General features: G+C 42.7%; 1 protein-coding gene and 1 non-coding gene across 2 annotated transcripts; both read left to right on the top strand.

Annotated features, from left to right (window-relative positions):
* The first annotated feature begins 16,945 nt into the window (after positions 1-16,945).
* SRPX (sushi repeat containing protein X-linked) lies at positions 16,946-92,807 on the top strand. The gene is made up of 10 exons (XM_041001886.1): positions 16,946-17,062; positions 59,927-59,986; positions 65,071-65,262; positions 67,805-67,981; positions 77,916-78,042; positions 80,817-80,938; positions 81,614-81,793; positions 84,584-84,717; positions 88,530-88,651; positions 92,275-92,807. The coding sequence occupies exons 1-10, from the start codon at positions 16,963-16,965 to the stop codon at positions 92,456-92,458; spliced, it is 1,398 nt and encodes a 465-aa protein (XP_040857820.1). The 5' UTR covers positions 16,946-16,962; the 3' UTR covers positions 92,459-92,807.
* Positions 38,365-38,468, top strand: LOC121171960. The gene has a single exon (XR_005886188.1). It is a non-coding gene; the product is annotated as a small nucleolar RNA U13 (small nucleolar RNA).
* Positions 92,808-110,387: the final 17,580 nt, after the last annotated feature.

Below are 110,387 nucleotides of genomic sequence, written 5' to 3' on the forward strand. Positions count from 1 at the left end.
CACAGGATGTGGTTAAAAACTTGCATTTTTTTTTAACATATTGGTTACTCAATACTATGTCAATTAATTCCATAACGTTATAAATTCTTGCTGATGTTATGTTGGGGCTGTTGGGGCTTTTAATTTATTGGGATGATACTCTGCCGGCTCTACCTTCAGACCAGAGATGGTCTCCCCAAGAAGCTGTTGAACTTATCTGGACAATAAGATGTTGGACTCTATGCTTGGTATATGCTTGCAATGAAAGAATCTCAACTGAACTTGCACTGTGGTTATGCAACAAGGTGGAGGAATCCACCATGGGGGGAGGGTTAGGGGAGGGGTGGGGGCAATCCCAGTGCCTATAAAACTGTGTCACATAATACAATGTAATTAATAGAAAATAAATTAAAAAGTAGCATCCATTCCTTGTGCTTACCTCCAGTAACCAAAACGTAGTCTCTGACCACATCAGATTTCAAGATAGAGAAATCCTGATCTGGGAATCCAAGTGCCTAGCTAAGGGTTGGGAGTATCATTAAATAAAGAAGCTTAATATCGATGAAACATATGGAGGATATCAATGAAACAGTTGAATATATTCTGACAGCAAGATGCTGGGCTCTCTGACTTTGCCCATGCTTACAATGCTGGGGAATATTTCAACAGCAGAATGATGGACTTATGACTGTTTATGAAGGATCTCCAATTGCAATACTAGAGGGGAGATCAATGGGGGGGCACTTAAAAAGGGGTACAGGAAATCCTAGACTGTAGAACTGTATCATAAAACAATAAAAATAAGTCACTTTCAGAGGTTATCCTAAAAATAAACTACACAGGGATTCAACATTGTAGAGCAGCAGATAAAGTCAACACCCATGAAGCCAGCATCCCGTATGTGCTCCAGTTCAAGTTCCAGCTGCTCTACTTCTAACCCAGCTCCCTGATAATGACCTGAGAAAAGCAGCAAAAGATGACACAAGTATGTGGACTGCTGCGACTCAAGAGAGACCTAGATGAAGCTTCTGGGTCTTGGCTTCAGTCTGGCCAACCCCCGTGTGTGGTGGCCATTTAGGAAATGAAGCAGCAGAGTGAAGCTTTCTCTCTTGGCCTCATCCTCTTTCTGTCTCTGTAACTTAAATTTCAAACAAATTTATTTTTTTAAAACAAAATAAAAGTTAAACACACACCCTCAACTAGTTAAAGATTAGTTTAAATGACTACTTTTCCACTTTCAAGAGACTACAAGAAATAAGGAAAAATTGAACTCTGTTAATTCTCTCTTTTGGTAATGATACTGGGCATTTAAACTTGTATTCATTATTCCTATTGTTTAAATTAATATTCATCAAGATTTACCAAAATTATTCCTTCCTTTATACCTATGCTTTAACTGATGTCATTTTCCTTCTGTCATAATATTTTATATATATCTGTGGAAAACCACCTTTTTTGATTGTCTGAAATTTGCTTATTTTTTTTGGTTTCTAAAGAGTATTTGAAAGTATATTAAATTCTAAAAGAAAAATGAATTATGATGGCTGTAGTTGGGTTGATGCTGTAGTGTAGCGGGTAAAAGCACCAGGTGCTGTGCCAGCATCCCTTGTGAGTGCCTGACTGCATCCCGGTGGCTTGCCCACCTTCTCATCCAGCTCCATACTGATGTTCCTAGGAAAATGGTGGAAGATGGCTCAACTACTTGGGCCTGTCCACCCAATGTGGGAGAGACCTGGATGAAGCTCCAGGCTCCTGGTTTCAGCCTGGCCCAGTCCCAGCCATTGTGGCCATTTAGGGTGTGAACCAGCAGGTGGAAATCTCTTTGTCTCTCTCATTCTCTCTCTGTAACTCTGCCTTTCAAATAAATACAGTAACTCTTTTTTAAAAAGGCATCATAATGGAAACCAAAATATGCTTTCTACAGCATACCTCTCTGGGATTGACCAACTTACTCTGTTTCCAATAGAGATCATCTATTGGTCCTTTTAGGAAATGCCCTTTTCTAAAGATACCTGCCTTGCTCAAGCTCGCATGTCCTTCTTGGGCAGCCAGTAACTGTCACTAGTGCATAGAAGGCCAATCACCTCACCTCAGCTCTGAACAAGTCAACAGGACTGTATTCACGGTTCCCCGTTGGGTTGCTTATGGCCGTTACTGTTCATGGGTATCCGTCCAAGATGCACTCTTCATGCATCTCTTATACATATACTCATTGTTGTCTCAGAGCCAGTGTTTCAGGAAACCTGATGTGCTACCAAAACTGGATAAACTTTTCAGATATTCCCTCTCAGTGTCCTGCCATGCCACGTACACACCCCTAAATGAATTCTTCTCAGGGATAGCACGACTCTCATACTTGGCTTATACAAAGAACTTTCCACCAAGAGCTTGACACAGGCTCAGATTTATTTACTTCTTGTGGAACGGAACAAAATTGGGCCGCTTAAGAGCCGTGGAAGCGTAGGCAATGGGTGTGTGATTGCACTGGCAGCGCCTGAGCTATATCAGCTTCCTACCTCTAGAGGGCGCGTCTGTCACACTGCCTGCACTGACACGGTTCTCCTCAAAGGCTGCTGATTATTCAGGTGCTTTCATGCTTAACACACCATCGAGGGATGCCTGTGGTTGAGACTGTAGATTGTGTCTTTTTGTTGTACTTTTTCTTGCCTTAAGCCTTCCTGAAAACAACAGATACACATCACTTACAAGGGCTTGTTGCTCACTGCTGCATTATATAAGGTATCCTGGCAATGCAGGGAAGGAGGAGAAAAGGCACCTGGGGAGGATGGGGGAAATCAGGCTGTCCACAACCATGCATTTTTTTTTTTAATTTAGAAGGACACATTGCAAGCCATTCAGATATAGGCCGTAGGCTTTAGTGTTAAGTAATCTGTACCCTGCTCTTCACAGACCCTGGTCATGTGACTCCAATTTCCTGTTCCCTACAACGACTCTTCTGTTGCATCTTATTGCACTACACACATGCACTTTGCTGATTCTAGTCACGTTACTGCTGCTTTCATTCTTAAAATCTGGTTGAGGGCTCACCTCTTCTGTAATGGCTTTCCTGACTCCTCTGGCTTCTCATTGACCTTGCCACTAGGAGTGCAACACTACAGTAGATTCTCAGCATGAACAAAATCCTTCCAAACTGCTAAGATGTTAAGTGTAGGTTTTTCTATCTGTGTACTCAAGCACATTTTGGTAGAGTCAAATGATTCCTGAATGGGACTTCACATCAAGTTAATATCCAGAAAGACACAGAGGCTAAAACATTCTAAGAACATTTAATAGATGGAAAATAAAATTCTAGAGATGTTGATATGGGAGTATCAAGACCGTTCACTCAAAACCTGTAAGACTAAAATAAGCGCCAAGATAAGTTCTTGCAAAATTAAACAAACTAGGTGGGTTATAGGTAACAAATTTCTTTCTTCATGTTCTGAAGGTTGGGAAGCTCAAGATTGAGGTTGATGGGGCTGTTCTGCTTCATAAATGGAGCCTTTTTCCTGTCCTCACAAGATTAAAAAGCTCTGCAATTAAATATATCAGTGTTTAAATATATCAGTGTTTATTCAAGCCTTCATTAGGAAAGCTTTTAAAACTTGCGAATACTACGAATGCATCATTCATTTTTTTTGCATTCATTCATTTTTAAAAAGAATTATTTTATTTGAAAGGCAGAGCGCGAGAGAAAGAGAGAGAGAAAGAGAGAGAGAATCTTTTCTTTGTTGGTTCACTCTCCAAATGCCCAGAACAGCCACAGTCCAAAGCCAGGAGCCCAGATGGCATTCTGTGTCTCTCTCATGGTGGCAGAGACCTAAACACTAAGACCATCATTTGTTGCTTTCCAAGGCACATGAATAGGGAGTTGGATGGCCAGTGGAACACCTGGGACTCAAACTAGCGCTCATATGGGATGCCAGCATTGCAGGCGGTAGCTTAACATGCCGGCCTCTGATGTATTGATTTACTCAAAAGTGTTTTTGCATACTTAGTATGTGCAGTTTGCATGTGTTATAAATACACTGCTGCGAAAATCAGACATTGTTTCAAAGAAATTATGTAACCCATCAGGGAATTCATTTACTATTGAAATGCTTTACACAAATAGACAAATAACTGTGATGAATCCAAATAATTGACACAAATAATTGTGTGCCATACCACGAATCACATTTCAGTAATGTACTGCTATGAAAGTAATAACCTCACCATTGATTGTCTTTAAACTGCTATCATTCATTTTCAACTCTCATGGATGCATGGGTTACCTTGGCTCAGCCAGGTTGTTCTCGCTCAAGTTCTCTTATGCAGCTGTAGCATTACAGTGACTAATGCTACAGTAATCATGAAGGCTTCTTCGCTGCCCTGTCTGGCTGCTGAGTCTGTGGACTGGAACCTCAGGGAGTCCTTCGTGTCACTTCCTTCCTCACAGCATAGTTGCCGGCTTTCTGGAGGGCTTAACTTGAAAAGGGAGAAACTGCGCCACCTTTTGCAACTTAGTCTGGGAGGTCACCCAGGGTCATTTCTGGCACTCTCACAGAACTGTTTTGACTCAAGGCAATGAAGCAAAGATGCCTCACACCTCCAAAGAAGGAGTCCCCCAGTGACATCGTAAATGTAAGGGATGGGGGATAAAACAGCTGCTTTGGAGAATACGGGACACATAAGAGACAAACTTACCTGCTAGGCAACCAAGAAAAGCTTCCCTAAAGAGGTTTCCTTTAAGGTAGGATCTGAAAAGGAAATGTTACCTAGAATAAGGAGTAGTGGAAATGAGCAGAAAAACGTATGTGCGAAGACTGAGTGGGAAAGGAGCGGAACAGCTACAGAAAGAAGGTCAATGTGATTGCAGCACTGAGACTGAAGGGAGGCATGCTGAGACCTGAGGCAGACAGCGTCCAAGTCAGACAGAGCATTGTTGGCAAAGTCTTGACTTTGAAATTGACAGATACCAGTAACGCAGGAAAGGGGTTTAAATTGGTGGGTGATCATTTTCTCTGACTGCAGCTAGTGGGCAGTATATTGAGCTCATAGGAGAGACCGGAGTGACACTTGAACAGTAACAGGCTATAGGTTTGACTGAGTGGGTTGCAGTGAAACTGGGGAGACATGACTGGATTCAACCACTATCACAAAAGCAACAGGACTTAGAAATGGATTGTGTGGGTTGGGGGGCAAGAAAAGTCAAGGACGAACAGTGAAGCCACGCAGAGACCACAGAGGGCAGTTTGGTTTGCAGAGTAGAGGACCTAGATTTATCTCATGTAGATGGAACTGGAGTTGCACTTGAACCCTGTGGAGATACACTTGAACGCAAAATAAGATGCACGTGTGTGACACACATAAGGGGGTTTCAAAATATTCATGAAAAAATGAAATAAAAGACAACTCGAAATTGTCATGCACTTTTTGAAGTCGTCTTGTATAAACCAAAAACACAGAAGAGAGCCTGAAAATACAGATTTATGAGTTCTGAGCGTTTAGCTGGTGATTGAAAGTAAAAATACAGATGACATCACCTCGGGAAAGATTATAGGAATTCCCGTGGAATTTAATACTTGATGATTGCCTAGAGAGTATGGACTGCCAAAGAGACTAAGAAGTATCCAGAAATGTTGGAAGCAGCATGATACAAAGCCCTGCAAGGTAAAAGAGGTCAGTGTTACTAGAAACTAGAAATGTTCATTAATGTTGAGTGCTTCTGGGAGGTGTATACACACTAAAACATGGTTGATAGGTGGCATGAATGTGCAGATCATGACAGTTAGTCACTTCAGAGTGGCAAGGTGAGAAGGCCTTATTGCAATAGAGTTATGTAAGCAGAGGCTTTTTTTTTTCATTGAAAAGGAAAGAGTCATGGGAAATCTACATAGTAGGACTATTATGGAATAGTATTCATTTGAGCATAAAATGTACCAGAGGTTCAAGTTTCATATGTAAATCATACAGTCAAGATACACATCACTGTGTTCTCCTTTGCAGAGAAGGGAGCACGACACAAATGGAGACAGCCTCACCTCTTATATAGTTCCAGAGTTTGGGCCCTCTCCAGCAGAAAGAGCAAGAGGGGTAAACAGAGAATGGGAGACACAGAGAGAGAATAAGCTCAAGAAGCTGCAGGAGAAAAAAGAAGAAAGTCGTAGAGGGAATCATCAACAATCCTAATGAATCTTTATTCAGTTTGGATGTGTTCAGTTCTTATGCATCTTTGTACAAATCTTGTAACCTTTCCATGCATTAATTTTTCTTTGGCAATTGACTAGGGTCAGCAGAATACTGATCCTTGGAAAGCACTAAGAACAAAACGTTCAACAGGAATTGACTAAATGAAGCATTTGATTAGTTATCACTAATAGCATGATGCAACCCAGGAAAGACTATTAACTCATTGTTCCTAAACTTGGCCTGTGTTTTGTACTTGGCTGCAGCCCTCAGAGCTCTAGCCAAGCATCAGTATTTCTCTGCATGGACTCAGGCCTCCCTGGAGACCTCACAGTGATCCAGAAACTCTCTCCATCCAAGAGGGGTCATTAAAAAAAGGAGGGAAAAGGGCACGAGTGCTGCCTCAAAGGAGAGACAGGCACCAGGGATACACACTTAGAGGGAGTGGGGAAGGCAGGGTAAAACAAGAGATGGATGCTAGCTGCGTGCTGTTCTCCAACCTCTAGGACTGATTTTCCAGTCCAAGCACTGGGAGTGGTGCTGGCCATTGGTTGATTATGAGAGAGTAAAACTTTCCCTCTTAATACCACATCCTTTTTTTTTTTTTTACTTGAAACATGTGACAAGGTTGTGACCTCAAGCCGATGTTTTCCAGGAAAATCAGTATTCTAAGAGACCGAGGTTCTAGGATGTGCCAAAACATATGGCTTGAGAGGAGTCAGTTCAGTGCATGAGCTCGGGCTGCCGAGGACCTCACAATGGTCCAGAAATTCTCAGCATCCCAGAGAGGTCTTTAGGAAAAGGAGACAGGGCGTGGGCACTGCCTCAAAGGAGAAGCAAGCTATACCCAGGACTTGTAGGGGAGAAGGGGTGGGAAAGAGGGCAGAGTAAAATGAGGAATGCAGGGAAAGACCTAGGGCAGGGGGAGGCAGGGAGTTGCACCACCCTTGTAGTTGGCAACACAGAAAACTTATTGGGATTCAAAGCTGTATGAAAGGACCAGAACATTCTCCACAGGACCCTAAGCAGAATCCCCTGGGCCTAGGACTGGATCTTTTTGGGCTCATCTATGTCATAGTTGTTGAAAGGAGCTGTATACCTGAGGATACTATTTATGCAAAAGAGTTTCAGGCCCATATCAGTTGCACTTTTTCAAACACATGACCCCATGGGAACAAATTATTTTCTCCTTAAGCCATGAAAGTATCCCTGCCTCCAAAGCTTCCTGCTTCTCCGCCCCTCTGTAGTGCAGCAAACCACACTACTACCTAAGGGGAGGGCTTTGAACTTGTGGGGCTCATCCTCATAGGAAAAGAGTTTAACCACCAAAGCTGCTTCTTCACTCTGTTCTGACTTCTCGCCTCTAGGTTTGGGTCATGTTCTCATCCTTATAATTCCTTAGATCTTATCTTAGGGGAAAGCAAGCCCTTCCCCCTTAACACAGATATGCTTTATCAAGATCAAGAAACTCATGTTTTCTATGACTTCTTTCACTCCATCTTACACAAATTGCGTATCCTCTTTCCTTCCATCTTCCTTCTTCTCTATTGACCTTAAGGATCCCATCCACTGCATTGATTTCAGCTTTTACATCCACACAAGTGTTGTAAATACACACCCTCTCCTCATTCATCTCTCCTACTGTATTGCAAATGATTTTAGATCGAGGCAGCATTGTTGTTCCACTTGCATTGCAATGTAAACCGAACTCATGTTCTGCCTACATTGGCTCCTCACCCATATAAGTCCAAGATCGACCAAATAAGAGAAACAGGGACTATATGAACAAATTGCACAAAGCCAAGCTAGATTTGTTCAAGGGAATTGCATTGTTGCAGCTGCGAGAGCTAGTGCAGCAGTCTTCACAGCCACTGCCTCCATTTTTTCTGGAGCCTGATGCATGTCTCAAGTAGAGGGAGACATGAAAGTAAGCTAAAGGCAGCAAGCATCACTAGAACTCCATGAAGATTTGAAATTCATCTTCTTGTGGCCTCTGACCTTGGTGATGTAATTATCCAGCAAGTGTGGGAATCTGTCATGGAAATGGACACACAGATGTCTGGCTTAGGAGTCAGAGAGATTGAGAGAAGACAGAGGAAAAGGCTAGCTGCTCCAGGTCCAGTTGTTGCTTCGCAGTGATGTGGTGAATCAGTAGCAAATGAATGAGCTGAGAAATGGCTATGTCATCAATTCCCCAAGAATTTCTCCTGTGATGGATCCTAACAGGAAACAATCAAGAATGAATTCTGGGAATGTAGTATAGCTTAGGCCAGTGCATACCAAACCAAATGGATACATTACAAAGTTGTTAAAGTCCATCATCAAGTCGACAACATAGCTCCTTAAAGTATGCTTAATCTCTGAATAAACACAATATCAAAGTAATACTTCTGACTAGCAGGATGCAAGTATCTTTCATACAACTGGAAACATGTTAACCTTTCCCCCAGAAGAGAATAAAAAGCCCTCTTTATTTCATCTTGGTATCCCATTCATTCTTTTTTTTTTTTTTTAAGATTTGTTTATTTATATTGGTAAGTCGAATTTACAGAGATAAAGATCTTCCATCCACTGGTTCATGCCCAAACGGCCACAACAGCCAGAGCTGATTCAGTCTGAAGCCAACACCCAGGGGCTTCTCCCAGATCTCTCATGTGGGTACAGGGTTCTAAGGCATTGGGCCTTAGGCCTTCTGCTGCTGCTTTTCCAAGGTACAGGTAGAATGCTGGATGGGAATTGGAGCAGCCAGGACACGAACCAGTGATCCTATGAGTTCACGGGCTCTTAAAGAGGGGAGATTAGCTAGTTGAACCATTTTGCCTGACCTGATCACCCTGCCTTCCCTTCTCTCTCTCTCCTCCCTCCCCCACAGCCAAAACACCTCTGCCTTTCAAGTAAATAAGCAAATCCATTAAGAAAGGAAATTAAATGAAGAAATATTCATAACTAGGATTGTCATATTTCTGTGCCGTCTCATAGTCATAGCTGAGAACCTCAGCTAGTCATGTTTTTCTTCAATGAAATGACACAGAACTTCATGCTTGAAGGAATTATTACAGTTTTCTGTTTACTTTTTAAAAATTTTGAATTTTCTTTTTAATATTGTTTACATAGTTGAGAAGGATGAATGCCCATGTGGGCTTCTGATTAGGATGCGGAGAGTCAAGTATGGAGGAAGGTGGGTGGGACAAATGTTTCAATTTTTTTTCTCCCCTGTTCACAGGGGAGGAGAGGGAGAGGGCTGCTCCATGCTGTGAATGGATGGGGGACGGTTAGTTGACGACACCCTAGAGACTCTGATGTGGGGAGAAGGGTTCTGAGGCTGTGATTTGAGTGGTTTTCATAGTTTTGAGAAGTTGTTGCTTTCATTGTCTCAGGGTTGAGAAAATCTTTCCAAGGTCTATTGGCTGACAAAATCCACCTTAGTGCTTCCATAGACCCAGGAATATGCTGCAAAGCTTGGCCAGGAGAATTGTCCAAGCTCTTCTGCTTTCCATCCTCTGATGGGGCAATTCATGTCCTCTGATGGCCTGGAAGAGCTCACTGTCATGTCTCCCATGTGCTTCTGGGCATGTTGTGCACTGCACAGGCCTCAGCAACTGAAGAGGCAATACCGATACATGCAATCTAAAGTGGGACCACATATCCTATGATTTTTCACTATGGCTGAGGCCTTAGTCCACTGTCTAACTAGGGAGGCCCTCAAGAAATCTCATATAGGGTGACCTCAAACTTGACTCATGTGCGCATTAGCCAGTGCAGGATCAAGTTCAGTCTGTCACCTGCACCAGCCATTGCACATACCAGTACATGCAGCTGCATGGTGAGTTCCACTCCCAAACTCCATACCTCACGTGAACCATTAGGTGCTGTGGCCAAGCCCTGTAAGCTACAGCTTAGCTAGGACAACCCCCAATAACTCCCACCAAGCCCGTCTCCAGCCCCGATTTTTCACATGCCAGTTCTGTTTATTAGGATACTAAAAGACACTCTTGAATATTTCCTGATATGTTCCTTGATGGATCCATTGTTTGGACCTAATACAGGTTTTCCCTGAGAGTCAGAATTGAATACCCTAGCCAGACAGTAGTCCTCTTTTCTCCTTTTTCTTTAATGGTGTCTGTTATCTAGAGTAACCAAACAGTAGACTTAACTTCCATTATAGTGGAATTATTGTTGAATCCTCATTGGAAGCATTCCTCCCTTTGAAACTATGCACTCCAGAGCAACAGAGTATCCATCCCAGGAATGGGAAGCAACATTTTGCTAATGACACTAGAGGGAACTCTGGATGGTATCATTCTCATTTTCACTCCTGGCCTAGATCTGTTGAATATTCGATATGGGAGAAACACCACCATATTGAACTTGACTCCAAAGCATTTTAGAAAACATTGCTCAGTCCTGTGAGATGCTGCCATGTGTCGTTTGGCATAACTGTGTCTTTAAAAGGCCACACTGCTACCAAATCAGCTGCTTCAGAATGGTGGGTAGAAACTGAAAATTCCATAATCTTGGGCATATTTCTTCACTCCACTTTCTGGGAAGGGAGTTTCTTTTTTTGTAAGCAGTCCTCTGTGGAGTACCATGACAGTGGCTAAGGTATTCGGCAAATGCATAGATGACAGTTTTGGTGTAAGCATTATGGGCAGAGAAGGTAAATTTGTATCCAGTGAATGTGTCCACTTTAGTAACCACATAGACTAACTATATATTGCTCATTGTGAAAATTTACCCTCAACCCCAACCTTCAGTGCTTTCACAGAGGAGGCCTGTACCCACAGATGCTGCTAGTGTTCGCTCCCAGGTGGTGCTTTTATGTCATACAGAGTCACCTGTAATTTGGGACCATTCCCTCAAGGCATTGGTGTGAACTGGAAAAAGCAATGCAGCAGGAGTAGAGGACTGGGGCTTTGGGGCCTCATCTTCATTGCAGCTGACTTGTGCCATCAAGCCTGCATACATTTACATCTCTTCCAGTTGGTGATGGGATGGTGCTATGTATATACTATATCGTGATTTTGCTGGTTGGACAATGTCCAGTTTGTGATGGGCAGCTTAGGTTACAATGCCAACTAGGTGGTTCATTGTTAAGCATTTGGACACTAAGTTTTAGTAGCAAGCCAAAAGCTGTTTCTGAAAAGGAGAGTAGTTATCAGCAGGTGACGGCAGGGCATTGCCTTCAAAGTCCAAACAGAAGATTTTGCTTCACCTGTAGGGATCTCCCAAAGACCTTGAAATGGCATTCTGTCTGTTACTGTGACACCTTAGGCACTACTGGGTCTCCTAGGGGTAAGGGCAGCACGTACAGCAGCATGCTTCAAATATTTATCTTGCTTTGGGACTCCCTCATACTTAACATTTATTACAGCACATTCATATATTCATTGCCTAACCAAAGAGGAAAACAAGAGGGAGCCTCTCAACCAACTTTAGCCTTGAAAATCCCCAAGCAAGCCTCTGATTGGCCTGCTTGGAACTTGTGTCTACCTTTCATTACACTGTCTTGGGAACAGAGTTCTACTGTTTGCTCCAATGCAATTAATGGCACCTGAGCAGGAGGTGAGGCGTGTTTGGCTGTCAGGTCCCCTCCAAAATTATATCAGAAGTTCCCCAGATGAGGATGTTCCGGGAAGACGTGACATTGTGTGCCCTAGAAGGCGTGAGCTCTTTGTGATCTTCTCTGTCTTTACCCATGGATACACTGCCTCTTCATTTCTGTGAAACTGTCTCTGTTACAATTTCAGAAACATATGACACACATTTCTTTTATGTCTTAAGTCATTTTTTAACCTAGCTGTTTTGGGTATATGAGAAAATGGTGCCGATTCATACCCATTCTGTTTACTGTTTCCTGGAGCCATCAGTGCTGGGCAGAGTTCTGAGATGGCCCTCGTGACCATTCATTCCTCTTAATGCTGCTCTCACGGTGATGCTCTGTGCTACATGACGAGGGATTTTCATAATAATTAGGGCTACTTATCAGTTGACCTTAGAATAAGAAAGTTTCTGGGTGGACCTAGTCACATGAGCCCTGCAAAAGTAAAGAGCTCTCCAGCTGGTGGTAAAAAAGAAACTCAGATTCAAGCTCTAAGTTTTGTTGCAAGGGAGATTTTTTTGTTGCAGGTCCTGGAGGTGGTTGGTGTCTATCTGGTGTCAATGATCAGCAGCTACCAAGAAAATAGGACTTTAGTTTTACTGTGCCAAGGCCTTGATGGGCTAGAGACTCTGTTTGCTGTAGTTGTTGATGCCAGAGGCTTCATTTACCTCTAGTGTTTTACCTTCCATGTTGACTTGGGGCTACCCTAATACTCCTGCTCAGAGAGAGTCTGCATCGTGCTGCTCCTCCGGCTGGCATTGTGCCACAGCCCTGTTGGTGCCATCACAAGGCGTGGGGGAGAAAGCACAAGCTTACAATGAAATCTTACTCTCTTAATTCATCTGCATCTTTGGGTTGTGACCTCTACAAGTGCTTCCTGGCTTTATTTTTTCTTTTATGTAGTGAGAGAGAAATCTTCCTCAGCGGGGGAATAAGGCTCAGTAAACTGATTCTCCTTGTAAAAGCTCCTTTTGGATACTGCAAGCCTGAGAGTAGTTCACATAATTGATTTTTCCCTCCTTAAACCAAAGCAGGGAGGTTCTTTCTTGGGTCTTCATCAGGAAGAAAACCTGGTAGCGTACCCGGAGCTAAGGCCCACTGGAGTGTGGAGCATCCCGGTAAGGACTTCAACTTCTACGAGTCTTCTCACTGTTCTGTCGGACCACACTCAGCTCACAGCAGTTTTTCTAACTTTCCATTCAAGTGCATGGTTCCAACCTGTGTTCTACTCTAAGCAAATTTCTGCTGCAACTCTTTGAACTTGCCCGTCTTTCCAGATGCAGATCGTACCAATTTACCCTACAACTCGATTCTCTGCTGGGTTCATGACAAGTCATGGAGTTTTCACTTGTGCCCAGCTCTTTCTTGTTGTGAAGGTCAGAACGATGGCTTCCAAGAATGTAGCACCTGAAATGAAAAGCCATTAATTTTGTTTATCTCTGCATTCTTATATTTCTTGAGTTTCCTTAGGACTTCTTATTCCTATTTTAGACAAAGCTTTTTTGGTTTATCTTCTGCTGGGAAAAAAATCCCAAACAGATTATTTAAAAAATCTCCCTCTTTTTAATAGTTGATTGGCGTAAGAGGCTGGTTTTCCTATGACTGTTTAGAGTAGAATTGTTCCCTTTTCCTCGTGCTGCAATTTTCCTTTTCAACTGCTCCAATTTGTGTTTCACTCTGAGTATTTACCTTAGAAAGAGGAAAAATATCTTTAAGTCAAGGGTTTATAAACAGATATTTTTGGACTGTCCTTAGCTTCTTTGATCTTGAACTTGAGAATTCTCACTTTAAACCTCTCAGGGCAACCTTTTTAATGCACAACTGTGAGCACAAGCACCACTCATCTGGCATTCATTTAGCATGATTCTGTTAGCCTCAAGCCAAATCCCCGTGTGCTTCTATTCTTCAGTTTCTGCAAAGTTTTATGTAGTCTGTAAGCCGTTCAGGTGCATTATGTCAAAGACGTAACTATATTTGTAACTGGGCTACTCAAAGTGTGGTCCCTGAACTAGTACTACTCTTGGAACTATTTGGTCCACAATGAGCTCAGGCCGATAGGGAGTATAATATTTCAGAAACAGGTCCAGAAATTTTATAGAATAAATTTATATACAATGTAATGATAAAATCTGGGTTTGCACTTTGGATGTCCTTGACTCACTTTCCATTTTTTTTCTAGTGAGCCATGCTTACCGATTTTACAAAATTAAGGATCCAAGATGGATTGGAAATTTAAAAAAAATAGTCCCTTGCACAGATAGTTTGTGATATACAGCCCTAAAATACCTCACTCCTCAGTGTCTCCTTGACTTTTTTTTACAAGCAAATCCATTTCTCAAGGACTAGTGAGCTGCAAACTGTCCCCTTAAACTTCTATCCCTTTACTGTAAAAGAACAAGAAAAGAGAAGAACTGGATTGAGAGGGTGGAAAAATGAGAGGGTGGAAAAAGAAGAAGATGGGAAGGACACACGAAGGAAATTTTCTGAGAAAATCCCTCTCCTGTGTTGTGGGCTAAGGAGTTTATTAGCACTCGTTTCTGAGCACCTGCAGGAAATGGGCTTGCAGCTAAAAGCACCTGGTCTAATTGGACTCATCGGCTTCCTATTGTATGGTTAAAGGGCTGGGGGTGGAGAGTATAAAAGGAGTAATAAAGAGCGGCTTAGGGGAGATTTCTACCACCACTGGTCTCCTGTTGGTGCTTTATCCCCAGACTCTCTCCGTGTCCCGTTACTGGCTCTGCTGGCCGAGCACTCCTGCAGCCAAGGGGTTACCCTTCTAAGGTTTCCAACCAACACACAATTGCGACTACAGGTATGTTTGGAACATTTTTCTTGCCCTTCTGTCTTCAAGTCTTATGCCAGAAATGTCTTTTTCTAGTTCATTAACAGTAACATCAGGCAGGGAAAGAATGAGATCACAGCTGATTTAATAGTTTGCAGATTGACTGATTATTCACCAAGACACTGTGGATGAACTGAGAGCCTTTTCCACCCTCCTTCCGTCTACCTCCATCCTTTCTATCTGAGAGAGGCTTGGAAGAAGTAAATGAAAGTACAGTTTACTTTATCTGTGGTAGCAAGGAAACTCGTAACAGCTAACATGATATTTTTTTGTCACCGAGCTGAAATCGGGTGATAGGAGAGCTCAGCTGTTCCTCTTCAACCTGGCCATACCCTTGCTGTTGGTCTTGGTGAGGAAAGGAAGGCGGTGGCATAGGCTAACTTGCACCTGGAAGGTAAGGTCTATGTGAACCCTTGCTCAGGGGCCTAGAAAAGAGTTCTTAACTGGTGTGTGGGGCATTCCTCTCCCTGGGGGACAAGTGACAATGTCTAGAGAATTTTTCTTTGGTTGTCTCCACTGGAGAGTGAGGAATTACTCCTGGTATCTGGTGCATACAGGTTAGGGATACTGCCAAACAAACAAAAACAAAACAAAAAGCCCCTTTCCAATGATGAATTATGCAGCCCCACTGATTGACAAACTCCCATGTAGAATTTATCCCATTTTAAAACTCGTACCACTGACCAAGGTGGAACAAAAATATGCATCTGATCAAACTCTTGGTCACATCCCTAAAGATTCTGATTCCACTGGGCTGGGTTAGCAACTGAAGTTGGCATTTTCATGAAGCTGGTGAGCTGTGTATGGACAGGATTAAAAACTTTCCCTGGAGAAACTGGTCTGTTGGCAGCCACAGAAGAGCTTGACCAATTGCATTTTCTTGTGCCTCAGGAATCGTTAAAGGACGATTGGCTCCCTGAAGTGGGAGCAGCAGTTGAAAACTCACAGGAGTTGGAGAGGCATCCTCCAAAGCACCTGAGAGCTTAGGAAGGGCAGGGCTTTTTTGACCACTGGAAAGTATCCTACCTCCTGGATAAACCAAACCCAAAGTCTCCTGGATGTGTGCTACTAGGGCCATTAACCTAGCTCATAGTCCAGTCTGACAAAGAGAAAGGTGCTCTTGCTCAGTGGCCCTGGCTCCTGCCAATCACAGTGCTTCCCCTTCTTCCAGGTCCCTTCTTCCAGGTCCCTTCTTCCAGGTCCCTTCTTCCAGGTCCCTTCTTCCAGGTCCCTTCTTCCAGGTCCCTTCTTCCAGGTCCCTTTGTGCAGTGCCCAAACTGTACACGCTCATGCAGCAGTCCTGTTTGGGAGGTGCCTTAGCCAAGGTTTCCCTGGGGCAGCAAAAAGTTCAGGCCTGTCTTACTGATTCACCAAAACAAGAGTTTCTCAAGTGCCTCAAAGCAGTTGTCTCCTGTGGGCAGCCTGGAGACCCTCACAACGATGCGAGGCTTCAGGAATGCTAAGTCATAGCGTGCAGGTTCCAGCTGCAGATGCTGTTCTGTGGGTAGCTGGAACAGCCCAGGACAGAGGGAATCTGATTGCAAAAACCTTACAGCTGGATCCTGTGGCTGTGAGAGTGTGCTGTGATTAGGTGCTCTCCCACCTGCTAAGCCTCAAAAGAAAGGCTCAACACCAAGCCCGCCCCGCCCTCGCCCCCAACCCGGAACACTGAAGCCATCCCCCCCCCCCCCCGCACCCCCGCTCACGCCTCCCCTGCAGTACTTGGTTCTATCGTTTGCAAGAGAAGCAAGCGAAAACCTTGGCGTGTGGACTCTGCAATCACACCTAAATTCGAAGACCCGCGGAGTCCATCAGTGAGAGAACGTGGGGCACGCTTCTAAGCGTCGATTTCTGTTGGTGGAATGGCAATAGTAATTGTGAACTTGGGACGTGGTACTGAGGCTGAAACCAGGAAATGTGGTTCTAGCAATCCAGCAGTACTGGGCATGTCTGAATCCCTTTGATAGCCCCCAGATGGCTTCATGAGGGGGCCCGAAACTACAAATCAGTGGATGCACCAGTGTGTGCATTTGGATTGTGGAGGCATCCAAATGTTGCAGAGAAACATACCGTGGGATATTACCGGTTTGCTAAGGGAACGTTTCTGGCTGGGACAACTCGGTTTCCAGAAGAAACCCCGGCACTGGTGGGTGGGAGCCTCAAAGCGCGCCCTGTTCCGGGGGAGGTGGAGAGAGGAGGGCAGGCTCTGGGCGGGAGGACTGGAGGGGGAGAGGCGAGAGGAGGAGTTTTTGCAGCCCTGCCCTCACCGGCTTTTCACGCAGCCCCTGGGGCTCCCTGGTCTCCTTGGTCTCCGCCCGCCCCCCAAGAAGTGCGCTGCGTTGCTCTGGAGCCCCCCGCGAAGCGCCGGCTGGCTATGGGGAGCCCCGAGCTGTGGCCTGCGCTGAGGCCGCCACCACCGCTGCTGCTGCTGCTCCTGCTGCTGCTGCGCGCCCCTCCGAGTCGCGGCTTCCCAGGTAGGAGCCCGAAGCAGGGCTGCAATCCTCGACTGGGACCCTCCGCTCCAGACCCAGGCAGGCTTGAGGGCGCCCTTTGTTGGCTCCCAGCTTGTCTTTTTCAGCCGGAGGGAAAGAATGACGTGGAACGGGCTGGCGTCTGGACACGTGCGGAAGACAGCTCACTGTCCCAGGGCCAAGCGCGGGGCGTCCTCGTGGCGCCAGGAGCCCGAGCACCCTCTGCAGGATTGCAGACTTCCAGTCGAATCCATGCCGGCCTAGGAGGCTAGGGAGAGAAATGTTGGACACGAATTAGTTTCTTAACAAGCGGAGTGTTACCCGGGGAGGCGGCAATTTGTCCTGGAAGGTGCCCTTACCTCCTCCCTCCCATTCGAAGTCCCAGGCCAGCCCTTGAGGTGCAGGGCACGAGCCAAGGTAAAGGGACTCTAGGGACAGCACGGGCGGGGCCTTCCCCCCCCCCCCCCCGAGAATTCCCAGAAAGTTTGAGAGCTGCCAGATGAGAGTGGTGACATGTGGCCTGGACTTGGTTAGCTCTAGGCAAGAGGGAGACGCTCCACTGAGCAGGGGTGAGGAGCGGAGGGTGAGACGGGGAACTATGCTGCTACTTATCGTTGGACGGCGTGATCTATGGCACCTACAGGGTTCCAAGCATTTAGGGGGGAGGTCTTATGGTGCAGGCAAAATCCAATTTGAAAATGGCCTTTGAAAACGTCCAGCTAACTTCTTCCTGGAGGCTTGTTAGGCCAGAGGTTCAGGGGAGCAGGGCAATGTGCCATGCACCCCGTGTCCTTGTAATGGAGAGGAAACCCATGGGTGCGATTTAATTCAGTGTTGATGGGAAAGTGGGTGATGTGGAGTATAAGGCGTCCAAATATTTGGCTTTGCGTTCAGCAACATCATGAGCTGTTTAAACCTGGGATCTGAGAAAGCAGACTTTCAAGTTCTTGCAGGAGGACTGTGTGTGTGTGTGTGTGTGTGTGTGTGTGTGTGTGTGTGTGGCATGTGTGGGTGGGATAGAGGGGGGGACAGGAAATTCCCAGACAGCTTGCTTAGGAGATGCCTGCTGGAAATACTCAGCTGAATGAATGGCTAGAATAGATGTGTAAACAAATCAACAGAAACAGTTGTGTTTTGAGCTGGCTCTTGTGAGTTTTGAGCCGGAGGAACTGTTTCAGTAAGGAGACTTCATCCTCCCTACCGGGCAACTGGCATTCCCATGGTGTGTGCCCACAGCCCGCACTGCTACCCACTCTAGCAGGAGTTAGGTTGAAATGAAGCAAGAGGAGGAAAAGGAAGTCTTGAAGCAGACAAGATGCTCCTTTATGAGAGCGAGGGCAACAGCTGAAAGACGAGAGGCAGCTCTTCACATCCAACAGAGGCGTCTGTGTGCAGGCGTCCTGGCATCTCGGCTTCTAGCTGATCCTTTCTCAGGCAGAGTCCCTTCAGCAGGAAAAACCTGCTGACCTCCATCCTCTCTCCTGCCCTGCTTCTGCCTCTCGTTTCTCACAGTTGCCACTTTTCTAAGGTAGAGCTTGCTGCCAGGGCCCAGCCACCCACAGAATCTTGGCCTTGCCAGTTCAGGTCCTCACTAGTTTGCGTCCCCCAGCCACTACTGATGCCTAAGCTGGCTCTGTTTCGACCGCAGATGAACTAGGGCTGAGTGTAGTGACTGGAGAAGCTCCTTTTGAGCGACACCTGCATCTTCCAATAGTCTCAGGGAGTGTGTTCCACTGAGCACTGGCAAATCCACAGGAGGGAATTTCAGTCCAAGCCAGCACTTTCAGGTGACTGTAGAAGGGAAGTCTCTCGGCCCATGGGTCTGAAGGCAAATCATACCCAGTGTGTTCATTCTCAGCACCGGGAGGCAGATTTTAAAGGCCATTTCAGAGGCACTTTCTTTGCAAGTAGAAGTCATGAAGGTAAGAGGCTTTCAGTTGCGCTTTGTACTGCTACCGTGCTGTATTAGTGGCATTTCAAATCTCCGCTATTCCACTTCTGATATGGCTTCCTGCAATGTGCTGTGGTAGGCAGCTCAAGATGTCCCGAGTCCTTGAACCCCTTCCACACACATGGGAGACATGGCAAAGCTCTTGGCTTCAACCTGGCCCATCCCCAGCCATTACAGCCATTTGTCAAGTAAATTGGCAAATGGAATCTCTATCACTTTCTCCTTCTCTGTGGTTTTCAGATAGAAATCTTTTAATTTTTTTAAAGAGCCCTTGAATCTGGAACATCTGAAAGAATGATAAGGGAACTTGGGACCTCATCAGCATCTCCATTTTTCTATATAAGCTCAAATAAGCATCTTATAGCAACAGGAAATGTGTCAGCGTGGGAGTAAATCAATCCCATCCCCACTTTGCCACTCCTAGATCGCTGGAGTTCTTCCATCTTCGAATTGGATACAGCTTTGCTGGCCCTCGGACAGATTCTTTGGAGCCTAGCAAAGATGCAATTTCTAGAAAGCCATATGAAGTGGATGGGAAATTTATAGCATACTTGTCCATGTTTAAATTGTATGGATGTTTCTAAAGGGTACAAATTTTGATTCTGCTGTTAAAAGAATTCATGAAGCCTATTCACACTGGTTTTCTCTTGCCAACAAGGCTGAGAATGGAGCATGGGTGTGATAGCCACCAAGGAAGGCTTCATGAATCTTTATACACGTGGGGGAAACTAGTACATCAGTAGTTTGATCAATCAAGGTCTGTGAAAGCCAAACAAGACCACATCAACCATAGAAGGGTTCTGGAATGCCACACTTGGAGATAAGTATTAGGAACTGAACACCTGGCCCAGGGTATGCAATTAACTTCTCAGAAGAAGCAGGCTAGAAATTCCTATTTGGACTTAAAACATGTAATCGGCTGACAATCACTCTGCAACAACTCCAAAAAAAAGGAGAGATGCTGGAGAGAGCAGAGCGTTTGTGTCTGGCATTTTCTTCATTAATGACACTTCCGGTGCAGTGTTACTGATCTGACAGACTTGCGCGCTGAATGAGACCACAGAGACCATGATGGAAGCTCTATCTTAATAGTTCTCACCTTGTCAGTGCTCCTTGCACAAACGCAGGTGCAGCCCTTCTGTCACAACATCACGGTAGCATTCTCACTTGGAGTCCCTCGTTCCAATTCCTTATTCTTTCTCTGGTCTTTTCAGTTGATTCACTTTATACTCATAACCTTAGAGCAACAGTTCCCTGTTCTCTCTTAAGTAGAAAGTTCTCAATTATTTTCAGGGGATTTCACTTTGCTTCCAGTTTAGTTGGCCAGCCTTTCTTTCCTGGTTTCATAAAGTCCAGCCAAAATGGACTACCTGTACTTGGACAATTTGAATCACATTTTCCTCCTCCTTGGCAGGTTCTTCTTGCACTTGGAATGCCTCCCCACACCACCAGCCACTTGTCTCTCCAAATGCTGCTGCTCAACTAGTGACAACCCCACTTTGAAATCTTTCCTCCTCCTTCAAATGGGAAGCCTCATTTCTTTTTTTTTTTTAAAGATTTATTTTTATTATGTTTTTATTGGAAAGGCGGATATACAGAGAGGAGAGACAGAGAGGAAGATCTTCCGTCCGATGATTCACTCCCCAAGTGAGCGCAACGGGCCGATACTATGCCGATCCGAAGCCAGGAGCCTCTTCTGGGTCTCCCACGCGGGTGCAGGGTCCCAAAGCCTTGGGCTGTCCTCGACTGCTTTCCCGGGCCACAGGCAGGGAGCTGGAAGGGAAGCGGGGCTGCTGGGATAGAACCGGCGCCCATATGGGATCCTGGGTGTGCAAGGCAAGGACCTTAACCACTGCGCCACTGCGCCGGGCCCCTCATCTCTTCTTTAAATAACTACAGCTCTGCACAGCTTTCATGTAGTGTTTATCCCATGTACCATATATTATACTAACTCTTGCTCACTGCTTAGATTCTGAGCTGTTGAGGGCAGAAGTCATGCCATGTCTCTGATTTGTGTTTCCCATGGAGCCTAACAGAGTCCCTTATGCCATGCAAGTATTTGTGTTTGTTCACTGACTGGTTCCCTGTAATGGCAGTGGTGGGTCATGTGACAGGGAAGTAGCTGAGTGAAACACGTGCACAGATCAATAGGGCTTTACACCACAATGGATCTACATACATGGAAATGATGTCTAGCTGGCTACAGAGGTTGCTTTTAAGTGCATGAGCACTCTCCATTTAAGCAATAATCTCTTCTGAAGGATACGATGAGAGACTGCAGTCACAAGCTGTAGTTTGCACTTGTTATTTTTATTGGCTACTTTGCTCTGGGTCCTTCCACAGGAGTCAAATGGCTTCTTCAATAAATGCAAATATGCATGCTACATCCATTCCCTTTGCAGAGAACACAACTGAAATTTGTACTTGAAAGTGAAGGGAGAGTTTAAAAAAGTTTACTTTTGCCAGGCTATAGTGTAGCATGGCATTTGTAGCTGCTAGGTTATGACTAATGCCCACATAAAGATTCACTTCCACAATAGCAGTTGGCAGAATAGCCTCTCCGGGTTCCCATTCGTGCTGAGTTGCTCTAGTCAGCACCTTGGTTCGGGATTGTGTGATTTCTTGAGTGCTAGCTTGCAGGTGCCATTTGGTTTAGGGGTGAGAATGATCTTTAAACCTGATCTTTCTTTGGGAAAGTTGAATTCAGTTTTGAAATAGTTTCTGCCTTCTCTACCTGAATTGTACCTAGGAACTCACTTTTTAAAAGTGGATACTGAAGGATAAATTATTTCTAGGGAGTTTTCAAAAAAGTCACGGAAAATGTGTATTTTGAAAAAAGAAATAGATATCAAAATATTTAGATACAAAAATTGAAATCTTCTCACATTCTTAAGTACTCTTACGTGCTTGGGGTAAAAGAATGCATTAGGTATGTAATTTTTAAAAGATTTATGTTGGGGCCTGGCACAGTGGTCAAGTAGCTAAAGTCCTTGCCTTGCATGCACGGGGATCCCATATGGGCGCTGGTTCTAATCCTGGCAGCCTTGCTTCCCATCCAGCTCCCTGCTTGTGGCCTGGGAAAGCAGTCGAGTATGGCCCAAAGCCTTAGGACCCTGCACCTGTGTGGGAGACTTAGAAAAGCTCCTGGCTCCTGGCTTCGGTTTGGCTCAGCTCCAGCCATTGTGGTCACTTGGAGAGTGAACCATTGAACGGAAGATCTTCCTCTCTCTCTCCTCCTTTCTGTATATCTGACTTTCCAATAAAAATCTTTTTGAAGAATGCAGAAATTAAATCTATATATAAAAAACTTATGTTGAAGGGATAGGGGAGAGAGATGTTCCATTTTCTGGTCCACTGCCCTAACAGCCACAATGGCTGAGGTTGTTCCAGGAGCTAGTTTTCCCTTGTGAGTGACAGGGGCCCAAGTACCTGGGCCATCCTCTGCTGCTTTCCTGGTTACATTAGCAGGGGACGGAGTCAGAAGTGAAACAATTCTAACCAGTGCCCTGACGTAGGTGGCCGGCATCACAAGTAGTAGGTTCATCCACAACACCGAAACTCTGGTCTCAAAGTATGTAATTCCCTCTAGTCGGTTTAGGGCTTATGCAGGAAATAGACACAGAGCTATCTCAGTTGGCAAGTATTATAAAACAGATGGGTCAACAATGCCTGGGAGCACAGGGAAGATCCAGGAAACTGAGCCTGGATGTTGAACAATGGTGCTCAGAAACGGTAATATTGTAAGGGTGATGCTAAATGTCCAAGGAAAACTGAAGGTGAGGATCTGTGGGCTTTTCCAGGAACATTCTGGAATAAAACGAAAGTCTATGGGAGTGTCCTTTTTCTGGGTAGAAGCCCCTATCAATTTAAAACCATGTCTCCCCGCATCTTCATGTATTCGATGAGAAAATATGCACTTAATGGACACAAAAATCAACATACAAAGCAAGATGAAATCAGCACAAGGCAAGGTTTGAACCAGTATGCAGCTGGCCTCTCCATTTCTAGTCAGCTGAAAGTTTCCCAGTTCAGCTTATTTAAAAAGCAGAGGCAATTGTGTCATCACAGATGATGCTTCCCTTCGGGCTGGGCAGGCAATTTGTTACACCATCCACATCACACATTGTCTGGGCTCTTGGGGGAGGATCTTTAGCCACCATTTGTAGATGAGTTATTTGACTGAAATAATCGTGGAAGGGTGTCAAACCATTCTATTTTAAACATTTTTTGTGGGATTTAACAAGCATTTCAAAGGTAATACTTCCCAAAGGGGGAAAAAAAAACACCTCAGGATCCCAAAGTGTCCAAGGGAATTTGCAGTTCTCAGAACAAGAGATCCATTTGGACAGGCAGCAAATCAGGGCATAGTTAATTGCTGAGGCAGCTGTTGGCTATCAAATCATCCCAGGACACCACTGGAAGAGATTTAGAAATTTTAAGCACTTCTGGCAGCAGGATTTTCAGATAAAGATTTGAGGGAAAAAATCTGTGCAAGAGAAGTTATTAGTAGCACTGCTAAGCTCCCAAGTTTGCCAGATGATAATTGGTTGCACCTGGATGCTACAAGTATATGGCACACTCTGGCCTCAAAAACCTCTGGAGCACTCATTCCCGAACTGAATGATTCACCAACCCGTAATCCTTAGCTCATACTGGATGCCTCTGTATGCATTGTTCTCCAAGGGGAAGATAAATGGATCTGAACATAATGACTTGGATTGTCCCATAGATTTGGGGTTGTAAATTGCATAGACTGGTTTTAAAACTTTTGTATGAGTAATAGTCAGACCCAAACATACAATTTGGGAAAAGGCTTTTACCTTATCCTTGAAATATCATTGCCATGATGGTTTTGTGATGCAGCGGCCTAAGCTGCTTTTGCACACCTCTATTCTGTATTGGAATGCTGGCTGCTCCACTTCCAATCCAGCTTCCTGCTAATGATTTGACAGGCAGGAGAGGAGCATGCACGTGCTTGGGCTTCTGCCACCTATGCAGGACATCCGGATGGAGTTCTGGGCTCCTGATTTCAGCCTGGCCTAGTCCTGACTATTGCAGGCATTTGAAAAATGAATCCTTGTATAAAAGATCTCTCCTTCTCTCACTCCTTTTTTTTAATTGTTTTACTATTTTCCATGAAACAGTTTTGTAGGTATAGGGATTCCCTCATTTCTTTCTCCACCTTCTTTTTTCATCTATTCAGCTTTTATGTTATTACAGCAGTATCGTCTTCCAGCAATAGTTTCAAGTTCAGTATTCTGCTACCCATGTTCACCATGGTGTTACAGGTATAGACAAAGGCAGAAAATGTAGCATCATATTGTTGAGGCACTCTGCCTTTCAAGTAGATGAAAAGAACTAAACATCTTAAAAAAGAACTGGGGACAGGCCGGAACAGGCTGGGTCAGGCCAGGCTACAGCATCCAAAGGCAAAGGTCATGACAGGTGTGGGACTATGCCAAGCTGGGTCAGAACAACCATGGTTTGCACAAGTTCTATGGAACAGGCCTGGTTGGGGAGCTAAGGGGACATCCTAGCTGGGTTGTGGTTATCACTGGTGAGTGATGGGGCTGGAGTGGGAGCTGAGTTCTGGTCTGAATATGGCTGCAGTGTCCCTCAGCACAAGTGTGGACTGGGACTGGGCACACTGGAATGGGCTAGGCTCCAGCACCAACTGATGCTCTTGAGAACCATGATCGGTGTAGGCTAGGCTAGGCTAGATTTTTGCCTTTGCTGAACCAGGTATAAGCTGTGTCTGCATGTGGACCAGGCTGGGCTGTAAGCCCCAATAATAAAAACCAGAATGGGTTGAAGGCTAGTCAGGAAAGGCCACTGTTCCTGCTAGGACAAGAGGTGTACTTAGCAGAGCTGGCCCATGGACCCACTGGTGTGTTGTGAGATCTGGCATTGGGAGAGGTTCTGATGAAGGAGCTTGGGAAACTTCTCTGTCAGGACACAGTCCTGGCAGGTGAGCATATGTACCACAACAGGGAGACAGGTCATGGAACAGTACTCAGCAACATTCATTTGGCATAGGTCAGGAGCAAACCAAGCAGGGCTAGTTCACATCACCCACTGGCTAATCCAAGCACCAGAATGGAGTGTCGGTTGGGCCAGGTTCAGTTGCGACCCATGCCAGTACACATGTGGGCTGGGACTGGGTGCCAACTGGGCTGGGCTAGGCTGTAGCCCCCACTAGCGTTAGCCAGAATTGGGGGTGGACTGGGCATGGCCAGGCTACAACACCTATTGGCAAATACCGAGGTGAGGTGGGCCATGCCAGACGGGGCTGCAGTAACCAACCAGCACACGTGAGACCCAGGGGAATGGGCAAAACCAGTATGGGGGCTGCATGGGGCTCCCATGCTGGACCACCACTCCCAATGGAGAGTGCGAGTTGGGATGGGGACAAATCAGACTGGGCAGGGCTACAACACCTGTTGGCATCATGTGAGCTAGATCAAGGAAAAGCTAGACTGGGCTGACTGTTCTTACTGGTGCAAACATAAGTCAGAGTAACTGTGGGTTGATTGGGCTTTGCCCAAGTATCAGCTAGCAGATGCTGGCACTGGGGATTAATTCTGTCAAGTCAAACTGCTAAACCACCTGGATAGTGCATGATTCAGGAGTAGGCCCATTAAGGAAACAGCGGGCACCTCCTTCTTGGGTTGCCACTCTAACTGGTGAGCATGAAAACCAGGACTAGGGACAGGAAGGGCTACTCGGAGAGTGGCACTCACTGGCAGGTGTATAGGCTGGATAGTGGGGCTGGTTGTATTGAACTAGGCTTTAATGCTGATTGATATGTATGAGAGCAGAATGGGATGTGGGACAGACTGCACTAGTCTGCAGTACATACTGGCAAGCATGGGAGACAGGGCAGGGAGCAGGCCTGGTGGGGATTACTGTGGGTTGCTCTGACTAGGTTGCAGCTTTCACCAGTTTGTGTGAGGGCTGAGTGTGTGGCAGGCAGGTTAGGGCTGGGCTCCAACACCCATTGGTTTATGTAGAAGACAGGGCTGGAGGCAGAACTGACCCAGCTATTGCAACCACCAGTATATACGTAGGCTGAGTAGGGTGATGGATTGTACCAGACTCTGTAATGGCAAGTACACACAAAACTCAGTTTTGGGATCACCTCAGATGAAGTTTCTTTGGGGATTCCCCCCAATCGAACTGCTGGACTCAGTACCCCAACCATGAAGAGAATGGTAGTTTCCATGGTCTGACCATGGAGTGCATGTGTCAAAGCTGAGCCGCCTCAGTGGCTCAGACAGAGCAGTGGGCAGCATATCCAGGTGCACATGGAAGATACAGCAGTACATTGGAGCCTGTAGAGGACACTTGGTACCATGACAGAGGACAGAACAAATTGATCAATTACCCAAGCCAAGTGTTAGCAGTAAAAAATCCGAGCAAGTAGAGACACTAATGTGGACTCTGTCAGCTAGTGGACTCTGGAGAGATTTCATCATGCTTGGAATGGTGAGACTGGCAGTAATTCAGAACTGTTGAACTATCAAAACCACTTCAGCAGTGCCCTTAGAGCATGCCCCACATTAGGGACCCTGGGATGGTTGGAAGGCTGGGTGGGGCTTCTCCCTTTGCCTTCCTCCTTTCCCCAGATACAGAAAGGGAAAACCAGAATGTGGAAACAATGGTCTTACCTACTTTTCCTGTAGCTCTTGACCTGTTGCATTCTAATCAACTATGTAAAGATCATCAAAATAATAATGAAGAAAACAGGTATACAGTATTATATTTTCCTACAGTGTGATAGATGTGACTTGGCTGTTGGCAATGTCATCCAGTTGTACTTATTGAGTGGCTCTTCAAAATTGGTTATCAAAAGATGGCCTAACAGAAAACCCTGCCCTGTCACTGACTGTGTGGGTGGCTGAGCTGAATGTCCTGGCCAGTTGCAGGGGTCCAAGAATGTTCCACAGCCGTGGTTAAGTTAGGGCCACAGAAGGAGAATTCAGCCAAGAATAGACAGATGCATTGTGGAGTGGGGAGGAAGCGGTGGTGTGACCACATGCCCCACCTTCTTAGAATCTGCCCAAGAATGCCTGTTCCTTATAGAAACACCAACAGATACTGACTCAGCTTTTGTCAGACCAAGACTCCAATTCCTTTCAATACCCAATGTTGAAATTCTGAGTCATTTGGACTTTTTTCCTTTTACTATTTTTATTATGATACAGTTCCATGGGCCCTGGAATTTCTCCTCCCCCCTCCCCAAGTCTCCTACTCCAAACAGAGTTCCCCCATGTAATTACAACAACATAGTTCCTCATAAACAGTCATAAGTCCATTATTGCTGGCATGGACAATGGCAGAGTCCAGCATTCCATTGTCAAGACACATCCAACAGTTTCACTGGAGTCAATCCTTGAAGCAGAAGTAGAGATGCACAGTGCACCCTGTACTCACATCTGGACATATCAGTCTTCACAGTCGCTATAAATCCCCGCAAGTGAAAAGCAACAAAATCAACAGGAAGAAAAATAGAAATGTACAATGCCATGAAGTTAACATGCCGCTGGATATGATAGTCCCCATTACACAGTTATTATACATCCCCTTAAGTGAAAAGCCACAAAACAAAATCAACAGGAAGAAAAAAAGAAATTTGCAGTGCCATGAAGTTAAATAACATGCTACTGAATGACTAATGTGTCATTGAAGAAATGAACATGAAAATTAAAAACCTTCTTGAAGAAAATGATCCTATTGTATGATCTGTGAGTCACTGAAGAATTTGATGAAAAATTTTTTTAAGAAATGAAACTGAAAACAAACATCAAAATTAAGACATAGTTTCCTCTGATCTTTGTTGGTGATCTATTTCTCATGTAGGCAACAAATAGACGGGTTTTGTGTTTTTAATTCAATCTACTCTTTGGTGTTTGAGTTTAATCCATTTACATTCAGGGTTAATATAAATAGGTGGCAGTTTGTTCCTGTCGTTTAGCTATGGATTATTCATTGATTTAATCTTCTGTTATTTTACTGGGATGTTCTTCACATTTGCCTTTGGTTTTGGTGGGTACTATTCCTCTTCTCTGTTAAGAGAAGTATCGTTTCTAGGGCAGGTTTAGAAGCGTATTCTTTTAATTTTTCTTTGCTATGCAAGAATTTTATTTCATTTCCAAAGGCAAAGGAAAGCTTTGCTGGGTACGTTATCCTGGGCCGGCCAACATTTTTTTTTTTTTTGCTTTTAGAATCTGGAATATGTCACTCCATTCTCTTCTGGCCTGTAGAATTTCCTTTGAGAGGTCAGCTGTGAATTTAATTGCCATTCGTCTATATGTCAATTTTTTTTTTCACGTGCACATTGAAGGATCTTTTCCTTATGTTCGATTGAGGAGAGCTTGATGATCATGTGTCATGGTGATGAAGATCTAGCAGAGGGCAGGCTGCGGGTCTAGGTACTGGTATCTTCCTGAGCGCTTGCCTCTAGCCGCTCTTGTGCCACTGGCTGGCTGTCTCTAGCTCGGGCTCTGTCTGGATTCTTTCAGGAGTTTCTCTAACCCACTTTGCTGCCTGGACCATCTAATTCATGCAGCTGTGAAACTTGGATTCGGTAGACCCCCAGAATAATCACTGCCTGCTTTTCAGGGAATAGCCTGTGAGGCTCAGCCAGTTGAAGGGATTTATCTGGGGTCACACAGAAGTTAAAAAGCAGTGCTGGAAGTGGAGCTCAGTCTGCTGACTCTGGACTTCCCTGCACTGTATCATAGGCATGTATTGAATTCCGTTTTTGAGTGGTTACCATATGTTAGGCACCATGCCAGGCAGCACTGAGATGCAGGCAAGGGTAAACTGCACGAGGGCACTCGTCAAGTCCTTGGACAGGATTTTGCTTAGCACTGCCATCTGTGGTGCTTGGCTTCCGTCCAGAATCATATATGTGGGGGCTGTTGGCATGCTCCTCAGGAGTCCTAAAACATTGCTGCCACACTGCCAGTTCTTGTCCACCCATGGAAGATACTGGGGTCCCAAACCTACCCTTTCTACATCACTCTGCGTCTTTTCATTCCTTACCTGATTTGTGATGACATCTTTAACACATTTATTGAGATAATCATATATCATATAACCTATCCATTTAAACTGTAAATTCAGTATTCATAGTATATTCATCATCACAATCTTATAATATTTGCATTATTCCCCCAAAACATCCCATGTCCCTTAGCCATCACTCCCCATTCTCCCATCTACAATCCTAGGCAACCTCTAGCTTTCTTATTTTTCATTGCTTCTCAGCCTTTTAGCTAAGATTAAATGTAGTTTTCTTCTTTCTGTCTAGACTTTCATATTCTTGACAACGCACGTGAATAAAATGGCTGCACATGTAAAGCATAATACTTTTTCTTTTGTGTGTGGCTTTCACTTAAACTTTACAAGGTTTATTTATGTGTAGCGCATGTCATGTGATTCGTTTATGTGGTCACGTGCTGTCCCATTGTATAGTTATAGCACATTTTATCTGCTCATCTGTGGGCATTTGTATTGTTTGCACTTTATGTCTGTTAGGGGCAATGCAGCAGAGAGCATTTATACATATTTTTTTTTCTGAAGATATATTGTTATTTCTTGTTACGGCCTGCAGAGCAAGAGTAACCAGGGACACGGTGAGGGTCTGAGGGATTGAGGCACCGACCGGAGACAGGGATGCTGGAAGTGTCTCGAAGCCTCTCCAAGGCTTCCCTTTATTGCCTCTCTCTTGACCTTTCACCTACTTGTTTATGCTTTACCCCACACCCGCATTAGCGCAGATTGGCTACAGCTGAGACCAGGTGCTTCTAGCCCCAAGCCCACTGCCTGTAGTGCTCGGCTTAACGAGTGCTAGTCAACTCCTTAGCCCACAACAATTTCTCTTGAATAGATACCTAGGAATGGAGCTGTTGGGTCGTATGGTAACTCTGTATTAAATCATTTGTAGTGCTACCAGAATATTTTCCAAAGTGACTGCGCCCTTTTACTTGCCCTCTAGCAGTATGTGCTGATTCCACCCTTTCTGCTTCCACTTGTCTGTCTGTTCCATTAGGTGAAATCATATTATCACAGCACATTAACAACTTCTACCCAAGGGGTCAGAGACAAAGCTGTGTCTGTTCTGCCAAGCATGGCAAGATGCTAGCAAGGGTCAGCCAATGGTGTCTTCCACCCTGCACTGCTCACTGCAGGAACACTACAAGCATATAAATCACCTTTAGGTGAATTAGGAAAGGGTATGCTGTCTGGGTGCATGTAGTTCCCTGACCTAGGGCTTGGTCACGGGACAGATTGGGGGCTGGTTAGGGAAAGTATAGAAGGAGGACTCGACCACTAGAGAGTGATGGGAGCCCACTTACTGTTTTGGTGGGTATGACAGCGGGTGCTGTGGTACAGGAATCTTGCTGGTGAACAATATACGCAGCCCTGGATGTCAGCTCTAAATGGTAGAGAAGTGTGGGTCTCATATTCTTACAAAGCCTCTGATTGTTTTAAAGGAGAACAAAACAAAGTTGTGTTTGCATGTCAGCAGTATCCTTGCACCCTCAAGTTACCCGACATCAAGACAGAAATACGAAAGTTTGGATCCCAACCAAGACCAGCTAAATAGGTATCTTCATTTTTAACAAGAGCCTTTTAGGAGATTCTTAAACATGGTGAAATTTGAGAAGCATGGGTCTGATGACTGAGTCCTATCCTTTCACAAGACAGAATGGCTTGTCTGTGACTGCCACATAGTGACTCACTGCCCCTCTCCCTTTCCTTTCATCACTGAATCTTCTGAATTCACTTCTCTAAATCCTGGGCATTCCTGAGATAAGCATGTACAGCCTTTAGCTTTCTGCTCCCTTCTCTAACTCAAAACCAAACTCCTCACTTTGAGGACCCTAAACTTCATCTCCTTCTAAGTCTTTCTGCCAGGAGCACAATCTTTGCCAGGCCTAACCTTTAGCAACAACAAGCACATGCACAGTTCCATGGCAACGTGGGCCCTGCATGGTTAGTTCCTCATGGGGGTTGGTGTTGCGGCACAACCTGCAATGTTGCTATTCCATGTCAGAGAGTTTTCTAAAGTGCCACCTGCTGTGTGTCTGCTTGAACCTCCTGCTAATGTACCTGGAAAGCAGTGCAAGAGACCAGGATGGAGTCCCAGGCTCCTGACTTTGGCCTGGCCCAGACGTGGCCTCTGTGATCATCAATGGATTGAAGCAGTGGATGGAAGATCTCTTTCTATGTCTCCCTTCTGTCACTCTACCTTTCAAATAAACAAATGTTTTTCTTTAAAAACGATGTACATTGTGTTCCAGCTTCTTATAGAATGCAGGCTGGTTTGATAAAGGTTGTGCTGTCTCTCCAGCAAGACCTTGTTTGGGGGCTGAGAATTTCCCAGAATTGACCAATCCTTAAGACATGGGAACTGCGTATGTCTGTGCTGCTAGAAATCAGTGCTACTAGAATTAAGGTTACAAAGAAGGCCCCTAGGAGGATAGGTGAGTAAAACTGGTAGAAAAGTCAGCTCAGCTGAGCACACCCAGTCTCCCACATTAAGTCCCCCAAATCTACCAACTGGGTAAGTCAGGAAGACCAACCTGTTCACAGCATTTAAAGGGGATCCTGTCACCTTTTCAACGAGCTGTGTGGTTAAGTGGTTTACAGTGATATATGGGCAGGCTGAAGATTAAATAGGAAACTTCCTGGCCCCAGCTCTGTGTGTTGTGATGTGGTGGTTCTAAGGTAAGAACTAGTAATATAGGGCAGGGGTTATTCTACATACTAAGTGTAAGCAAGCCAAGTGCATGGTTTTTTTTTTAATTGGTGGATCTAATGATGATTTTAATTTTTTTCAATGATTGAGAAAATAAACATATTTTGACACATACAAATGATATAACATTCAAATTTAGTGTCACTAGGTAGCAGTCATGTTCATTCATCTGGGTATTGCCTATGTCTATTTGATGCAGTGACAGAACTGAGTGGTTGTGACAGAGAGCAAAGCTGGAAGACTGTCCTTTAGGAATAAAACTTATCAGCCCATATCCAAGCCCTCTCATTCAACATGTGGTTCAAGGACTTGCCTCCTCTGGGAGCTTTATAGAAATGTACATATCCTTAAATGGCATCTCAGACTTATGAAGCCAAAATGAACCTTTTTAATAGGAGTCTGCCTGTTCAGGGCTGCTTGCAGCCTGCATGAGTTTCAACTCAGAATTCATTGTGAAAGTCTAGGTTACCATGCTGTAACTACTATTGTATATTGTGATGTTAATTTCTCTGATATATAGCTGGATATCTCATTCTTAACATTTGAGTCTTGGTAACAACTGAGTATTTTAGACTCTTTAGAAACCACGTCTCCTTTATTGTCACCAATTCTTGTCTAAGATCCAACTTCCCAATCCAAGATGGGAGGTGGATAGGCCTTTGGTAGCGGACAGACTTCCTTGGTATTGCCAGGATTTCTGGGTGACAGGCTTAGATGGCTCCAGATCTTATGCCCTGCCAAGATCCTGCTATGTACTCTGCCCCACAGCTTTCCCTAATCCCAACCTGAACCTTAATATTAACCCCTTCCTGGAAGTACTGCCTCCTACAAGGCTCACAGATGTCCAGTGAGCAGCAGGGGATGTTAGAGTTAAGTTGGGGAATGACAGTGATGTAGTTTATCTCCTCTGATACCTGACTGCCACTTTGGAGGTGTTGAGAGTGGGCTGTTTAAGAGATGATTTGGTTGTTAAGGGGAACCAATGCCTTTCTTACAAGAGTGAATTCTTGCTTTTGTTGGACTCTTATTTATTTATCTGATAGGCAGAGCATCAGACAGGAAGAGACAAAGAGACAGTTCCAAGCTAGAAGCCAGGAACTCCATCCTGGTCTCCCACCTGAGTGGCAGAGGGCCAGATTCTTGGGCCATCTTCCCCTGAAGCTGGAAAAGAATGGAGCAGCCATGACTTGAGCTGGCATTTTGATATGGGATGCTGCCCTTGCAAGTGACAGCTTGACCTGTTCACCAGGATGCTGGCCTAGAGTGGGTTATTATTAGGGCAAAGCTACCCCTCTTACCCTGTCCTATTGGATATTCCCACTTGCCCTTCCCCTCCTTGTCATGAGTTGAAACAGAGTGAGGCCCTGTTTGAATAGACTCTCCCAGGAATCCTGATGCATGCTCAAGTGTGAAGAACCACCAGTGTGGATGTTTCCAAATTATCTTCTCAGAGCATCTCATTAATCCAATGTTTCACATTTGTACATCAGTTGTTTTTAATAAGAGTTCTGCTTTTGGTTTCGGGTCAGGACATTTGGGAACATGACATTGAATTTCCTGAAGCATTTACTTGTGGTGGTGACCACGGCAAGCCTGGTGGGAAGGAGAAAAATTTCAAAAACTTTGGATAGCATCATCTGTCCCACATCTGTCCCCCTAAGCAGTTATATGCATGCCTGGTCGGAAGATGTTTCCTCAAGTTGAATGCCACCAACTTTTGGCTGTTGCAAACATGTGTTCCTTAAAATATGTTTTTGTGTGGTAGAATGTGAAGAAAGCTGGGAACAGCATATGAAATATTTTTCCTTCTCTGTATACTGATTTCTTTCAAAATTCTCCTTTATTCCTCTGGGGGAAAAAATCCTCATGCAAGTCCTGAGCCCCTCTTTATTGGCCAGCCAAGTCCAAATGGCTTGGACCTGTGTACTACCTGGCAGCGCGGGGGACCCTGGTATTCCTGGAAGACGTCAGATTGGAGGATGCACTGTACGTGTGACGATGACGTCTTGTGCCCTCATTGAGTGCTTTTTTATGATTAGCTCTCAGTTTGGAATCTCACTGGGAAGTCCTAGTTACACTTGGGCTTGCAAGTAAGGCGAGGCTACTTCCTGCGTAGGCTGGCTGCTGAGAACAGACGGGAGTGAGGGATGGCAGAGCCAACCTGACCTGGAGTTTGCAGGACAAAAATATAACTGGGGATGAGTTCCATTTCACTTAGAAATGTTAATTGATGTATATTGATGTTAATTGATGTTATACTTATTTCTGGGGGCACGTTACTATAATATGTGTGTGCAATGTGCAATGATCAAGTCATGCAAATGAGTGCTTCCAGCCCCTTGCACATCGTTTACCTTGTTGGGAACCTGAAAAATCTTCTCATCAAATTATTTTGAAATAATTATCTCTAGATTTCCTTTGGGGGGCCAGAAAGTAGAATTTTTTTAAAAGATTTATTTATTTATTTTATTTTTGCAAATACAGAGAGGAGGAGAGGCGAAGAACATTTTTCATCTGATGATTCACCCCAAATGGCTGCAACAGCCAGAGCTGTGCTGATCCGAAGCCAGGAGACAAGAACTTCTTCTGGGTCTCCCACGCAGGTGCAGGGTCCCATGGCTTTGGGCCATCATCCACTGCTGTGCCAGGCCACAAGCAGGGAGCTGTCTGGGAGGCGGGGCCACTGGGATTAGAACTGGTGCCCATGGGCCCGGCGCGGTGGCGCAGTGGTTAAGGTCCTTGCCTTGCATGCCCGGGATCCCATATGGGCGCCGGTTCTATCCCAGCAGCCCCGCTTCCCTTCCAGCTCCCTGCCTGTGGCCCGGGAAAGCAGTCGAGGACGGCCCAAAGCTTTGGGACCCTGCACCCGTGTGGGAGACCCTGAAGAGGCTCCTGGCTTTGGATCGGCATAGCATCGGCCGTTGTGCTCACTTGGGGAGTGAATCATCGGACGGAAGATCTTCCTCTCTCTCTCCTCTCTATATATCCGCCTTTCCAATAAAAAAATAATAAAAATAAATCTTTAAAAAAAAAAAAGAACTGGTGCCCGTACAGGACCCCGACACATTCAAGACGAGGTTTTTAGCCACTAGGCTGCTGTGCCGGGCCCCAGAATTCTTTTTTTAAAGATTTGTTTTTATTAGAAAGTCAGATATACAGACAGGAGGAGAAGCAGAGGGGAAGATCTTCCATCTAACGATTCACTCCCCAATGGCCTGAGTTGCGGTGATCCGAAGCCAGGAGCTAGGAGCCTCTTCCGGGTCTCCCATGTGGGTGCAGGATTCCAAGGCTTTGCGCTGTCCACGACTGCTTTCCCAGGCCACAAGCAGGCAGCTGGATGGGAAGCAGGGCTGCTGGGATTAGAACTGGTGCCCATATGGGATGCTGGCACATGCAAGGCAAGGACTTTAGCCACTAGGCTACCACGCTAGGCCCAGAAGGTAGAATTGTTATGTTATACTTCACTTCTCTTGGCCCGGTGGTCTGAACTAGCAGATGGAAGATTCTCTCTCCCCCTCACTCTCATAAAAAGTTTAAAAATGTGAATTAGCATTCTAATTTTGTCTGAGAGCTCATGTCTGTCAGGCGTCTTCTCTGAGGCCACTTGTTCTACGGCCATCCCATTTTTCTTTTTTTTTTTTAAAGATTTATTTTTATTATTTTTTCATTGGAAAGGCGGATATACAGAGAGGAGAGACAGAGAGGAAGATCTTCCGTCCGATGATTCACTCCCCAAGTGAGCGCAACGGGCCGATGCTATGCCGATCCGAAGCCAGGAGCCTCTTCTGGGTCTCCCACGCGGGTGCAGGTTCCCAAAGCCTTGGGCCGTCCTCAGCTGCTTTCCCAGGCCACAGGCAGGGAGCTGGAAGGGAAGCGGGGCTGCTGGGATTAGAACCGGCGCCCATATGGGATCCCGGGTGTGAAGGTGAGGACCTTTAACCACTTGCGCCACCGCTCCGGGCCCCATCCCATTTTTCTAAAAGGAACCCAACTTAGGATGGACATTTAAGAATAGCCTTCGCGATGGAAGAAGTTACATTAGGGTGATACTTGGATGCAGAGAGGGAGTGAGAGTCCAAGGTAGAATGGAGCTCCCCGGAGTGGGGACCCGCAGCAGTTGCCTGGTGGGCAGTACCCGCTGTCTCTCCCTTCTGGTCCTTGACTGCGCTTCCTGGAATCTCTTCCCAGAGGAACTACTTGTACTTTGCCTTAGAGGCTGGACTGGGAGCATCTAACCAGACAGTGAGTAAGCTGGAATGTAAGCCAGGATTTTGGTTTCTAATCCAAAATGCTTCCTACCACTGAATTAGTCGGCTGAAATAGCCAGCTAGGTCAATGGCCGGGCTGTTCTGGAGATTTCTATGATTGAAACCCCGGCGATTGTTTCACTTACCTTTTGCAGTGTAAGTAAGCATTACGGAACTTAGAATTAAAATCAGCAGCAACTGTGTATTTGCTCAGGATTCTGCAGTTTGGGAGCAGTTCAGGGTGTCGGTTCATCTGTGCTTCACGTAGTACTGGCTGGTATTGCTCATCTGGGGCTGGACTCAAGATGGCCCCAGTCCTGCGTGTGGCACTTCATCCCGAATGAATGCAATGACAGGTGCCTGGGCCTCTATGTCTTTGCAGTCTGCCATTGTTTAGGTCATCTCTAGTTCTCCATGTTGCAGTTTCCTCCAGCGGGGAAACTAGATTTTTTTTTTTTAGAGGTTTATTTATTTTTATTTGAAAAGCAGAGTTTACAGAGAGAAGGAGAGAAACATAGATTTCTTTACATGCAATTAGTTTCCCAGTGGATGAAATTCCAAACTGCCAGGACACCGAAGGCTTGGACGCAGAACTGTCACAGCAGCACTCTGCCCCAGTGTGCCAGTTAAAACAGATCACAGGGCAGGCCCGCATGTGGACTTGTAAGGATAGCATATGGATTTCAACCCTTTAATATTTTATGTTTATTTGAAAGCTAGATTAATAAAGAGAAGCAGAGAAAAAGACCTTCCTTCCCCTGGTTCGCTCCCCAAATGGCTGCAACAGAGCTGAGCTGATCTAAAGCCAGGAGCCAGGAGCTTCTTCTGGGTCTCCCACGCAGGTGCAAGATTCCAAGGCTTTGGGCCAGCCATGACTGCTTTCCTAGGCCACAAGCAGGGAGCTGGAAGGGAAGCAGGGCTGCTGGGATTAGAACTGGCGCCCATATAAGATGCTGGCACATGCAAGGCAAGGACCTTAGCCACTAGGCAACCGCACTGGGCCCAGACCCCACCTCTTAATCATAGGAATGCCATGCATGTGCCAAGTAGAAGGAATTCTTGACAGCTGATTTTGCAAGTAAACCACTACAGAGCTTATTTGAGTGGGCATTTAATTTTCTAGGAATTTAACTGGGTGCATTTTCATTAAATGCTAAAGCCTAGCTTTGCTGTTCAAGTCTATTAGACTATTTAGCAACAGAATTTGGCATGTTTAGGTTTACTGAGAGTTTATAGAACTAAATAAATCGGTAGCTCCTGGAAAGTCTGAGGTTCATTTCTGAAAACACAGAGGTATTAGCACTGCCTCCCTGTCTTCAGAAAGAGAGTTTCAAGAGGATGAAGGCAGGCCTCAGACTGGGGGAGCATATTTGCAAATGAATATCGGATAAAGCCTTTTTTTGTCCAGAACATACAAAGAACTCTCTAAATCCAGTAACAACAAAACAAGCAACTCATCTTTTAAAATAAGCAAATTTTTACAAAATATTTTGCCTATTTGTTTTAAAAGGCAGATTTTCAGAGAGGAGAGCTAGAGACAAGGGCTTCCATCTGCTGGTTGACTGCCTAAATGGTCACAATGGCTGGAGCTGAGCTGATCTGAAGCCGGGTGCCAGGATTTTCTTCCATGCCTCCTAATGGGTGCAGGGTCCCAAGGACTTGAGTCATCTTCCACAGCTTTCCCAGGCCATAAGCAGGGAGCTGGATGGGAAGTGGAGCAGCCAGGACACAAACTGGTTCCCATATGGGATGCTGGCACCACAGAGCAGAGGATTAGCTTATTGAGCCTCTGATACTGACCCCATAAATGGGCAAAATATTTGGACAAATAAAAGAAGATAAATATGAGGATGTTCAACAGCATTCTCCATCTGTTAACTGAATGAACTCAGCCATCTTCTGCTTGCATCTGCTAAATGTAAACAAAGCCACCTGCTCTCCTCGCAAAGTGATTTATAATACACATTGCAAATATAAAGACGTGATCTAACTTCCCTAAGTAACTTGCATGTATTTCTGTTCCTTGTAATGGGCTGCCTAGCTGTTTCCTCTGTGCCTCTCTCATATGTGATACACCCACAGACTGCTAGCCATGACCTAAGTAACCACTGGCCGCTAACAAGTTGAAGCAGATCATTTACTGTAAGCTCAAGTGGCCGTGGGTGTCTGCCACCATGTTTTCCTAAGCCAGTCTGGTTTGTAGGGCTCCCTACAAAATCTCTCACTGCTTCCTTGTTCTGTCCGCAAGTGTCCTGCTGTCCTTTCATTTCAAGGAACTTGCATCATTTGGGATCCATAACAAAGGACACCAGTGTTCCTGTGAATATACAAGAGCTTGATCCTTTTGTGGTTCGGAAGCATGATGATTGGGTTTACACACATCTGTGTCACATGTGCCTCCCTTCAACCTTGTTACAATGTCAGCACATTACCTGCCTGACGTGGAAAAAAGAGAAAGAAAAAAATACACAAGAGGTTTATTTCGAGATTCATTATTTTTCCAAGCTCATTCGCCATCAATGGTAAAATCTGAACTATGCTATTGTGTATTATCATATTATTTTCCCCTAGGACCTCATTTTAAATGCAGTGATGCATGCTTAATAAGAGCCCTGATTATGTGAACAAAATATTTTTCTTCTAGTTTCCAAATTTGGGAAAAGAGGCTTGAATGAGCAGCTTCAATATCTCAAATAATTTTCCATTGAATATTCCTGAAATGCCTAGAGAAGTGAGAAGAACATACAGGGGCTTTTAAAAGCAGCTTTGTATTTGAGGTGTATTTGGTAAAAAAAAAAATAAAAAAAAAACCCTCCACTGAATGACCTTTGTATCTACCTTTTCTTGCAGACAATTGGTAGTTGTAGTGCAGATGTGTTTCTGGGTCCTTTGATTCATTGATCCAGATCCCATCCCTCCATAAGCAGCAGCACTGTCTTGATTACTGTGGCTTTACAATGTGTCTTCACATTGGGTTATGTGATACTTTCAACTGGTTCTTTTCCAAAAATATTTTGGCAATTAACTAAATAGAAATCTAAGAACGGGATGAGCATCCAGTGCAGTGACCAAGGAACTGCCTGGGACAGCCATATCCCATACTGGACTGCCTGCATTGGAGTCTTCTTTCCGCTTCAATCTGTCTTCCTACTAGTCTGCAGCCTGAGAAGCAGCAGCTCATGAGGCTGGGTGCTTGCCACTCACAGGAAAAGATAGAGTTTGGGGCTCCTGGCTGTTGTGGGCATTTTGGAAAGTGAATCTCTTTCCCTCTCTCTCTCTCTCTCTGTCTCCTTTGCTAACTCCTTCAACATAAATAATAGATCTTTTAAAAAATCTGTTGATAATTTGAAGATAATACAACATCTATTAAGTCTATTATAATAGATCTCTATTTAGATCTTATTTGATTATCAGGATTTTGTAGTTTTCCGTATGTTGATATAGTATATGCTTTGTTAGCTTTAAAAATATTTCATTTTCTAATGCTATTGTGAATACTTTTTTCAAAATCTCATGGTTCATTGTTACAAGGTAGAAATATAACTAATTTTTGTGTTTTGATATCTTGTTAATATTAGGTGATGTTTTGAGAATTTTAAAAAATTAGATAAGCAGAGTTAGAGGACAGAAAGACCTATCCACTGGTTCACTCCACAAATGGCCATTCTGAAGCCAGGAGCAAGGGGCTTCCTCCGGCTCTCATATGTGAGTGTAGGGCCCTAAAGACCTAGGCCAGCCTCCTCTGCTCTCCTGGATCATAAATAGGGAGCTGGATTGTAAATGGAGCAGCCTGGATTTGAACTGCTGCCTATAGGGAATGGCGGTGTTGCAGGTAGGGGCTTAGGTTGCAAGACCACCACACTGGCCCCCACTTTGAGAATTTTTATGGAATTTTTATATTTCACCTATGAATAGGAGCGCATTTCTTCCTTTCCAATCTTTGTATTCTGTTTTTTTCCCTTTGTCTTATCAAATTGGCTGATATTCAGCCCTGTGTAAGGTTGAATACAAATAGTGAGAGTGGAGCTCACTGTGTTGGTCCCAGTCTTAGAGGGAAAGCACTTCAGTCTTTTCCATCAAATATGATGATCATTTTATCCCTTCTCTGAATCCCTGTGATCAAGTTGAGGAAGTTCTCATCCTAGTTTGCTTCGTGGATGTTGAATTTTATCAAATGCACTTTATTTTAAACATTTATTTAAAAAAATCTGAATGGCAAATTTACATGAAAGCAGGAGGGAAAGAAAGATCTTCCATCCAGTGGTTCACTCCCCAGACTGTTGGAGCTGCAACAGTCAGCTGAGCTGATTTGAAGGTTGGAACCAGGGCCTTCTCCAGTTTTTCCATGTGAGTGCAGGGTCCCAAGGACATAGGCCATCCTCTGCTGTCTTCCCAGATCATAAGCAGGAAGCTAGATTGGAAGTGGAACAGTGGGACATGAGCCAGCACCCATATGGTATGCTGGCACTATAGACAGAAGATTAACTCGCAAGCTATGACACTGGCCCCACAAATGCATTTTCTTTACAAAAGGATACAATTCTTTAAGTTGTTAAAATGCTGGATTACATTGATTGTTTTTTAAAATATTAAGCCAGTTTTATAGTCACAGAATCAACTGTTTGATGTTATATTCTTTTTTGTGTATTGTTTCATTAATATTGTCTTTAGGGTTTTTATATCTGTGCTCATGACAAGTATTGTTCAGGAGTTTTATTTTCATGTAATGCCTTTGTCTGATTTGTCATCAGAGTAAGGCTGATTTTACAAAGTGAGTTGAAAAATCATCTCTCCACTTGTACATAGAAGAGAATTTTGGGGACTGGTGTTCCTTTCTTTCTTTCTTTGAAATGCACAAATTTACTGAGAAATGTTTTTATTAACTGCAAAAACACTGATGAAATTATTGAAAGTGAACACTAACAATTGTATGGGCATTTTGTACTTTTTTAAATACAATTCAGTTATTTCTTATTGGAAATGTTGGTGTATTTTCAATAAAATCACCCTGGCCTTGGAATTTCTTTTTAGGAAGATTATTTCATCTTGGGTGAGTTTTGGTAGTGATTTTTTGAAAAATGATTGACTTCTCTCTGCTTTTTCTTTGTCAGTCTTTCTGTAGCTTTGTTAATGATACGAATGCTTTAAAGCATCAGCTTTTGGTTTGGTACATAGTTCTCTCATGTGTTCTCTGTGTTGATTCACTGATTCCTGATTTTACCCTTCTTACTCCATTCTGCTTGCTTTGGCTTCATCTGAGTCTTTAATTTCTTGAAGTGGAATCTGAGAAAGTTTCCAGGGTTTTTCATATTTCTGATATGAGCACCTGATGCTGTAAGTTTCCTCCTGGATGCAGGTTTAGCCTCATCCCATCACCACCTTCCACCTCTCCTTGACTGATACTGACTTTAACAGTGGATCACTGGGTCATAAGCGAACAGACAACACAAATATAAAGAAACTATGGGATTTTCTCCATTTCATTTCAAACATTGCAATTCCCTTTCCCATTCCTGGAATTGGAGTCTAGTTCAGGGACTACTGGAAGAAAGTGGGAAAGTCACAATTCAGTACTATTTCAAATTTAATTATTCTCTGAACTCTGTATACAAATGCTCTCCTTTCAGTGTCCTCAAATAGCTGTCCAGTGCTTTGTTCGGTTTTGCTGAGCTGTATTTGGCAGCAAAGATGGAATGGTATGTGATTCCTCTATGTTACCCAGAACTGGAATATTAGAACTTTTATTTTGTTTGTTTTTTCTTTCTCTATTTTCTTTCTTTTCTTTATTCCTTCTTCTTAACTATAGTGGCAAATATTTTGTTAGATCTTGACAAAACGTTTGACTTACCTTTGTTGCTAATGGTAAGAAGCCTTTTGCTTAAGATTCCATAAATATTACAAGTTATAGAAATGGTCAGAATGCTGATTGGTGGAAAGCAACTGCTGATTTCTAAAGATAATCTAGTAAGACAAAAGAAGGGAAATCACAATCTAAATTGGACAATAGCGGCCCCATAGTCCCTTTAAAAGGATGATACTGTAACTGTTATATTTGTTCATTTAATTAAGCCCAGTCCTTTTTCATGCGTTTTAAGTAATTCCACTAAAGAAATATTAATGGGGCCTGACACAATGGCTCAAATGTTAAATCCTCATTTTGCAAGCGCTGGGATCTCATGGGCACTGGTTTGGGTCCCAGCTATTCCACTTCCCATCTAGCTCCCTGCTTATGGCCTGGGAAAACAGTGGAAGATGGCCCAAAGCCTTAGGATTCTGCACCCACATTGGACACCTGGAAGAAGCTCCCGTCTCTTGGCTTTGTATCAACTCAGTTCCAGCCAGTGTGGTCCTTTAGGCAGTGAACCAGTGCACAGATGATAAAGACTTCTGTGTCTCCTTCTCTCCACAGATCTGATATGCCTTTCCAACAAAGATAAAAAATCTCTTTTTAAAAAGAAATATTAATAATAAAAGGAACATAACCATGAAGAATGATTATGCATCAGATGCTGTCTACTCTTGCTTTATCAGATGGCTCATCTGAACAGTGAATGGACAATCCTATATGAGAAATAGAATTGTGGTATTAATAGAGACTTGGTAAAAGCTGATCTTCATACACATAAGGCTATCTGCTTAGCTTCTCAGCTGATTGCTCTTACTTTGTTGTCTTATTTTGCTCTTATTTTGTTGTGTCGTAAGACAGTAAAATATCTTAAGGGAAATCATAACCTTTCATTAATATGGGAGCAACTAAGAGGGAGTGTTTAGTATTTTCCCTGTTCATTCAGGTGACTGCACTACCTACAGCCGACCCATGTACCACTAGAGTCATGTGAGAGCTGGCCCCAGCTCAGGTCTTGGCCTCAGCCTCCTACTCCATGCAAGCGATATTAAATCACAGTTTAACTAGCCTCATGTCCTTATTTTGAGCAGACATCTGAAATTGACTTCAGCTTCATTTCAGTAATAACTGAGGCTTGGAAAACAGCGTGTTTGTTAACATCCAAGTTCTGTTCCAAGCCTCCACAAATCAAATTCCCAGTTTAATCAGCTCTTCTGAACTAACAGTGCTGACATAAATTCATGGATTGATAAAACCCGTCAGGAATATAAATTACAATTGAAGTTAAAATGGAGTCACATTGTTTTCAACTAGACTTTGCAACCCTGGTATCTGAGACTTTATCCTTTCTCAAACCACTCTGTCATTTTTTTCAATCCCATCTCCCTCCTCATCTATACTCTTCTGCTCACACTCTGGAAATCAAGTCTTTCTGTCCAATCTATTTCTTGCATATTGAATGTCAAAATCATCAAGAGAATACACCAGTTAAATGTTTAAATAGGCAGAAACAAAGACTCCTGGGAGTTGGTGCTGCTGGCCAAAGTCATGACTAGTTAGCAGCAGAGCTATGTGAAGATTCTTACCACCACAGTGTGATCTTACTCCCAGGTTTCTAGAAGGTCTCCGTGGTGTTACCAAATTCTCACCTCGGAAGATCCTACACTGAGTTTTCAGTCTACTCACAATTGTCAATACTGCAGAAGCAAGTGAAACCAACCAACCAATCAACGACTAAAAACCCCTCATGATGTTAGAAGTTGGGGTATTGGTAGGAATGTGGTTAATTTTTTTTCTTCCAAGTACATGAATATGTTCAGTTTGTAACAATTCATTAAACTGTATGTCTCTTTAAAACAAATCAAAGCATTTATAAAATGAATACAAAAGAAGAGAAACTTCAGTGATGGACATACTGGGAAAAATGCCCAACACGAGACCAGTAGCTTGTGTCACAATCCCTGATTTTTGCTTGGGCCTCAGGACTTAATGTTTTACTAATGCCATCAATTATGCAACAAGTCACCACTCTCTTCCATCTTAAAAATTAATTTTCTTCTTAAGCCCTTTTATTCTTCTCCCCAGGGTGCTTTTGTTTCCTGGTGCCTCCATAATGTTGGTACCCTCAGTTTTGCAAAGTCCTTAAAAAGAGGTCTTTGTCACAGCCCAGAATTCACCAGAGTGATAATTGTGGAGTGATATTGGCTCTCATTCTGGAGTGTGCGCCTGTTTAATATTTGCTGTGTCTCTAACAATCCAGAGCACATCTGGATTCATAGTGGGCCTTTCATCTGCGCTTCAAGACCCCCACTATATGTGTGATAAAGTCTGTAATATGTTTTCTAAATGGCAGCTCTGAAACCTTTTGTTTCCTCTCTTTTACATTGGATTGGAGACCCATGAAAGCAGTATTCTCTAAGGCTTCTCTGTCCCGTCTCTCACTTTTACAGCTGGGCACAGCCCACGTTCATACTTGACAGTGAACTAGACGCCATAGACCCTTCCCTCCTCTCCTGTGGGTGAGGAAATGACTGTGCATCACTTTGCCTTTTGATGATTTCTCTTATTTCCCGAGTCTTGTTTCATCTGCCCTTCCATTTCTCTGTCCTCGTTCCTCAAAGATTGCTTTTCCATGGCATAAAAATTAATCTAGGGACTGTGTGCCAGCCATTATTTGGGATTTTAATTTCACAGAACCACATTTTAACCTTGGAAAAGGCCGTAGAACTCCACCCTAGTCCCCAGTGCAATAATCTTGCCCCGCATCCCCCACCCCCAGCTTGCCTCTCTTGCCAGCATTCTCTAGCCTTGTGGGAACACACCCAGGTTTAGTAAACTTTGATGGTGTCTCAAGACAGTTTTGGATTTCTAGAAAAATCCTGCTTCACATCCGGCTGAAAACAGCTCTGTTTAGCTTCCAACCATTGTCCCTGTTTCTCAATTTTGGTCTCTTTCTACAAGCAGTCTTCTCCAAGTTCACGGAGGAGTGGATATTGGGTGTAGCAATTTAAAGACCCCTTAGGATACCTGTATCTGATGTTTGCACACTTGAGGCAAAGTCTTGACTCCACTTGCAATTCCAGTTTTTGCTGATGTGCACTTCCGAGGCAGCGGTTGACGGCTCATGTATTGGGGATCCTGCATCCAGATTGATTTCCTGGCTGCTCCTGGCTTCAGTTGGACAGCCCCAGCTGCTGTGGGCATTTGGGGAGTGAACCAGTAGATGAAAGATCTCTTTCAGAGAATAAAATAATTTTTAAAGTTATGGAAGCTTAGTATTATGAAAAATACACACATATTTCAAAAGCCTTATGCCAGAATACATTTCTTTTAATCTCATTTGCCCATGAACTTTCTAAAAAACCTGCATATTTTTATTCATATGAGGGCCAGTAAGAAATCAGAAGTGGGACCCAGTGCTGTGGTAAGTGGATTAAACTGCTACCTGGGATGCCAGCATTTCATATAGACACTGGCTTAAGTCACAGATGCTCCACTCGCTAATCCAGCTCCCTGCTAATATGCTTGGGAATACAAAAGAAGATGGTCCGAGTACTTGGGACCCTGTCACCCACAAGGGAGACCTGGAAAGAATTTTGAGTTCTGGCTTTGCCCTCTACCAGCCTCAGTTGTTATGGCCATTGGCGAGTGAACCAATTGATGCAAGGTCTCTCTCTGTAACTCTACTTTTCAAACACATACATAAATAAATCTTTAAAAAAAGAAATCAGAAAGAGACATTCTATATGCTTTAGTATAGTTTCTTCAGACTACAAATCTAAAGTTTCTTTAATATTGTGCAATTCTTTAAAAGTTTGTGTGTTTATTTGTTATGAACGTTAGATCATATTGATCACCTTCTGGTTTTCTTTTTAGCATCTTTCAGTTTGTCCTCCTCACAGTATGGCTCCAAGTACTGCCCTAAATGACTTGATGTACTCCAGGGTGGTTGGTTTAGTCTGTGATAGACCAGACATCCGAGGCTCAGCCTCTGTCCTCTCACAGGCCACTGATGCTGTCTCTTTGTTAGAAGCTACTGCACCTGCTGATTCACAATGTGAGCTGCTCTCTGACAAGTGTGCCAGGGTAGGTCTCCCCAAGCTGGGTGTACAGCTTAGTGTGGGAAGAGAGATACAAGTCCTCATGTTTATAATTTCTATTCAATTTCTCCTTTTAGATTTCAAACCAGCTACTTCCAATGATTAATTCCTTTGCCATTTGTGCCTTTCTGTAGCCAGTACAGCTAATGCCTTGTGCCACACCCCCTCTGCCCACTTCTGCGTTCATGTGATACTGAGCTGGACAGCTGCTCTCCCAAGGTGTTCACATGTCTCAGTTACTTTGACGTCAGGTCTTCTCCCATGTGGTGGGAGCTGGCATGGCAGGATAATCTGGAGAAGTAAAAAATTGAGAGCTCTGGGGCCAGCTCTGACCCAAAAAGGGGCAGGAATCAGTGGATAAATACCCCTGCTTCAGTGTGTTTTTTAGGCAAATATTCCTCAGCAGACTTCAATGCCTTCTCTTCTCTTCTTACTCTGCTTCCTTGAATTATCTACTGATGGATGACCTGCACCCAAGCTCTTGTCTTAGGGTCTGCTTTTGTCGGAACACACCTAAGCAGCTGCAACGGCCAGTGCTGAGCTGATCTGAAGCCAAGAGCCTCCTCCAGGTCTCCCACGTGGGTGCAGGGTCCCAAAGCTTTGGGCCATACTTGACTGCTTTCCCAGGCCACAAGCAGGGAGCTGGATGGGGAGTGGAGCTGCCAGGATTAGAACTTGCGCACATATGGGATGCTGGCACATGCAAGGTGAGGACTTTAGCTCCTAGGTGACACTGCACCAGGCCCACTTTCCCTCCTTCTTTTGTGGTAGATTTCATATAAATATATTGATGAAAATAATTTATATAAATCACCTAGGGATGAGCCTGAGGTAGTAGTGTATATTTACAAATAGTATAAAGGATCTTTGAAAAGCTCATGGGAAATAAGTATTATGAAGAAACTATGTATAAATTTCACAGTTTTACAGCAAGATAAGCATTAATTGTTTTAAGATGTATTTTATTTATCTGAAAAAGTAACATAGAGGGAAAATAGAGAAAAAGATCTTTGTTTCACTGGTTCACTCCAAATGGCCACAAGAGTCAAGGTTGTGTCAAGCTGAAGCCAGAAGCCTGGAACTGCATCTGGATCTCCCGGCGTGTGTCAGGAGCCAAGTTCCTGGGTCATCACCTGCCACTTTCCCAGGCATGTTAACGAAGAGATGGATTGGAAGTGGAGCAGCCAGGACTTGTAACAGAATATGGCGTGCTATCATTGAAAGTAGCAGCTTAATTTGTTGTATCACGTTGGCCACCTAACTTGAATTCCCGGAAGGTTTCGAAGCCCCCTACTCCTGTACAAGTAGAAAACTCATGTCTTCCTCGAGCAGTAAGGCTGAAAAAGGTGTGCTGCACAGAACTGCTCCTGTGCAGTGAAAGACTATGGTAATAGCTGCTGTTTGGGTTCATTGGCCTTTTATTTGACTGTTTCCTTTTTACCCTGAACCTGCACCTGCTCAGTAGGTTGCTGGGAAATTGCTTTGAAAGACATGTCTAGGGCAAAGTTCCCTTAAAGACATGATACATTTTTCATTGGCCCACCTGTTTCTCAGAATTGACCATATCATTGAAAATGGAGACTTCTACACTCCTTAGAGTTCCCTCCCTGTGAACAGCTTTGCCTTCACTCTGAAGCTGTCCATGACTTAAGGTGCTGCAGGAAGCACCAAGGGAACTCCTCACTGCTCCCTTGTCCCATGAGGGATGGGGTGGCAAGGGTCGGTGTGCCTGCAGCCTCTGTTGTTGACAACTTGCAGCATCCTTGAGAGCAGGCAAAGAGGAAAATGGCAATCTGTGTTTACATCTGAAATTTCTGAGCTTCAGAATCTTGGCTCATCAGACTCTAAGAGAAACCATGACACACAAATTAATACCTGTGTCGTATTAGCCTCTTTGCAGGCTCTAGGTCAGCACATACAGACTGATAGTAGTGGGCACAGAATGGACCAGAAGGTAGCAGACATGAGAGGGCATACACGGGCACAGAGTCATTCCCAGGTAGAGTTGGACTCTGTTACAGCCTCAAGCGGCTCTTGGGGACTTTCCAGGGGATCTGATGACCACTGATGATGTGATTTCCAAGGGAAATATCATTTCAAGTTTCAAGCAAAGGCTTTGCAAATGCACCATTGGTATACAGTCATCTGTAGGTATGAGGGCACCTGAATCTTGAATCCTCTTTTACCAGTGCCCCCATGTCCTGGCAGTATTACACTCCATCTTCTGCCCTTCACTGTGCCTCTTTGAGCAGAAGGCTGCATGTGGTATTGAATAATGACCAGAAGCCTCTTGGTTCAATAGATGATCCATTCTTGCCAGTTCTGCTGCTTGAAGTTTTCCTCTTAAGGATTAGGAGTTCTGCAGAATAAGAAGACAGCCATTTTGGGGATGTTGTGCATAATTAGTTGTGTTAAGACATTCTGTAAGTATCGGGATGGATGCAGTTGATACATGTAACACAAACTACTCTGATCCAGGTGCAATCGTTAGATACATTGTATAATGTAGTTATTTTCAAATTCTGAATTGCTAATTGAAGAAGGAAGCATATTTCACACTTAACATAATGATTTTCAGCTCCATTGACTTTACTGTAAATGTTTCATTCTGAGTAATATTAATACTCCATTGTACATACCTGCACCATTTTTTATCCCTTCAATCATTGTTGGACATCTAGATTGATTCCATTTCTTTGCTATTGTTTAAAAATGCTGCAATAAACACAGGAGTGCAAGTATATCTCTCACAAGGTGAGTTCATTTTGTTTGGATATACACCCAGAAGTGGGATAATTGGCTTGTTTGGTAGATCTGTTTTTAGTTTTTTTGAGAAACCTCCATGCAGTTCTCTATAATGGCTGTGCTAATTTGCATTCATGTCAACAATGCATTAGGATTCTAGTTTCTCAAAATATTTGCGAGTATTTATTTTGGTCATTTGGATAATAGCCAGACAGAGAAGGGCAAATACTGCCTGTTTTCTGTCACAAGTGGAAGTGCTTATATTTGATGTGAACACAAAAGGAGGATTACCAGAGGCCTGGAGGAGTATAGGAGTTGCTTGTGGATTTCACACTGTGTGCCAGAATGGAGCTGAAAATAATGGATCCTGCTATTCCATAGGAGAGTAGAGTAACTACTGACTGCAACCCAGGAAACAGAAGGGCTAATTTTTTCATATGTGTTTTTTATGTTGTATCTGCTGGAATACCACAGTATATGGGGCTGGCATTGTGGTGTAGCAAGTAATGCAATGGCTTGTGATGCTGGCATCCAGTTAAGGGCTTGTTCCTGTCCTGGCTGCTCTGCTTCCGGTCCAGCTCCCTGATAGTGGCCTGGGAAAGATGGCCTAGAGCTTGGGCTCCTATCACTTATGTGGGAGACCCAGAAGAAGCTCCTGGTTCCTGGGGCAGTGAACCAGCAGATTGAAGATCTCTCTGTCTCAAACTGATTTTCAAATAGATAAGTCTTTTTCATAAAATGAATATTGCTGTGTATGCCATAAAATGCACAGGCATTTTATGTTAATTCAAAAATTTTAACATATGTTAAGAAGAGGGATGGCATTGTAATGCGGCAGGTTAGGCCTTCACCATAAGAGCATCTGTATCTGTATACCTGCATCCTGTATCTGAGATCCAGTTTGAATATCAGCTGTCCTACCTCTGATCCAGCTGCATGCTAATGTGCTTGAGAAGGCAGCAGCCAATGGCCCAAGAACTTTGCTCTTGCTACCCATGCTGGAGAGTCCAGGCTCCTGTCTTCAATCTGGCCCAGCTGCAGCCTTTGTAGCCATTTGGGGAGTGAACCAACAGATGCAAGAATCAGGATCTTTTTTAAAAAGATTTATTTTATTGCAAAGTCAGATATACAGAGAGGAGGAGAGACAGAGAGGAAGATCTTCCGTCCGATGATTCACTCCCCAAGTGAGCACAATGGCCGGTGCTGTGCCGATCCGAAGCTAGGATCCAGGAACTTCCTCTGGGTCTCCCTCGCAGGTGCAGGGTCCCAAAGCTTTGGGCCATACTCGACTGCTTTCCTAGGCCACAAGCAGGGAGCTGGATGGGAAGTGGAGCTGCTGGGATTAGAACTGGCGCCCATATGGGATCCTGGGCGTGTTCAAGGCAAGGACTTAAGCTGCTAGGCCACACCGCGCTGGGCCCAAGAATCAGGATCTTACACATGGCTGCCAGGGGCCCAGGTACTTCAACCATTATCTGCTATTTTTTTCATGCCACTAAGCAGCTGCATCAGACGTGAAGCAGCTGAAATAAAAATCAGTGCTCATATGGGGACAGTTATGTCCCAGGTGATGGCTTAACCCATTTTGCAACTCCAGACTCAATAAATACTTTAAAAAATTAATACAAACGTATTTAACAGTATAATCCAGAATGCACACATACATGAACCCTGCATATCCATCAGTTATCAGAGTCACCATTAATTTAGATATTACTAAGAAAGAAACTGAGGTCAATTAAACTATGTCATTTTGTTGATTAATAAGTCAGCCTGAGTTCAGAGAATAGATTTTTTTTAAAAAATGCGGTTATGGTTTATGAAATATGGTATAGGTATATGTGTATTATAGAACTGAAGTAAGTTTCATGGAGCAATATGAACATTGCTATGCTAAAAGATCAGTGCATTAATAAACTATGTGCAGTGTATTGTATTTACCATTTTTCCTATTCCAATTAAATGTGTTTTATTAAAAAGAAAGCTGATCCTGCTAAATTTATGAAACAGCTCATTAATGTGTTTTAAATCTGAGTTAGTTTTGAAATAGGGCATTAGTGGTGATGCACTGAGACTGATTTCTTATCCCAAACCAGATGTCCTGCCATATGTTTTAGGCATTCACTTGATTAAAATGGGAATGGATGGTCTACTATTCAAGTCAGAACCCCTGACAGCACAGGCTAGGAAAAGGATCTTGAACTAGCTTTTGGAAAGGCAGTGGGTGGAGGTGATTGTTTTATGGCAAGGGTACGCTACTGGAGCGGAGTACTGAAAGCAAGAATCCAAGTACTGGGTGATATCTCTGTTTTTCAGTTTTGTTTCTGCTTTTCTTTGATTATTTCACCCTCTCAGATTGGCATTCTCTCTGAGACTTAACCTTTGCCATTGGCAACTCAACAGTTCACATTTTCCTTATATTACCACAAGGGAAAAAAAATTCCTCCTAAGGATCTGATTTTCCCAGCTGGGTTCATGTGATCATTCCTGTGGTCAGGGAGAGGATAAACTCATATTCATTCCCCAAGTGGGTGACACGGGGAATAATGCAATTCTCTAAAAGGAGGCATACTGTTTCTCTGGGCCCATTATACCTTGAAAATGGTGACACTGGTGCTAGTGTTGTGGCACAGTGGATTTTAGGCCACTACTTACATTGCCTACATCACATATGGGCACCAGTTGGTGTCCTGTTTGCTCTGTTTCAGATCTAGTTCCCTGCTAATGCGCCTGGTAGAACAATGGAAGATGACATAAGTACTTACACTTGTGCCATCCATGTAGGAGCCCCAAAAGTTGTTCCTGGTTCTTGGCTTCAGCCTGGCCAAGGCTTGCCTGTTGTGGCCATTTGGGGGTATGAACAAGTGGATAGAAGGTCTCTCTCTCTCTCTCTCTCTCTCTTTCTCTCTCTCTCTCTCTCTCTCTCTCTCTCTCTCTCTCTCACTTTGCCTTAGATAAAGATAAATAAATCCTTAAAACAAAAATGAATGCAGTAGCACTGGGCACTGTTTGCTGGAGTTCAACATCCCTCAACAGTTGCTGCACAAGACCTGCAGATTATCCTTGTAAAATCCAGAATTGCCCTCAGTTTAGTTCTCCCTTATTTCCCTTATTGACTCTCCTGCTGAAGATAACAGTACCTGATGTAGGTAATGTTGTGACAGTCACTCCAGAAACACTGAATGCAAAATGGAAGCTTTCAAGTAGAGAAGTCCAAGTTTTCTACCAGAGCTGGCTAAAGAAATCCTCCCATGAAAGACTTCAAGCGAAGTACAAGTTTGCAACCTTGAGTGCTGGTATTCTGTTCTCTGTTGGGAAACTAGAAAATGTTCCGGAAGGGAGAAACCTTAGGTTTCAGCTGGCCAGACCTTATGGACACTCTCATGATATTTCAGGGCTATTTTTCTAGAAGCATCTTTTTTTTCCCCCAAGTATCCTCCCTTTCTCCCCACCATTTAATCTAGTGGATTGAAATATAAATATTCTACAGCTGTCAATTAGAGCCTCGTTGCCTCACATTCTCAGGAAACACTGCAGTGATTTCATTCTGTTTTCTTAGTACCTCTCTTCCCTGAATACAGTTATTCTCAGTTTTGCCATGATGTGCCAAAATTTTATAAATGACACTACTGGTTTGCTGCCAAAGACCATATCCCAGTCACAGCTTTATTTGGGCAGCTTTTCTGAACCATAAATACAGTATTTGTTTCTGTAAGTACAGCCTTCTCTGAGGCAGTTGGGTGTCTCCATTTTGTTGCTGGTGGAACAGCTTTAGAAGATGAGTAAGGCAGTAGGTAGCATCTCAGAGGAAGACCCTTTCTGCAGGCCTCTTTGTGAACATGAGCGGGTATCTTTGTTAGTTTCCCCAGGGCAATAAGAAAAGGAATTTCCAGTGATATTCCCCAAAGGGTTTAATATCTAGCTGGAAAGACAGCGCCTACACACATCTGGCAGTTACTTCTAAAAATCTAAATAGGAGGCCAATGCGGATTCAACAAGGGTAACTGAGAATATTAATGACATGGAATTTAAAGTAATGATTTTAAAAGACAAACTGAAGGAGGTGGGCTTTGAAACACATGTTTAAAATGAATTCTGATTTTTTTTTGCTGACATACAATGAGGCCACACAAAATTGATATCATGCAAAATACCTTTATAAACATATTTGATCAGATTTGTAGCATTTTGTGCATGTTAGAGGCTATGTCAGGAGATGAAAGCTGCATGCCTAATTTTTGGTATTAGTTTATATGCACACAATAAGAAACAAAGGTAACTGTTAGGTCTTGTATGGATTTATTGCAAAAGTAGTGTAAACTACTGAAATCTAGTAAGTTATAAAAATAAACAAAAAACCCAGCTAAGCTTAAACACAATCGTTGCCCAGCCTCACAGTGTTGAGCTTGCTTCATCAGTTTGTCATGTTCATCAAGATCACTTCCCAAGTATCCGAGTAGGGCAAGTGTAAAGAACAGGAGGGATGGAGGACAGGGACAAGGACTGAACAGAGGGGAAACGCAGGTCACGCAAAGGTCTGAAGACAAAAGCAAATATCTCAGGTTATGAAATTGCATAAGAATTAGGTCAGAAAAATTCAATCCTTATTTTTTTGGTGTGACTGAGATTCACTTCCTAATTTGAACTGAGAATGAAGTCCTGAATAAGGTAGCAAAATGTTGCTGCCTTCTCCAGGTTTACGTTTTACTCACTGAATGATACTAACTTCATGAGATCATTCTGAGTACCTAAAAGAGGCAGAGGATATGAATGACTGACAGGTTTGAAAGTGATGCACTGTGTTAATTGCTTGTTGTTATCTGGAGAAAGATGTGGGTACAATAATTTGGATGTGGTTTTTCCAGAAGGGGTTGTTTGTCAGAAGCTGGGTCCCCAAAGTGCCACGTGGTGTTGGGAGATTGTGCATTTGAGGTAGAACCCGGTGAGAGGACACTGGGAGCACTGCCCTTAGAGGGGATGAAGGGATCTCTCATAAGATCCTTGTTCTTCCAAGAGAGTTGTAACAAAAGGATAAGTCTTCTTCCTTCTCATGTTCTGGCTTCTTGTCTTGCCATTTGCCATTTCTCTGTCACAGTTCTGCAATGCTGCCATGTGGTGATGAAGTCAAGGGAAGCCCTAACCAGAGCCAGCATCTTTCTGCTTGGACTTTCAGCTTTCAAAACGGGGCCCAATAAACCTCTGTTACTTATAAAGTATACAACCTCAGGCATTTCATTATAGTATGAGAAAATGAACTAATACAGAGGGCAAGTTGATTTGACTATAGTTTTCCCAATCAAAGATTAAAGATAGGCTTGTCCAAAGGGAAAATAATTTGAAAACCTATATCATTCCCCTTTACACTGTCACTCCACTTCACAGATGAGCAAGCTCAGACACACAGAAAAGATAAATGGCTTCCCACTCAAGATCATATAATTGTGGTAGAGATGGATATCTAATTCTGATGCTGTTCAAAATGTAAGAAAGGATAGCTATGAAAAGTTGAGGAAACTCAATACCTGTTTGGTGTTTCATGGGACATATTTGTGTCATGGACAAATCAGAGAAAAGCAGATTACTACCACTATACCCAGATCTATTTTAGATCTTAAAACATCTTCAATTTGAAGGAAGAAACAAGGTGAACTTTAAAAAAAAAAATCCTTTACCTTTTCTTTGCGTTTTTCAAGATTTATTTTTCTTGGAAAGGCAGATTTATAGAGAAGACGAGACAAAGAGAAAAATCTTTCATCCACTGGTTCACTCCCCAAGTAGCCGCAGTGGCCTTAGCTAAGCTGATCTGAAGCCAGGAGACAGGAGCTTCTTCTGGTTCTCCCCGGCAGGTACAGGGTCACAAGGCTTTGGGTCATCCTTCATTGATTTCCCAGGCCACAAAGGGATCTGGATGTGAAGTGGACCAGCCAGGATACAAACTGGGACCCATATGGATTCCCTGTGGTTCAAAGGCAAAAATTTAGTCACTGAGCCATTGCACTGGGCACAACTTTAGCTTTTCAAAGTGGTCTCAATCACTGTCATTCTCATCCTTTTGACCAAGAATCACAGGAAGAACTATATTGGGATTGGCTCTAGGTATGGCTGACGGACAGAATTCTTTTTTTTTTTTTTTAAGATTTATGTTTATTATTTTTTTTATTGGAAAGGCAGATATACAGAGAGGAGAGACAGAGAGGAAGATCTTCTGTCCAATGATTCACTCCCCAAGTGAGCGCAACGGGCCGATGCTATGCCGATCCAAAGCCAGGAGCCTCTTCTGGGTGTCCCACGCGGGTGCAGAGTCCCAAAGCTTTGGGCCCTCCTCCACTGCTTTCCGGGCCACAGGCAGGGAGCTGGAAGGGAAGCAGGGCTGCCAGGATAGAGCCGGCGCCCATATGGGATCCCGGGCGTGCAAGGCGAGGACCTTAATCACTGTGCCACTGCGCCGGGCCCGAGGGACAGAATTCGAAATGACTCTGCGTTTCTGATTTCTGAGCCAACGCAGAATTTGTGTTTGTGTGGAAGACTCACCAAAGCATTCTTCCCAAAGAGTGATAATCTGAACCATATGCGGGCTGATTAATGGTTTGTTACAACAAAATTTCAATTAATAGTATCCCAAAGGGACTGTCTATTGGAAATAATGAGTTTACTAAGAGACCTCCCCTCCTCATTCTCTATACTCTTATTATTGTTATTATTATTTTGGTTTTAAAGCTTTAGAAAACATTCCCTTTTGCTGCTTTGGTAAGTATAGTCTACTGAACTTAAACAAGTCTGTCTTTGATCTTTCTGTGTTGTTGAGCATGTCCATTTTGTAGACTTGTCATAGTTTTTTAGAAGCTGATGTAGAAGTTTTGAATATAAACAGGGAATTCTCTGGGAGTCCCAGCTAATACCTATTTATTTTCTTTCACTTCTTTATATTTCCTATCCATACTAGACAAGAGAGAGTTCATGAACTTGTATATGCATTTATGTATTCAGCTGCAAGTGACGCGCAGCTCTACTTACCAAAGGATATTTTTGGTTGATCCACAGGTGAGAAGATGCCTAAGGCTGATTTACACTGGTTAGGACATCAAAGACTTGAGGTTCTTTTACTCTGTTAACTCCACTGATCTTGGCTGAAAAGTTTTAATCCTGAGGCACCTTACTTTATGTGTGCCTGAAAATTGCTGCAACTTCAGCCATCCTTACTTGATAGCCTGATCTGGGAAGTGCAAAAAAAGACAAAGTCGTCTTCTATTTTTTCTGAAGGGGAAAGAATCTTTCCCTTAAGTCTACTCCCTCAAAATCCATTTTTTTTGTACTTGTCATTGCCCAATACTGAGTTGCATGTGTCTCCCTGGAAGAGTTATTGGCAGAAGGAAATGAATGCTTTACTTAGAATCATTACGGCTCGCCCTCTAGGGAGGAATATGTTACTGATGAACATAATCTGCTGATCTTCCAGTAAGAAGAAAGGGAAGGTGGATGCCAGACAAGCAATCAACAGCTTCAGCCACATAGATTTTCTTTAGTCTGCTTTTTCAGGACCAACTCTCCCATGGAAGCCTGGTGATTGCAATGTTTTCCTATCAATGATCCCAAAACTTACTATCTCATTTGTTTGAAAATGCAGGAGCGGAAGACAGTAAAATGTAAAGTAGAAAGGGTATCATGGATGAGTTGGGCAGACTAGACATGAATCCTTAATTTACCATTTACTAACTTCTTTATCCTGGTCAGATAGTGTAAGACTTTTGCGGCTTGGCATCCCTACTTGTAGATCTAAGATAATACTATTCACTTGCCATGGTCATTATGTAGATTAAATGAGATATTGCATAGAAATTGCCTCATAGTACATATCATAGGCATCCAATGTGTGTTTTCCTTTCTTGCTTTTGTGGATTCAGTAGCTCAGAAACTATCTTGCATTTAACTGAGGAGCTATTCCAATTAGGACATAGAATCAAATTTAGCCTTTAATAGTTTTTTTTCCCTTCTTTCTCATATCCATATAAAAGGATCTTTTTGCCATCTTCGAGAAACTTGTGAACGAGTAGAAGTGTGCACTCTGTCAGGATAATGTCAGGTTAACAAGAGAAAAGTGCTAAAACTATACGCTCCTTTCTAATTGGGCTGCTTAAATATCTGTCAGCATTTAATGTAGGAGACAGAATTCTTTCTTGGTATTTAAACAAAATGAATTTGATTTAAGAAATTTAATAAGATATAAGATCAGAAGAACTAGAATGATGGAAAGCAGAAAGTCTGTGTTGAGGTTAAATGACACCGCGTTTTCAATCCAGAATCCAGAAACTACTCCTAACACCTAGATTAGAAAAACTAGTCATGTTATGACTACCACTATTGCCAAGATCACTTCCTCTCTATCCCACAAATTTGTTAAGGGGGCAGTAGTTATGGTAGCCCACTGTTGCCAATGCTCACATCCACTGACACCCACTTCCTGCATACACAACTGTGGAAAAAATGATTCCTTCTGTTTCATTTTCTAAATTTCTGAAGTAAGTACATTACAACAGAGGGATGAGGTTAGAAATTGTGCTTTTCAAGCTTTCAGTTTCTCAAATACAGAGAAGCAGGCATATGGAAGATTCTGGAAATGAATATCATGAGGCTATGGTTAGCATAGCTCCTTCATACATATTTACACATATGATACTTTATTCTATGAAGAATCTATGATAGAAAGCTTCTCATATCTTTTTTTCCTGAAAAATTCATTTTTGTTTGAAAGGAAAATTTTACAGAGAGAGAAGAAGATGCAGAGAAAAGGAACTTCCAGCTGCTGCTTCACTCCCCATATGGCTGCAGTGGCAGAATCTGAGCTGATCTAAAACCAGGAGTCAGCAGCCAAGAGCTTCCTCCAGGTCTCCACAAAGGTGCAGGGGTCCAAGGACTTGGGCAATCCTCTACTGCTTTCCTAGGCCATAAGCATGGAGGTGGATTAGAAATGGAGCAGCCAGGGCGTGAACCAGTACCCAAATGGGAGGCTGACACTGCAGATGGAGGATTAGCTTGCTACTCTACTGCACCACCCTCCCTCCATCATATTTTCTTAAAATATCTTTTTGGGGTTTCCTTGTCTAAGCTTTGGACAGTAGGCCATGTAAGTTGAACACTTTTCTAATGCATACATAACAAAATGTCTTCTCTTAAGGACTGAAAGTCTAGTTTAGCTAGAATGTTATGCACAGGCACCAAGACATGAGAATTCTTGATAGCAGATAGTCAATACTGAGCACTTGCGGACAGTGAAGCTGACGCATTCAGGGGGAGATGAGGTGGCTGGGGCCTGGGGCTGCCCTGCTCAGCATTCACAAGCCCACTGAGAACTATGACTCTTGGCTTTTGGGTCACTTTGTTTGACATAGAAAAGGTCAGTCACACCCACAGGCCATCTTTGACCATGAGAAATACACTTTCAAGACAGCGCAAGGCAGCTGCTTGTGCTTCCCAGCATCTGCAGGAATGTCTGCTAACCTAGCCCAGGACCCCAGCGTGGGGAATTATAGGCTCCTGAGGAGAGAAGCAACCCGTACTAAATAGCTTGGGATTTTTGCTTTGATGACTGTTTATTCAAAGTGCATTTTCATGCTCACAGTGTTTCAGAACCACTTGAAATGTCTAATAAAATCAGTTTTGAAGTGGATGATACTTCAAACAATTAACATGTATTTATAGTTCTCCTAATTTTTTTTTGGACTCCTCCCCCTCAGCTGTAGGAAGACTAGAGACAAGGTGCTAGAGGCTGTGCCAGCTGTCATCTGTGCATCTTGGAATGAAATGAATAATCATTCATAATAACCGTATATACAAATGAAGCAGGATGACAGTTGAGGGGAAAAGGTGTGTTTTAAGATGTGTGTGATTATGTGTATATGTATATGTATTGAGGGGTTAAGGGAGTTTTCCACTCCTGTGTCTTATTTGCATTTATATTTAATTCAGATGATTGAAGAGTCGCATACAGTTGTATTGTTTCCTTATAATAGACTCATAGAAATAGAATGCTGAGCTTAAGGGATTTGAACATAGCCTTTGAACATAGCCTTTGGATTTGAACATAGCCTTTGGTTGTTGCATTATTCAATTTTTGGCATGGAATAATGACTCATTTGTAATTTTGCACAAGTTTGGATAGCCAGAGACCAAGTGAAGAACTCTGTAACAGGGAAGAACAGACTTGGGCTTCTCTGGTGGGAGTTGGGGTCTTTTCCGACACAATGCAGCCATCACGATCTCCCCGCTTTCAACTTCTGTACTCTATCTCTCATCCAGAACACCAGTGCAGTGGAGACTGAGACCATCACTTTTCAGCTAATTCTGCATGGGGATTTGAATAATATCACATTGCAGAGTGTCCTTGTGTGTCATGGTTGCAGGTACCTGCAAATCGATGTGTGATCAAGGTAGTGCTAGCTCTGGGATTAGGGACCAGACTATGAAGCTGAGAGGCAGATCTGGGACCTGGTGCTGTTTCAAAGTTTAAGGATCTGCTGATCTGTGGAATTCAAGATTTAATATTTTAAAAACAATTCTTCAACTTCCAAATACATTTAAAAAGGATATTCAAAGTTTCTCTCTTAACGTGTGATGTTTAAGGGTATGAGGACTTACTTTAAAAACTCGTTTTTAGCCATGACTTGATGAGATTTTTAAAATCAACATTCAGCTCTCTAGAATATCTGTTTCAACATTCAGGTCCTACAAATTCAAGCAGTTTTGCACTACTTTATTGATTAACCTTAAGACATTTCTTCCACCCAAATCCATTTTGCAAGATGAGCCAGTTTTCGGGTGCCATAAACACTTTCTTTGGGGTTTCTCTAACAGCTGGAGCAACTGTGATCTGTGTCTGAGTCATACACATTTTACTGCATTTACTGTTTATAGATTTTGGCATCTTGATCTCAGAGTGAAGTTGGCTGTCTTTTCCCTATTCCCAAATTTCACTTGGCTTATGGTCATTCCAAAGCAGTATGAGGCTTATTTTGATTGACTCTTGCAACCTCAGTCCAGCCAGGTTCACTCTGAGAGGTCCCCTGTCCTTTCAAGAGTGGGCATAGAAGCTTTTGCTCCTGGTTCTGCATTCTCATTGCGCCTCTTGCATGTACTATGCCAAACCAATGCTTTGAAGTACGCATCCCTATAATGTGGCTTTTCTTGCTGCAGTTTCTGTTTTGTTTTTATTGTAGGATCGGGAGACTCACCGTTAGAAGATGATGAAGCCGGATATCCCCACACTAGATATAAAGGTGAATGCTTTGCTTATGTGCTAACAGGGACTTGCTAATGCCAGGAGAACTGTCTTTTTTGCTCTATGGAGCAGACTAAAATAAAGTGACCAAACAACACATTTAATTTCTAGCTGTCCATCAAAGAAAACATTTTAAAATAAATATACATATGCTCCCATTAAAAAAAAAAGAAACAAAAAGAAAATCAAAAAAAGCATTTGGAAATCTCTGAAGTGCTATCTTTCAGCACCCCAATGGTCATTTTATTCTCATAAGTTTCTTTGCTACCTTTACTTGTGCAAAGGCAAGCTGTAGCAGATGAAGTGAAAATCAAGCTGTGAGTTCTGCCTGATTCATACATTACAGCCATAGTTGTTCAGAGTGAACAGTCTAAGGTCACATCTGGACCAGAGCTGCTAATGTCCTGAGATGAATGGAGGATGAGAAAACTTGATTTTCATAAGCTTATTTCATCGTACTCTTTCTTGAGCCCACAATGACTCCTAAATGAACAGTGAAGTGTGTTGTTCAATTGAAACTTAATGGGATGAGTCCATCTTTTGATCATTTCCCACAATCTCTCCTTCCACCTCCACAAGTAGGTATAAAAATCCCAATCAAGAAACTTCTGTGCAGGCTCAGGTAAGTGTCCAGACACATTTCTGCTAGCCCAACAGTTCTCTGAAGCTTAGGGAGTCCTGGAAAAGATGAAGGTAAATTTAGATGCTTTTTTTCTGGGTCTTGTTCTTACTGTGTTTAAACAGCTTGAGGAAAATTGGCTAATAAAAAATTTGGTGGTGGCATTTTGTCCAGGAAATTTGTCTATGCTCTGTTGTGATAGGTCTGTGGAGTAGGAAAATCTGTGTAGCAGTGGGTAACCTTTGACTGTATGGTGTTCTCCAGTAGTTTTTCACATAATTGAATCATCTTCTAATGGTATGACTGATGCCTGGTGCCTACATCTGGATGTGTCCCCCAGCAGGGATCACATGTGAATGAAAGCACTCAATTGCTATCTATAGATCCTATCTTCTTAACTCCAGGAACTAATCAAGCAAAGCACAAACTTGTCAATCAGACGCTGAGGACGAGGAGATGTTCTGATTTCTAAAAGTCCCTATTTCTTTCCTGAGTCTCTTGTTGGAAAATCTTTTTGTAGCTTGCATATGCAGAGGTGACCTTTTATATCTACAGTAGAGGTGCCCAGTGTCCTCAAGTCACTGTTTTCAGCATTCGTCCTCAACTCACAACATTGCAAGGTGGGAAGAAGACAAGATGGCTAAAATATGTGTTTTTTTCCATGAATGTCCAAGTAATCTCTTAAAAGATTATTTTCACTATCAGTTAAGTTGTTTACCTATGGTTATTCCACAGTGTATATGTGTATCAAAACATATATCTGAAGTTTATGCAATCAAAAATGTTTACAATTTCTTAGTTTTAAAACTTAGGGGCCAACTGTTATTCACAAGGGGTTTATCTCTAGATTCACAGGGACCCTGTATAGTGTTTGGCAGGGTCTACAAAGTGTTCTTGAATTGAATGAAATTAATCTTAAGTTTAAAAATGGAAACTTTTCTGCCATTTATAATGTTCCCAGTACATAGAAGGTATCATTTAATATTCTTTTCCTTGGCATACCATGATATTTTCACAGTGAAGGAAGGCAGAAGACATGTAGAGATAACTTGGTATTGTCCCCTGTTTATGGATGGAAGAAGCGAGGATTACGGATGGAAGGTGACTTGCTCAGAGCCACATAAATGGAAAATATCACCCTGAGTCTGACAGGTGTTTCGGCTCATATCTGGAATTTTGCTAAGGGACATCTCCTTCGTCTGTTGCTTAAATCTTCCTATCCCAGGAACTTCAGTTTATAGCAATGCCTTCTCCATTGACTCAAGGGGATGGAAAAGAACTTTAGATTCCCCCTTAGTAAATGCTGTCTAAAATGAAGCAGCACAAACACTTCCTGTTTCTAAACCTTTATGGGAAGCATTTTGTTAATTCACTTTAACAAGTGTGCCCTTTAAATTCAAATTATCCCCTGACATTTTAATTACTATTACTGCAGAACCGTTTAACTGTCAAAATATCTTCTAAAGATTTGCCTTGGGAGGAAATCCAAAAGAATTCGTTTTGAAACTAAATGAAAACAAGACCCCAGCCCGCCCCCCACATGCTGACAAACAGTACTGCTTTTGGGTGTGTAGCCAGTGCTACTAGGAGAATTAGAGCTTTAGAATATGAAGCTAAGTCAGGTCAGCTACGTGCAGGTCATTCTCTAGCACACCTGTTTTTGTCTTAGATGTTTATATTTCTGGAGATAAGAGCCATAATCTATGCTAAGAATTATGAGAATGCTGCTTCAAACTAGTTCACTCTATAATTTCCCTCCTATGTGTGTATGGCAAAATCCTGAAGCCAGAGTGTGGTTTCATGTGAGCGATAAATAAGTGCAAAATTGGACATTTTTCTGTTTTGGAAGCTGGTGCAACTGTCATCAAAACCCAGAATGACAAAAGCACTGCCTTCAGCTGGAGGGAAGAGGAAGGGGAAGTGAGGAGGAGGGTGGGGAATGCATAGTGGACTGGAGAGGAGTGAGACAAAGTTTGAATCCTACAACTTGAAGGCTACATGGGATTTGATAATCTTCTAATTCACTCCTGAATCTCCCCCCCATACTTAAACAATTATTTAGGGTTCCTTTGGAAGAGCTAGAGTTAGGATGTGTATCCAGCAGTCTTGAATCTCTGCCCCAATGTCCATATACCATAGCCCATGCCTCACTATGTTTTCAGCAACCATGTTGTGGTTGCCATATTCACTCACACTTCATTATCCCTTTGCTACCTCCAAGGAGAGGATGCCCGTTTCCTCTCTCTGGAATGTGCTCAGTCCTCAGTCAGGGTACCACAGTCCAGACAGGTGTTGGGGAGATAGGCAGTGGATCCAACTGGCAAGAGCAAAGGAAGGCCAGAGATTGAAACGTGCAGGGACATTACATTCTAGAATTGGAACAAAGGAGATAGGAAAATTAGGAAAGAAAGCAGTGGGGCAGTTGGAAAGAAAGAGGTGAGAGATGATAAAAGTGAAGAGGTAAATTGATCTCCTCTGTTACAAAGGCAAAAAGAGAGGAATGGAGAGGAATATCCCTCTCAGAGACCCAGAAACCAGGGGGTTCCAATTCCCAGTCTCATCTTAGTATTACATATCTGTGGCTCTTTCCAGGATTTAGAGAATATTGAGTATAGAGAAATAGGTATAGCTTGGCAGTATTAAGCAGACACTTAAGTGTAATCTCAATTTTTCCTAGCTGCATAATCCATCTGGAGCCATCACCAGAGAAAGAACCAAATAAAACACTTAAAATTGGCCCAAAGAATTTTACACTAAGAACAACATGGTGGAGATACGTATGTTCCTTCCTAGCTTACTTCATAATCCAGATTTATCTCATTTAAAAGTGTAACTAAGGTTAGACCACTGCTTGCAGTGCTAGCAGCTCATAAGAGAGCACCCGTTTTTGAGTCTTGATCTTTCTGCTTCAGACCCAGCTCCCTGCTAATGGGCCTGGGAAAGCAACAGAAATGACCCAAGTCCATGGGCAGCTGATATCCATGTGTTTAGGATACAATTTCTGGCTCTTGGCTTCAGCTTGACTGAGCATAATCTGTTGTGTCCATTTGGCAAATGAACCAGCAGATGGAAGATTCTATTGATTTGCCTTTCAAATAAATACATGCTAGTTTGAGTATTTACAAGGTATGTATGTAAACCTAGGAGGAAGGAAACTTTTCTAGGAAGGGCTGTGGGCCTGATGTGAATTTCCATGCATATAGCTGGACTGAATCATCTCTACATGATGCTATCAGGCTATTATTTTTATTCAAATATCCAAGACATTGCAGTTGAGTTCTGCTACCTTCAAGTGTTTTATAAAGGAAGTATTAGAAAACGAAAGAAGAATTAAAGAAAGAAAAAACTAGCAAAAAGGAATATGAAATCACAGCATTGAAAAAATTGAAGGCAATTTGTTCACAAGATGTGAACATGACATAGTTTTCATGACTGAGAACAGCGTCAGAAAAAAAGTAACAGGATGTGTCCTCCTTCATGACCACATGATGGCGCACTTGGCCCACTCACTGACGGCACAGGTGCTGCGGTGGAAGTGGCTGCTGTTTAGGATTGCAGGAGTTGTCAGTGGTCCCCATCACTTGTTGCAAATCGGTGCAGTGGTTGCTATGGGAGCTTCCCCATCAGGGAGCTAACCATATCCTATTATATGGATTTCAGAGAGTGCTTTCCAAAGACACAGCAGGGGAAAGGCTCTGATTTATTAGTGCCATCATAGATGTGTTCTGGGCAACTGCGAAGCCAACAACAAAACGCCTTGCATCTATGCCATCTGGGGAGTCTGTCACTTTCCAAATAGTGAATGGTGGGGAGCATCTGAAAATGGAGGGGCTAATTCCCTATGGAGAGCAATTGTTCTGTGACTTCAACCAGGGTTGATACCTTCTATAAGAAACCTGGAAAGTGTAGCTTCATTCAGATTACTGTGCTTTACAGAGAATATGAACACATTTGAGAAGAAATCCAAGTTAAGCAGTTGACACTCTCGCTATGTAAGAATGGTTAGGGTTAGGGTTCACAGTACTACCTGTTGTCTTCCAGAGAGTAATATATCTAAGGAAATACTAAAAAAAAACCAGTAGCAATGAAACTCCATATTTGTTGAACAGTTGCTGTATTAGGCACTTTGCAAGGTGCTTGACATGTGTTTTTTAGTCCTAACTTGTATGGTGGACTTATGGCATTAGCATAGGTGTCAGACTCGAGAGCTTGAGTAATTTATCCAACATCACACAGCCATTTTCTGAAGAACTCAGATTCATATTACTCTATGTCTGACACCTACTCCATAACCATAATTTCCCCACTCGGAGAGACCTTTTACAAAATGGGCATGATGTGGCATTCCAAATATCTGAAATGCAGTCAGTCTCTGGGGCTGAGGGAGTAAGGATATGAATGTAAGGTATTTTCTGAAGGTATCGCCTCTTACTTCTTCCCTCCATTGTTTCTGCTGTCTGTAGACACCCCTTGGTGCTCCCCTGTCAAGGTGAAGTATGGAGATGTATACTGCAGGGCCCCCCAAGGAGGATACTACAAAACAGCCTTGGGCTCCAGATGTGACATTCGCTGCCAGAAGGGCTATGAGCTGCATGGCTCTTCCCAGCTGGTCTGCCAGTCAAACAAGCGGTGGTCTGACAAAGTCATCTGCAAACGTGAGTATCACAGCCTTGCGTTGGGTTCTTGGGGACGATCAGGAGCAAATTTCTGTTGTTCAGAGATCTAAATGTTAATGCAAAGAACATCTCTTGTGTGCAGAAGCCAGTGGGGTTTCCAAAGTGTGGTTTCTTCTCCTTTCCGAAAGAAGGTGTGATCAGCTGGAAGGGGGCAAAGATGAGATTTGTTCGGCAGCTAGGCAATGTCTGTTCAGGAAGTGTTGCGTCCTGAAGATGTTCTAGGGGCTTAGAAACCAAAGCCTTGCACAGCTTCTGTGTGATGACTGCATTTCGCGGAGCAGCATCAGAGAGGGCAGGGCAGAGTGTGAACCTTAAACCAGGTTAAGACAGGGTCTACTGAAGGGTTCATAGCAGATGAAAGAAGCAACCCTTCCTACAAAATGAAACAGAATAAGCAGCACAAACAAATAAAACAAGTGCTCTAACAAGTAATGGGGCCCAGGGAGAAATAAGACAGTCACTGAAGGAGCGAAGCTTTTTTCCATAAAAGGAAGTATGCCTGATGAATGACCCAAAGACTTGGGACCTTGCACCTATGTGAGAGACAAGGAAGGAGCTCCAGGCTCCTGGCTTCAGATGGGCTCAACTCTGGCCATTGTGGCCACTTGGGGAGTGAACCAGCAGATGGAAATGCCTTCTCTGTGTAAAATCTGCCCTTCAAATAAAAATAAATAACTTTTTAAAAATGGGCCTGGCCGGATGGCTCAGTGGCTAAATCCTTGCCTTACACATGCCAGGATCCCATATGGGTGTTGATTCAGGTCACTGCTGCTTCATTTTCCATCCAGCTCCTTGCTTATCACCTGGGAAAGTGGTCAAGGATGGTCCAAAGCCTTGGGACCTTGCACCCATGTGGGAGACCTGGAAGAAACTCCTGGTTCCTGGCTTTGGATTGGCTCAGCTCTGGCCATTGTGGCCATTTGGGGAGTGAACCAGCAGATGGAATATCTTTTTCTCTGTCTCTCCATCCCTCTGTAAATCTGCTTTTCTAATAAAAATAAATCTTTTTTTTTTTTTAAAAAGATGCATGTGTTCCACATTGCAGGCTCTTGGTTCAGCTCCCACCTTCAGCTCCTGATTCCTGCTTCTGGTTAATTCAGATCCTGGGAGGCCACAGTGATGCCCCAGTGAAGTAATTAAGTCCATGCCACTCATGTAGGAGACCCGAATTAAATTCCCAGCTCAAGTTTCCAGCTCATGGCAGTTATAATATGAACTAGTGAATAAAAGTGTATGTTCTCGCTGTTTCTCTTGTGCTCTCTGCCTCTCAAATAAGTAAATGACACTTAAAAGAAGAGAAAGAGAGAGAGAGCATTTCAGGGACTTGCTTTTAGCCTCGCAATAAGTCAGATCTCATGTAGAAAACTGCAAGTGATCAGATGCTGTCAAAACACATCATAGAGGCCTTTGTTTTTCCAAAACAGCCAGCACTTATGAAGCACCAATTCATTTGCCAAGTGCTTTGCACAACTCAGTTTTGCTGCAAAGACATGTGATGGCCGTTACTTCAGCTTCATTGTTGGGGCAGGTGAGGCTTGGGACTACAGTCATGTGGTCCAGACTATGCAACAGAATGACCGCAGTGGTTCCATCCCAGTCTGTCTGGTGCCCTTTTACAAGTTCTGTGTATCCAGTTGCTAGCTTCTCAGCGTTTTACTTTTGAACTTGTGCTTTCCACTTTCTATAGTAGAAGGAAGTCTACCCCTTTGGAGAATTCTTCTCTTTTTTCTTACAGGGGAAAGCATCTCCTGTAGGCAGTCTGCAAAAGTGCTCTAAGTGACTGGTAAAGGATTATGAAAACCCAGCTTCCTTGTCTGGGGACAAGATAGGCTGTGATCTGTCGGTGCTGCCCCAGGCTACCCTGAGTGTGAAACCCCACTGTGGCTGGCTTGGCCTGGAATCAATTCATTGATCCCACCTTGCATGACTCATTTCTCTCCCCTGTACTGCTACATGCCTCATTTCCCACATCATGGTTGCTTAAACCACTTGTGCACATATCCTTCTCAAGATCTGTTTCTGGAGAACACACCCAAAGACCGTGGCCTTGCTGGGATGCCAGTCCAAGCTTTCCACCTCTTCTGTGTGACATATAATACCCCATTGTTTCTCTGGTTTCACCTTAAAAAAAAACAATTTATTTACAGAGTGAGGAGCAGAGGAAAGAGAAAGAGACATATGACCACAATGTCCAGGGCTGGACGTGATCAAAGCCAGAAGCCTGGAATCTCATCTGGGTCTCCTACATGGGAATAGGGACCCAAGCACTTGGGCCATCTTCCACTGTTTTCCCAGGCACATGAACAGGGAGCTGAATCAGAAGTGGAGCAGCTGGAACCTGAATCACACCTTTATCGGATGCTTTTTATTAGGCAGAGCTCTAACCCACTGTGCCATAATACCAGTACCATTCACATGTTAAGTTAACTTTTTACTTTGTTTTCGTAGTTTCTGGACCCTGAGTCTCCATAGGTTTTAGCAACAACAAGAAATTTGATTTTTTTTTTTTGGTCTTTTTCAGAAAAGCGATGTCCTACCCTTGCCATGCCAGCCAATGGAGGGTTCAAATGTGTAGATGGAGCCTACTTTAACTCCCGCTGTGAATATTACTGCTCACCAGGATACACATTGAAAGGGGAGAGGACGGTCACGTGTCTGGACAGTAAGGCCTGGAGTGGCCCACCAGCCTCCTGTGTGGGTAAGAAAATGCCCCAGCCCTCTGACACCACTGACTTTGGAAGAGACAGTGGTATTGCTGTGGTAGATTTAAAGACAGCCGAGATTGCACAGGAAAAGCAGAAGTACCCAGCTTGTTCTCAGGACTCTGGTCTTTGCTGTCTCTCTCTGGCTCAGCTGGAGACCCTGCCTCAGTCTCTATTTGAAGGCTGACATCTCTGACCGCTAATGGCTTCCCCTTGACTTTGAACTCTTTCTTGTCTTGCAATGGAGGCAGCTCTGGCAGCTCCCAGCTACCACTGTATTTCAGGGCTCTGTTTCGTATCACTAAATGGAGTTATTGACATTTGCAGGGTCAGTCCTGCAGAAAGCATCCATGTGTCTTTCAGCTGACAGACCTAGTTCCTTTGTCCTTGACTCTAAAACTCAGCAAACATTTAATTAGCTAAGCATGTAGGAGGCAGGGGGTTTTATCTTACTCTGGGTCTGCCGGGCAGAGGGTGGTTCACACAGTGTGGTTCTGAGAGCAGAGCTGCAGTATCTCTTGGGAACTGTTTGGAAGGCATCATCACCTCCTTCCCACCTACCTGCTGAATCAGAAACTCTTGCTGTGGGACCTGGTACTTTGCATTCGAACGAGCCTTTTAAGGGATTCTGAGGTGCCCAAGTCCAGAGCCAGTGATCTCAGGCTTCTCACACTTTCCTCTGTGCAGGACTCATCTGGGGTCCTGGATAAAGCTGTATATTCTAACTCAGCAGCTCTGGGCAGGGGCCTGAACTTCCTTAACATTATGTTCTAGAGCAAGGTTTCTACGCTCTGGCATGATACACATTCAGGGCCAGGTAATTCAATTTTTAATTTTCTTTTTAATATTGTTTATATAGTTGAGAAGGATGCACGCCCATGTGGGCCTCCGCTTAGGATGGGGAGGATCAGGTGTGGAGGAACGTGGGAGGAACAGATGTTTCAGTTTTCATTTTTTTCCTCCTATGTTCGCAGGGGAGGAGGCTGCTCCTTGCTGTCAAACTACATCTCTGCCCAGGGATGGGGGACAGTCATTTGATGACACCTTAGAGCCCTCCATTGTGGGGAGGAATGTTCTGAGGGTACCGTTTGAGTGGTTTTGATAGTTCTGAGAAGTTTTGTTGCTACAGGGTTGAGAAAATCTTTCCAAGGTCTATTGGCTGACAAAGTCCACCTTAGTGCTTCCATAGACCCAGAAATATGCTGCAAAGCTTGGCCAGGAGAATTGTCCAAGCTGTTCTGCTTTCCCTCCTCTGACGAGGCAGTTGGCATTCCTTGCTGGCCTACATGAGTGGGCTGTCATGTCTCCCTTGTGCATCTGGACATGCTTTCTACTGCACAGGCCTCAGCAACTGAAGAGGCTCAGTACTGATACATGCACTCTAAGGGTGGGCCACATATCCTGTGATTTTTTTTCTGTGGCCAGGATATTAGTCCAGCAGTCTAGCTGGGGAGTCCCCCAAGGATCCTCATGTGGGGTGATGTCAGACTTGACTCGTGTTAGCACCAGCCAGTGCAGGGTCAGTTTCAGTCTGTCACCTGCACCTGCCAATGCACATAGCAATGAATGCAGCTGCCTGGTAAATTCTACTCTCCAACCACATATCCACAAAAACTGATGGGTGCTGTGATCCAGCCCAACCAGCCTGCCACAGATCTGGTCCTCATGCATACCAGCAGGTGCCATGGCATAGTCAGACTGACCCCAGTTATCCCCACAGGCCTGCCCCTATCCCTGGTTTGTGTGCATGCTCAGGGCCAGATCATTGTTCTCTGTAGGATGTTTAGCAGAATTCTCGGCTATTATTCCACAGATGTTTGCACTGGCTGGTTTGCTCACCTTCCCTTCCATTACCCTCGCACCCCTTGTGACAATCAAAAATATTTTCAGACGTGATCAGTGATATTGGTGAGTTGGGGGGAGACTGACACTCCATAGAGAACCACTGGTTCAGGAGCAAATTGTCAACACCACTCCTGCATCCAAGACAAAAATGAATGAAAACTCAGGGTGAGGCTTAGAAATCTGTGTTTTCACTAGTCCACCAGGGTATTCTAGTTTGAGAGGAACTTTTAGCACCTTTATACTCAAAATAGTATCCTGGACCCAGCAGCATCAGCAACCAAGAGGTAACATATTAAAGATATAAGATCTTGGGATTCACCCCAAACTTCACAAATCAAAATCCACAGCTAAATAAGATCCCCAGGGGCTTGATATTGCCATTTGAATATTGAGGGGGCATCTCTTAAGGGCAGTGGTTTTCAACACTTGCTGCCACTACAATCTGAATCTTCAGGCACTGGGATATAGAGATATAGAGATATTTTGAATATCCTCCAAGCGGTTCAAGAACCACTGTTTTGGAGGACCATTTACATAAAAATTGTTTAAGTGGCCAGGACTTGCCCTTAGAGAGCATTCTAGTATACTCACCATTTTGCAGATGATGCATAAGAAGCTACTTTCCTGCTTGCAGTTCCATAGAGCCAAACTGGAGCTACATCTCTAGGTTCTCAAACTTGAACTCTCCGAATCCAGGAATTGTTCTTATTGTAAGGTGCTAAGATCATAGGGATCTGGCTCCTGCCCTACTTGTATTTGCCCATATTGACATTGAGCATGGAGCTCAGGCTGCTAATGTGCTTCTCCTCCAGGACCTCTTGACTCTTCAATGTCTGGGGTGGATACTTCAATGACAAAGACTACAATCTGAGGCTACTCTTTGGGATAGATGGGAGGCAAAACCTCTGGGCTCAGGCTTAGGCATGACTTCATGAGGGCACCGTCGGCTACCATCTTCCCATCAGCCACTGTCATTCTGCATGGGACTGACAAATGAGCAATGGCCAAGGGACAAGGCTGAAGATGTGACCAAAGACCCTTATATATCTGAGTCATTATACATTGTATTTGAATAACATAATTAATCCTGCATTACATGAAACGCAGGTTTACTCTGGGCTTTCTCTTCTAGTTTTAGATAGGTATTCATATCAGTTAGTAATCGGGAAACTAGAAAGAAACCATGCTGACTATTTCAAATAGGGTGGTGGTGGAGAATTTAATACTGGAAGCTGATAGCAAAGCTTTAGGAAGAGCTGGAGGAACAACAACAACAAAATAGTCCCAGTGTCTGTGATCCCACCCTGACACTGACATTTCTGTAGCTGCCACATTAATGATAAGTCAGGAGGCCTTAAAATCCTCATTAAAGTTGCTATCAAAAGCTTGAAAACTTCTGCCTCCTTCCTGCCTTCCAATCTCTAAAGAGTGCCTCCACCAGCAAACCTTTCTAGCACCCAGATGGTAAAGGGACCTCTATTAATTTTGAGACTTTCAGACCTGGCAACAGAGGAGAAATAACAGAACAACCATGAACCAACAGCAACCTTTTGTGAAGTTTTACACTTGTCTTAAGTCGGGTAGTCCTCCTTGAAGAAAACATGACAGAGTGGTCCTGGTTAAGCAGTGTGGAATGACTCTTGTGCTGGGAGAGCACCCAGACAATCTTGTCTATCTTTCTGGATGTGGCCTAACACTTGATGGTCAGATTGAAACCTCAGAGATGCTCCCTGTGACTTGGGATGCACGGGTCAGCTCCGTAAAAGCAAAAACTAAACCAACGTAGAATCTCTCCTCCCTCATATTGGAAGGGGGCAGAGGTGCTGGTGGGAGGAGAGGAGAAGCTCACATTTGTTTCTGCTAAGCAAGCTTGGCAGAGCTCTCTAGGGATCATGCTGGTTAGATTTCCAAATTGTGTGCAACAATGGAAAGAAATTGCCAGTGGCTTTCAGAAAGCAACAAGCATGCCTTAAAGCTGCACCGCATGGGTCTTATACCTTCCTGGACAGAGAGAGAAGGAACTATGAAATGAGCCCCTATTTCAAGGGGTTTCTCTTACAGTTTGTCAGAACAAGTTTCAGGCATACATGGGGGAAGGGAAATTCTACATGTAATTAGGGGAGAGTGGCAAAAAGGGGTGCAGTGAGCTACAGGAGAGCTTGGAGCTTAATCTTTTTATTTTTGATGACAGAGAAACTGGAGTTTGTCCTTAGTGAATTTTATTCCAGGGGTATCATTTAATTCTTTTGGCTTTGAGTGTATTAAAGTAGTTTAATCAATGTCTTTGTATGTTGGCTGGGTTAGGGGGACCTTGAACACAGCTCATAGTGTCAGCCTATTTTAGGAACTGACACGTGGTGGCCAAGCAGTTCCCAGATTGCCACACAACCTTGACCAGGGTATCTTGGCCAGAGTTGTGCTGAGTGCTGAGAAAGTCATCCCAGTTCTCTTCTAGACCAAGAGGGAAAAGAGAACACCAGGCTTACTTTTCACTCTGAGGTGGTCAGTTCTGTGGTCTGGATAATTTGAACGTATCATGAGTTAAAGTCAATTCTCTTCTGCAGAATATACTCTGGCAGTTGAATCAAGTTCACAGTTACTACAGAAAAATATTGTAAATTACCTGAGGATTGAGTATTAGGAGAGCTATAATGCCCATGATATATTTAAAAGACAAACCTTAGAATGTAACCACCATTGTTTTTAGGAAGATATTTTTTTCTTTCCTCCCATTTTTAGTTGTTTTTGGTTATATTGGCACTTACATAGAACAATGAGCAGTTGGAATTACAGCAAGTCCTCATTTACAGAGCAGATTTTGAGTAGACACGCAATCTCTTTTTCAAAGCAACATTTTTCCCTAGGCCAAAAGAAGAAAAATATGAGGCTATTTTTAAACCATGGGTGATGGAAACCCAGCCAGTGTCTTTTGACATGCCAAGAGTACCCATTTAATTGCTTTAACAAAGGACAGTGTACTAACCAACTTGGGTGTTTGTAGGCTATGTGAGAGAAATTTCAGAGTAGGGTAGGTGGAGACTTAGTAACACAAAATGAAAGTCTGGAGTAAAAAAAAATTCCCCGAGTCTTAAGATGTGCAAATCTTTCACTTTTCTTGCTTCCAAACTGTCTGACAACTGGGTTGATCCAATGACCCATAGGAAAGTTTACTGGACAATACTGCATTATTCAGTTGATTCATCACTGGGGCTGAGAATAAAAAAGTCACTGCAGTGTCGCAGATCATCTTCAATCCTCTAAATTTTTCCTGGATTGACAAATAGACATTCTTTTGCAAGCAATGAGGAAGCTAGCTTTAGCTTAAACACAATTTGGTGGATTGAAACAGATCAACTTTGTACCTGACATATTTTGTTAATGAAAACTGAATAAATTTTCAGCAGCCTCTGAATCCCCAACATAATGGATAAATGTATTATCCATGAATTTAGTTGGGTATTTCTGGTGAACATAGTAACTATTAGTGGTGGATTTCATCCCTTCCCTTCTTGCTTCTTTTGTTCATTCTGGAAAGTTCTCCAAGATCTGAAACCATTTCCCAGAGCATCCATGGGGATTGCATTCTAACTGGGGAAAGGAAGCAAGTGCGGGAGTTTTCTATGGCCACGTTTGCTCTGTGTTCCTTGTTGTCTAAGTCCCTATGATATAAATTCTTCCTTCTTCATCACCAACTTCAAATTACTTTTATTTGTATCAATGATCTATTGCTACACAAAGATCAGCCTAAATTTAGTGGTTTCAGATAACTATGTTACTGCTCAAATATTCTCTGGGTTGGGAATTTGGGCGAGACTCCTAAGATGGTTCCTCTTTGCTCTCTGTGGTAATGGCTGAGGTGAGTGGTGCTGGAAGAGCCAGGCTTCCCTCACATGTCTAGCACCACAATTGGGGGAAACTGTACTGACCGACATCTGACTGAATCTCCAATTTCTCATTCTCACTCCTTTGACTTATCAGTGGACTTCTTTAGAAAGTAACTGGTTTCCAAACTGATAAAAGCAGAATGTTCTAGACTTTTTATGTCTGGAACTGGCATTGAGTCACTTCCATTAACATTTTCTTCTGACCTGTTGTCCAAAACATTGTTCTTTTGAACTTAGTTCCACTACCTTTTAGCTGCATTGAGGATTCACAAGCTCAATCGTTTGGTTTCTCAGATAGAGTAGTTGATACAGTGAAATGTATGTTTCTCTTTTTTGTATTTAGAGAGGAAAATAGAGCACAAAGAAGGGAGATGGTTTGTCACATCGCCTTCCACCCCCACCCCGTGAATGGGACAGAGAGCAGAGGCCAAGATTTTTATGGAGAGTTTCAGGGTTTCCACACAATAGCTGGCTATGCAGGCATCCTGACTCAAGAGGAAATCATAATTATGTTTCTATAGTAACTTTGTTCAGTTCATTGATGGGAATTTATCATAACTTATAAAAAGATAGGGTAGCCATGGCTGGGGAATAATGGGCTTATGCCTCCTGAGTATCTCCCAAAGGGCAGCCCAGCTGATCTCATCAATTGAAACAGAGGGAGCAGCTGCTCAAGGATGCATCAGAATCAAATCCTGCTGCTGCTCTTCAAGGATTTCTGGGGAAGCTTGACAAGCAATCAATAAAGCATATGTGTGCAAAAGGTTGGAGGGAAATGCTGTGTGTGCGGCAGGGAGACATACGAACGCATTTGGCTTTTTAAAACGCGATGGCCTCTTAAATAAATTCCCCCACACTTACCACCCCCCGCCAAAAAGGAATGCCTCCCAGTCTATACATGGGAATACTAACAACATTACTTGTCTAACAGGTGGTTGTGGAGTCAGTGAAATAGTGCAGCGACAGTACTCAGCAAGGGGTGGTCACACACAGGGTTCGGTGCGTAGGAGCTGTTATTTGCAGTGATTTCTTCCCCTTTTCTGCTTTAGAAGATCACTGTTGCTAAAGAGCTGGGCCAGTTTGGACCCATCCTTGTAAGCCAGACTCAAGCAGGCTTTAGAAAAGCCTAAGACTCCCTGCCCGGATAAAAGCCACTTTTGAGTGTGTGTGCGGTCAGGATGTCTAGTTGATACAGCAAAATGAAAACTCCGACCTGTTACCCAAATGTTTGATTTATCTGACCCAGGCTGAGAGTTTTTTACTTTAACAAGACTTGGTAACACAATGTCATTTTCCATTAAGATTATTTCCTCTCTGCCCTTATACTGCTTTCAAATTTTTCAATATACAGTCTTTGTAAATTGCGATTACCAGCTATTTTTGACAGGTAGACAACTTACGTGTTTGATTCACCCAAAACTGTGAAATGTCCATGTGAGTCACAAAAGTATCTTTTATTCAGATCATAGTAAAAAAAAATTGAGCTTTTAAAAAATTAACATCTAAAAATAGATCAAATTCATTTAAAATATCTTCAATTTCATCATCATGTTTATACAATTTATTTAGTCATTTCTAAGAAGTAAATATTTTCACTTTAATATCACTGGAATTGTGAAGCATCTCCCAATTGACAGTGATTTGCATTCAATAAAATGACAGTTATTCAACTTAGGATTAATGTATGAAGTCTGTAAGTTAACACTCCATTGAAGCATGATGTAGAACGAAAATAAAATTGAATATTTGAAGATCAAGTTTTTAAAACAAATTATTCATAATTTCTGACCCCAGTATGGTAGCCTATTGGCTAAATCTCACGTTGCATTCACCTGGATCCCATATGGACACCAGTTTTGTATCCCAGCTGCTCCATTTCCCATCCAGCTTACTGCTTATTGCCTGGGAAAGCAATAGAGTATGGTCCTGAGCCTTGGGACTCTGCATCCACATGGGAGACCCGGAAGAAGCTCCTGGCTCCTGCCTTCAGGTAGGCTCAGCTCTGGCCATTGTGGTCACTTGGGAAGTGAACCAGCAAATGGAAAATCTTCCTCTCTGTCTCTCCACCTCTCTGTATATCTGACTCTCCAATAAAAACAAATCTTAAAAAAATGAAAAAAAAAACCCAAATTATTTATAGGTTCTTGCCCTAAGTAAAATGAAAAGTTATTAGACAAGACAGGAGAATAAGAAGTATTTTATTTGGTACATTTATTCTCTTAAGATGTTTGTGATTCGGAGCTGATGTTATGGTACAGCAGGTTTGGTCACTGACTGCAGTGCTGTCATGCCTTATAAAGGCCAATTCAGGTCTCTGCTGCCCCACTCTGGATTCTGCTCCCTGCTAATGCCAACTGAGAAAGCAGGAAATAATGGCCCAAGAGCTTGAGCCTCTGCACCCATGTGGGAGACCTGGATATTATCAAGTTCTGGGATCCTGGCTTTGGTCTAGCCTAGCTCCCAGCTATCCATTTGGGAAGTGAAACAGCAGATGAAACATCACTCCTTTTCTCTCTCTCCCTCTCTCTCTCTGGAACTCTGCCTTTCAAATAAATCATCTTTTTGGAAAAAAAAGATGTTTGTGATTCTATGCTGAAAGGCCATTTGTGGATGGGCACTGTGAGCACAATGGGTTAAGCCACGAATTGGAATGCCTCTATCCCATTTGGGGTACTCCAGTAAAGTCTTGCCTCTGCTTCTAATCCAACTTCCTGCCAATGTGCCCATGCATCTCAGAAGCAGCAGGTGATGATCTGTTACTTGACTTACTGATGTTCACATGGAGTGTGAACATCACAGTCTGTGGTTCCAGGATCCTGGCTTCACCCAGGCCCAATTCCAGTAGTTGCAGGCATCTGGGGGGTATACCACCAGTTGGAAGATCTCTCGGTCTCTCTCGTTTCTCTTTCTCCCTCTCTGTGTGCTTGTGTTCCTCTCTATCACTTTGCATTTCAAAAAATAAATATTTAAAGGTAATACTAGGACATCAAATTTTCATTCCAATTTTAATAACATTTAAGTAATTCTCAGTTGATATGTAAAACAATGCAAAAATGAATGCCACTATTTTATCCCTCTTTAAATAAATTCTACACCTGATCAGAATCATAAAATTGAATCTGTGAAAGTTTAAACTTACCCTTTTGATTTCACTTCAGCTAGGATAAGATGAAATGCATGCCAGTGTAGAATTCACAAATCATTTATTTCTACTCCTCATTTATCAATCTGTCTTGACAGTAAGGAGGCAGAATTTCTACCAGATAGAGAAGCAACTTGGGGAAAGTGTGGAGGGCTTTGAAGAGCTAGAATCAAAGTACAAGTGTTGTTCCAGAACATGAAATCACAAGTTCAATGACAGTTGTGTGAGGCAGTGGACCCAGACAGATTACTGTCTGGTTTGAGATTCTGAGCAATATGCTAGGAAGAGATATAGCAGGAAGACAATGGGAGAGTTTGTTCCAGTGGTAAGCTGATTTGAGTTATGATTCACACTGCCACTATTTGTGTGGTTTTAAGTAAAGCACTTAACCTCTTTGAGCCTCAGTTTGAACATGATAAAATGAAAGTGGCAAATATATATATATATAAATAAAGTGGCTCCTTTACACCTCTGCAGCATTCATTTTTACCTTGTGTGGGGAAATGCCATTTCCTGTTATATTCCGTGTGTGGTGACTGTTAACTCTTTGAAGAGTCAGAGAAAATGATTCTTTTGTCTTTGTGCATCCCTGACACATCACAGTTGGAATGAGGCCTCCAACAATAAAGCACCCAGGAAAGCTCCACTGCCTTGGGTTGGGTCACTGTAGCTTATCCTTCTTTGATATTTTTAGATGCCGTCTTTCCAGGAGGAGAGTCTTACGGAAGCTGAATGCCTTCTAGCTTCAGCTGGTAGGTGCCAGGGTGTTATTTCAGAACGAAGAGTTTGGGAATATATGGAGGAAGGAGCTGTACATATTACCCCATGGAACACCTAATAAGTTTGAGGGGACTGCAGGTTTAGTTCTATGCTTTGAGTACTCCAGCAATCTTTAGAACTCAACAGCAGAGAAAGAGGTGGGGTGTGTGTGGGGGGGTGAGAAACAGGGCATGCCAACTCTTCAACATTGGGGGTTACCTAGAGGTTTGAGTATGGCAAGTGTTGGATGTTGAGCCCCAAACGTCTTGATAATGGAGACTGTTTTGGTTATATTTTCAGATGTGGAACCTCCTAGAATCAAATGCCCAAGTGTGAAGGAACGCATTGCTGAACCCAATAAGCTGACTGTCCGGGTATCCTGGGAGACCCCTGAAGGAAGAGACACAGCAGATGGCATTCTTACTGAGTAAGTGCAGCTTGGCAGCTAGAGCAGTGCTGTGTCCTCATGTAAGGGTTTGCTACCCAGAGTGGGGGTGTATGTCCACACTGGTCCAGTTATGCTTCCACTTGGTCCCCTGTCTACCACACTATGTACTTTATTGTGTGTCTCCTTTACTATATGTCCACAAGCGTATCATTAGTGCCTGGAACTGTGCCACCCATACAGCCTGCACTCAGTAGGAAAGAAGCTGAAATAAGGGGTGGTGGGAGCAATGCCAGAGGAAGAACAGAGAGGAGAAAGCTAACTGGTGAATTCAGGCATGCAGCACCCTTGTTGCCTGCTGAGGTGGGGGCTCCTACTTAATGTCCCCCGGCCTTATGAAGCCATCACCTTCTCTGGGAAGCCTTGTGTGTCTCCCAGCTGGGGCTAGGTGCTACTCACCAACCTTGTGCTCTGGGAGTATGGTTCAGTGCCAAACTTCCTCACTCTTTTTTTTTTTTTTTGACTGCATCTGTTTATTTTAGGATTTCCAATTTCTCATTTGGCTTATAATAATTATGAACAGATCAAACATGTACAGACGCTTATATAAAAAGAGACAAGGTGATTTTTGCCTTCCTCCTCGCTTTTACCCTATTCTCCAGGACATTTGCAGTGGGTGTATAGTAAAAAAGCTTTTATAAATGTGTGCTTCCCTTTGGAATTTCACCTGTATATTTTCTTCTAAATCTAGCATGTTGGCCTGCAGTGCTGCAGCTATTGGGCTGGTCTTTTTGTTTTCTGAGGCTACTATGTTATGTGAGGATGTTCACGTCAGTGCCTTAAAGTGCATGCCCCCATTATACCTCCCTACTGAGTTTCCATCTGTGAACAAGAGGATACCTTTGGCTTATGCCCTGGGGAGCCATGCAACATGGGGAGACTACTAACCTACTAACCCAGGTTAGTAACCCAGGCTGTGCAAGCCAGAACACTTTTACACAACTATTCACAATAATGGAACACCTCCAACTGAAGGAGAAATTCTCTCATCCCTAGCAGGACATTTTGTTCCTCCATCTGACGATCTTGCCCAAGTGCATCATCTAGTTTCAGTCATATTACTGTTGGTGTTCCCTCTTGTAATTTCTCAAAGATAAAAGTTGGCCACTAAAAAAAATATTCACTGTCATATGACACAAATCCCTGAGGAAGAACTTAGAGTAGATTTGAAAAGTAAATCACAGTTGACATAATCCAGGATTGGATTTTCCTTTGGTGCTTCAGGATTTAGTACAATTTCTGGCTCGGCCCCTAGCACACAATAGGTTCTTGAATTTTTACAGCTTTGATTGTTGTTGAAAACTTGCATAATACACTCAAAATATCAAATCACTAGATGATTCTATGTGTCTAAAAGCCTTGTGCAGATAGTCACCTTGGCATTTTTGTGGGTTACCTGCGCATTATGGTTAGAAATGTGACATTTGAAAAGGGCATCTTAGTAGTCCCCTGCTGCTCTGTTAAGAGCTTGCAGAGTTCTCCACCTGGAGCCTGCAAAAACCTGGTCTGCAATGCCCCGGGGAGCACGCTCCAGCAGGTCGAGGCCCTGAGAGAAGGCTACCTTGCCTGCTTGTCAGCCCTCACTTGAGATCTTGGCTTCCATGGTACCTCTTCTCTACATCTGATCCAAGTTACATAGTTGATTGCAGACGGTGTTAGTGTCAAGTTTTAGTGTCATGCTGTGAGACAAGTGCTCCCTATTAGTTTCTTGATTGGCTCCCCAAGACTGTTATTTGTATGTCACAGATGAATAGAGCCTCAGACAGTTAAGGAACCACTTGTATACTGTACTTCCCAAGTATCTGAAGCCGAACTTGACATACCTGTGCGTGATGAGTTTTCTCCCACTTTCCCGAAGCCTCGCAATTCATGCCTTGTTAACAGCTGCTGCTGTTAACTCATATGCGAGACTCTCCTTGGTGATGATGGGGATGCTTCCAAATGGCCAATATCAGCAGATGTCCTTATCATTCCTGAGAAGGACAGAAGGAAGAGGAATTAGAATATATTGAAAAATTAAGTCTGGCATTTGGTCATGCTCCATCTTTTGGTGTTATTATACAGCCCAAAAGAAAGATGCTGGAGTCACTCTAGCTGTGTGATCATGGGTGACTCAGTTTTTTCACCTGTAAAAGGGAGATCATGCTACCTACCTAATATGGTTGTTATGAGGGTGATTTGTAGAACCATGCTGAAAACATGTAAAGTTTATGGAAATGTGAAGAACAATTATTATTATTTTATTGTTAGGATAATGAAGAAATAACAGAAAATTTGCTTGTTTTTTTATTCTGAAAAAGTCTCCACTGGCCCAGAGAGAAAAAAGCAGAGAAAGTTCTAGAATCTCCCATAGGCTCAAATTTCTATGACTCATAGGACTATACATTCAAAATATTTTCATCACAAAAAAATCCCTCTGTAGTCTTAATAGTAGGGAAACTCAGATTCCCCCCAGCCCCGCGGCCCCTTGACCGAGAGTGGAACTGGAGGAAGACTGGCCTTGACCTCTCAGCCTCCCCCACACTCTTTTCTACCCTCTAGCAAGAAAAAAAAATGTGAACCTCCCATTTTCTGACCTGAAAATGCTCTTCTAAAACAGAAAAGCTCGGCAGTTTCTATTCTTTGTGAAATTCTCGCTCTGGTCAACAGGCTGCCTCTCAGAATCCCCACCTGCTATGCAGGGTCGGGACTCAGCAACTGCCTGTCAGGTTGCAAAGGATCATCTCTGGTGTTTGTTTTGTTTTGCCTTTTCTCAGTGTTATTCTGAAAGGCCTCCCTCCAGGCTCACATTTTCCAGAAGGAGACCACAGGATCCAGTATACTGTCTATGACAGAGCTGAGAACAAGGGCACTTGCAAATTTCGAGTTAAAGTAAGAGGTAAGAGAGCTGCTTCTTGGCCTTTCCCCCCTCTTTAGTATAGCAAAGGGATGCAGGCCCACAAGCAAGAATTCTCTGGGCTCCCATTTCTGTAGAGACCGGCTCATTGTTAGCCTCCGGGTCAACTGTCTCACCTTAAAGGCAGAATTCCCCTGGATGTGTCTGGTGAGGCTCAGTGCTGACTGACTATGAAAGAAGTTCTACAGGACTTATCAGAGCAGTCTCATCAAAGCCCACAGCAGGTTGGCCTGCTAGAATACTATCTGGTGACATTTCCATCCTTGAGCTGGGATGACCAGCTAAAGCCACATACCCAATTATAACCAGGGTAATTGGGAGGCCCCTAATTTGGGCTGCATAGATCATGTTCTTGATGTTCCAGAACCTTTGGTCTGCCCCCCAAAACATGTTTTTAAGTGTTACTGTATTCCTTCCGATTTGAGCAGTAGTTATTATGCCTTCTTTCATTTTGCCGCTTTCTGGGCTTGGTCTCCTCATCTATAACACCAGCTGATCTCAGCGATCTCATTGGGATGGACAATGACTATTCCAGGGCTCCCCTACTGGCCAGATAACCATCCCTCTCCCTCCATTCATGGTAAGGCTGGTGCCTCTGAGACTGTACCTTCTCTCAGAGCTCAGCACTGAGACCCCTGTGGGCTTGTGTTTTTACAGTCAGACGCTGTGGCAAGCTCAATGCCCCAGAAAATGGCTACATGAAGTGTTCTAGTGATGGTGATAATTATGGGGCCACCTGTGAGTTCTCCTGCATCGGTGGTTACGAGCTCCAGGGGAGCCCTGCCCGTGTGTGTCAGTCCAACCTGGCGTGGTCTGGCACAGAGCCCAGCTGTGCAGGTATGTATGCGACAGTCTCTTAAGCCAGTAGAAGAACCCAAACACCCTCTGGTTCTGGGTTCTGGCATAAGGAAAGAAGGTTTTTTGTTTTTTGGTTTTTTTTTTCCATGTGCATTGCTTGAAAGTTCATTGCCATCCCGCATCATCTGAGTGAGTAAATCTACTGCGTTTACCCACTCAGTCCCTGGAACCCTGGATCCCAGCTGCAACCCTTCTCCTTTGCCCCTGCCTGTCCTGTCATTTTCATTTCATGGCCTCTATGGTAGAAGATGGAAATGGGAATCCAATGCCAGACTTAGATGACATCATGACTCAGCAAAGTCTGCTTTAGTTTTCTTGCCTCCCTTCTACAGATGTATGGTTTTTACTTACTAAGCCAGGACACTATTGTAGGTAGTCAGCACTAAATCATGCAGGTTTCGGGCTTCTGGAATCTTTCCTGCTGCCTCAAGTGAAGAAAGTAAGTCCTTGCCTGCCTCCTGAGTTATTGTGAGGATTTAAGGAGGCAATCCATTGAACGGCAGAGTAATGCAGCGTTGCTACAGTGTAAGCACTCTGTACGCGCTAGCTGTTCTTACTGCTGAACAGAAAGCAAAGCAGCTGGGAAAGGAAAACAGTGTGAGACATAAACTCATTCGAAAATTTGGAACATGTCATTTATTTATACACTTCTCTCCTTTCCCTCATTTTTTGGTCCCTCTTTATCTGTTTTCTTTAAACCCAGATATCCAGAGTTAGATGGAAAAGAGCCAGACACCACATCAGCTAAGTGTAGGAGTTTCTTCAATGTCAGACATTAAGGCAGAAAGAACATGCTGCAGACTTCCCATCCAAGGATTTCATATCCACTGTGAAGCCTGAACATGGGGCCTGGTACGATTCTGGGCCTGCGTGGTTCACTGCTGAAGCTACTGGCTATGTGTGGCTATTGGACACATGAAATAAGGCAAGTCTGAATTGAGATGGTCTAAAAGTACGAAGAAAATACACACCAATTTCAGACTCATAGTACAAAAATATAGAATATCTCGATTTTTATACTGATTACATCTTGAAATTATATGTGCTACACTGAATCAAAGTTACTTTTGCATAATTCTTTGTACTTTTAATGCAATTACTAGAGAAGTTAAAATTACATACTGGCTTCTGTTTGGTTTATTGGCCAGGGCTGGTCTATATGTCAGAATTTTATTTAATCCAGAGCTGAGCCATTCTGAAGCCAGGAGTCAGGAGCTTCTTTTGGGTCTCCCATGTGGGTGCAGGGACCCAAGGACTTGAGCTGTCCTCCATTGCTTTTCCAGACCATAAGCATGGAGCTGGAAGGGAACAGGAACAGCTTGAATACAAACAGACACCCATATGAATTACTAACAGGGCAGACGGAAGCTCAGGTTACTTCACCATTGTGCCAGACCCAAGCAGTAACTTTTTTTTTTTTTAACAATCTATTGCTTTCTTTCCTTGCCTTTTTCACTTCCTGAGGTAGACAGATGTCCACATCTTAATCCCCAGAACTTGTAACTGTATTGCCTTACATGGGTGGCAAAGAGGACTTTGCTGATATGACTAGGTTAAGGATTTGGATGGGAGATGTGTCTTGGACTATCCAATGGGTCCAAAGTAATTGTGTTATTATAGCAGGGTGAGAGAAAGAGATGATGGGGAAGGATGGAGAGAAGAGAGATTTGGAGATTTCTACACTGCTGGCTCTGAAGATGGAGAAAGGGATTAGGGACCGAGGAATCAAAGTGACCCTATCTGTTGAAAAAGGCAAGGGAATAGATTCTTCTCTAGAGCATCTTCAGGGAATACAGTCCTGTCAATAGCTTGTTTTTTTTTTCAAGATTTTATTTTTATTATTTTTATTGGAAAGGCGGATATACAGAGAGGAGAGACAGAGACGAAGATCTTCCTGAGCGCAACGGCCGATGCTATGCCGATCCAAAGCCAGGAGCCTCTTCCGGGTCTGCCACGTGTGTGCAGGGTCCCAAAGCTTTGGGCCATCCTCGACTGCTTTCCCGGGCCACAGGCAGGGAGCTGGAAGGGAAGCGGGGCTGCCGGGACAGAACCGGTGTCCATATGGGATCCCGGGGGTGCAAGGCAAGGACCTTAACCACTGTGCCACCGTGCTGGGCCCCAATAGCTTGGTTTTATCCCAATGAATCACGTTAGGATTTCTGAGCTCCAGGGCCAAAGAGAACAAATTTGTGTATTATGCTAAGCAACTAAGATGTGATGACTTTTTTTTTTTTAAAGATTTATTTTCATTATTTTTTATTGGAAAGGCAGATATACAGAGAGGAGAGACAGAGAGGAAGATCTTCCGTCCGATGATTCACTCCCTAATTGAGCGCAACGGCCGATGCTATGCCGATCCGAAGCCAGGAGCCTCTTCCAGGTCTCCCAAGCGGGTGCAGGGTCCCAAAGCCTTGGGCTGTCCTCAACTGCTTTCCCGGGCCACAGGCAGGGAGCTGGAAGGGAAGCGGGGCTGCCGGGATTAGAACTGGCGCCCATATGGGATCCCGGGCGTGCAAGGTGAGGACCTTAACCACTTGCGCCACCGCGCCGGGCCCAAGATGTGATGACTTTTTAGGCAACAAGAGAAAAGCAATATTCCTCCTCACTCCCTACAGGTGTTTCATGGGATCACCTCCCAAATAAACTACTCACACTGCAGTCTTATCTGAAGGTCTGCGTCTTAGGTATTTTGTGGTATATGCCCTCACAGGCTGCATTGGGCCAAATAAGAACAGGGTGTTTGACCCATGTGGCCATTTTTATTTCCAGCCATGAATGTCAATGTGGGCGTCAGAACAGCAGCTGCGCTTCTGGATCAGTTTTATGAGAAGAGAAGACTTCTCATTGTATCTACACCCACAGCCCGGAACCTCCTCTACCGGCTGCAGCTGGGAATGCTACAGGTAATGACTTGACCCTGAAGCAGGGTCAAGGTGGGACGCGGTCCTGCTACAGGAAGGGCCTGGACGTTTTACTAAAAGCAAAGGACAGATTCATTGCTTAATCCATTTATTGTGAGTTTCAGAAACAAGCACTTTAGAGCTACCACCATTCATTTCTGGTGCCTGGACCTAACCTGATTAACATCGACTCCTCAGAGCAAACCCAATCGTTTTCCAACTAACAAGGTCTGTCTGCTTTCACTAATACACTTAATTGACATGCTGTCCAGACCCAGCCAAAGAACAATTATCTTTGCTGAACCTGTCTAGGATATGCCTGGGCTCCAGGCGATCAATCAATTGTCTGCCCAAAAGGCTGGCCCAAGGGGGTGGGAGTTATCCAGAAGCCTCCTGGCTCAAAGTCCTTCTCCAAGGAATTTCCCTGACTCATAGAGCTCCTCAGAGAATTACAGAAACCTTTAAGAACAGTGGTTTTCAAAGTGTGGCCCATGATCCAGCCACATTAGCTGCACTTGGCAGCTTGTCAGAACCCCCTCCCCCGGGTGGGGGGCTGCATCACCAGCCACCTGCAGCGCAAACACCCCTTATGGGATCAGTTTGTGTCCCTGCTGCTCAAGTTCTGATCCGGCTCCTTGCTAATGTGCCTTGGAATGCATCAGAGCATGACCCAACTTCTTAGGCCTTTGCACCCAAGTGGGAGGCCCAGATGCTGCTCCTGGCTTTGGCCTGGCCCAGCCTTGGTTGTTGTGTTCATCTGGGGAGTGAGTGAACCAGTAGATGTGGGGATCTCTCTCTTCTGCCTCTGCCCCTCTCTGCAATTGTCTTTCAAGTAAATTTTTATTTTATTTTATTTTTTTCATGTTGGACTTTCTAGATGAGATTTTAAAAATTTTTTAATATTTTATTATTATTGCTATCATTTTATGATAAAGTTCCATATTCCCTTATCCCCTCCCCAATTCCCTCCCCCCCCACCTAGTTCCTTTATATCATTACTAACATATAGTTCTTCATACTCAGTCATATGTCCATCATTGTGGGCTTTTCATTTAAGGAAATGTACAGTAGTTGTGTAATGGAGACTGTCATATCTAGTAACATGTTATTTAACTTCATGGCATTGTAAATTTCTATTTTTCTTTCTATTGTTGATTTTGCATCATGACTTTTTGTTTGAGGGGATGTACAGTAGCTGTGAAATGGAGACTAACATCCAGATGTGAGGATGCAGTGTGGTATGCATTTCTGTTTCCAGACAAAGATGGACTTACAATGAAACTGTTTACTATATCTTGACAATAGAATTCTGGACTCTCTGCCATGGTCAAGTAAATTTTTAAACTCTTAAAACATACACACACACACACGCATACACATAGCATTGACATTGTGACGCAGCTGGTTTAGTTGCAGTTTGTAACACCAGCTTATTAGCTCAAGTGTCAGTTGCTGCATTTTCAGTCCAGCTCCCTGCTAATGTGCCTAGGAAGGCAGTGGAAGATAGTTCACGTTTTTGGGTCCCTGCCACCTACATGGTAGGCCTGGAAGCCACTCCTGGCTCCTGGCCCAGATCTGAAAAAGCTCCTGGTTTCTACGTGGCCCAGACCTGACCTGGCTATTGTGGCTATTCAGGGATCAAAGCAAAAGATGGAAGTTCTCTCTCTCTCTCTTTCTCTCTCTCTTTTTCTCCCTTTCAAATAAGAGAAATGCACATTCTCAGATCGCTTGCAGAGTTACTATGTCCGAATCTGCATTTTTAATAATTTTATCAAGAACCCAGGTGATTCCTAAGCTCTTGAAAGCTTCACAGGCATTTTTCAAGGCAGTGTGCTTTTCTCGGCTGTGTACATTTTGTAGCTACTAAATGAGGCAACCGTTCTGATGGGGATCGGGGGGGACTAGGAACATTAAGGATCAAGGTAGAAGTTACTTGACTTTTCCCTGAAGCTGTGTTGCAGTAAGAGTAGCCTATCTGAATGGTAGAGAGACAGAAGTGTGCTGTGTCCTGGACACAATTCTGCACAACAAATATTTTTAATTATTTGATCCATTCATTAAATAGAATAGAGCTAAATGTTTTAAACAGTCTTAGTTTAATCACTGGCTACAATTTAGTTCTTATGACAGCATTACTGCAATGAATAATGTCTTTCTTTAAACTTCCCAATGTACTTGAATGTCAGCCCATGCATTCCAAAGAGACATATTAAAAATTTAGCTCCCTGGATGGTGACTAAATTAATTATATTTTTACCAAATGCCTGCTACTTCATCCCCTCCCCTATGTCCTTTTGCTCCACATAGGAGTTTGCTCATCAGAAAACACAAGTTATATCTATCTGCTTTGATAGAAATTGGCATTGCAAGCCATATTTCATGATTAGACATTTCCTGATTTATTATTATGTGGGAAAGTGAACAAGCAAGCTCAACAACTATTTTTAAAATTTGGTAAACTATGGCCCATGGGGCCAACTAGGTGCATTGCTAGATTCTGTAAGTTAAATTTGATCACACATGCATTCAGCTATGCATTATCTTTGGCTGCTTTTGCACTGTTAAGTAATTCCAGCAGAGGCCATGCCACTCTCAGCCCTCTGTATCTGTGGCTTCCACATCTGTGGATTTGACCAAACTGGAATCAAAAATATTTAGAAGAAATTGTGTCTGTACTTACAGCACACATAAGTTTTTCCTTGTCATCATTCCCTAAATAGTGTGGTACCAAAACTATTTCCAAAGCATTTATATTGGATCACAAACTAGAAATAGTCCTGAGATGATTTAAAGAATATAATAGGGTGTGTGTAGGTGCTTTTCAAATACTAGGCTGCTTTTCCTAAGGGACTGAGCATGTTCATTTTTGTGATGGATGTTCTAGAGCCAATCCCTTGCAGACACTAAGGGGAAACCATGTTTACCATCTGGCTCTTTCCAGTGAATGTTGCTCCCTCTGCCACCTCTTGCCTTCATCTATCGTGTTCCTTTAGGATTATTTGTTAATCAATGAAAGAGATCAGATAGTTTGTATTGATAGGTGTATATGTCACCTCCTCCCATGAGCATCCTTATGCATGTACTTTAGTCAGAGCCTTCAAAGAAATGTTGGATTGATGCAGACATTTCAGTTGGAATAATAGAAAAAAACATTAACTTTTCTAACCAATTCTGTCACCCTATATAGGAATGTTTCCATGGAATTGTAAAAATCACTTGATGCTTTCATAATTCAGCAATTTTTAAATCTATTTTCCAAATTAACTAGGGAAATTTCTTGTTCCCATATGGCCATCGCTGCTCCTGAAGAGAGCTTCTGGCATATGGTTGACTGGGCCACATTTCCAAGGCCTTTGCCAAGGGTCAGCTCAGAGGACTGGAATTTTTGTTTTTACCTGGTTTGGGTTTGGGGAGTCATAGGGTAGAGAGATTTGGTGAAACAAGGGCAAAGAAGGGGGGTCTTGGAAATACTCTTTCACTGCAAAGTGAAGGTAGAATTGTCTTGGGTGGTCTTGGGACAGTTTTAGGAAATTTGACTCATGCAAGGTCACACCCAGTCTGGAATCTCATAGTCTGCCATTTTGCTCAGATTTCCAAGCTCCTATTGCCAAGATATTTCTGAGTGTTCTTTGTGTTCTTCTAGGAAGACATTCAGTTTTATGGCTGCTGGTTTAACCCTAATATAATTGTTTTCAGGACAATTTGGAGTGGGCAAAGCAGACCGTTGCTGACCCTGAGTTAGTAGTTGAGCATGAAGGTCTCCTTTAGCCATGCTAATGCATCTGCTGTTGTGTCCCCCCCACCCCTCGACCCAGCAATCCCAGTGCGGCCTGGATCTTCGACATGTCACTGTGGTGGAACTGGTGGGAGTGTTCCCAACCCTCATCGGCAGGATAGGAACGAAGATTATGCCTCCAGCCTTGGCACTACAGCTCAGGTAGGACAGAGGGCTAGCCTGCCATCTGACCACCCCCCTCCCCCGGAATGCACTTGATTATAACCCTGCAAATTGGCATACTGCTGCTGCTGGCCCAAAGCAATCATGCAGTAAATAATTACCAGAGTTCTCTTCCTTTCCCCTTCAACCAAGGGGTGTGTGTATTGTGTGTACCCTGATAGGAGATGGAGGTAACTTAACCAATAGGCCAGATGCTTATCCCAGCTTTTGCATTTTTTCCTTTTAATCTCACGGTATTTTTCATCCAGTACTCTTGCAGAACAGAACAGGTTTTTGAGGCCAGTATTAGATCTTTCTGATATTTGCTACTCTACTACCAAGCACAGTGCCTGGCACCATGACGGTGTCAAGTGGCATAAATTGCTCCAAGTTTTACTGGAGTAACTTTGCTGTTTCCAGCAGTGACAGTAGCCTTTGAAGATATATTTGTGATGTTGAGAACCTAAAGGTAAAATCTGAAAATTCAAGATAGAGGATTGTGCTGTTATCTGAAAATTTATCATGATAATCTTAATAGTTCCCATATATCCTGAATCAATGATTATCTTTCAATTTAAGCTTATTTTAAAAATCTCTTGCATAATTTGCTGAATATTCCTCTTTGAAATATATATACATATATGTTTATACACACATATATATTTCTTATAAAATCTTGACATTTTTATTTTAAACTGGCTGAGCTTGAAAAACAGAAAAATCTGATTCAACAAATACAACTCACGCCATTCAGGTTATGTATGTGGAGCCTGCATAGACTCTGTAGCAAGGCCGAGAATGATTAAAGCAAGTGGGTTGCTGAAATAATAAACTCATGGAGGACTTGTTATAATACAAGTTGCTAAGCTTTCTATTAACCTGTAATAATTGTATATATTTCTGAGATACACTGTGATATTTCAATACATGTGCACAGATTTTTAAATGCTTAAGGAAATCAAGATTGTAACTACTTATTACACAATCAAAACCATATTGCAAAATCACATTGTATTCCACAAAAATGAACAACATGTATTATATTACAATGCGTGCGTTGTGTTGCTGGATTGCATGCCTGAAATTTCTGAGTTAGTAGGTATAAGGTGTGGCCTTATTTGAAAATTTGCATTACAAGTAAATGCTCAGGGAACCATACTGTTAGAACCACTGTCTAGTGTTTTACCAAAGGAATCGGAGATTTGGAAAATTTCAGCAAGCAACCTTGAAGAAGATGGTGACTTCATTGTGCAGGTGGGTGTCGTCAGCGATGCCCGCTCGGGTGCATCGCCTAATGGCTTTGGTATCAGGACACATGCACCCTTTATCAGAAATACACGTGAGGAAGAAGGAACTTGGCAGACATTAGGTTTGCTTTTCCCTTGAATTCCACCCTAGGGTGTTGTGTAGAGAAAAGAGGATAATTTAGAAAATGAATGGAAAGCAAGAGAGAAGAGCTGGAGAAGCAGGATGCTTGGATAATCTAAAATGTGCTTGTCTCAAAGACTTTTCAAGTAGCACTGAGGCCATGGCAAAGCCATTGGATGGAGTTGAGAGAGCAGAGGCTGAGTGCCTGGTGTCACAAGGTCACTGCCTACCTCCTTTCCTGCCCTCATTTCCTTTAGAGCTAGACCGATGGGCTGATCCATGTTCGCTAGAGGAATTTTCTGCTGATTGCAAGCTATGGGATAGGAATCAAAAAAGCCATAATTTTTGTACCCACATCAATCTTTGCATCTACAGAGTTCTTTGGAAGATTCTGCAGGAAGAACTACTTCCAAAGTGATGACAGGCATTGGTGTAACTGCGACATCTACCACTTGCATTGACATTTTGAGGGATGTCTGCTCCTCCACACCCGAGACTCCTGTGCTGTTTGGCCCCAGTAGAATGCACATGTTGCTGACCTGCAGCTCTGACCACACCTTCCATCCCATGTGGTTTTCCCTCTTTTTATTTTATGTCAGTCAAAGCATAGGGCTCACCTGAGCAACCTGTTTGCAAACGCTTGGTGCCACTATGGAGGTATTCCATCCCTAACTTTTTAAGCACTATAAATTGATGCTCCAGTTTCTCAGTGGTCTCTCCTCTCACACTGGCTCCTGCCACCACATTGCTTGACCCTTATTCCAGACCTGCTTACGTCCCTGTTGCTCTGTTTCCTAGCACCACTGCTCTCCCCTTGTTAGAACTTCCCCTAGAGGTTCAATAACTCCCCTCATAAGGATTCAGAGCCCCTTAGATCTCTGTTCCCACCTGAGTGACTGCTTTGCACTTCATCTACTTACAGGCCCATATTCACCTGTTCCAAGACTCATTAATGCACATCACTATGTCATCCATTCCTAAGCACCCCTCTTTGCACTGTGGGAAGCCTGGTGCAGGCATAGTAATGTTGCTTTGCTTTTATTTCTGATGAATTGCCAATTTAGCTTCCTACTGGGATAAAAATATAAATTATAGCCTTCTGCTCTGAATTTTCTTGTTAAAGGGGAGAAGAAAGTACCATTAGTTTGCATTTTATGTAAGGATTTTTTTTAAACCTTTATACATTTGTATGACAAGGAAAGTACTTCATTTTAAATCCAGGTGGCAGTGTCTCATTTACAATCTTAAGGTATCAAAACTAAAAATGGCACCTGGAGAAGAGACTGAGCAGGTTCATAATTTTCACTGGGCTCAGTTCATTTCTTTCTTTGCAGTCTACGGCTTTTCTCATGTAAACATGTTCGCATTAATAAAGCAAATCACAGACTAAACTCTAGTGTAGTAGAAAAGAAACAAAACTAGCATTGAAAATCACTTCAAAGTTATGTTTTTGAAATTATTTGGGATACAAATTGTGGTTAACTGAGTCAGTATCACTAGGGGTATAGATCAGGCACAATTCCTTCTCTCTTTGCAGTCCTGCGTTGGTCACTGAATAGGCCATAACTAGTGGGAAAGCTATTCCAATCAGCCTTACGTGGCCTAGGATTTCACTTTGGTACTATTGACATTTGGGGCTGGAAAAGTGTTTGTTGAGGAGCGTTTCCTGGGCACGATAGGCTGTTTAGCAGCATCCCCGGCTTCTACCCACTAAATGCCAGTAGCATCTCTGTCATTGTGACAACCAAAAATATCTCCAGATACGACTCAGTGTTCCCCAGAGCAGGGCAGGGGAGTCACCCTTGTTGGTATACGGTTATGAGAAACTAGTCTGCAAACTTGGCTTGACTCCAATTTAATGCCCAAGTCAGCTCACGTTGTGTGTGCCTTGCAACACCTCCTGGCTAGGAGGTCACTGCAGGCTCTGTACCCAGTCACCTCAGTCTAAAGCAATGTCTCTCCACTTAATGGATGCATGCCAGCTTTCTGGAGAGCTTGCTACTAATGCAGATATACGTTTGATAGTTTTGATGTGCAGTTATGAGCATCTTTCGCAGCACGTTGCTTTGTGTTGCTGTCAGTCCGAGGATCACCCTTTTGCGTTGCAAGGACCTGACTGAACTTTCAGGCCTTTGCATTAGGAAGCTGATCCATCACACCTGGGCTCTTGCAGCTCTTGCAGAACTCTCAGGAATCAGGGTTTGACACAGTCTTCTCCTTTTTTTTTTTTTTCTTTTTCTTTTCGCCTGCCCCAGGTTGTTACTACGAATCCCACTCTATTCCTTCAGTGTGGTGCTAGTGGATAAGCACGGGATGGACAAAGAACGCTATGTCTCTCTGGTGACACCTGTGACCCTCTTCAACCTGATTGACACTTTCCCGCTGAGAAAAGAGGAGATGGTTCTGCAAGCTGAAATGGGCCAGACCTGTAACACCTGATATGCTGTTTCTCTCTCGGTGGGCCCTTTGCTCTTTTTACATGGTACCACTTGCAGGGGAAGGCCTGGAAAATATCCTTGATGTACAGATTTTTATTTGTAATTTTTAAAGTCTATTTTATTATGAGCTTTCTTTGCACTTAACAGCACAATGCTTTTTGTACTTCAAAGTGTTTGAGAAATGCTGATGAATATATTTACTCAAACTCCCTTCACTTCAACATGTCTGGTTCATTTTGTAGAAAAATTAGAAATCAAAATCATACATATGCTTCCAATATACTCATTGTGAAACATAACTCTTCTCTTTTTTATATAAAGCTTTATTAATAAAAATATTTTGGAGCAAATTTCCTGAGACTCACTTTGTTTTTCAAAGATTTATTTTTATTGGAATGGCAGATTAACAGAGAGAAGGAGAGACAGAGATCTTTCATTTCCTGCCTCACTCCCCAAATGACCACAATAGCCAGGGCTGAGCTGCAATGAAGCCAGGAGCCTCTTTGAGTCTCTCACATGGGTGCAGAGTCCCAAGGCTTTGGGCCATCCTCTGTTGCTTTCCCAGGCCACAGCAGGGAGCTGGATGGGAAGTGGGGCAGTTAAGACACAAACTGGTACGCATATGGGATACCAGCTGAGCATTAGCCAACTGAGATAATGTGCTGGTCCTGAGTCACTTTCTTTATCAAGCACTAGTTATGCTTGCTCTTGGGTGGTGGCCTGTGGTTTTAGAACTGTGATTTTTTTCTTAAGACACACATACACATAATTGGAAATGTGGAATTACAGAGATCTTCTATCCACTAATGGACTCCTCCAAATGGTTATGATGGCCAGAGCTGAACCAATTTAAACAGGAACATCTTGTGGGTCTCCCTGACAAATACAGAGTCCCATCCTCTACTGTTTTCCCAGGCTGCAAGCAGGGAGCCAGATGGGAAGTGGAGCGGCGGAAAAACGAACCAGCGGAAAAACGAACCAGCGCCCATACAGAATCCCGGTGGTTAGCAAGGTGAGGATTAAGCCACTGAGCCATTGTATCCTTTGGGCCAAGGACCAAGGTTCTTTGCAGGGTTTTAAGAAGGAAAACATGTGATTAGACTTGTCAGGAGCTCCACTGAGCTGGGAGAGTGCAGAGTTGTCAATCAACACATGAGCCAATTGAAATAACAATTCAAAAATGAAATAGCTAAGCCATTCACTTGCAGCAATGAGGTAAAGAGATTAGCACTAGAAAAGGGCTGCATCCTCCTCTTCTGTTTTCCTCCAGCAAGCAGCATACTCACCAGTGGAGTCATGGAGATTAGTGTAGAAGCAGGGGTCCTCTCGTGTTGAAAGAGTTCCAAACAGAAGCACCAGGGGTTTTAGGGTCCCCTGGAGATTGGCAGAGGGCTAGGGCACTAAGTCAGAGCTAAGAAGCATTTTTCCAGATTGCTCCCATTTTCCCCAGAACAAGGTGTGCTCAGCAGACACACCTGCCCCTGCCCCAGGCTTCAGATAGAGTCCTAGAAACAAAGGCAACTGCACCAAAACTGTAGCCACTCAAGAAGGCCAAGGCCTCCCCGATCCAAAGCTTCTGCACTTGCACATTCAGTCAGAAGGAAAATACTCAGCTAGAAAGGTCCATCTATACTGAACATGTACGGACTGTTTTCCTTAATGCTTCTTTAATGGTAGATATGGACATGGCATGGTGAGCGTAGTGTTAAGTCATCTGGAGATGATTTCACATAGTCAGTTGCATGTGCACATTATATGAAATACTATGCCCTTTTACAGTGAGGGGGTGAGGGGGGCACTTGAACAGCTACAGGTGTTGGTATCCAAGGGGGCCCTGAAACAAATCCTTCAAGACTATGTGAGAGAGCATGTTTGACCAGGGAAGACTAAGCCTGTGACTGCAGCTCCCCACGGAGACTTCATTGCAAGGATTGGGCCCCAGGTCCACTTGTGGGAAAGGCAGTTTTCCTCATGGGGCTTGTCTCTGTAATAGTTAACATTTTAACCTGGAGACAGACACCCCAGTTTCTCCAGTTTAGATCAGCTGCTCGCAATCTATTCATGTGCAAAGTTACTGCATTTATATGGAAAACCCAATTTTCAACATGTGAAAGTCTAAAACACAACACAGATTTGACAACATTTTTTTTCCCCCATGGGGGAGGGTTAGGCATAGTGATTGTTAAACTCTAAATAGGTTTACACTCTTTTAAAATAAGATACCAGAAGCCTCTCTTGGAGACCTATCTTCTTTAGATGTATTAAATAAAGATCAGTGGTGTGGCTTGGAGAGGAATGTGACACAGTGACTAGTTCAGAAGCTGTGGAAGGTTCAGGAGATCAGTTGTCACTATGAAATCAGCATATATCCACGCCTGTTGAAGCTCTCTGGTCTTTGACAAGCCAGCCTGTGGCCTCTGCTGGAGGGCCTGAAAGGTCTGTGTCTTGAAGAGGAGCTGACATTTAAGGAACTGCTCACATTAAAACAGTCTTCCAGTTGTTTGGGGGATGTTACAGACCCTTTGCCCAAAAAGATACAAAGACTATTTGAAGCTTACTAGATACATTGTGTTATTTAAAAATGTATAGCTTACACTAAACTTTGGGAACATTTCTAAAAATCAGTAATTTTTCATTGAAAATCTCAGTTCCATTGGAAACCCAGTTCTGTTTGCTCATAGTGATACAGCAGAAATCTCTCTCTCTCGTGTGGGGTGTGCATTTAGGGAAGGGATTGGTAATTAAATGGACTGAAAACCATCTTCACTGTAATCAGCAGCAGCTGACATCTCAATTTGATTCTCCTCACTTCCGTTGGGACTGTGGAATTTGCCCCTGCTCCCAGCTTGCACATGCTTGTTTCAGTGACCAATCAGCAATTTAGACAGCTTAAAAATAGAATCTGGGTCTCCATCTCTGGACCTTCTTTCTGAGATTCTGTCCTCACTTTGCCTTGGCTGCAGTTACTCTTATTACCCTTCATCTCTACTCTAGCTCTTTTAAAAAAATATAGAGGTTTATGTGTTTATTAGAAAAACAGAGGGGTGGGGGAGAAAGAGTAAATTAAGAATGGAGGGAGAGGGAAGGGAAAAAGAAGGGAGGAAGAAGAGGGAGGAGGGAGGGAGAATGGGAGGGGCGGGGAGAGAGAGCGCGTGAGCGCTTCCATTTGCTGGTTCATTTCCCATGGCCACAGTGGACTGATCTGAAGCCAGAAGCCAGGAGCTTCTTCCAGATCTACTACATGGGTGGCAGGTAACCAAATACTTGGACCATCTTCTGTTGCTTTTTCAAGGCTATTAGCAGGGAGCTTGATTAGAAATGGATCAAGTGGGATGGCTCAATTGGTTAATCCTCTACAAGCAAGTGCCGAAATTGCTGATGGCTGCTGGTTTGTGTCCTGTTTGCTCCACCTCCCATCCAGCTCCTTTCTTGTGGCCCGGAAAAGCAGAGTAGGATGGCCCAAGTCTCTGGGATCCTGAACCCATGTGGGAGACCTGGAATAAACTCCTGACTTCCAGCTCCTGGCTTTTAGCTTTGGGTCAGTTCAGTTCTGCTATTGTAGCCATTGGGGAGTGAACCAGTAGATGAAAGACTGATCTCTGTCTCTCCTTTTTTTGTAAATCTGCCTTTTCAATTAAAACATTTTAAAAAATTGAAATGGAGCAGCTGGCCACAAGCCTACACCCTTATGGGTTGTTGGCAGTGCAGGCAGTAGCTTTACCCACTAAGTTGTAGCACTGCACATATCCCTATCCCTGCCCTATTCTAGATCTTACAACCACCAATACTGGTTTTCTATAGTCATGAAAGCCTCTCTAACACCCATCCCTAGCATGCTGTACTCTGAAAGCCACCCATAGGCAAAATCCCCTCCAAAATTGATTATGGCTCGAGTTGATGCATCTTTTCTAAGTGATGTTTGCTTTCCAGTATCTACCTGTTTTTCCAGTTACTCTTCAATGTCCTCAGATAGATTTAAATGTGTTATAAGAAAGCTATTTAAGAATGAAGCAGGAATGGAAGAATCTAACTAACTCCCACGGAACTGCAGATTTTACCTCCACAAGCCCTCAAACCTTGGACTTGAGTTTAGTAGTTGCTGAAATAATGAAGGCGCAGAAAGGGATGGAGGCCATTCAAAGCACATCCAAGAAAACAGAAATGTCAAGGGTATGGATAATTGTATTAGTCATCTATTCCTATATTAAAAATCACCCCAAATAACAGTGAATAACTCAACGGCAAACATTTTCTGTTACAATCTTAGTGGGTAAGGGATTTGGAGCAGCTTAACTAAGCCATCCTTCTTTGGAGTCTCTCATTCGGTTTCAGTCATATGCTTCCCAAGACTGCTGTCACTGGAAGGCTTGACTTAGGCTGGAGGTTTCAGGGCAGTGGTTGCCCAGCATCGTGTCTGGCAAGTTGGTGCTGTTTGCTGGAAGAAGTTTTTGTTCTTCCTTACATGGGCATCTCCACAGTGAGTATTCTGGTAACATGACAGTTGATTTCTTCTAAGTGGAAGTGATCCAACAGAGAACAGGGATGAAATGATAATATGTTTTGCAACAACCTCAGAAGACAGACTGTTACCTCCATAGTATCCTATCAGTCACACAGGTCCACCCTATTAAGTGTGGAAAAGGGCTATAGAAGGGCATGGATAAAAACAGGGACAGATTACTGAAAGTCATTTTGAAGGTTAACTTTCTTAGCTTGCCACAGTTGATGTCACTTTCTTATCTAGGTCATCATATCTTGTTAGTAACAAACATGGAGTAGTAGCAAATATAATTCTAGCTTCCTAAATTGATAGACAAATTCCTGATTTTATAGCTTCTTTGTAGCATCCTTGGCAGCTTTGGGTGGTCTAGAGAATCACTCTTGAAAGTTCAAAATAAAATCTGTTTCTTCAGTATTGCATCCCCAGATAAGGAGGAAAAAAAAACCCTTTCTCATTAAACTATCTTAAGTAGATTCTACTTATACTCTCTGCAATTAAGTCCCACATGACACAAGTGGCAAATGATAGATGGAAAAGTGGATTTTTTTACATTTTCATTCTTTGTAATTTTGTAGATCATAGAGACATTCAAGTACCTCTTGAAGAGATATAAGCCATGATAAAAACCAGCAGAATTGACCATTTCTATTTAGCGATGCTTATCTCCCTAGGTAGACGAAAATAGATGGTAAAGAAGAGAGAAGGCGTTTTGGAGGACTATTCTTGGGGTGGATGGTTGTGGTATCTAAAAGTGAGCAAGTTGATGTGGTACCAAGAAAATGGATAATATGGAGAACCACGTGAAACAGGATCAGACTGACTGAAAAGAAACAATATATTGAAAGAATGCAGAGAAGGATAAGTGTTCCCATTGTTAAGAGTGACTACATTCAGTATGAAGACAAGCGAATTGGGGAGATAGCAAGAAAACATCAACATTATGATGTTAGAGAGTTGAGTGCATTGGTCATATTGATGATGATATTTCCCAGGACAATGGTGAGAGTTGAGGCAGAGGCAATAAGTGAGTCAAGTTCACAGGCATTTATCAGTTGGTGTAGATAGTTGATGATAGCCCATGATTCAGGATTTTTGTTTAGATTGGCAAATGATCAATCAGAAGGGGCAGAGGGAAAGTGGGAGGATGTTCACACTGCCTCTTAATCAAGAGACATGAAAGTGTTGAAGAAAGAGCAACATCCTCTAAAATAAGTGATAGAATGGAAAACCAGAATTTACTCAGGAATGCTTTGAAAGGATGCTAAACAGATGGGATGGTTAATTCACTATGAAATGTATGTGTAAGGCACTAGTTCAGTGGCATCACAGAAAAGCCTGGGAAAATTCAGATAAGGAACATTTAAAGCAATATAAAAATTAGAGGACAACAGACTAATGAGGCAACTGGAGAGAGAGCACATACCTGTAATGGAGGATTATAGACACCAGAAACACGGAGGAACTTGACAGTTTGACATTTCCATTTCAGAGAGCAATTATTTTAATGCCAGTAAAGACCTTCATGATCATTACTGTGTAACTTGTTTTAAATCCCAAGGAAGAGGAGTTGTGCCCAGTCCCTTTCTAAAGCCAGAATTAACCTTGCGGTCAGGGCTGAGTCAAACTGTTCCAACCATGGGGACCTAACACAGGTTACATAGACATCACGATGAATACCACAAGAAACCAGGGTTTCTTAGAAAGTAATTGTTTCAACATGTGGGGCAGGAAAGTTCAAAGGGAACTTCAGAAATCTTGCTACCAGAAGATAAGAATGGGGGGGGGGGTAGTGAAGTAATATAAGAAGTAATAGAAATATTAAAGATATCCCACTCATCTGTTGATGGATGCTTAGGTTGATTCAATAACTTGGCTATTATAAATAACAGTGCAATGTACATGGAGGTGCATATATCTCTTTCATATAGTGATTTCATTTCTTTTGGACAAAGGCTGCCTGTAAAGAACAAAAATGAGAAATGGGACTAATACTGTGGCATAGTGCATTAAGCTGTTCCTTGCGACATTGCTATCCATAATCCTGTCCCAGCTACTCCACATTAGATTTAGCTTCCTGCTAATGTGCCTGAGAAAATAGTGGAGGATGGACCAGGAAAGTGAGTTCTTACCACCCATGTAGAAGACTCAGATGGAATTCCTTGCTCCTGACTTCATTCTGGCTCAGCCTTATCTATGTAAGGCACTTAAGGAGTGAACTGGTGGATGGAAAATCAATCCACCCACCCTTTTTTTTCTGTTTCTCTGCCATATAAATAAAACTATTCTTAAATGAGTGAAAAACTTGATCAGACTGTTTGTAAAAAAGATAAATGGATAAGCACAAAAAAGTCAATATGTTTCATCATTAGAGAAATTAAAATAAAAGTCATGATAAAATATCACAAGAATGGTTAAAATCTAAGACATAAGTATTTTCTGGAAGTAGAGCAACTGGTATACACTGATGATAGAAGTCTAAAGTAGGGTACTACTTCGCAAAAACTATATTGCAAAAACTACTTTGGTAGTTTCTTATGAATTTGAACACACAAATTCCCTAAGCTCCAATAATTCTAGTCTTAGGCATTCACTCAAGGGAAGAAAAAACACATATACAAAAATGTGAATGAATAATGTGGCATGATAGAATAATGTTGAAGGCACAGGCATACGCAAAGACTTTTTTGAAAATAGACCAAAAGCATAGGTAGTCAAAGTCAAACAAGTGGGACTACATCAAACTAAAAAACCTTTTTACAGCAAAGGAAATGATCAACAAAGTGAACAGGTAACCAACAAAATGGGAGAAAAATCTTTGCACACTACACAACAGATATGGGACTAATATTCAGGATTTACAAAGAGCTTCAAATAGTCTCCCCAAGAAACCGTTGAACTTATCTGGACAATAAGATGCTGGACTCTATGCTTGGTAAAGGCCTGCAATCAAAGAATCTTAACTGAATTTGAACTGTGGTAATGCAACAAGGTGGAGGAATCCACCATGGGAGGAGGGTTTGGGGAGGGGTAGGGGGAATCCCAGTTCCTATAAAACTGTCACATAATGCAATGTAATCAATTAAAAAAAAATGTTTTGAAAAAAAAAAAAACCAGTAGACAAAGAAAAAACAAACAAAACCAAAGAGCTTCAAAAACTCAACCACAGCAAAAACAAACAACCCTGTGAAGAAATGGGAAAAGGAAATGAAGAGACATGTTTCAAGAGTTAAATTCAAGTGGCTAGTAGACACGAGAAAATGCTCAGGCTCCCTAGCTGTCAGGGAACTACAAATGAAAACCACATTGAGGTTCCAGTTTACCCCAATGAGAATGTCCTACATTCAGAGCTCTACTAACAATACCTGCTGGCATGGGTGTGGGGGAAAGATACCTTATTTCACTGTTGGTGGGAGTATAGGCTACTACAACCACTATGGAAGTCAGTATGGAGAGTGCTAAGAGAACTGAAACTCGATCTACCATATGGCCCAGTTATTCCATTCCTGGGGATATATCCAAAGCAAATGAAATCAGCATGTGGGTATTTGATGAGAGCCATCCAAACCACCCACGTGAGAGAACATTTCATGAAGCTCATTTGGTATATTGTGGGAAAACAAAGTTTTCAGAATGCTACACAGCTGGAGGAGGAAGACATATTGTTCAAAGACCTGGTAGTGGCTCTGCTGTCTCCACTGCAGATGCCAGCATGGTCTTGCTAATATTATTTCTAAAGTGGGAAGAGAAAGGATCTCAATTTCATTTAACAGCAGAGCATCTTATTATCATACTTAACTTCCTGCTGGTAACAACTATATCTGCATAAGATATATAGGAAGAAAAGTTGTTCAAATTCACCAAAGTTCAACCAAAAGTGGCAGAGACTGGAAGAGCTATGACTCTGAAAGAACAGGTTGGAAGCACAATGGGTGGGTGGCTGGGGAGAATCTACTGTATTTGGTATTTCACCCAAAGACTCTTTGTTCCCTTTGCTTAATGCCCTTGCTGAAATTCAGGGGATGAAGTTCAAGCTGTCAGAACTCCTGGAAACTGAGGAAGAGATCCGTAAAAGGAAAAAATCTAGGGAGGTGAGGGAATCCCAAATATGTTCCTCAGATCCTTACCTGACTCTTGAACTTTGCAATCCAGGAGGTCCAGAGAGAAATGGGAGCTTCATGGTGAACTCAGCAGCTGAATAATGCTGGGGAGAGTCTGGGGGCCACGTCCTGTAAAAGGAGTTCATTGAGCAGCCTGATCGAAAATCCAGAAGGAGCACTCCTAACAAGTAAAGACCTGTGCAGGCATTGTGGTGCAATGGGTTTAGCTGCCACTTGGGAAATCTGCATATTATTATGGGAGTGATGATTTGAGTCTCGGCTGCTCCACGTTTCACTTATTTCCTGTTAAATGCATACTTGGAGGCAGCAGATGATGGCTTATATACTTGGATTCCTGCTACCCATGTGGGAGACTCAGATGGAATTCTTGAATCCTGGCTTCAGCCTGGCCCAGCCCTGGCTGTTGTGGGCATTTGGGAAATGACCTAGCATGTGAAAGATCTCTCTCCCTCTCTCTTTCCTTCTCCCTCTCTGATGCTTTGCTTTTCAAGTATGTGAAAATCTATGAATAAACTAACATTTTTCAAAGTAAATACCAAGCCTGATGCTTAAGCTAAGGCACTCTAATATGGGATGTGGGTGCTCCAAATGGTATCTTAACCACTGTCAAATGCCCACGCTTATACATGATTTTTGTAACTAACGCATTGATCACTTTGTTACAAATAAATATGAGAAAATTAGTTAACGTCATTATCAGTCTTATCCGAAAACTGTACACATATTAGGAAGCTGCCATGCTCACAATAGTAGACACATGTTTTTCTAAATTTTAATATTTGTATCAAAGCTCCAATTTCATCATTGGTAACAAATACTATTAATTGTTTTACCTGAAATAATAAGCTGTTTATGTGAATTTTTAGGAAAAATCTGCCAAATTCTCAAGCCTAAATAGTCATAGCTTATCTGTGTTTTGTTTTTTAAAATAAAAAAGTGATACAAAATGTATATGCATATAATATGCAAATAATTAAAATGTGCATTTGTTTTATTAAGGCAGAGTTACAGAGAAAGGACAGATTTGTTTCATGAAAGGTATTCTTCAATAAAACTGGCCTTCTACTGTGTGTGAAAGTAAAGAAATATGCCGTCTTTACCCTTGCTAAAGAGTTAACATTTTACATAGTGAAACGAGCAAACAACAAAAATAGATCTGACCTTTCTGATTCCCTTGAAAATGTATTCGGATGTCCAGCAAAGGTTCTGCAGAACAGACCAAACATTGTGTTGACTTAAAGTGAACACTGAGGAAACAAAGTGAGCACTGAGCCTATCCGTAGTGGCTCTAAGTGGAAGAGAAACTTTCCCTCAAATGTGATGCTATAGTTCCTGTTTTGTGCAGCTATATTTAGTTTGATAAGATTTATATCCCTAGTTTAATCAGAACTTAATAGCGGGGGTGAGTGATGTTTTTGGTTCATGAAGAAGCCAAATGTTATGGTTTGCTCTTAATTTGAGTATTGGTCATGAGTATAAGCAGAGTGATAAAACTCCATCTGTACAGCTATGTGCATTTCTTCTTATGCATATTCATATTCTAATAAAATCCAAAAAATTATAAAAATGTAAAATACCAATTTAAACATCCAAATATTGATACTAAACTCACATTATTTCATTTAAGCTTCCTAAGAAATTACATATATTTCCTCTTCCACCAGATTTACCTGCCAGATTTTTGTTTTACATGGACACAAATACTTGGTCAATCCTCAGCTGCCTTCCTTGGTGCATTACTGGAAAAGTGGATTGGAATCAAAGTAAGCTAGAAAATGGATTTTGCACTGATATGGAACACAAGCATCACAATCAGCAGCTTCCCCCACCGTTTCACAAAGCTGGCCCCTTGATTTTTAATACCATCAAAACAGACTTACCAACAAAAGTTTGGACACTGAGAGTTTCGTATATAGCTGTGCCCTAGTGTTACCACAATAAGGGGGTTGTCTCTGCCAGCAACACCTACAACTACCTCACCTTGGGTCTACAGCCTTAGATGCACAGTAGCACAGCCTTCACAACCTCTAGTCCAGTGAGTGCGCATTTGGAAAATAAGTATCCTGACATTTCTCTCCTCTTGCCCTTTGATCCTCTGCTATTGGCTGCATGTGTTTAAACCTAATAGACACCCAGAAGACAAATAAATAAATTGGGCCATTTAGAGAGAGTGGGGAAGCAAACAAAAACAAAAACAAAAACAAAAAACCCCCAAAAAACCAGAACACCCGGTACAGTTCATTCCTGAGGACTAACTTTGCTTTTATCTGAAAAACACAAACAAAATTAAACAAAACCCTCATGTCTCCCATACAAGAGACAAAGAAGTTTCCCATAATCTCCTTCAGAAGTCAGCAAACTAGACTTCACAGGCTGGCCATCTGTTTTTGCAACTGAGGTTTTAGTTGGAGCACAGCCACCCACATTCTTTTATGTATTGTTTAGGGCTGCTTTTGTGCTCCAGTGGCACAGATGAGCAGTGCAGACAAAGATCATATGGCCTCTGGAGCCTGAACTAGTTATGATTTAGCCCTTTAGGAAGAACTTTTGACCAGGATCACAGCGGAGTGATCTTGGTTGTGTCACATTTCCATCCAAAACTCAGTTCTTTAGCTACCACCAATTCTCCTCATATGAGAGCTGGAAGAAATGGTAAATCAACATGCAACTTAGGTGCTTCTTCAGCCTCACTTTGGGGGGCTGTTCATGCAACCTGATTTGATAATCATTTAAATTCTCTTTTATGCTCTTATTAGAAGTTGATCCTGGATCCTGGGGCTTGATCTAACTCTTCATCCCTGTAGGATAAGCTTCACAGTGGCATACTGATTTCCTCAGTTTCCTATTGGGCAGGATTATTGGTCAAAGGAGTGGCCACTGCTCAGCACAGAGTCAGAGGAATTATTTCACTTTCTGTTCACTCTTCAGTCACCTGTTGATACCTTTCTCCACCCAAACTCAACCAAAATCCAGAAAGACAGCCCCATTGAATTCATTAAAATTTACTTCAGGTGTAGAACAATGTGAAGAATAGTGGAGAGAAAATATGCAAAGATGGGTGTAGCATAATCAGAATAACATCTTACAATAATTGGCACCATTTGTTTCATGCTTCATGGTGTGAGACAGCACCAAAAAATTCATGGAAAAATAGAAGTAAAAGATAATATGCATTTTTTTCATGAACTTTTTAAAGCTCCCTCATACCTAAAATAATGTAAAATTGCAATAACTGTGCCAAAGAGTGAACAAATTCCTGAATGTGTCACATCACAAATCTTAGAGTCAGAGGAGACTTTGAGTATCATTTAATTCAAGTCTCCCACTTTGCACATGAGAATACTGAGGCTCAGAAAGAGAAACATATTGCAACAACAACAACGACAACAACAAAACCCACAGCAAGTAGCATAGCTGAAAGGAGCTAGGTCTCTTAACCATGAACCAAGTGCTGTTTATATCCTCTTTAATGGCTGGGTTAAAAAAATTTCCTCCTTAGGCCTCTCATTTTTCACTGGTTTGAGCCAAGTTGATATTCAAAGACTTTTCTCTATAATTGGTTACAACCAGCAACACAAATGCCAAATCTTGACAAAAAAAAAAAAAGAAATACAAGATTTCAGAAACTGTTTGATTGGCATAGAGTCATAAAGCATTCAGAACTCCATTTCCTCAGATTTAGAGGGGACCACAGGTAGACAGATTACTTACTGTACTCTGTGGGATGGAAGAGGCATCTAAAAATTTTAAAGATACAGGTCCTTTCATTCCTAGGAATGTGAAATAAGGTCAATGGCTTCAGAATAGTTACAGAGCACACACAGAGAGACACACAGAGACACAAATCATTTATTTTAAGGGGAGAAATCAAAGTTGAGGAATGACAGGGGTTCGAGGAAAAGATTTGCAAATGGGATACCTTAGACCAGTGTTCACATCAATCACAAATAATGGAAAATGATCTTAATAGTAGCAAGAACAATTCTTCCACTCTCTACACAAATTATTCTCAAAGTTCATTATTCTTGGAACCAAACAAGGATCTTACTATAAGAAAAATTTGGATTAGTGGGAGGGGAGTGGGACCTCACATTTATGAATGACCAGCAAGTTCCCAGATAATACTAGTGTTGTTAACTCACAAATGACATGTTGAGAAGCAAATAGCCAGCATGTGAGAAGAACAATATTTCCACCTGGGTTGGAGTTTGGTGAAATGCAAATAAAATGATCATAGGGGACTGAACTGGGAAGTTTTTCCATGTGGGATAGATCTCTATTACATGCTGTTTGTAATTCAGGAAAGTTACATAACCTCTCTGAGCCCATGAGATATTTCTTTGTCTTTTGTCTGTGATTATAAAGAAGACTGAATTATGCCATTGTAAAACTTAAAAGAAAAATAAGGAAACAGAGAAGACAGGAGTGAGGGAGGGAGGATAGGATAGGAAGTATCCTTATATTCTTAGAACTCAGTATATGAAATACGTGACATTTGTTTCCTTTTTTTTAAAAAAAATTAAAACATAGGTAACTTGACACCTAAACACGTTCAAAGATGTCTCTTCTGATTCCTTCCCTTGTCAGCATCCATGGTTATTGAGGGGAGGGAAGAGGGAGTAATGATGTCAGAGTTCAGATTGATAGGAAGATAAGTGAGAAACAAATGAAGAGTCAGTAGCTGAGTACCAAGCAGAATTGTTCAACATCATTAATAACAGAAACCAGACCTTCATCCAGTCTGTGTGTGTCAATTTAGTTAATGTGGTTGTCTCCACTGACAATTAAGTATAAAAGCAGGAAGAACAGGTGGTATATAATCAATCTTTCAGTCTATACAATCCATTTTCAAGAACTCAGGAATTACTGAAGATAGTACATGTTCGATGCATTGGGAAAGTGAATTTAATAAAAAAGATATTTCCATTTACAGTACATGCAGGGTGGCAGGAAGCCTTGATTTGGGGTGTGTGTCCCATACAACAGCTTGTATGTAAGCACATTAATTAAACATTCAAGTTTTACTACTAATTTTCACTAAAGATGGTAAAATGTGTAACTATGAGTTGTTACCTGTAGCCATCAACAATTAGCAAAACAAATGTAGATGTTCCGTTATCTCCTGCTATAAAAAATAATTGTTGCTTCCTCAGAGTTCTTCTTTTTTTTTCTACCTAAAAAGAAGGTTATATTGTATACTTACAGTTTTGAAAAGCACAGATCTCATGTTGTGTTAATTCTACAACAGAAAAAGGAAATGAGCTTAAAGCCACAATGAGGAACCTTAAAGGGCGTACATGAATCAAAGCAGCCAATCTGCAAAGGCGATATACAGTATATGCCTTTAACTGGATGGAAAGAGTAAGAACACAAGTGGTTTTCAGGTTTGAGGCACAGGGGAACTTTAGGGCATTGAAGCTATTCTGCATGGTAATATCATTACACATATACACTACCATGCCTTTGTTAAAACCAAAAGAAATATAAACCACAAATAATGAACTCTAATGTGAACTATGGTCTTAAGCTAACAGCAATATAGCAATACTGGTTCATCAATTATAATAAATAAATTACATCAGTGCAAGCCCTTAATAATAGGAGAAATTTGGTTTGAGGGATGTGAACTCTTTAATTTCTGCTTCATTTTCCTGTAAACCAAATATTGCTCTGAGAAATAAAACCTTTTAATTTAAAATCAATTTGGGCGGGTCTTGTGGCACTGTAGGTTAGCTCACCGCTTGGGATGTTTACATCCTGCATCTGAATACATGGTCTTAATTCAGGTTACTCTATGCTGCTCATCCACTTTCCTGCTAATGCCCCTGGGAGGCAGCAGATGATAGCGTAGGCATTTGGGAGACAGAGATTCCAGGTTGGCCTGGCCTAGCCCCAGCTGTCGCAAGCATTGGGGAATGAGTCAGTGGCTGGAAGATGTCTCCGTCTTTCTATTTCTCTCACTCCTCACTCTGCTTTTCAAATAAATAACATATAAGTAAATCTTTAAGTAAACAAACATGCAAGACAAATTTATATAACAACATGAATTGAGGAGAGTAAATTGGCAGCCAAATCAGGCAGCTGCTATGAGCAAGTCACCACTGAATGTGTGAGTGATGACACATAGGTGACCCGGCCTACAGATGAGGCTAGGAAAATAACCCTGTTACTTTTTTTTTTTTCCAAAAGGACAGCCCCATTCCAGGGAGTCTTCGATATTCTTAGTTTTTTTTTTTTCAAAGTGCACCTTCTTTCTCTAGCCTGTTAAGTCTCTTGTTTGGTTTTAAGGTACCAGACAAAAACCCAATCTGTTTTTCGACTACTATGCTCAATTCAGAAATGGAGACATAATCATTTTCATAGGTGGGAGAATACTCAAACCGACGATATGGTGTACTTCTCAGATGCTTATTAAATATTTACATGTGTATTTTAAGTTTCACCCACCTGGTAGAAGATATATAAAACAAATCTCCAGTGAATGTAAACTCTCCTTTACCCTATAACCTAGTAGTTCATGTCTGGCTAAGACTTGCACGGTGTGTTTAGTAAAAACAAAACCCCACCCTCCAACTAGACCTTCCCTTAGAAGGCAACTTAGCAACCATTAATTCTCTGGTATGGGATCATGATTTCATTTATCTACTTTCATTTTATTTTTCTTGTTCACACCACATCCTTCATGAGGGGTTCCACCTTGATGTTTCTTGGAAAGATTAATATCCCTTATAATTGGCACCCTGGGGAGCTACTAGGGCAACATACCCCTCAAACTGGCTCCATGAATTCAGACTTTACAAACAATAAACTCTTAATGGACCTTGGTTGTGAGATAACAGGAACAAGATGAAAATGAGTAATAATACCTCCATATATTCACGTGGAGAAAAGCATTAAAGGCATCTCATAAGGTTTTAACAGGCACCCTATGATCCCAAGGGGCAATGTAAGAATATATTTGGAAATCAAAGGTGAAAAATTAACCAAAGTTTTTGGAGAAAGTAAAGAGCAGGAAGATTTCTTCAGATCAACTGAAAGCCAATGATGGCTCTTCAAAAATACCCATGTATGGTTGACCTTTAGTCTAGTGGTTAAGAAGCTGGCTGAGATGCCTGGGTGCTGTGTCAGAGTGTCTGGGTTCTGTTCTATGTCTCGTTCTAGGTTCCTCCTAATGCTTGGAGGCAGTAAGTGATGACTCAAGGACTTGGGTCCCTGCCATCTTTGTGGGAGACCTGGATCATATTCCTGGCTCCCATTTCTGGCCTGGTTTTGCTGAGATTACTGTGGGCATTTGAAGAGTGAGACAGAAGATGAAAGATAATGTATCTCAAATGAACATGCATAAATTTGAGAAAATATCTATGAGTAGTGACAGAAAAATTGATTCACAACCCCCAATCACTGTGTGGTTCAACTATGAATTATTGACATGATTGCTCTGTGATGGTATGGCTCCCTTCCTTGTTTCCAAATGAGAATGACTGAAAAATCAGCTTTACCATGGGGATGCATCAATTCCTGTGGATTTATACAAAGGAATCTAAACTTTCTAAAGACAAAAAGAACCATTGGCTAAAGAGAAAAGCATTCTTGGCCTAAGCAATTGGATGCCTTTCCAAAAGTAAGTGTATCTGATACTAAAGAGATGAAAATATTTGGATTTAAAACACATATCTACTTCACTGTTCACTTATAAAGGTATTTTTTCCAGCAAATACCAATGATTAAAACTTAAAAAAAATCCCTTTTCCTTTTGTTGTTAGAATGAAGTATTTGATTTTACATGCTGTAAGTTTTCTCAGAAAAGAAAGAAAGCAGAAATAAGCCTCCTCATGTGCTGAAATATTGGAGAAAAAATATAATTTTGTATACTGAGCATCTTGCCATTTACTGGTCATACTATCTATACATTCTATTCTTATTTTCCTTTTACAAACATGAAAGTATTCTTCCAAAAGAATAGTTGGATGATTTACACTGAGATAAATGAAATACAATTGATAGTCTTTGAAAACAGTGTTCATTACTCATGGTGACAAGAGTAGTTTGTGTTTCCAAGGAATTTGTTTGACAGAAAGGTGAATTTCACTGTGTAGATAAAAAAGCATGACTGTGAGCCACCTTCTTGAGGAAGGCAATATTTCATCTCCTTGACATGGGGAATAGAGAACGGACCATATAAAGAGATGGCTGTTACACTGGAAGGGAGTGGGAAAGAAAGATGACTTGCTTGTAGGCTCCATATCTTTTGACAAAGAAATAAATCCTGGCATGAGTTTTTTCTCCATCAAATTAGACATTTTTGGTAATATTCATTATCAAATCAGATGAACCATCAAATCCTAACTTAAGAATAAATGTATTACCATCACTTACAATGGGTAACCTGGCACAAAGTAAGGAATATTTTTGGCATGTGTATTTGTTATTAATGAGACCATTTAGTTGTATTCAAGATAGTTAAGATCCAACCCAGTGGGCCCAATGTGGTAGTCTAGAGCCTAAAGTCTTCGCCTCACCTTGCATGCACCTGGATTCTATATGGGCACCAGTTCGTGTCCCAGCTGCCTCATTTCCCATCCAGCTGCCTGTTTGTGGCCTGGGAAAGCAGTAGTGGATGGCCCAAAGCCTGAATCCTTGTAGGAAACGCTGAAGAGGCTCCTGGCTCTGGATTGGCTCAGCTCAGCTCTAGCCATTGCGACCACTTGAGGAGTGAATCAGCAGATGAGAGATCTTCCTCTTTGTATATCTAACTTTCTAAGAAAAACAAGAGGTTATGAACAACAGAAAGTTATAACTAGTTCACTAATGATGATCCTCTGTTTTGTGGTGACTTAAAATTTACAAATATAGTTATAAATACATATTATATATGTGTGTGTATATATACACACATGTATACACACACATCACACACATTTATATTAAATATATATTATATAATATATGATGTGATCATATTAAGTGATACATTACATCATTTAATATCTTCAATTACTGCAAGCTAATTCAATGGATTTTACTTTACAAATAGACAAAACACCTTGACTGAGTTGGATGGTTGGTTAGTAGTCAAGACTTAATATTTTTCAAGTACAAATTTAAGTTATGTCTACTTCATCATGACTTCCTTGCAATTAGTAATCCAAAAATAAGACTACAAGTCCAAGGATCCACTATGACAATTAGTCTGAAAAACATAATTTTGATCATCCGTCCCCATTGCAGTGACTCACTTGTATAAAATCACCCAAGAGGACTGATTAAAATGAGGGGGATTTCTGGACATTTGTGTTGGTAGGCTTGGAGCA

The sequence above is a fragment of the Ochotona curzoniae genome, unplaced genomic scaffold (assembly GCF_017591425.1).
Source record: "Ochotona curzoniae isolate NIBS_2020 unplaced genomic scaffold, NIBS_Ocur_1.0 contig_1274, whole genome shotgun sequence".
NCBI lineage: Eukaryota > Metazoa > Chordata > Mammalia > Lagomorpha > Ochotonidae > Ochotona > Ochotona curzoniae.

What these genes read in the sequence shown, in the direction of transcription:
- SRPX (XM_041001886.1), top strand. Translation starts at nt 16,963, where the DNA reads ATGGGGAGCCCCGAGCTGTGGCCTGCGCTGAGGCCGCCACCACCGCTG. An exon ending in CCCACCAGCCTCCTGTGTGG is followed by an intron (nt 67,982 to 77,915) that starts GTAAGAAAATGC and finishes TTATATTTTCAG; the next exon opens with ATGTGGAACCTCCTAGAATC. An exon ending in ATTTCGAGTTAAAGTAAGAG is followed by an intron (nt 80,939 to 81,613) that starts GTAAGAGAGCTG and finishes GTGTTTTTACAG; the next exon opens with TCAGACGCTGTGGCAAGCTC.